Source organism: Drosophila montana, unplaced genomic scaffold (assembly GCF_035044405.1).
Source record: "Drosophila montana isolate Dmon_TW-CO22-7 unplaced genomic scaffold, ASM3504440v1 contig_3326_1, whole genome shotgun sequence".
Lineage (NCBI taxonomy): Eukaryota > Metazoa > Arthropoda > Insecta > Diptera > Drosophilidae > Drosophila > Drosophila montana.
This window is the reverse complement of record NW_026998210.1, coordinates 34,382-178,560: the sequence shown is the minus strand read 5'-3', so window position 1 is coordinate 178,560 and position 144,179 is coordinate 34,382. Positions and strand designations below refer to the sequence as shown.

Here is a 144,179-nt window from a genome sequence, read left to right as displayed (position 1 = left end):
GTAGACCGAAGAGCAGCGCAGCCCACAACCAGAGGCGGCAGCTGATGGGGCCAGGGCTGGGGCAACATGTGCGACAGCAAAAACAATCACGAACAGATTTATCGCATTCATATTCCAGCTTGATGCGATATGTGACCCAAAACGGCCAGCGGCCGGGGGGCGTGGCGCGCCAGCGGGGTTGGTCGAGTTACTTGGGCCGCAAAAAAAAAAAATAAACAAAATAAGAAGAAAATTTTTGGAAATTTTTCTTTTTTTTTTTCTCGTTAGAATCGTGTGCGTATGTGTGTCAAGACCGCAAAATGGGATTACATTACTCAAAGAAATTTATTTTGACAGAACTAATATTTTTACACAGATCAGGGCTGCCGCTGATGTGTGCTCCCGAGCCCTCGCCCGCCCCGTTTGGGTCGGAGATTGCGGTTTGGTTGCGCGCGGGGAAGTGGGGGAGGGGGAGGGGGAGGGGGAGGGGAGCAAATGCTGGTGTGCGCGACGTTGACTAACTGCGCTGCCTTAAGCCGGGGCCGGCGGTTAAATTGGGCGGCAGTCCCGGCGGCTCTTTGGCCAAATTTCGACTCGCAACTGAGCCGACGTAGAGCTGCATTGTAGCGGAAATAAATCCCGAAAGGGTATTGAAGTTTCTTTACTTTCTAAAAAGCTGTGTCTTAAAAGATCTCCAATCCGGTCTGGAAATAATATTTGGAGAGCTCTTTGATATGGCTCATGTGCTGCCATAGCAGGCAGCTTTTGAATGGCTGTTAGGAAAATAAAAAATAGAAATAGATCTTATGTTCGATCTTAAGTCTCGGATCGTGGCTAGAATCTTAGTGCAGGGTTGCAATCAGCTCGTTTAGACGCTGCCATAGCAAGCAGCTTTTGAATGGCTGCCTAAGAGTCGTTTGCGCTCGCCAGCTTGAAATGTTAAGAGTATATAGAGTATAAATAATAGAAATAGATAGATCTTGTGCTCGATCTTGAGTCTCGGATCGTGGTGCAGGGTTGCAATCAGCTCGTTTATACGCTGCCATAGCAAGCAGCTTTTGAATGGCTGCCTTAGAGTCGTTTGCGCTCGCCAGCTTGAAATGTTAAGAGTATAAATAATAGAAATAGATAGATCACATGTTCGATCTTGAGTCATGGTTGAGTCAGGTTCAGCCGAATACTTTAATACTCTTAAAAAGTTCCCTCTATAAATATATGAGCTACATTCAATAATCATCATTTTGTGTGGGATTATCTAAAAAGTGTTTCATAATATCTTGACTAAACTAAGCATTTACTAGTTTCGAACAGTTATTTATACAAGTGCATAATCCTGTAAAAATTGGAATAATATAGAGCTCTATGGGAAGAATCGCAAAATGAGTTTTTGTGTGGAAAACTTGTCTGTTTTTCCAGATACCTCGACCAATCGCAGATATTCTGAGCACAAATCTTCCAAAAACTGTCGTAATTGGGAGCACAATGCTATACAGCTCGGATTGAAACAATATGTCCTTTCTCTACAAGGACATACAAGTTGTACTTGATCTACTTGCTTGAGGAATGCTAGAAATCTAAGCTTTTTAGACTAGGTTTTTTTTTTACAAATGTATTATTTTAATATGTATCTTACTTAAACACTCTTCGTAGCAAGCAGCTTTTGCCTGCTAGTTGAAGCAAACGCAAGCTGTTGCGAATGTAACTCAACTATTTAAGCAAAGCATCGAGCTTTCATAGCTGGCAGTCTTGACCAAAGCTATCAGTTATGCTTACTGCGCGTTATCCTTTGCTCTGTGTGTGAGTGTGTGTGTGAGTGTGAGCCAGATCGAAATGGCAGCCAATTTCCGCGCCTTGACTTGATAAACGTGGCTGCTAAGGGCTCGGCCAGCTAGAGGGATTTGTGCCAGCACGTGGGGGATTGAGCTTTGCAATAGCAACACATAGATGTACATATATATATATATATATATATATATATATATCTATGCATATGTATGTGCTTGTATATATGTGCATGTATGCCCGTGCGTTGTCCATGGCGTCGCATAGTCAAGGCAACGATTTTGTCAGCCCAATTTGTATTATTTGCACTGCGACTGCGTGTGGGCGTGTGTACGTGTGTCTGAGTGTGTGTGTGTGTACGTGTGTGTGTGTGTGTGTGTCCTTATGCCCAGCACAACTTTTCTTTGATGCAATATGTACAAACGACCCAGCAACTGAGAGCAAAGCGAAAGGATGTCGCCGCACTCCGGCTCGACCCTCACGTACGAACTTTTGCCATAACAACAACTGTGGCCATTACCTAGCCGGAGCATGTGAGACACACACACACACACACACACACACGCACGCCAGTCCTGCCTGTTGGTCCTTGCGCTACCTTTGCGCGTCCAACGCAGCAGCAGCAGCAGCAGCAGCCACAACTTGAGTCCAAGACCTAACCCAAGCACAGCAGCAGCAGCAGCAGCACCCACCACCCATCCGCAACGTCGCCATTTGCCATCAAAAGGCTTTCAATGGCAGACGCAGACTTTTCCACTTGCCCGTCACGACAGTCCAAACGTCCAACGTGGACCCTGTGCGCCGTTCGCCGTGTCCTTGCCTGGACGCGCCGTGCCCGTTCGTGTGGTCCGCGTCCGTTGCCAGGACGGACCGCAATGGCGTTTTGCTCGCATTTGCCTTTGCCCACAACTCGCACCATGGTCACCCAGCACCACCTCGCACCACCCAGCACCACCTCGCACCACCCAGCACCACCCCCGTGCAGCCAGCCAGGCAGTCAGGCAGCAGCAGGCGGGCCCTGTGGGCGTTTGGCTTGTGCATGGGGTTGATTTTTCGCCATTATTGTAACAATTTTGATCAATGGCCCTATTTGGTGCTTTGTCCACCAAAAGCGAAAAAAACGAGCCCAATATTATCAGAGCCCAAAATGCCGAACCCCAAAATACCAAATACCGTGCCCAATATGCCAATCCCAACACGGCCTCTGGTCGCTCTCATATTCATTCGCATGTTTCTGGCGTTTCCTTTTTTATTTTGGCTATCGTTCTTTGTCCTTTATTTGATTTTTTTTCTTTTTCTTTTGCCTCATATAGCCTATACCCTGGCCTGGGCTGGCCACAGGAGTATGCCAGACCTGCTGGGATCAAATCTTTCACTTATTTATGCGAAGTTCGGGATATGTATATATATATACATATATATATAAATATATAAAAGTACATGTACATATCTACACGGGGACTCAATCCCTTCTCACTAGTCTTCAAGTTTTTACTTTTAGTTTAATGATGTTTTCTTTTATTTTTGGAAATCATACAGCAAATAATACAATAATAATACATTCATATCATATTATACATAATACTATATTTATTACTTTATTTAATATTTAAGATTTACAAATTGAATGCTCTGTTCGGCTTTCGATTTTCGCGCTGCTTTGTTCTATTTGTAAGCTAATTGGAAAATAAATCTGATTGGAATCGGATTCAAATTCCGAATCCAATTTGAAAATAACTCTACTTATTAAAGAGAATAGTTATAAAGTCTTTAGGGCTATTGCCGAACTTAACATAGGGTATCTTTTGGTCGTGCATACTCTGTTGCCAATATCTTATTTGTTTTTGTTTTTTTCTCTCTATATATTTTTTCATGTTTATTTTATTATTTATTTTTGCCGCGTTTGCTGCTTTTGCCCGACGCGTGACTGTTATTATTTGTGCTTTGGCCTTATGACCACACACACACACACACACACACACGCACACACGCACACACACAAGCAGAGGGCACCCGCACATATGTGCGACCACAGGCCATGACAACATTTCGGGCTAATCGAAGTTAACCCTTGGCTGGCTTTGCCAATTTTTTATGCATGGCTCCCATTTGCCATTCAATTCGATTCGATTCGATTCGATTCCTTTCTCGATTTCTGCTCTTGCTCTTGTCCATTAAATTTACGACACAAAACGCAGTCGGGCAAACAAACAAACAAACAAACAAACAAACAAATAGACACATAGACAAACAAACAAACAAACAAACAAACAAACAGCAGGGCAAACATTTTTATAAAGTCGCCGACGAGGATGACGCCAATGAGGCAGGCGCCCCAAAGATTGGGTGAGCTGCCTTCGTCCAACTGGCTGCTGAATGGCTAATGCTGCCCGGGTTGACAGTGGACAGCAAGGGGAGGGGGAAGGGGGAGGTGGGAAGTGGGAGGCGGGATGTGGGATGTTTTAGTTGTGGGAGGAGGGGCAGGCGCAGTGGTTAACCTCGACTGGGTACTGGGCCACATGTTTGCGGACATTTTATGCAAAGTTCTCGGAATGGGAGATTGCGAATTGGAATTGGAACCGAGCTTCAGTTGAGAGCAGGAGGTTGGGTCCGGTCCGGTACTGCTGCATGTGTGTGTGTGTGTGTGTTTGTGTGTGTGTGTGTCATATGCATACATTAACCTATTTGCATTGCTGTCTCTTTGCAGTTTTTTTGAACTGGAACTGGACTCTAACAGAGGATAAACTTTGGATAAAAGTAGAAAGAGAGCTGTTTTTAAAGGGTATACTGATAGCTCAGCAATTGGAGATAGCGAAATAAATAGAAACCCGAACAAGTAAGTGTACTCTTAAAATCAAAGTTACTTGATCTGTATATAAGTAGTACTATTTAAGAAGCTGTATGTCAAATTATGTGACTCTAGCTCTGAAAACCTTAGAGATTTGCTCAAAAACAGTATTCCGATAGCGAGTTTTATCGATTGCTACGTCGTAAGTTATCGATGATCGACCTACGTTGAACATTTCAAGTCTCTGCTCTTATTGGTTCTGGAATAGACGCGTTTATATGTTACATACGGACAGACGGATAGGCGGACAGACGGACGGATAGGCGGACAGCCGGACAGACACATGGACACATGGACATGGCCAAATCAACTCGACTGAGAAGCTTCCCTCTGGCTGTTACATATATTTGCATAAGATATATATACTCTTCCTATATACTCTTCCTATCCGTATACCCGTGCACGAACCCATCCACAAGGCGAGGCATTAACTGATTCCCCAAAAACGTTGCTGGGCTTGCAGCCATAATTAATACACTTAATTCATTAACTGAATGCATTAATTCTGTTAATTAATCAATAATCAATTCGATTAAACACTCAGTCGCTTAGCTTGCTCTCTTCTGAGCGTAATTTTCCTATTACTCTTTGTTGGCTGTCCTCAAACGTTTCGCTGGCAGCAAGCAGCCGTTGCCAAGGCTTACTTTGATGTCGAATCTACCTTTTCGAAGTTCACTTTCACATCATAGTTCAGAAAAACTAATTGATATTATTAACCAGCTTAAAATTTTCTGTTTTCCTTTGTGTTTATTGGCAAGGCAAATGTTTAGCTAAAATCGCAGGTCACCTGATATGATTGTACACCTGGCTTTAGGCTTTGTTGAGGTGTGGTTGCCCAATTCGCAACTTATGCAACCAGCATATCCAGCAGCAGTCCAAGCAAGCTGCCAAGTGGGCGCAGGATCAGTTGCACGAGCCGAGGCAGATGTTCCGAACTCTGCTCCTTACCAGCATAATGCACACTGCGCACACAGGGCCAAACGTGTGTGAATATACATATGTATATAATATTACCAAACTGGCGAACAAGGTGCAAATTAACTGAATTCAAATGCCGGGCTGTGGTCGACACAGAGAAAGAGAGAGAGAGAGAGGGAGAGTGCGAGGGGGCCAGCGGGTGTGAGGCGCTGCAGTGAGAGAGAGAGAGAGAGAGAGAGGGCAGGCGCTGTATGGAGGTTTGCATATTGGTTAGGGAAAACACGCAGATGTCCTTAAAAGCGACACACACACAGGCACACACACAGGCACACACGCACGCATATACTGGGTTATAGGCCCCGGTGAGTCCTGTTTTGTCCTGTCTGCGTTTTATTTTCGAATTATATGAAAAATTTGTAAGCGCTCGCGATCTCATATGACGAAACGGGACATGCAAACTACAAAGGACCAACAACAACAACAACAACAACAACAACAACAACAACAAAGGCTGTGCGTGTGTGTGTGTGTGCCGCCAGATTGCCGCAAGGTAGGCAAAAAAAAAAAGTGCACACAAAATCAACGCCGCGTCGTTGTATCTCTCTCCTGGCGTGTGTCCTGTGCGTATTGCTGCTACCTCTTGCTGCTTTGTATATGCCCTAGCTAAGCGGGCATACGAATTCTGGCAAGCCCTATGTAACACCTAGCAGAAGCCAAATACGCCGGTTCAGATCAGATTTATAGCAGACGAAGCCCGTCTCGGCGTCTGTCCGTCTGTCTATATCGATGTCAGTTAGTCTCTCCGTATGAAGCTATCTGGAGGAAAGTTTGGAAAGCTGCGTCTTTTTGTTGCTGGCAGACCAGATCGGAACACTATAGCATATAGCTGATCTGAGAAGAAACACTCGAAAGTTGAGTTCTTGTGAGAAAAACTAAAACGAACTCTGATCTCAAATGTTTCACCTGCGTTTTTCCTATATATATAAGCATAATCCTCTTGACATCGGCTGAAATAATCGGTTGAAATTTAAGTTTTTGTGCGCTTAACTTATGTGTCCTTTAAGCTGTCTTTCATATCAGCTAAATTTGATCAACAAGGGACTACTATATCTATAGTATATAGAACATTTTTCTCTATCCAATGCATGGAAAAGTTTTCACCAGTCTCTCCGCCTGCCCATGTATCTATATATTAGGGTATTTAAGCTTCGGCGTGTCGTTCTTTATTTATTTATTTATTTTTTTTTTTTTTGCATATCACATGCCAGCACGGGACATTGGCAAAAGGGGTAGCTGCGGCGGCGGCAGCGAGGGGTTGAATCATCATTTGAATAATTCGACATTTGCGGGCTGCCCGACCGACCGACCGACCGACAGACCGACCGACAGACCGACCGGTTACCTGGGCTACCTTTGCCACGGCCACCTTTTCCACCTTTTCCAGCTCTTATTTATTTTTTCGCAGCTTTCCACGCGCCGCAGCCGCGCATCGAATGACGAAAATTTCGTAATAAATAAATAATCCTTTTCCGTATGGAAAAACTATGCCACACACACACACACACATGTAGCTGAGCGCGCGTGTGTGTGTGTAAAATTTGCTCTCAATTTGAAATTATGCTGCGCGGAAAAAATGAGGCCATGCAAATGCAAAGCCCGCATGTGTGTGTGTGTGTCTGTGTGTGTGACAGTGGAAGGGGAGTGGTAGGGGTAGGGGGATGCACAGGGGATAAGCTGAAGCGGATTTCGCAACATCAAAGCAACACCTGGCCAACATTGAACATCCAAAACCGAAAACGAAAACGAAATCGCAATCGATTGGATTCATATACTCGAGACAACTTTAAACGATGCCAAATTTGAATATCCGAAGTGGAACGCGAATCGATGCCGGAGCTGATTCGAGAACAACTTGACGGTGCTGTGGATTAAGCCGACCTCCGCAGCTTCTCAGCTGCCGCGTTCTTCTAAACGAAAGAGGTTCCATTAGGTTTCGAGTTGCTTGGCTCGCGGGTCTCAGTAGAACCGCTAAGTGATTCAAACCCGTGTTGATTGTTTTTGGCAAGGTCTTCTTGTTGTACAACCAAGGCGGCGAGATCTCCGAGCCCATGAAGTACTTATATCTATTCTAGATCAGCATCCACAGACGAGTTGATATAACTATGTGCGTCTGTCCATCCTTCCGTTCGTCCGTCAGTCTGTCCGTTCGTCCGTCAGTCTGTCCGTTCAAACTATTCTGTTTTCCAAGACATTTTCATCAAACTCAGCATTTACGTGCTTCACGATTCTCACATATCTTCTCACATATCTGCAAAAGATATAAATATATATATTGCCGCAGATATCCTTGCGTACTCGTTTTGTCGTAATTGGCTGGATCGGACCACTATGTCATATATACAGGATATATAACGAAAATTGATTTCTTCTGTGAACAACTTTTGGGGTATAAAAACCCCTGAGTATAATGTATTTGTGCAAATGTATGTAACAGGCAGAAGGCAGCATCTCCGACCCCATAAAGTATATATATTCTTGATCAGCATCAGCAGCCGAGTCGATTTAGCCATGTCCGTCTGTCTGTCCGTCCTTCCGTCCGTCCGTCTGTCCGTAAGTATGAACGCAAGGATCCCAGAACCTATAAGAGCTAGAGACTTGAAATTAGTTGTAGGTCCTCCTAGTCCCCGCGCAGATTGAGTTTGTTTCCGATATTCGATAACTTGCCCCGTTTCCAAGTTATCGATAAGAATCAATATCGAAATCCTGGTTTTTATTTTCAACTTCTTGCGATTCTGTTGAAAGTCTTATTAAACAAATATTTTTAATATTTCAGATTTATTTTTGTATCAATCATAAATGTTTTCTCCCAAGCTGCAAAGGGTCGCAGAATTTGAATGAAATGAATTAATTTCTTGTCACATTTGTCGTTTTGTGCCCAATTTTCGCTGAGTGTATTTGGGCATTTAGAATGACATTGCCATCATTCAATTGAATTTCAAAACAATTTTCAATAGCTGCTGTCGCTGTGTTTTTGGTTTTTCCACAGCTGCAACCCTCGAGTCTAGATGGTAAATAAATTTGCCTGTTGGACAGATTTGCGCAGATTTTGTTTCTCTCCTTTTTTTAACTGCAGCAGCCGCAGATCCTAACCCCTAAGTCCCTTAACCCTTTTTTTTGTTGTGCAATTGCAGTTTTTCGCTTTACTGTGTTTTTTTTTTTTTTTTTTTGGCGAATGCACAAATCCATAAATCCAGAGGGGAAAAACAAAATGGAAAATGCCTGCGTACAGTTCTGCTCGGGTCTTGGCCTTATCCGATGCGATTTCTCGACTCAATCCATTAACCACTTGACTAATTGCCCCCCCCCCCAACCAGCCGGAATCCCTGCCCAGGCCAGGTCCACGAACTTGCACCTCTCGGGTTGACAGTTCAACAATGAGAGATCATGTGTGGACAATCGGGAAAGAGTTGCATTTGGCGCCTTATCGCATTACACGATACCCGGGGTTGGGCAATCTAATTGTCCGAGCAGCATCCTTTTGTGCCCTAAATCGACGGCTTCGCACCTCTGTTAAAAAAAAAAAACACAGAGGGAACTGGGTACAAAATCCAAATAAAAGACCGCAAAAGTTTTGCCAGCATCCGCAACAACAACTGGAACAACTGGAACAACTGGAACAACAACAAACAGCCTCATTTTCACACGCACTTTGAACCTTAGCTGGCATTCGTTCAGCTTCAGTTTTCGGGGTCCAGGTCCAGCATCCCCTAACCAGAAGATGAAAAAAAAACACAACGTACCCCTGCCCTAAGCATGATCTAATGCCGCACAGTTTTGGGTTCCTCTCCTCCCCACTCCTCGCCTCTTTTTTGGTGTAAAAAACTCGGTTTTTGACAGTAAAGTGCAAACATGATGCCATATAATACCATATAATATCATCTAATATAATGCACATAATTGCTTTGAGCCGGCAGCATCACTCAATTGGCTCATTGCCGGCGCAAAGTCAAGGACCCTTGAAATGATCTGAACGGGCCAGCCAGGGGTGGGGGAGGACAACAACAACAACAACAGCAACAACAACAACAACAACAACAACAAAATCCCTTTTTCCTTGCTTGTTTTCATTTATTATTTCTCCCATTTTCCACGTTTTTTTTTTGTTTTGTCCTTTTTTTTTTTTTTGGGTGTTTTGTTGCTTATAAATTGCCGCTAAATGGCTTGTAGAGCGGCAGGGAATGGGGTGGAGTGGAGGGGGCACAGCCTGTCATTGGTTTGTTTAGGGTTTGATGTGTCAATATTTGACAGATCAAATTGATATTTATACTTTAATGCCATAATGTGCGTGTGTGTGTGTGCTGACTAATTGGCTGATTAATGAACAGAGCCCAGCTAGCCATAGTTGGCGGTCATTTGATCTGTGCGAGGGTCACTCAGGGGTCAGCACTGGAAAGGATATTGATCGCAGCTTGAGTTCAGGCAGTATATCAAAGACATTTGATGTTATTGTACAACATATTATTATGCGGATTCCAGACTTAACTAAAGACTAGCTGGCAGACTTAATCGTCATTAGCTGGCTACAAGAATGCTTTAATATATGTTCCTCAGCAGCCTGAACCTATTCAAAATGAGTAAGGGCTCTTCTTAAATGTGTGTAACAGGCTGTCGTTAACATCTCCGACCCTATAAAGTATATGACATAGATTCTTGATCAGCATCAACAGTCGTATCGTTCGATAATCCTTTCTGTCTGTCCCCGATCTCGGGAACTTTAGGAGCCAGAAACTGAATTTGATCCCTTCTAGTGTTTAAGCAGCTCGAGTTGGCTTCACATAATCGATAACTTGCCCTATTACCAGGCAAACGATTAAAATCGATTTCGATATTCTACTTACACAAGCTAGAGACACCATCTGTCTAATGTAGACTTTCGTGACCACATTTCACTTTTGCATAAATCTTTCTTTCATCTTTTTTCTTTCATATATATGTGTGGCAAGTCTTATCAAGTTCGCACGACTATATTATATAGGTCAACCGAAAGAATCGGTCGAAAAATGAGTTTATGTATGGCAACATATTCTGTTTTCCCAGATATTTCTATTGAAGTCAGGATTTGCGAGCTTCACTATTCTCACATATCCGCATATCCGTAGGGCAAATGTCTATAATCTTCTTTAAATTTTATATTTTTTATAATTTGTTATAATTTATTATAAATACGTTCAGCGTCTTATAATATAATATAATGTACCTTACTTTGCATACCTATTTATGACCCGCAAATGGTTCGCGCAAAGCCGGGTAATGCCCGGCTAGTATACTCTATAATATTGTACGTAAGTCGTGTTAATGTACAGATAACCCAAGCACTTTTGTCTATAGCTTTCGATTTCAGGGATTTATATTTGCCTAATAGCCTAATCCTGGGACATCGCCTTTGCCTAGGTAAGTCCCGGTGCACAGCTGGAAGGAGTGCATGCTGCTTGGTCCACGGGGGAGGAGGGGGGGGGGGTAGAGAGGAGGGTACGGCACCCTGAGACATTGTGCCACGTGCCCCTCGCTGAGGGATGACGCCTCTGTCGCGGTTCCGTGCCGTCACCCAGCTCTTGTTCTTTTGGCTGCGGCTCAAGGAGGCGCCCGGCAACTGTTTCCTTTTTCGATTTTCAAATTTCGATTTTCGGGCCGGCATTGTGCGACCCGACGGTACCTAATCATTATAAATTATGTGGCAATGGCCCAGCCTCAGGCTCAGGCTCAGCCTCAGGTCCCGTCCACACAGACAGCACTCAGCCTGGGGCGCAGTCTGTGAAGGGGTTAAACTTTCTCACGATCTATAAAAATGGAAAAATGGAAATCCATAAAAACAAAAAAATAAATAAATTGAAAAGGGAAAACGCTAAAGTCTTGAGCAATAATTCATTTATGCAACCTTTTCTTCCAGCCATCCTTTCAACCTTTTTACTTGGCCTGTAACGGGTTTTTATTATACTTCTGTTTTCTCCATCGATCGATGGATCGACAGTTCGACAGTTCGACAGAGGGAAAAGTGTTTTCTTGGGCGCGTCAGTTGGATAGCTGATTAAGTTGAATTGTTGTGTCATGACAGGAGACAGGCGAATCCTTAAGGGTGAAGAAGCTGCTTGAGAGTTTCAAAATATTTGCAGCAAGGGTTACCAAGTGGGACGATCTGCTGCTGCTGCTGCTGCTGCTTCTTCTTCTCCGTGTGCATCCTGTGAGAAAGTGGAGGACTGAAAGCCGCTGCCCGAACAGCTGTGCAAATGTTTGCTCCAGTTGCTTGTTGCGGCTCTAACAAAAGTTCGAATCTGGCTAGAAGAGAGCATGTTCAACTGAAATATCACGCAACTAAGGATAACACACGCACACACGCACACACACACACACACACACACACACGCCTACACGCACACAACGATAACAACAAAATGTTGTCGCTTGCAACTTTCTGCAAGTTTTTGCAAATTCAGTTCGTTTAACGCATTTATTTACAATATAATTCTCATTATTATTGACATGTGTGTGAGTGTGTGTGTGTGGGTGTGTGTGTGTATGTAGGTGTGTGTGTCAGCAGCATCTTAAAAGTGTATAATTTCATTTGTGCTCGACCCTCGCATTTGCTTGCCAAAAATTTAGCCGCCAATGTGGCTAAATTTGCAAAAATAAGTAAGCTAGCTCCAGTCGGGAGTATCCGACTTGCAGCTACCCTTAGCTCAGGCTCAAGCTGCCGCTACAATACTCTACATTCGTTCTTCACATACATTCACAAAAAGGCATTCTTCCTTTGCCCAATATTTTTTGTGTGGAAAATCCATTCTTGGTAAACTTCGGTTTTTATGTCGTCCGATCTAGTTGGGATTTTCCGGGCTTATAAATTCTATGCAAAATACCTATTTATAGCAAAGCGCAGGGTTTACCTTAAGAAAAAAAGGGTTTTCTTGTTCCAATTTCGGTGGGAACGGGGAAGTTATTGAAAAGCTACGATTTTCTCAATCTGTTCATTTCTCAAAATCGATATATATCGATATTATGAAATGTGTGGAGTTATCGAAAAAATGATTAATACGTTTTGCGTGTAGCATAATGTTTCTAATCCTACCAATTTATCATTTTTTCGATAGCTCCTCTCATTTTAGAATATCGATATATGTCGTTATATGCAGATATTTCAAATTTCAAGTCTGTTGTTGGCTCGGAGATGTTTCCTTCTGCCTGTCACAGACATTCGCACAAGACTCTTTTACAACGAGTACAGGGTATAAAAAGCAAGGCAGAAAAAAAACAGAACTGCAGTAAATAATAAAAATGAAAACAGCAGCAGAAGTCGAGCTAGCGTTATCCAACGAAACAGCATCAGACCAGAGTCCATGTAAAGTGGATAACATTTCAGGGTAAAAGCAAAAGGCAGCAGCAACAAGAGCAGCATCAACATCGCCGGCAACCAGCGGCAGGAGCTGGTGATGAAGTTGCTACGGAAATTCGTTATTGTGTTACCACAGGCGATGTGTCTGTGTCCCAATGTTATGTTGCCAGCGCCAGCGCCAGTGACGGTGCGGCAACAGCCCCACCCACAACTCACTCTCTCGCTCTCCCTCTCTCTCTCTCTCTCTCTCTCTCTGGCCACATTCGCAGTCGGCGACTGTCCAACAACAGCAGCAACAGCAAACGGCCACGTCGCACAGTGCCTCAAATTCATATGCATATTTGTTTCGTCCCATCGATAAGTTATCGATAACATGCTCGATAAGTCGATGGGTCTTCAAATGCTCGATTTTGCATAAAAGCGTATGGGAAGATAGACTGATTGTTTGCATGACTGACTGACTGACTGACTGATTGACTGACTGACTGACTGAGTGACTGACTGACTGACTGACTGATTGACTGATCGATTGACTGACTGATGGCTTGACTGACTGATGGCTTGACTGATTGACTGATTGACTGACTGACTGACTGACTGACTGTCTGACTGACTGACTGACTGATTGACTGATCGATTGACTGACTGATGGCTTGACTGATTGACTGATTGACTGACTGACTGACTGCCTGACTGACTGACTGACTGACTGACTGACTGACTGACTGACTGACTGACTGACTGACTGACTGACTGACTGACTGACTGACTGACTGACTGACTGACTGACTGACTGATTGACTGATGGACTGATTGATTAGTGATTGTCGCCCAACAAGGAAAGGTGCAAGTATCTGCTAGCTATCACCTGCAAGTGTAGAAAATAGATGGCAAACGGATGCAAAACTATTTGAGACGGATTTCATACTGTTCGGCAAATTCTCTACATCGGGTGGAAAATGAGTTGCGAATTGGAAATTTGTTCCGAACAGCTTTATATTCACTTAATGAGCTCTACATTCAAAATGTAAACATACTTAAATGAAGAGAACAACTTTTTTTTTCATTCGTATAAAATGTCGATGAAACACTAAGCCCGGACAAAGCCGGGCTATATCCGCTAATATAATACATAAATACATATATCCCGGGAAAGATCGCCAATGCCAGCATTATACATATTATATATATGTATTGCTAATTTATTGATTTTAATTGTTGTATATTTTTTTGAATATTTGCATTGTTTTATTTGCAACAAAAACTCATATATTTGCACCACGGTGCAGCCACGACACGACGTTGATGCCAGGGAGAAGAACTGCGGCGCACGGCGCCGGCCACCTTTTGGCTCAAATAAGAAGTAGCGACCTTTTGCATGCACGACGATATTTTAATATGCAAAATTTCAAATAGTCCTCGCACACACACACACACACACACACACACACACATATGCGACTCGTTGATTCCTTTGGTCATGTGTACGGACGACGGAGGACATTGGATGATGTTGCACGGGGTTGAGTTGGGCCGTGCCGAATGGACGCCCGCTAGGCAGTTGGCATGCCCGGGCCGCGTGTGGGCGTATTTGGTCGCCAGAGTATCCAATTCAAAAATTTTGCAAACCAACCAAGCGGAATTGGCAGGGACGGTGGCGGAGGCGGAGGCGGAGGCAGCGGCGGAGCTTAAGAACCCGTCCAGAAACTGAGGCGGGGCTCCCATTCGACTTTTTTCATTTCCTTTTCCGTTGGCAGGCGGCGGCGGCAACGGCGGCGGCGACCACCGAAGCGCATCAACAAGCAACAAGGCAAGCAGCACGACCAGGCACACACACAACACACACACTCGCACACACTCGCACACATATGAGCATCCAAGTCGCAGAAGGGCGTACGCAAAACGACCCCGGGGGCCAGACCGGTCGTTCGACTAACCGTCCGTTCGCCAGTAACTGCAGGTGGTACGACATCCGTTAAAAAACTGCTCCTGGGTTCAAATCGGGGTTTTGCTGCACTCAAAGAAAAAAAAAGAAGAAGAAATTGCTCCATTTCGCACTGAAATATCAGAAATTCTTCTCTGTTCTTATGACATACGAGATTGAATATGCTTTTCTTAAGGGAAGCCTTTTTCTTTTATACCCATTGAAAATGGGTTAAGAGGGTTCAATGGGGTTTTTTTTTCCTGAAAAAGCCACATTTTAATATACTATTAGATCGACATATTATTGATTTCAAACTATTCTAATATATCTAAAATAATATATATTTTAAACTTTTCTAAAATAATCTACAATAATTTCTGATAAATTGAAAAAAAAACTCTAAATTCTAGAAATATTGCCTTACATTAGCTTCATTATTATTATTTAATTTAATCTGGGCCCTTCTTTTTCTAAGTGTACGATTGGGTGGGCATTTTGTGGCTGGATTGATATTGAAATTATGTGTGCAGCCGTGTTTTTTTGGGTTTTGCCATTTGCATTAGGGCCGGTTTAGTTTGCGCCACGAATCCCGGGGCTCTTGAGACATTCTCTTGACCAGGGTCTGTCCACTGTCAGTCCCCGCCCCCATTCTCCCCTTCTCGCCCCTTTGCAGCCATCCATTTAGCCATCCATCCATATGTCAGGCCAGTCAATCACAACTCTTGCTGGGCTGCCTTGCCACATTTCCTGATTTACGCAGGTAGCATTCGAGTTGACTCCATTTGTGGCGTTGTTTGTATTGTTGTGGGCACACCCACACACACACCCACACACACACCCACACACATCTGATGTGGGGTTGTTGTGAATGGATGCGAGTGCATTAGATGCTGGCCCAAACGAAATCCCCTTTCGATAATATTGTGTTTGGCATAGGCAAAGTTATTGCGTGCTTGGTCAACAGAAATGATTGGATAGACCGAATTTAGCATGAGATGGAAATCGATTCGATTAACGCATATATATATATGGGTATATATATCTTGGGTATGAGTGTGTGTGGCTCTTCGTAGCTGACACCCGAAATTAGCTAAGTTGTTGAGCACATCTTTAAATTGTTGGATGCTCAACGATCCAATTTGGTTAACTAAGTATGTGTATAAGAGAAGGATTACTACTAAATACATGAATACCCTTGTGGAAGAGGTTGATAACAAATGGGTAGATAGCCACCGATTGTTCCTATGGCAGCCATGCCATATAGTTGACAGATCTTCTATATACGACTTTGCAGTTGCCTGTGGATTTGAAAGACTAAGAGAATTGTTCCCATGGAAGTAGACACGCGGACACGGCTTTATAGTCACATGTAAAGCACAGATAGAGATAAGGTATATACATATATATAAAGTATTATGGTATCTGTGCTTATATAAGTATATATACCTTATGGGATCTACAAGGGTGTAGAAAGTATTTCAAAGGTTTTCCAGTCGAAGATTTATGAAAATGTGATCCAGCTACAGATAACTAATTAGCTCCAACAAAATCTACCAATATATATATATATATATATATATCAGCTTACACAAAGGACCGCTAACCCTTCCTATATACCAATCCAATCTAGCAGTTTCTAACTCTCAATCTATTCTTGGAACGATGGAATACAATTTTTTTTAAATATTATGAAATGCATTATAAAACTATTGATCGATAATCTTTAATCTCTATATATAATACTGTTTGTCCTGACTGACTGAAAGACTGATTGATGGACTGACTGACTGACTGATTGGAAATCAACGCACAGCTGAAATTTTCATTGTATGTGTTACCTTATGTGATGTAGGTGCACGTTAAGACGAGGTTTCGGGAAATTTCTCCCGCAAGTGTGGAAAAATCGTGAAAAATGTTTGTATGAAACGTTTTTGTTTTCCGTCCCATTGTTTTAAGACTCATTTATGTTGAATGTGCCACGGGCAAGGCCGGGGCATACCCGCTATTATCTTATATAGACATAGGTCGAAATTTCCCACTCCGATAACTCGGTCAAAACTCAACCGATTTTCACGAGGTTTGGCTATTTGCTCATCGCTTGGGCTCTAAATCTGGCAACATTATTTCGGGTCAAAATTCATGTGAAAAATAACCCATATACACATAGGTCATAATTTCCCACCCCATAACTTGGTCAAAACTCAACCGATTTTCATAAGGTTTGGCTTTTCTAAATGGCTTGGCCCTTAGAACGTTTTGGCATCTAAATCTGGATACATTATTCCTGGTCAAAATTCATGTGAAAATCCTATATACTAGGTCGAAATTTCCCACCCCCATATTGAAGATTAATAATTTTATAATATATTTCATGGCATGTTTTAATATATTATTCCATCGATCCAAGAATGGATTAAGATATAGAACCTGCTTAATTGAATTGGAAATTGCAACGAGTTAGAGGACATTTGTGAAAGATTATAGAATAAAATAAGCAGAGCTAAGGTTGTTTTTTATGGTAGACTGTGTTAAGGTAGGTTAATAGCTATGAGCTGAGGCATAGTGAATAGATGGGATGAGAGTTTTTTCCAAATAGCCAATCATATAAAGAATATAGTATGAAACAATTCTAATTTAGTGGATCAATTTATTATTGTATGGATCCAATTTGGGTAGATAGACAACATTAAATTCCGTTTTCGAGTTTGTCTCAGACTTTAAAACTTGTAAAAGAACATAAAAACTGAACAGCTTAACGCTTGGCTGGCCATTCGAGTGTGTTCAGTTGTTTGATAAACCATTTGATATGCATTTAATTGGAGCTCACAACTGGCAAATCGATGCGTATTGTTCTTGCTAGCCCTAAGCCCTCCCAACTCCCCCTGCCTTGAAGTCAAAACAGGTGAACCAGGTAAAGCGAACGTAATGGACTTCAGTGTGGAGCTCCAGTTGTTTCTCTAAGAAAAACAACAAAGGAAATCGCCAACTTGCATTTATCGCTACATATCACAGTGGAAGGGGGACTGTGAGTTGGGGAATGGGAAGGGGAAGGGACACAGAAACAAAGGCCTCAGCAAGGGGGAGCGGGGTGGTTCATATTCCTGACATGGCCAGACTTTCCTGCCAAGCACTTGTCTCTGGGCTCAGCTTGACGCTGGCCGACCAATTCTCTGAGCAGAGCAGACTGAGAGAGGGGTACTCTCAAAGGGGAGCGGGGGAGTAAGAAGAGGGGGGCGGGGGTTGGGAGTTGGTTCTATAGACAAGGCACAAAACAATATGCGATGATATGATGCGTGTGCCTCGCGTGTGTGTTATGTGTGTGCGCGTGTGTGTGTGTGTGTTTCAGGTTGTTTTTGGAGCGCGACGGACGCGTTGCGTTGTTGTTTTGACAACATGCGACCAGGACTCCAAGCCCAGCGCCCCACCCCCCCTTGCCAGCCAAGCGCACACAAAAGAAAATTCAAGCGTCGCATATGTGTGTGGCAATAGGTGGGGCCGGGTGGTGTGAGGGCAAGAATATTTAACAGGAAGAAACCAATAAAACCTAATGATATGAAAAAATGCAATTTTCTGAAACTCAACCAACACACACAAACACACACACACACACGTACAAGAAACACAACAAATACAACGATGCGTAGAGTCTGGGGCCACGTTTACACGGAGTAGAATGGCAGCAACAGCAGCTGAAATCGCAGCAACAATATCATGGTTAACAGCAACAGCAGCAGGAGAAGCAGTAGCAGCAACAGCAGCAGCACGCACAAGAGAAGCAATAGCAGCAACTATTGCAGCATTAGCAGGTGGAGCAACAGCGACAACAGCGACAACAGCAGCAACTGCAACAGCAAAAGAAACAGCAGCAATGGCAGCAAGGATCATCCACAAATGAAGTGTCCACAACAACAAGTTGAGCAACATCAGCAACAGTAGCAAGAAAAACATGTAGACTAGCAACTGCGACAGCAATATGGCAAACAACATAAGCGGAGAGCAGCGACAACATAAAACAAAATCAAAGAGCAGCAACAACACAAGCAACAGCTGAATTATCAGCAGCAACAGCAGCAAAATCAACGACAGCAACATGAACTCTAAAAGAAACAGAAGCAGGAGCAATAGCTGAGAAAGCTAATGCAGCAGCAGCAGCAACAAGAACAGATACTAGATGTAGACTCTGCAGAAACTAAACATATACGAGCAATCACTTGAATTGCAGCAGCAGCAATGCCAACTGCATCAGCTGTAACAATAACAGCAGCAACACAAATGACATCAGCAAAAGAGCAGTAAAAAGAAAAACTGGCAGCAACATGGAAAGCAATGGCAATAGCAGCAGCAACAAAAACAGCAGCAACAGCAGCAGAAACAGCAACAGCAGCAGCAATAGCAGCAGCTGCAGCAGCAACATGCCAGATGCAACAGCAACGACAGCAAGAAATAAGGAGAGAGAGAGAGAGACAGAGAGAGAGGGAGAGCAATGTTAGAAATTTTGGCAATTGTAGGCGTAAATGCAACAGCAACAACAATAGCAACAAATTGCTATTTACGCTGTTAACAGCAGCAGCAACATTAACAGCAATAGCAGCAGCAGCAACAGCAACCATTCCAGCAACATGCCAAATGCAACAACAGCAAGAAATAAGAAGCGAGAGAGAGAGAGGGAGAGCAAAGTCTGAAATGTCAGCAATTGTAGGCGTAAATGCAGCAGCAACAGCAACACTGGCATCTAAAATCGCACTCTAAGCAGTTAACAGCAGCTGCAACAGTAACATTAACAGCGGCAACATTTGGAGCAGTCGAGTGTTGCTGTTAGCAGCAGCTAGCATAGCATAGAGAAAATTCGGAAAATTTTCCAAATGTCGCAGCGAATGCAACGAGATAAAAAAGAAGGGGAGCTTTCCAACAACCCATCTGAGCGGATGCTGCGAATAGTCGTAGAATTTGCAAATGCTGCTGCTTCATCGTGTAAACATTGCGTTGCGTTTGATTTTCCGCTTCAAAAAATCAGAAACATCAGAGCCGTCTTGGCCAAAGATGATGATGATGATGTTGATGATGATGATGATGAAGATAAAGATGATGAAGATGGCCGTGTCTTTGGCGCTTCTTGTGTTTTGCCTCGGTGACATGTTGTTCTCTGTTGTCGCTGCCGCTGCTGCTGCTGCTGCTGCCTCTTCTGCTGCCTCTGCTGCTTCTGCTTCTTGTTGTCCGCGTAAGTTGTCATATGTGAAGTTTTGCGCGTTGCTGAATTTTTATATTACGTGCACAGCAACAACAGCAACAACAACAGCAGCAACAGCAACAACAAAAAGCAAAGCAAATAGGAAGAAAAAATAAAAATACACGAACTTGGCTTCAAAAAGAAAACGACAAGGACGGCAACAGCAGCTGAAGTGAGTGAGAAGCAGATATAAAAAAGAACGTGGGAAACGTAACGAAATGAAATGAAAGACAACAACAACAACAGCAGCAACAACAACAACAGCAACAACAATACAAACATGGCACCCAACACTTGTTTCATGTCCGTCCCCAGCCGCTTCTCGTTTGTACTGCGCCTGGCAACGTCCACTGCACGTCCCTTGGCCAGGCAGAGGCTTGCTGATAATGGGGTGTGGGCAGGGGGGAGGAGGGGGGGGGGTACTGAGTTGGGGTATTGCCTTTGAGTTTGAGGATGACACGCCAGGCAGCCATTGCCGTTGCATATGACAATGTATTACCGCTAAACGGAGGGCGAACCGTGCCCAACCGAACTCAAACAACGTCACCCCCTCCCCCGCCCACCGTCCTCCTCTTTCTGGTCTGCGTAGTCAGTTCACAGGACACAGGCGCAACGCATGTAAGCAATTTTGCAAAGTACTTAGTCAGCATCTTTTTAACCCTTACCCCACCGCACACAGCAACAGCAACAGCACACAGCAAGAGCAAGAGACCAGCCCCCGCCGCCCCTGCGCTGCCTTTGAAGGTGGCCGCGGGGTGACCGTTCGTCAGCAGCGCCCACGCATGGCGCTGCGCAGATACCGAGGGTAATGTTATGTCCTGTCACTGGCTACAGTCAAACGATAAGCCAGACGGCAAACGGCGAACGGCGAACGGCGAACAGCAGAGGCAGCCCAACTAACCCCCAACCCCATCGAAAAAAAAAACAAATTACCCCCCTGTAGCCACTGCCCCTGCTTAGTGACTGTTTCTACACTACAAGTCGCAGGCCGCGCAATTTTTTAACATTTTTTAACACTGCGTTTCGGTTGACTTCGGCAACGGAGTTTTCTTTCCTTCCGATTCTCTCTCTTTTTTTTTTTTCCTTAACACATATTAAGCCGCAAAAATATTGCCGGGTACGTCGCAGCAGGCAAAATGAAAATAAAAACAAAAACAGGAATTATGCTCGCGGTGACGAATATTGAATACCCTGCAATTTTTGCAGACGGTTCGAAGCCCGAAATTCCAAGATCCAAAATTACGGGCATATTTTCCGTAGAAGGTGCAATTATAATATGGAAAGTTTTGTAACATGTCAAACCAAGATTTGAACCGGAATATGCAAACCTGATGCATGAATCAAAGCGAAAGGCAGGGAGTTGGGTTCTTAAAATACCTACATATATGATATAGGAGTTGGATTTGGATGACAACAATATAGATGTGTGTGTATATATATAAATCGGGTATATACGCCCGTTCAAAATTTCTTAACAGAATTCTATAAAAAATGTCAGGAGTGGTCGACTAGGAAAGAGACGAACAGGCAGTCATATGTATATGCCCAGCTTATTGTCCTGATCAAGAGTATATATGTATAGGCTTATACTATCATGCCCTTTATGCCCATTGTCAATGGGCACAGGGTATTCAAATGTATACATATGTAGAAATAGAATTTGCAAAACCATGCCGCCAGGTTAGGGCTGGGGCTAGTGTTGGCTGCGGGGGTCGGGGTAGGGCGGGGGTGTGGCATGCGAAAAGAGGAAGAAAAAAAATGGCAGTGGCCTTCTAATTCACTCGATAGCCATTCATTGGAAATTCTTGATTGATGCTCTGCCCTTGTCTGCAGCGCGTTGATAAGCTGGCAAAGACTGTGCGGACCGCCCGCCCATACCGCCCGCCGCCCGCCGCCATTTGGCTACCCTCAAAGCCAGCTCAGTCCGCAGCACATTTTTACAACTGCTGCGTTGTCAGTTAGTTTTTCAATTTTTCATTTTACATATTTCACGGATTAGATGAGGCCAACAGCAACAACAACAAATGGCCATTTCCCAGCTACAAGTTGCAGGTTGCGGGCGCAGGGGCAGAAGTGAATTGTGGTTATCGGAACTGCAATAAATATGTACATATATTCATATGAACCCGACTTTGACACACACTCATTTTTTCACGCCAGCTCGCCGCCTGTCCTCTTTGTATGGAGCTCTGCTGTTTCCGGAATCCTGCGTACTCGGTATTCACTTAGAATTTGCAGAGATTTCCAAGAAGCTTGTGATTAACTAGCAGATATATCACATTCAGTTCTCAGATATTACAAAAGTTAACCTCACTTTTGATATCCTCTTTTAGCACTTGACTATCCTCAAAAAGAGCCCCCCCCCCTCCCCCCCTATAGCAAATGTGTTGTTGATTAACTTCGGTGTTTAAAGTCCGATCTTTATGCGAATTGCAGTACGAATTTTATGACGAGTGAAAGAGTGAAGTGATATACTTATATTCGGAATAGAATTCGGACTAAGCAAGAACATAGATAAGTTATTCTGGCTCTAATTAGCTCCGATACTTATCAATTTCGTGTAGGTACCTGATCGGGGCGGGAAACAGAGCTACGTTCTCAAAGTCTTCGATGGCTAGTTCGATGCTGACCAACAATATATGTAACATATACATATGTCTTCGGAGATCCATAAGACTCCTTCTTAGCCCATTTAAAGGGCTTTAAAGTCTACTTGGAGCAGATTGTTTATTTGCAAAAGTTGGTTGCCAGCTCGTTTCGGGTATAAAAAGAAGAAAACTGTTCAGAGTCTGTTGTTGATGAAACGTTTCTTTGTTTTTAATCCAAGCAGTTTTTTAACGCGAAAATACTTGCACAGCACGTTCTTATTTGAGCTCGAAATTGTAACCGGGTATTCTGAGAACTTCACAATCGAGCGTACAGCTAGAGGATACAAATTGTTTTCCTTCCTACACCCAGACAGATTCTAGCTAAATTAACATTGTCAACTTTCCAATTTGATTCGGCCTTGCGATCGTGCTACCCATCATCATTAGAGATGTAATAGAAACGTCTGGGCATTTGAAACATGGTCATAACTTTAATCATATAGGAACATTATAATGAATATATATGTATATGTATATTTATCTCATCAGAGCATGCTTCATTGTTTGCGCTTGCATCGATCATCCAATTCCTTGAAATACTTGACCGCAATGTCCCGAGCGCAATGTTTCTTCGGTTCGGTTGTCGCGACAGGTCGTAGATTTCCATTTTTGATTCCATTTCTGTTATTACCTTTATTGATATTGTTATTATTGTTATTCGTATTATTCGTATTAATAATATTCGTTGGTGTCGTCTTGCGTTCGTTGGCCTGCTCCGTTTGGTAGGGATAATCGGTGGTGAATTGTTCCTTCTTGGCCTTTTTGGGGCGCATTCCCCTGGAGGCGATCGAATTGATTGATCGAGCATCGAACTTAATCGGTCTGATGGGCCTGCTGCCGAACTCGGATACCGTATGAATCGATTCATCGGATGTCTTTGGCGTTCCAAGGCCACGCAGGCTCTTGCGTATCTCCCTGTGGCGATCGAGTATCTCGCATACCTTGTCCTCGATCAATTGGTCCAGCTTGTCCAGCTTGAGGTTCCTCAGCTTCTGCTCCAGCAGCACAGTCACCGTATTATTGATCGTCTCGTACATGTCCTTCACCTCCATAAGGCTCGACTCTTGCGTTTTTTGATCCGGGCGCAGCATCTCCAAAGCATCCTCGGTGATGAGCGCAAATCGCAACTTTGGAAATCTTTTATCACTGTTTGCCATGGCTGAAAACTGGTTCAAGTATATTTTCAAATAGGTGCAAAAATGAAAAAAAAAAAAAAAAAACAGAATCAGAAGACTATGAAAATACAATTTGGAAAACAAGTAAAAAGTGAACTTCAAATTTAAAAGAATTTTTCTGTTTTTGCCCTGAAAGATTTGTGTTCTTATTCGATTTACAAAAACTATTGTTCTGAGAGTCCAGAACTAACTGATGTTACGGACCGGCTGACCCAGTCGACTGGTTTCTCATGGCCTACTCCAAGCGATTGTCAAAAAGAGCTGAAGCACTGTCCCGAACTCTTATTCTTCCCCCCTCCCCCATACCCGTCTCTCCACTCTCCACTCTCCACTCTCTCTCTCTCTGGGTCGCCCGCTCTGATTGCCTTTGACTCGAGCACTTCCTTTGGATCTATTGTTTTGGTGACATGTGACAGGCCGTACTTCCCAATATTGGCACGCAGCGCATTGTACTCAGACTTTTGAGTCGGGGCTGGATAAAAACAATGCTCAAAGCGTGGGGTGAGGCCAGCTGGAGAGGGAGGAATGGTGGTAAAGCGGCAGTTCCGGAGGTTCGCTTCAAAATCATGTCCGATGACAACTAACAAAAGCTTTTCGAACAAGTCACGTTTTCTGCGCTCAATTAATAAAAACAAGCAGCATTCGCTAATCCAACACACACCGAAGTGTGTATACACTTTGCAAAAGAATTATTTTTTTTCTCATATGTATTATATATATTTACAGAAATTCTGTCTCTATGTGTATTTCTCTTTTCTGCTCGTTCTCATATCAAAGAATTATTTAAAGAATTATAATTATTATAATGAGTACACTTTAAAAAATACATACAATTTCTTGCATCAAATCTATAACCGTAATAATCTTTGAAATGGTTTTCGGTTTAATGTAATACACAAATATTATAAAAATGTATCTCAATTTTTGTGTTTAAATCTCATAAATAATAACAGGTTTATAAATCTACCTTATTTAACTTAATTGCACATAAAACAGCACATCAAAAATGATAAAATCGAATCTTTCAAAACGAAGAGTAAAATGTTTTCCAAACTATATTTAAAGAAACAAAACGATATTTGGGAATGAAAACTCGCAGTAATTGGAAATGTTTTCCTCGAGAGCTTCCGATCTTACGATCTTACTTCTTTTTATAAAAAAAAATGTAAAAACGAATCGAAAGAAATAAATCAATTTAAATATCGTTCATTACTTCTCCTCCATTATCATTAATATAAAGACTATTCTTAATTTATTTTTTAATAGTATAGAACTCAGAAAAAAAAACTCTAAACACATGCCAAGTAATTAAAATTCAAGCGTGGAAAGCTAACATATTACTTTGAGAATTCTTAAGGAACATTATAAATATGACATTTATTCACATATATCATAGTCTTTTGTCTGTAAGATGAACTGAAGGAAATTATAAAATCTAGAAAAAATCGGCGTAAAAATAGCTGCAGCCTTGGAAGTTTGTTATCTAAATTAACAAACGTGTGTCTTAGTTGGTTTTTATATTATTTTGTATATACTTAGTTGACCCTTTAGCGATCTTTGACCTGGTTTGGCTTTTCTTTCGTAACGCCCAACTTACCCAGCATGTTCCAAAATAGTAATTAACTAATGTAATCTAATTACGTGGCCAAGTGCTTAGCCGAATGAACGGGCCAAAGTTGTCGACATAGTTGTCGTGTTCTTGGCACTGTCTTGAATGAATAGCCCGGCCGAGTCTTGGGCTCTGACATGTTCACCTTTGCTTTTGGCACTGGTTCTGTGGCTGGCTGTGCCCCTTGAGTGGAACTTGCATTTTCATTTCCATTCCCTATGCGCGGTGACATTTCGGGGTTATTGTTAGCGATCTCCGGGTCGGCCCTGGTCGCGTCTTTTGACGACTTGTCACAGGCACTTCAGGAAGCCAGACAGCGATCGCAACGCAAGACGGCGGCGAGGCCTTCCGAAGCGAAACCTCAGCGACCCATGCCCAACCCCAAAAGAGCCCAAATGCGAAAAAAAAACAAAAAAAAAATGAAAAATGATAATTTCCATTGACGCAATTATTAACGTTGTGTGCGTGTGCGTGCGTGTGTGTTGTGGCTGTTACCTGGCAGGGGATTCGGGCTTGGTATTGGGATCGGCATATGCATTGCGTTTACGGGATTAACTCGATTTACGAAAGGGTTACGCATGCAACCCGCGAACGTCCCAATAACAAAATATGCCAAAGTGTTTAATGTGCAGTACCCGATCCCGTTCCCATTTCCATTTCCATTTCCAGTTCGCATTTCCAAAATTTGAGGGAACGCCAGGTAGTCGCCAGCTCTCTGTCCTGGCTGGGCATGTGAATAATGCGCAATGAGCGTGCACAAAAGCCGAGCTCCTTTGCCTGCCTAATTCGCGACGTCGAGAGGGCACCGAGAACCGAGAACCGAGCGACGAGCACCGGCGAAGGGGGTAGCCGAAGTGCTTACAAATTACGCTAAAAGTGAATTAACCCCGGCGCACAGCGACATTTCCCATCTCCCAACTCCCAGCCCGACCGTAGGCAAATGTGTGCTGTCACGATCGCGGAGCAAAGACCAAATTTCTCGAGCACATATGCCGCAGAGATCGAACGACTGTCGGCCCAACGGGTCTGTGTGTGTGTGTGTGCCTGTGTGTGTGTGTGTGTGTGTGCTCTCTCTCTAATCAGGACTCGTCAATTATCACTCGCATACGTTGCCCTATCGATTGGACCCATCTCTGGTGTGCGCTTTTCGCAGCTACTCCTCGAGAGCGCTTTACGGCCGAACAGCTCCGATAATCTTGATCGGACGATCCGATCAAGTCAAGTGGCCGCCACAAAGTACCATCAATTAGCCAATTTGGCATTGTTTGCTGCAGGCTTTTTCCCGACTGTGCCTTTTTGCTGTCGATCAGTTGCCCAGATATGGCCTTGACAAAGGTTTTGATTTTAAGCAAATGGCGCCCAACGTGGGTCGGCCATGGAAAGTGAGCAAATGTGTTTGATTGCAAATAGTCGAAACTTTTTGTTATCTATAATGTTAATGTCTTGACATGTGAGAAGTGATAAAGTTAAGACTTTATCATTTTTTTTAGCCATATCGCTGCCCTTTCATAATATTAATCAATATCGCTTTTGACACATGAATTCTTCAGCATAACTCGAGAATTATAATAGACAGATACACCAAACTTGGTATGCAGGTGCTTTTGAAGTATATACAGATTAAAATCATTTCAGTTTTTGAATATCTTTCCTAGATTGCCCCCAAAATTTGCAAGAAGCTTGCGCCATATTTACGCTTTGAAAATCATATCATATAGATTGGACTCTGAACAACCAAGTTAATAAAAAATGTATTTCCCAGTCAAAGTGTGGGGCAAATAAAAGAAGAAGCACAGGCGCTGCTTGTGTTTGTAAGTATATGTGTGCTTATGTGTATATATGTATGGAAGGTAGCTTGAAGGTTTGTGAGTACAGCTTGTTGCAGGGTATCTTCTAGTTGGACACTCCCGACTAGAGCCACCTTACTATCTGATGAAAACCAGATCCGACAGACTTCTGCTTTTTTTATACCCTGAACCCATTGAAAATGGGTAAAGAGGGTATAATGTATTTGTGCAAATGTATGTAACACGCAGAAGGAAGCATCTCCGACCCCATAAAGTATATATATTCTTGATCAGCATCAATAGCCGAGTCGATTTAGTCCGTAAGTATGAACGCAAGGATCTCAGAACCTATAAGAGCTAGAGACTAGAATTTTAGCTGTAGGTTCTCCTAGTCCCCGCGCAGATCGAATTTGTTTCCGATATTCGATAACTTGCCCCGTTTCCAAGTAATCGATAAAAATCGATATCGAAATCCTGTTTTTTGGGCAATTTCGGTAAATAATATGAGCTAGAGTCACCAAACTTGACATGTAGCTTCTAGAATAGTATATATATATATCAAGTATTTTTCATTTTATACCTATCGCCTGTTGGAAGAAGAGGGTTCAGGGTATCCCCTAGTCGGGAGCTCCCGACTAGAACCTTTTACTTATTTCCACCTATAATTGCTCTATAAAATTGTTATCTAAATAAAACTAGATAATACCAGATAACTGAACAATGCCAACTGTGGCTCAGTGTCTCAAATTGAAGATATTCTTTTACTCCCAGGCTTGTCAAGGTGATTCAACAGCTGTAAAACCTTTTTTTTTTATTATTTATCTTATAAAGGGGGCGCACATACATGCTGATTATGGGCAATTTATACAGTGTTCAATTGGCAGAGTTGCGGAAAGTTTTCAGGGGGAGCTGCTTGGGAAAGGCAGGCGGAAAAACTCGCTGTCAAAGGCCGTTCGAGAAATTCAATTGTATTTCTTTGGTCTGGGTATTTGTTTAATAATATGGCGAATGTGTTTTGTCTGTCTGTTTGTGTGTTTGATATCGGAGCGCAACATTTATAAATGTAATTGTATAAATGGGCTGCTTATGCCCACAGATCCCCCACATCCCCCCCCTGCCCGCTCAAGAAAAGGGACTGTAAAGTGTGCGGTGTGGGTTGGCACAGAGGCCAAGGCTTGGGCTTGGGCTTGGGCTCTTGCCCATAGGGTTGAAGCAATGGCCGTTGGTTTGTGTTGGCTGCCCGGTCCGCGCTGTCCGTTAGCCATTAGGGGTGGACTGCGGATTCGGATTCGGATACGATTCGAATCGCAATAAAAATATGGCCAGACCCGGGCGGTGCAAGCGAGACAACTGCGACGCGACGCGACAACAGGCAAACAACAAATGTGTACAATTTGAAAGCACTTCAAACGCTCGGCCCACAGTCAGGCAGGCGACTCCCACCACCACCGCCACCACCACCACCAGGCAGGAGCACCACTACACTACCACCATCACTGCCACCACCAACATCATCTGTGGCAACTCTTCGCCGCGTCGCGTCGAGTCCGGCAGCCACTTCAGGACCTTTAGCCCAGTGCCGTCCATCACCAACGCTAACGAGCTGGCTGGCAGCTCAGACTCGATGGGCACAATCGGGTCGAGGACAGCGGCCGGGTGTGAGGGTGGTTAGCTGCCCATTTGCCAACAGCTCAGCTATTGTCCCGGCCACTGTCCGATTTCCCGCTCCAAACAAAAGGGTCAATGCGTACGGCAGAGCTTTTTGGTCTGTGCGGAATCTGTCCTGGTTCTGGTCCTGATCTGGTCTGGTCTGGTCTGGTCTGGTCTCTGGCTGTACACGTTCCATCCCTCGGACAGATTGACTTTTATGTTGATAGCTCTCTCTTGCTCTCTCTCTCTCTCTCTCACTCTCTCTCTGATGCTTGGTCTGTGTCCGTGTTTGTTTGTGCATGTCCACTACGCAATTCCCGTTACCCACCCCTCCAGGTGGCCATTTTGAATTTGGCCAGTGCCCAAGTTACACCTTCCGTGGCTACACAATTGATTTTAATAACTGCGTTCAGCCATTTGACCAGGCTCAGCTGCCGCTTGCTTTGAATAATGCTGAAAACATCGTCAGATACTTTGCATTCAAATCTTTCTCTATTTTCTTTTTTTTTTTTCGCAAGTTTCCAACCTAACTGTGGATCCATTGTAGTCGCAAACTTTATGCGAGACTTGTGCGCTTGCAAAGTATTATACATCATATTTAAATGATTTTCCATATAAGCTCATTTCGCAATTGCATCTTGAAAAATCGTTCAGTTGACATTTTATTGAGAGTCTGCAGCATATTTACCACAACAAGACTTTTACAAACGCCATGGCAAGGTAAAAAATAGTTTTCAATTTAATTGTGTGTGTGCGAAACCCACTTTACTCTGGTCTGGTCTGGTCTGGTCTGGAGTAATCCGCTTAAGGAATACCCGCTGCAAGCTCCATTAACACGTATTATGAATCGATTTCCTGTTGATTCAACTGTGGCTTCCACTCAAGTCACAACTCTACTTGAGCTAGTGGAGCATGTTCCTTAAAGGAATGCCTAACTAGATCCTATAAAGAAATGATGTGTCATTTCGTATCTTAAGGAGTTTCAAAACTCGAGAAGTATCGAAATATATATTTGAGAAATAACAGATAAATTCTGTTTTACCTGAAGTACAAACAATCCGGGAGACCCTTTCAAATATTCATATTTATTTTCACGAAGTGCGCAAGAGTCTGCTCCTCGTTTGCAAGAGTATTTAATCGTCGGCTGTTTGTAGTTGGATTAGTTGCGCCAACTCATGGATGGCCATCTATCAATTGCGTATTTGTCGCAAAGGCGCAAAGGTCAACTCCATCTGACAAGTCCACACATCTTGCTTAATGTCAGTGCCTGGCACTAAATCCGAAAATTAGCTACTCATGCCCGCAGATCCGGCTTTACCTGCATCCGTTCTGCTGGCCACATACATGTGTAGCTCTAATAAGCCGCCTTAAGCCGGTGTCCAAGTGCCTCTCCGTCCACCGTTCACCTTCTGCCGTGTCCCGTGTTGCCCGTATTCCCATCTGCCGTGCCACGCCCAAAACCATTACACGCCCCAATTGCTGGGACACATGCTGCTCCATATGTGCATGCGACTGAATCTATGCTCTCTCCAGCCTATGCTCGATGCGGACAATCCTCCTGTCCTCCTGCGCCTGCCCGCCACTCGCCACTCGCCCCCGCCATTGTCGTCGTCCCTGTGGCTCAGCCAACCCCTTTGGCGTATTAAGACAAAAGGTTAAATTTAAATTTGAAACGCAAATGGAGATGGGACATCACGTCCACATTCACGTACTGCTCCGTGAGTCGTTCTCTTGGATGCGTGTGTGCGCCTTACGCCTTGGTCATACATTGCAATGTGGCTGGCCGAATAATCCCCTCCCCCCCCCCCCCCCCTCCCCAGACCGTCCAACACCCCCTCTGATCCAATGCCCGCTCTTAAAGTGCGCCTCCAAGCATATTGTTGGCTCGGAATTGGATTGTTAGGCGTAAGGTGTAGCAGATGGTGTGGATTTCCTATATGTGTGTGCGCGGGTGTGTGTCTTGGTTGTTGAGGAGCGTCCGTGTAAGGCAAGGGTTTAGCCCGTAACCCGAGCGATGCGGACTCAATTCTAGTCCAGGGTGGTTGCTCTGTGTGTGTGTGTGTGTGGAAGGAATAAAAGAAACTGCTGCAAAGGCCAGAGACGTGGCCAGGAGGAGCTATACGTATGCTAATGGACATTCGAGATTTTGGTTTTGGTATTTTAAGCAGCTCAGAGCCGCTCCGTTCGCTTCAGTTTAGCGGGCGGGCTACCAGGGGCAGGTGGCAGGAGGGAGGGGAGGAGAGCCTGGAAAGCTGATAAGTACGTTTGATGCCGCCTCTCGAATGCTACGTGTGGCTGACTGACTGGGCCATGGCCATAGCTTCGATAGCTTGGGTAAGCTGAAGCAGCGACGAAAGGTGGAGAGTGGGGGGAGGGGAGGGGAAGGGGGCAAAAGGCCATGATACTCATTTTGTGATTGTGTGATGATGGATGGGACATGTGCCGTGGGGACTTTTGCAGCAGCTTAGATGCTTCAAATGCCGATAGCTGTCGAAAGGCCGAGCCGCAACTTGAAGGAGCGGGACGAGCGGGACCTTAGGCCAGTTGCAATGCTTGTCCTTGTGCTATTGAGCGTATGCGAAGCCCAAGACCTGGTCGTTCGCTCAACTGTGTCGGGCAAAAGGATTCGAACGATTTAGCATTCGAAATAAGTTTGCCCGTTGTCCTGTGCCCTCGTATCCTGTGTGTGTGTGTGTGTGTGTGTGGGTCCGTTGTCTGCTTTGTTTGCTCGCGCACTATTCATACCTGATACCCACGTCCATTAAATTCATAAAATATGCATGTGTATAAACATAATTCCGGGGCATGCGAGTAAATACTTTTGTCAAGATTTGACCATGATTGAGTGTTTGCACAGCCTTTCCTCCTACACCCCCTCCACCCGCCTCCCCCACTCGAAACGCTCAATCGTGCTGTCTAACTGGCCATAATTTATACGGTCGATTGGTTTACACACTTTCCGGATTAGTTACGGGGCAGCGACCACTCGACCCATTTCCAATAGGTCAATGTTCAGGTGTCAAACTTAATCAAAAGTTCCTTTGTCAAGCTAAAATTGGCACTAGACACACATATACTCGTATGTACTCGTATATATATATACTATATTTACATTTGGGCTTCAGCTGTTGGAATATGTAAATACTTGCCCAATATATTCGACTGGGTTATACAAAAATTGGAGACTCCTTGGGAAATAGTTTGGGCCTGTTGTACGCATTTGAATCTTTGCATTTAAATTTGAAATTGAAATCCTGGTTTATATTATTCACGTTCGTGAAAATCTCGAGGACTCCAGGTGCGAGCTCTATGAAAAAACATATTCATAGATATTGCTCTTCTATGCGATTCTCACGAACTTAAGTAAGATTTAGTAGGTAAACAGCGTTTGATAGCTACTAAACGTTATCTCTGCTTTTCTGTTCTTTCAGTGCCAATATAAAATTTCATCTGCCGCCTAAAGATAGATGATGATAAAGGAATCGTGCGGGTGAATGGCCAGGTAAGTATGTAATTACAAGAATAAATTAATCTTTACATATAAAACGTGTTCCTATTTGTTTATCTTAAAGCTTTATATATGTGGATGTTTATAAAACGGATACAATTCTAAGGAAGCTTTTTATTTGTTATTTCACTTAACTACAGCACTTTTATGTCTGGTTTTGCAAATGACATGTTTTTCTTATGATTCCTTAACTTGACATCTGACCTTGAGGTCGTCTTTGCAGGTCACTGAAGCTACTTACTTAAATGCATTTAACGCTCATCCTTCCTGTCAGACTTGATGTTTAATATTTGACAAGCCGGTGTTGCCACTTGGTTTCGAATATGGCAACAAAAATTAAGATGATACCAGGATAAACAGCAGCAAAATAAACCTGAGAGATTTATTACAGGGTATTAAGCGGCAGGGCTCTGAGTTGTTTGCATTACGATAAGCTGTTCGTTGTGCATTTGTAATAAGTCTTAGCTGGTATATTGAAAAAACTGTACGTAGCGAAACGTATCCGAAGAATACTTTCTATATGTCTCATATGCTCAAAAGGGGACTGTCGTGAATATTTTATTACAGGGTATTCGAGCAAATTTCTAAACTGTTTGCATTGCCACAAGCTGATCTGAGTGCACTTGCAATGGGCTTAAGTTAAGCATCGATGTGCTAAACAGATACGCACACACACACACACACACACACACACACACACGCACGGAACGAGTACTCATAAATGGGCTGACATCACCCACTCGGGTGTACGAATGGATGTACTGCGAGGGGCGCACTCATTAAAAATAAACGTTAACATTTTGCAGACAATTTCAACCTAATTGGCCCACATCGAGCTGTTGCCAGGGCAGCCAATTTTCTGTGGTGGGACGATGTAAAAGGGGGCGTGGGGCGGGCGGGAGGGCGGTTGTATGGAAAGAGTGGGGCGGGGGGGGGTTGTATCAAATATGAAAATAAGAAGAAGCAAATAATTAATAACAAATAGCTAAAGCGAAAGCTGTGAGAGTTAGAGAGTTGGACAGACAGAGAGCGAGAGAGAGAGGGAGAGCGCGAGATAAAGAGAGAAAGTGTGTGAGAGAGAGAGAGAGAGAGAGCGATTGTACAAGAGTGAGAGAGAGATAAAAAAGAATAAAATAGCTGTGTCATTTCTTATTTTTGAGTGCTATTATTAAGCATTTGAAATATCATACCATGATGCGGGACATGGGTCCATTCGCAATGTGTGTGAATGCTTATGAATATGAATATGAATATGAGTGTGTGTGTGCTGTGTGTGCGTGTGTGCGTGTGTGTGCGTGTGTGTTTGTGTTGGCGCGCTATCCATTAGCTTATATTAAAATCATTTTTTGCAGACTGAATGGCTGCTGTGAAGCCCAGGACCATGCCACACAAAACCACGCCCCAGACCCACTGTCGACAGACACAGACACAGCCAACAATCACGCACACTCACCCACACACACACACACTAACACACAGACTCTCACTGGACGGAGGCACGAGATGAATGGGCCGGGCACAAATGTACCGAGTTGGTCGCATTGTTTAATGAAAGTTCTTTCCAAAAACTTTTGCAAGCCGCTTACGGGAATGTGGACTCAGCTCTCGAATGAGTCTATGAGTGTGTGTGTGTGTGTGGGTGTGTGTATGTGGGTGTCCTGGGACGTTGGCCGCACGTATGCAAATGTGGCTTTGGCTCTAGCATGTGCAGATGGGCGCGTCTCCAAGCGCTTGGGCGGGTGGGTGGGGGGCGGGCGGGGCAGACAGCAGGGCGATGCGACGTGTGGTGTCAGACGGCAGTTGACAGCATGTTTATTTGTTTTCCTCTGCTTACAAGCAGAGCGCAGCCCGGCTACACCACAAGACCTACTCTCCCCCCGCTCCCCTCCCCATCCACCACCCCCACGCCACACCCCACACCCATCCGTCACCCACTCAATCCCATATGCCCTCACATAGCCACTGTCAATCTGAGCGTCCAACTTGGGGGCCACATTTTGTATTTCTTGCGTCTCGTTCCGGGGCCAGTTGATTATGAGCCTGTGCTGTCCAGGCTGTGAATGTGAATAGGTGAATGCATTCACACTTATTCGCATTGATAAACGAAAATGAATATATGCGAATATTTTAGTGCCCAGTAGTCATTTGCGTGTGAATAAATACACTCATTTAATAAATACTCATAAATACTATGAATGAATATTCGCATAAGTGCAAGTGAATACAACCAATACGCCTATTTAGTCTAATGTTAATATAAACATATAAAGTTACATTCGTTCAGTTAGTTTTTTACAGCCTAAGCTGTGAGTATATTGAATACACTCAGAAATGTTTTGACAGCTTTAAACATAGCTTAGTTGATTCAATTTCATTCACATTTGCTGCATAACATATAGCAGCATGTGAGTCAAACGAATGCACATATTGATAGATAAATACATTGTATGAATAATGAATGAATAAATGCACATACATTAAATCGTATAGCTTGAAGTAAATACCTAGAATAATGGTCATTCAAGTTTGAATATTATGAATATATTATGAATAAATAGGACGTATATTCTATATCAGCTCGTTTCTAAAACATAGTGCCTAAATACATGCTTGTGAGTACAATGAATACACTCACTTCTGGTAAAATGACAGTATTCACTTGAGCTCGTGTGAGCTAGTTTATGATTTTTAGTGAATAATTAAGTTAAATGTATGTGAGTATTGCGAATACATTCACATTAAGGGGCTTGGGCTTGAGCGAATGAATATGAACAATATGAATTCATTCACAGTGTATTCACTTGCTGAGTGTAGATTCCACATTCGACACATGCACACGAGAATACACTCACATGTCCACATTTCAGTCCGCCCGTCCACTCGCTTGTCCGCCATATGTCCGATTGTGGACATGCGCGATATTGCACTCACAGATACTCACACACACACACACACATACACTCACCACACTTTGGTTGTGTGTGTTCTGCTTTTATCCTTTGGCTGGATACGTCCGTCCATTTGCCCATCGCCCATCTATTCTCATGTGGATGTGGATATTGTACATATGTGAATGTGAACTCTATGTGTGTGAGTGTGTGTGTGTGTGTGTGTGTGTGAGTGTGTGTGTGTATTCTTTGTTGTTGTTGTTGTTGTCGCTATAGAGGACTTTTGGTCCATTTAACATGTCTCATAATAATTGTGATTGGGGTTTATTTCGCATTCATTTGAATATGAATTAGCATCGTTTCGCATTTGAATGTCCAAAATGGGCCACAAGCCAGCCCTGTGGGTGGGTGGGTGTTTGGGTGGCTGGGTGGTAAGACAGGGTGGTGCTGGGTGCTGCTGGATAGTTGGGGAGGTGGGACGACGACAAAAGGACGACATTGCTGAATGGATGAATAGACCAGAATTTTGCCAATTTAGCAAAAAGGGAAACGTTGCGATTGTATCTGCCAGTGGACCACACACACACACACACACACACACACACAGACACATATTTCCTTAAGGACCTAAAGCAGCTGCCCACGTGAGTCAAGCGTTAGCCAAGGACCATCCGTCCGTCCGTCCAACTGGGTGGTTGACTCTCATAAAGACGTAAAAAACTATGCAACATTTTTAACTGTCAGTTTTGTGCAGTCACCAGAAGTTGCTCGCCTGCTGTGTGTTTGCGAGTGTGTGTGTGTGTTTGTGTGTGTGTGTTTGTCTTTGTGTGTGTTTGTGTGTCTGTCTACAGGATGCGCAGCACACCCGGAACCATACTCGCTCCTCGCTCGTCTGACGCTCGTTTGGGGAATTCGCTCTTATTAATTAGTGCAAAACGGCCCTTGGGGGACACACAGGACCTCAGCCGGGCTTTCTGTGGGCTTTTGATTAAAGAGTTAAAATGATTGCCGAGTGGTCAACTGTACACGGCAACTGCGTAGTATACACGGCCAACCACCCATCTGTGGAGAGCTGGGAGCTGCTTCCCGAGCAATGGCTGATTCGCTTTCAAGTCAATTGATTTTCGCTCTAACTTGGCTATTTTCATTATGTGCTTAGATAATGTCGGTAAATGCCAGAAATTTGGTACACAAAATTATAGAATGGCAACGATGTTTTCTCGTTTTGTTTAACATTTATAGTTTATTAAAAAAATTGTCTAATATTTATACCCTGAACCCATTGAAATTGGCTTAAAAGGGTATAATGTATTTGTGCAAAGGTAAGTAACAGGCAGAGGGAAGCATCTCCGACCCCATAAAGTATATCATATATATTCTCGATCAGCATCAATAGCCGAGCTGATCTAGGCATGTCCGCCTGTCTGTCCGTCCGTCTGTCGCAATGGTCTCAGAACCTATAATCGATAGCTTGCCCCGTTTCCAAGCAATCGATAGTAATCGATATCGAAGTCCTGTCTATGGAGAAGATCTCTTGGATCTTAAGAGCTAGAGTCACCAAATTTGAAATGCAGCTCCTTCAATAGTATATATAGGTGAAGTATCTTTTCAAAAGAGGGTTCAGGGTATACCCCAATGGGGAACTGCCCACTAGAGCCCCTTACTTGTTTTTATCTGAATATCTATTTACTTAACATAAATTCGTATCTTAAACTTAAAACTTAATAAAATAATAAAAAATAATAATGAATAATCACATATTTTTTTAAATAAATAAACATGACCTTGAAGCTAACGAATAGTTTCAATTGGAGTTCTGTCTGCGATTTTATATATTGACTCTCTCTCTCTCTCTCTCTCTCTCTATATATATATATATATAATATATAATATATATAATATATAATTAATAAGTACTATCTTTTATTTTTATTGTCTTTGGTATTACAATATGGAAGAGGGAACTGACAATTCGGAGCCTGTAAAAGTTTGTTTTCATTCAATTCTCTCGCTGTCAAAATATGATCTGTTGTTGTTGTATCTTCCATTATTATTATTCATATTCTTAGCAAACAATGATATTTTTATTGACTCGCGTTTGCTTTTGTTTGGCTTGACAGTTAGTTGACCCTTGCACTAGTTTCATACCCCAATCGGGTTTTCCATTCCATTCTCAGGTCTAATTGCTGCTGTTTTTGTTTTTCTTTGCTGTGGTAAACGCCTAACAAAAGTATTTTGATTTAAAAAATTGCCCATCGCCCACTGTCAGGATGCGCCAGGATGCGACACGAAGCGCATAAATTGTGTCAAAAATGCAGTTGTGTGCGTGTGAGGACAACGGGATATCAATCCGCAGAAACATGCCCTTTCACACCGCGTTATCAGCGCCCCTCAGCTTCCCGCCAAAGGTCCTGCTATCCGTCCCCGTCCCGGTCCTCCTCCCCGTCTCCGTTCTCGTTCTCGTCCTCGTCATTGCCAGCACACTAGATAATAAATAAAATTAGAGCAGCGCCTCTGCTGTCCATTACGCGCATCCTATCAGATACGCCTGGTGTGCAAATGTATCTGTATCTGTAGCTGGTTGCCGTATCTATGGCTGTGTATGGGTTGTGTAATATTGATTAAATTGGTGAAACTCTTTTTGCTTTGCTTTGCTTCTTCTTCATTCATTTTTAAAATTACTGTAAAATTTCGCACACTCACCCAGTGGTAGCTGGCTCATCCTGCTGCCGCTGTTGTCCGTGTCCGTGTCCGTGTCCGTTTCACCCTTTTGCCATTATCCGTTCGATTGCCGCTGCTGCTGCTGCTGCTGCTGCTAATAATATTGACACAAAGGATACTCTTTGGTCCTGCACTTCATACAAAAGGTATGAAAAAGAGGATGAAATACAGCAACAACAGCAACAACAACAGCAGCAGCAGCAGCAGCAGCAGCAATGGCTTTGATCGGTGAAGTCAATTGTAACACATCGAATTGTTCGCATTGATAGATTTTGATTTATTTGCAGTTATTTATAGGCCTTCAACTGGCACCAGCCAGTTGTGTGCGTGTGTGTGCGTGTGTGTGTGTGTGTGTGTGTGTGCAGTCGATGACTCGACGCCTCATTGAGTGACGGCCGATGCGGCAATGGGACTAACTTTACCTACTTCACAGCGACATTAGATTATCCGTTCTTATCCTCGATTTTTGGTTTTTACCCTTTTAGTTGCCTGCCACAGCAAAAGATTCGCACACCGACACCAAAACAAACACACACACATGCACACACATGCATATACATGCACATATGTATGCAGACAGGCATGCAAAAGGACGCAAGAACTCGCCACGTGATGCACATGGCCTACATGACACTGCATCTGCTTAAAAGTATCTGCATGCCACACACAGCTTCTGGCATGGAAGGAACGTAAACATCAACGAGCCTGTTCCGGATTTCGAATTCGATTAGGAAATCGCTATGGAATCGCGTTTCGATCCGATCTTATGAAAATCGTATGAAAATGAAAACTCGGCTTTCGCTTAGGTTTGCAGGCCTGAAGCTGGCCAGTTAAATTAGACGAAATATATTCGCAGTCAATTTCACTTAGCCGATCACAAAAGTAGCTGACCAGTACAGTGATCACTCAGTTTATGGTCCGTGCAGTCGGTAAAGCATATAACGATTTGTGTTGCATTTAGGTTGTTTTCTGTTTAATGCTTGAAGAGCTGCAGTTGCATTCCTGCACTAATTGCACGAATGCGGCAAAGTATCTGTGAGATACATTTGTCAGTGTTGCCACAGTGCCGCAGCACTGCTGCGTCATCTTTTTTGCAGCCACAGTCGGATTGTCCAACTGTCCGACTGTCTGGCTGTGGCCGCCAACCACAGCCCATGGCCATGGGGTGGCTCAGATAACTCCACAAGCTCCAGCCATATGTGTGTGCGTGTGTATGCGTGCGTGCGCGTGTGTGTGTGCGCTTATTGCATATCCTTAAGGTAATCACATTCACAATATAATAAAACCATGCGGTGACGTTCCTTTTGCGCTTCAACTGCCGCTGGCCAAGCGACTGTTTGAGCCAACGTTGCGGCCACAGCGACTGCTGAATGCGCTGCACACCACATGTGTGTGTGTGTGTGTGTGTGTTTGGCTGAGCATAGCGCACTTGGTCGTGTGGTTAGAGCCGGGCCATAAACAGCATAAGGAAACGGTCGCCTTCATCCTTCGCCCCCTCTCCCTCTCCCTCTCTCGCTTTCTCTATCTGTATGTGTGTGTGCTGCTTTTTTTTTTTTTGTAGCGTCTTCTTTTCGTTTATTTTGAAAAGTTTGTTGGTATCCGGCTACAAGTCCCTTGGGCAGCATTTGCCACCCCATTCACAGGCAGCTGTGAGAAGACAACGCTACAAGCGAACCACCCACACACACACACACACACACATCCACACACACAAACACACACACGCACACACAAACACAAACACACACACGCACACACACCTTTGAAATTCTTCAAGTTAATGTTGTTGTTGCCGTTTTCTTTTCATTTTTTTTTTCTCGGTAACTGTTGTTTTTTCCTTTTCCAAAATGGACATATGGCCATTGGCATGACCGAACCCACACACACACACACACACACACACACCGCACATTTATCAGTGCATATGTGTTCGTGTGTGTGGTTATCTCCATGTGGGTTTTAAAACCTTAAACAATTTCGGCAACGGCTTGCGAATAGACTGTAAATTGGGAAATTAATGGCCCTGTTATGGCTCGTGTATTGTTTTTTAAAGGGTTTTCCTTTCTTTTTTTTTTTTTGTCCAATCCCCCCCTCCCGCTACCCCCGCCCTACACATGTTTTCTTTTTTATATATTTTTCTAGCCCTGACTGAAAGAATGAAGGCGTTGGCCGCCCGCCGGGTGGTTGTCTGCGGCGTCTGTGCATCACGAATGGACCTGAACTCTGCATTCTTGTGGCTTTCCAATTCGATTTGGATTTATTATGAATTTTCGTTACGGGGCATCAAGAGTTCTCCACGGCAAAGGCAGTGTATATATCTATATTTATGTAAACGAGTTTGTTTTAGCTGACCGAGTGATTCAGGTGATCAACGCGCAGCCCAAATCGTAAGGGCTGAGAAGCTAAAATTTGTACTGAAATCTCTTTGAGGATCAAGTGGAAGAATCGACAGTCGAGTCGAACAAAATGGTTGACAACAAAGTCCATAGAAGCCATACAAGTGTGCCATGCTTAGGTGACTAAGCGTCGTACCCATAAGCGTGAGGTTGCCGGTTCAAACTCAGCACAGCACATTGTTTTTTGTAGTTATACATTTAGTTTGTTATTGTTTTCACAAAGAAAAACTATAATATTTGATGAAATAACTGTCATAGGTCCAATTCTGTGTGTTTATGACCTCTTAAGACATTTCGCCATAGAATCCTATAGTACTTGAAACGGACTTTATTAGTATTTTGTCTACCTGCCCACTAATGTAGGTCTTTCCCAGCTCTTTCTCTCCTCGAGTGGGCAGCGTACTCCAAATCTACTCTATGTAGCAGTTCGAAAAGATAATCTTTGAGTCGAGTAATTATAATGACTATTTTTGATAATAATAAAACACCAAGTGCGTCTGTTTAGTCAATTTTTATTATAATTAATATGTAGGGCATTTTGTTAATCTATTCTTTTCACTTGTAAGCTACGCAGCAATTCAAGAGACTCTCTTTAATCCAGTCGGGTACTCTTACTTTTTTTTAATATGTAAGTTTTCCAGAGCTTGAGTTTCAGCTCGTTTAGTTCTACGAATAGTCTGAACTATGTAATTTGTCGCATGCTTAAAAGTCGAACAAAATGAATGCGAACTAATTGAATGCTGGGAAAAAGGTTAAGTGAGCGGAAGAAACTTCGAGAAAACTGAGAAAACAACAAGATGTGTATTTGTGTAATATCAAGACAGAACAGAGACCGAATTGGTTACTGAAGTGGACCCAAAAACAAACAGAAATAATAAGAGAGAAGCAGCCAAGGGAAAGAGGTGGCAGGGAGAGGCAAGTGGCGGAGGGAGAAGCATATGCAAAAAATTTAAAATAATAACAGCCCAAAGGAAAACAACATTTGCAGATATTTTGTCGTTGTTTACGGCGGAATGGTTTCAAGGGGGGTGCGGAGGCATGTGGCGGGTTGGCCAAACGGACCGGTCAGGATATGTGCACACACACACACACACACACACACACAGTTGGGGAACTATAGATCGAATGGAATGATACACATTCGAGTTGGCGAAACGCGCGCCACGCTGCTCGGACTTTTGGGGGGTGGCTGTCTGATTGTGTGTGTGTGTGTGTGTGTGTGTGTGTGTGTGTGTGTTAGTGTATTGTGTGTGTTGTGTGGGTGGGCAACTGTATGGTATGGAAGGGCACAGGACAGCGCAGGACCTTTTGTATTTACATGTCTTAAAATTTTAAAAAGGACCACAGCAGCGACTAGAAAGGACCTTGGCAGCTGTTTTGCATATGTGTGTGTGAGTGTGTGTGTGTGTGCTTTTGGGTGTAGTTTTGACAACGAGCATTGGGCCACAAAGTTTGCTCTTTGTATATTCACATATGCAGATGTTGGTGTGTGTGTGTGTGTGTGTGTGTGTGTGTGTGTGTGTGTGTGTGTGTGTGTGTGTATTTTGTGGTCCTTTTGGGTGGCAGAAGGTCCAGAAGCTTGTTCGGTTGCCCGGTTCCGTTTCATTAGTTGGACTGTCGCTTCGCTTACCTTGCTGTTGAGGGGCTTGAAGGGGGGAGGGCAGGCGATATACATATACACATGCACATATACCAACGTGTGTGTGTGTGTGTGTGTGTGTTTTGTGGCTCCGCCGAATGCCGAATTGGATTTATACGTGTATAATAAAAGTACTTGACGGGAGGGCCAAAACACTAAATGACTATAAAAAGCACTTTGAAGAGGGTCAAATGGAGATAAATTTGTGTGTGTTTGTGTGTGTGTGTGTGTGTGCTCCCCTCGTGTGCGCGTGTGTGTGTGGTCACAAGGACTTGCGGGACGCTGTGTTAAGGATATTTGCTTGTGTCTAATGTGTTTTTATTTTCCAGCTCGTTTTCGTCTTACGTTTTACGATTCCGACGGTCACTTTTGTGGACGTGGCTTGGCGCAACGTAGCCGCGCGTCAAATGTCCTTCGTCCTGCGTAAAAGGGCTATTTGCATGCATGCATGTGTGTGCGTGTGTCTTGGGGGTTTCGCCTTTGGGAAGGGGTTGGGCTTGGGCTTGTGTATTTTATGGCCACACACACGCACACACACACACACACACACACCCGCACAGCATTTCTTTTTGCGCCTTTTGACATCGGTCGTTCGGTCGGTTGGACCAACCGACAACTCGCCCCGTCATTTGAATTGTACCCATCCATACGTTAGTTAAACCCTAAAAAAAAAGCCCCCGCCCCTCCACCAACTGCTAAACTTTCCCAATTTCCCATACCAATTTCAAATAGGATATAGAATGTAGTTGGGGAAAAAAGAGTTGTGGTTTTTATGAGACTAACAAATGCTCTGCTTTGACTTTAAGTTATACAGAGCATAGTTGGTCTTAAGTTAAGAGAGTTCCTTCTAAGAAAACAATCGTATATATTATATTATATACTATGCGAACTCTATGCCTAATATTCACTTTTTATTTATAAATAGTATACTGCATCTTGATATTCCAAAAACATTGGATTTGTGTTCTTTCTGAATGTTGAGCTGCATTTTATGATAGAGCTTCGTTCTGTCATACAGGGCCAATCAATAGAAGTAATATATAAAAATAATATATAGTAGTATCCCCTTCTTTAAATGACGTTCTCTTTATTTTAAAAATTACCATTCCTATATTCCTTCTATATCCTTTCTATAACTTATCTTCAACATTTATATGAGAGCTGCTCTTTGCCTTAACTTTTTTCTTTTTCCTCCCCAACTCTATATGGACTTTGAATATTGAAGCATTTCTATATTATTATTTGGCCGATCTGTGTAACTCTTTCGGAAGTTCTCTGCGCAATTTTATAAATCAAAAAAACCTTTCAGGAGGTTGCCTTTGGTCGCTTTGGCTTGTAGCACACATTCCTGCAGTTGGGAATGTGGAAACATGTGCCCTCACTTTGCGGTAATCTGATACTTTTCGGGGTTGAGATGCGACTGGACGTTTGCATCCATTTCTAATTGCAAACTGTCAATTACATTGAGCAGGAGAGAGTTATGGCCCAAGGTTGGCCCCGACGGAATACCCACTGCGCTCGGCTAGGCATATGCAGGATATGCCATATATGCGGACGTCAATTGGCCCATCTGGCAAATGGACAGCGGCCCGAATTTGCGATTTTTATGGCTTATAAAAAACCAATAACAACAAACACAACAGCAACATCGAGGTGGAGGAGGAGGAGGAGGAGGAGGAGGAGGAGCAGGAGGAGGAGGAGGAGGAGGAGGAGGAGTTGGAGTTGGAGTTGGAGGCGGGTTGACTAGTTCCTGCGTCCGGCGCTGTAATTCGATACTCGATACTCGTTGCCGTTGCCGTTGCCACTTTGTGGCGCCTCCCCCTGCCCCTGTGCGTTAACCCTTTGCAAGGTCGCGTTCAAGTTTTGACGCATAAAACATGATTAATTTTTGTCGGCATTTTTATGCACTTTCAGCGTAGTTGTGCGACGCACTTTGAAGCACACACAAAAAAACAAATCAATCATTTTGCAGATTTTCCTCGAGGGGGTTTTCCATGAAAAGCTAAAACATGCCGCCTAATTGGGGTGCCTGCCATTTGGCCTGACCGCACTTCTCGTCCAAGTCGCAGGACATTTGACCATTGGGCAAGGTCCATCTACGAGTGCATTGCCACACGGCAAACGGGTTTTTTCGAGGAGCTCGTCTTCGGGGTTGCTGCCAGCCAAAGATCTTGGACAGCCGGACAACTGGACAACAACTGGTCTTTGTCCAGCCTCGGCCCTTTGGCATTCGCCTCGATCACCTCTTGATGTTCATCTTGAGACACGCGTCACAGCTCGGCACCAAAGTTCAAATTGATTAGACAATTGAATCATTACGAATACATTTTCGGTTTTCGAAGGTCAAGACATTTGACTAATTTTAGTATGGCAATGTTTTTCATATTTAAAGTTGACAAATTCAGGTTGTGTGCGCAATATGTGAGAGATTTTCTTTTCTTTTTTTTTTGATGCAATTAATTACGTAATATGCGTTCTTCAATATTTGTTGAAGTCATCTGAAAGATATTATACAAAATGAATTTTTAAAGCAGTCCCAAAATTGCTTTTATTCCGTCTAAATTTTAATTCGAGTTTCTTGTTAATTGAATTAAATATTTATTTATTTATGTTATATATTCCTATACCCTGAACACATTGAAAGGATATTATCTGAAAGATAATATTTAAAATTAATTGTTGAAATAGTCCCAAAATTGATTTTATTCTGTTAGTTAAATATTTATTTATATATGTTATATATTTTTATACCCTGAACCCATGGAAAAGGGTCAAAAGAGACTTGAAATGTTTCGAGCATAGTTCCTCGTAGTTCCCCCGCAGTACTAGTTATTTCCGATAATCGATAGCTCGCCCCGTTTCCAATCGATTTCGTTTTCTGAGCGAATCTTTAAGGTTTTAAGACCTAGAGTCACCAGCCCTGACATATAGCTTCTAGAGTAGTATATATAGTATATGTTTATAGAAGAGGGTTCAGGATATCCTCAAGTCGGGAATTTTAGACCAAAGCCTCTTACTGCTCTATTATTATTGTTATTATTATTATTTGCGAGGTATTGAAAGAAGTAAACTAGAAAAGTAAACTAGCCCCTAATCTTCCTAATCGCTTTCACAAGTAATATAAGATAAGTTAGGCTTTTAATTTGGGGAACTCAAGATATTTAATCTAGTTCATATTATTCTCACATTATGTTAATAACAATAAATGTATCACGGTGCGCCTTGTGACATTCGAGAACACTTGCCACGTCCTTTGGTTAACCGGTCTTATTTATTATTAATTTAGTTATATTCCTATCTCCTATCCTATTGTTAAGCTTATTTTCCCAATATGATAATATATCTACATAACATAATTCCTTATATACATACACCACGTTTATACACACGTCTTTTTTTTCAAATAAACTGTTCAAAATGTTAGACCTGAACACTTAACAGTGAGTTAACATTTTGCTCAAAAGTACTCATGTTAAGTCGTGAATATTTGAGAATTCTTGCAAATAGGCTACTCCGAATTTGTCGATTGGAATAAAACGTATTCAAAGTTATTGAAATTATATTGGGTTATTTATTACTTGCAAACAGTTTTTATTTAAATTAAATTTCAAAGTTTTATTTAGATTATTAAAAGGAAGAATCATATATGCAATGTTCTTCTGTTCTTGTGATAATTTGCAGTCGCGATCAAATTAAAATAACTGCTAGTTAGCCAACGGAATCTCAGCAACTGACGACTTTTCTGCAGCGACTCCTGTTCCCTAGGATATGCGCTACAGTGGCGTCCGAAATATTGATCCAGCCGGCACTGCAAAAGGTCAAGCTGTAGGCACCTCCCCGATCTGATTGGAATCATATTTTACCCAATCGCGAGTTTTTCTTTATTGTTATTGTTAGGGGTAGTTACTGATCTCGACTATGAAGCAACCCCTAATAACCAAAAATGTTGTGGCTATGTTTTCCACGGGTCTGAAAGGGACGCAAAGTGGTGAGGATAGCGAAAGGGAAAAAGTGAGACAGAGAAATCAGTTTTAAAACAGTTAACAACTACCTGAGTAGGGTATTTGCATAGCTCAGGTTTCAAATTTTACCTGAGCCAAAGCCAAAGAGTGAGGCATTAATTAAATTGTCGCGATCGTTTGGCTTTCAATAGGAGCTCTTAGATCGTATTACTGACATATCTGATTATTATTTACCTAGGATGTTATAAATATATATATATATTTTAATATAATGTCTGACCAACTTAATATGTTTTATTTTATATAAAAGTTTTGTTTTATATGAAATATTTGTTTACTTATTTTGCTTCTCTATTATTTTTAGATGGGCAGAAGGAAATTGTTCGCGAATTTCCATGTCACTTAACACAATTATCTTAACATTTAATGATCGCCATTAATGTTATGAGTTATAAGATATATGAAGATATCTCCGAGCCCGTAAAGTACATATATTCTAGATCAGCATTAACAGCCGATTTGATATAACCATGTCCGTCTGTCCATCCGTCCGTCCATCCGTCCGTCCGTCCGTCTGTCCGCCTGTTTGTCTGTGTCTATACGAACTAGTCTCTCGGATTGAAAGCTATCATCTCTATAGGTCTGTCTCTCTTTTATTATCGTGAAATCTTTCCCAAACTCGACATTTATAAGTTTCAGTATTTAGTTACTTATTTATTAATGGTCTTTCTAATTATTCAATTCATCACATTATGAATATTAAATGCTAAAAGCCTAGTTAGAAATTCTAACTTAGAATACACAGTTTTGGGAAAGTAATGGGAAATCACCGACCCGGTGGGAGGAAATGTATAGCCTGTCCGGCAAGCTAAGCCCCTGCTCATAGATGGGAATAGTCAGTGAGTACCCGTAGGTATCCTGAAAGCAAGGACTTCATTAGGTGTAGAGAGAGTGTTTGGTGGAGAAAACGGATTACAAACTATTCTAGTTTTTACATAACACGCGAAAAGAATTGAGCATAGCGTAATCTGTTGTGCACGTTAGTAGAAATAAAGGGCGATAATTCCAAGTAGGTCGAAGAAGTAGAAGAAGTAGGTTGAAGACGCCCTAACAGAAAAGAAGAATCTATGTCATCAACAATCAATTTATGTAGGAAGACAATACCCTGGATTGTTCTACGGTTGGTTGACGAGGGAAGATCAAGAAGAAGAAGCCTTGTAGAGTATGTTGGCAACCGATGATTGGGGTCCCTATCAACATCGAACAACTATATAATATAGCTGTTAAAGGAAAGATCGGTGTAATGGTAGGATCTAATAAGGCAAAATATTCGGCTTTCATAGATATTTTCACATATCTTTCTAAACGGAAATGTCATCAAAGGTATTAAGTTTACTAGTTAATAAGACAAAGTGGAAGAGTATTCGTACCCAGGGCCAGGTTAGGGAATATTTGTGTTAAATAATGTGACTTAATTCTTTTAATTTCGTTTAAAAGAGATTTCACCAATGTTTTGATTCTTCTTAAAACTAACTTAATATAATTAAGTTGAAGGTGAGGGTGAGTAAGGGTCTTCCATATAAGGTTTTTGCGATTGCGAGTGGCAATCGGCCCCCTCCCCAAAAAGAGAACTCTCTTCATTTATGTAACAACACATCTATTTTCAAGATATCGTATTCACACAGAAGAAGAATCCCACACGTTTTTCATTTGGGATAAACAATTTCATAGTCTACTTCTTGGGGACGTAATTCCCGCGGCCCTTAGTAATTCCCAAATGTGTTGCCGGAATGTTGATCATAAGCAAATTATTTGCCTGACGAATGCGGAATGTGTGTAGTTTTTGCTGGAGCTGAAAGGTGGATGGCAGGGGCGGCAGGGGATGGTAGGGTATGGATTTTGAGTTTGGGCTTGGTTTAGGGTGCGGCTCTGCTCTTGGGTGGGTTTGTCAAGACGCCTTGTCTAGACCTAAAAACAATGAATGTCGAATATCTGTTTGTGATTTGTTTGAAATACTTTTCAAAGGTATATCCACACGCACACACACACATGCTGAACGACGCGCATTTAAATATCTTTCGAGTGGTCTCAAATTAATTTACACCCAATACACACGCACACACACACGTGAGCTTGGCAACGGGGCGGCGGCATCGAGTGACAACGACGACGACGACGACGACTACATGAGAAACGACCAGAAGTGGAAGGGGAACAATTAGAAGCCAAAAAACCGAAGCCAAGTCGCCAACGAGCACAAAAGGCCCCCAGCGTCGGCTCGGAGTTGTATATAGCTAGCGTGTGTGTGTGTCCGTGTGTGTAAACATGTGTGTAGCATAAGGCTGTGTGTGTGTGTGCTTTTTTACGACATGGCTGCAGCTTCACATGGCTGATTCGCAATGCTCTCAATTCCCAGCTGAAGTCAGCCCAAGCCCCAAACCCGCTCCCGCTCCCGCTCCCGCTCCCGTTCTGGTTCTTGTTCTCACGTTCTTGTTGAGAACAAAAGGTTAAATTCGCTTTCAAATGGTCAGAATTATTTAATGAGATGGGTTCTTGGGTGGCGGGCCGATGGCGATGGCGGACAGGCAGGCGCACTGCGTCCGACATGGCGGGTGTGGGCGAGCACCAACACAAAGCCAACACAGTGTGTGTGCGAGTGTGCAAGTGTGTTTGTGTGTGTGTGTGTGTGTGAAAAAGGGTTATTGCTGCCGGCAAGCAAACACCACCGGCTACCCATGGCGGACTCCGGACCGTGTGGACATCGGACATCGGACAGCCGACTGTCGACTGTCGACGGCCTTTGGCTGCCAACCGACCATCCAGCCGTAAATCCACCCGCTGCCGCCATTACGATGCGCATCCATTGCCGTTGCCGTTGCCGTCTAACTGTATTTTCTCTCTCTCTCTATCTGCGTGTGTGTGAGTATCTGCTGTGGTATTGGTGTGCATATTCAATGGTTGCCCACTGTTATTTGCATTAGTTTCAAGTTGTCCAGCCTTGAAAGTTTCTCACTCACAATTAGCAGAAACACGGAAAAGTGGAAAAGTGACCGAAATGTAATTCAACTCCATGGAAATTGCGCAGATTTAAGCAGACGAAAAGCGTACAAATACCGAAATATTTGACAATTCAATTTGAATATAGCACAAAATAATATTTACAGCAAACTAAATTTATCCACTTGGGCACTGAGACTGGACACATTTCAGACATACTAGAAATGAACATTTCCGATTGTTTTTCTGTAACACAATATTGGAACCTAATATATGATAGTCCAATGTGAAAAGGCCAGTTGTACCTTTGCTGTACCTTTGAATAGTTTTCCAAACAGAAAGAAGAGAATTTATAGGAAACACCTTAAATTTGCAGATCGTTCAAATTCTTTCTATTGGAATTATTTATTCTTCTTCTTATCATATTTGTTATTAATATCAATATTATTATTATTATTATTGTTATGATTATAGGACCCACATACCGTTATATTATTATTATTAGTATTATGATTATTAATTGTTCATTGAAGGTCCTACTGTGAACTCTGCTGTGACCTATTGAGCCTTCTCTACTTCAGTTCAGGCTGTCGCCCTTTTCCCAGACCTATCGCTTGCAAGAATGCAAAGCTTGTTCCTTAGTTAAGAACAGACAAAACTGACGATTAGCACCTGCAAAAGCTCATAATTCTGGAGGTTTACACATGCAGATTCCGCTTTTAGAGTGAAAAAAACTCCGGAGCACATTCTAGCGAAGCAAGTTATAGAGTCTAGCAACGAGCAGGCTGAGTTTCTCTCTGTACTCGAAGGACTGGAGTTTCGTTGTCCAGTGTGGAGCACAATTGAATTTACCAATCGATTGCAATAGCTCTATGACTTAGAAGTCTGTTGTTTGTAGCATAAAAAACTGCTAACAGGCAGGGTTGTTGAAGTCAACCAACGGGATTCTTACAAATCTAATCGAGTCTGACCCGTAGTAGCTACATGTTTTAGTGCTTCAATCTGGCCGACTTGGAGATATAAACTTGCTGCAGCATAAATATGGCTCAAGGTGAACAAATGGGTAGATACATAGGTCTTGGCTATATCGACATTAAGGTGGGGTACATTCCTCTCAGGTGCACAGTTTTCGAGCCCTCCGTTCGAATTTAGAAGCATAATTTTCAGATTTGGGAGATGAAAATTTATAATGTTTTTTCAGTATCTCGAATTCTTGTTTAACTAGTCGCCTTGTAAAAATTGAATTGATTCAAGATGAAAGTAAAATGCGTAAAATTCGCTTTTTTAATCGTGAACAGACATTTCTTACATTTAGGGTGTTGAAAATGGCAAAAAAAAAAAACAGTTGAAGCTTGCAAGGAAATAACTTATTTGAAAAGCCAGCAAAATCTTGACCATGAATAAAGTGACATTTCGCATGAAATGTTTGAACATTTTATGAGATAAATAGGCAGCAATATCGAGAAGAAGATGTATTAAATAAAGTGTGGAATTTAGATGCAGCAACAATGGAACAACGATGGAAATAAACTCTGCTTGAATTTGGCAAAGCTATGGAAGTTAAGCTAGTTAAGCTGGACCCTTCGCCGTATGCCAAGGACTCTGATATCAATTGAAACGTAAATACGTAACGTGAAGGATGTCATTAAAATAGCTAGTGTGATAAAAGTGTCCTTTGAAGTTGTGCATGGACTGTGTGGGTAACTTGTACATGCTATAGGGTATATAAATATTCAAATCTAATTCTAAAAGTACATAAGTTTCAATTATGTGTGTGCATCTCTGTGTGTGTGTGTTTGTGTGTGTGCCTGTGTGTGTCCTTTGAGGGTTGATTGCTAAACTTTATAATGAGAGCAAGGAACACACGCGTGCCTCAAAATATTTACACACAATGGGCCGAGGCCTAGGCCTAGGCCCGGGGGGAAACGGACAGGCACTGCCCGTTGGTCGGCCGGTCAGCAACGGCTTTGGCCTTTGGTAATTTGTTGAGCTTCAAATGCGGAACGTGTGTGTTTATGTGTGTATGTGTGTGCCTGTCGCTTTTCAACCCTTGGCAAAGTTGTATGTGGAAATGGTAACGGGAGACGCAGCCATTGCATCTGGTCTGGCAACTGAAATTGGGAACTGGATGTTGGGAGTCGAAATTTGGCAGAACGGCAGCCGGGACGAGTTCGGGACGAGTTCGGAGCGAGCAGAGAGCTCAGCTGGCAAGAACAACAGAAGTACACAGGCACAGGAACAGGCACAGGCACAGGCACAGGCACATTGAGCCAGTTGGACGGGCACGCACGTAGAGAGATTAAAGGTTAGCACTCGCGACCTTGTCGGGGCCCCGGTTGAGGCACTGACTCGACGGCGCTCGACAGCGCTCGACAGCGTGGCAGCTTGGCAAAGCAGCTTGTGGCATGTACGTGCTCGTTGTTGCCCGCCCTGCAGCCCTTCCGCCCGGCCGTCCTGCCGCTCGCTGCCAATGTAAGCCGCCGGCCAAGCAGCCCATTAAAGCGAATCGTAAATCAAATGAGTTGCATAAATGCCTACAAAATGTTTCAATGTTTTCGAAATGTGCGGCCTACGCCAAATATCCGCAAGTAGGCAATAAACATTTGTACACCCATTTTTGCAGCCAAAGGATCTGCGGGCCGCGAACCGAGTCAGGTGGGATTGGAGGGTTGTGGGTCGGTTGGCCAAAAGTTTGTGTTGATATTTCGATTTGCTGATTACGAAAGCGTTTAGCCGTCAGCAGCTTGTTTTGACGGTATTATTTAGCAACTAAGTGTTATACAGTGTTTTGCAACACTGAACTTGCTGAAAAACTAGTTGCATAAATTGACGGAAGGCTCAGGAGAATAGAATATTAAAGCATCAGAAATTTATATTTAGATTTGCTAATTGAGAGAGCAATTGACAGTTTACAGCTTGTTTCAGATGTTTAATTGAGCAACAAGATGCTGCATAGCGTTTTACAACACTTCACTTGCTGAAGAATCAGTCAATCAGTACACGAAATCTTAAAGCCCCGCAAATTGATGTTTGTATTTGCTGATTATGACAAACATTTAGCCATCAGCAGCTTGTTTAGGTTGTATCATTTAGCAAATATATGTGGCAAAGCGTTTTGCAACACTTAACCTGCTGAAAAGCCAGTCGGACATCTTGGCGAAAGGTTCAGTGAATATTGAATCACCGAAAATAATATATATTAATATATAGAATATGAAAAAGCAGTAGATAGTTCAGTGCTTGTGTTAAAAGTAACATTGAGCATTGAGTTTTACAACACTCAAATAATCCTGCGAACTGTATATTTTTGTTAAACGCCTTCAAGACGACTAGCTAAAAGAAGGCAATTGCGAGACACTGAAAGAAGGAGGCTCTCAGCTGTCGGCAGGCACATTTAGTGATTAAAAAAAAGCGGGATATTGACCCTTTCAGTGTATGACACCATTTTACAGCACTGACGAATAGTTGCAGTACATTACTGTAGGCCTATGTTAACTACAAGTAACTAAAAAAGATAATGTTTAAGTTTACGGTGTCTTTAGTCAATAGTCGCCGGGCTTATATGATGAATTGCATTTAACTTAAATGCAGTGTTGTACAACACTAAATAAGTAGTAATAGAAACAGGTCTTAAGTCAGGGATAGGTAGTCCGAAAGCTTTCGTAAGTTGCTGTTGTTATTTATACCAGTTTTGATCAAGATCTTTGTTAGCTATCCAATAATGTTTCCCAGTATTTTACAACACTGCAATTTACATGCAATGTGACCATTTTTCCAAAATTGCATTTCGGTTTTTTTCGAAATATCAAAACTTTCATTTGAATATTCACTCCTTGCTTTTCTTTCGCGCTCCTTCCCCTTGCCTCTCACTCTGTTTGTATGCTTTTGGTCGCGTGCAGGCTTTTTTGGGTGTGAAGGGGAAGGGGATGGGGAAAGGGGAAGGGGAAGGAGTAGGGGAGAGGGCGGTGGTCGGTGGTCGGTATTGGGCTGCTGCGCTAACCTAGTCAAATAAAACACTTTCTAAAATTTGACTTTGGGCAGAAACCGCATTCATTACTCTTAGCCGAAGGATGTGTAACCCTTGCAGGAATTTGCCGTTTTTAATCTCATTTCAAAAGTCTTTTCCAGGCGCCGCACACACACACACACACACACACACACACACACACACACTTTATAGAAGTGCTTGTGTGTGTGTGTGCATATGGTGTAAATATGAGTATTGGTCCAACTTGGCTAGTGTCAGATGGAAAAATAAGTTCTGGTCGAGGGCTTTTTGGGGTTCGCCGAACCATCCGAACGGGCACTCTCGACGGATGGGGCGGGGCGGGGCGGGGCGGTGCGAACGAGCTGGAGGATTGAAAATGATGGTCCGACAGATTTAGAAAATTGCCAGCCGCCAGTCCTGGACGACGCATGGGACAGACAGCCGCCAGGCAGTCGTTGCAAGTGACTTCGGGCTAAGGGCATCGATGTAGATGTAGGGGAGGTGGGCGGGGATGGGTGGCAGAACACGATGGCGTCGCCTGCGGCCTGTCTGGCCAAGAGGGCGGGGAGCGGGGGGCAGCGTGCAGTAGGACTCGAGGCGACCACAGACCTGAGCCTTGAGCTGGGTAAATATTTGTGGTTTCCGAAAGGATACTTTTAGCTATGCGTAAATTCAAAAAGGCAAATTGGCAACTTCTGAGCACAGTCCCCAGCCCCGCCCACAATCGCACCGCCACCGCCCCCGCCCCCGCCCACGCCCCTCCCATTGGCCCAGCCGTATGCGGCCAGGACTCATTTGCTGGCCGCTGCGACCTCGCTTCTTACTTGAGGGTTTTGCCAGGCCGGGGGAGCAGCTGTTGCGTGTGTGTGTGTGTGTGCGAAGATACATATCTGCTGGCGTTGCGTCAGCCGCATCAACAAATACAAACACACGCACACACACACACATGAGGCTGCTGCGCCTGCGGCCCTGTTGAAGTTGGGGGTCTGCCAGCTGGGGCTTTGGGTTTGGGTTTGGGCTTGGGCTCGGGCTTGGAGTTGGGGCGTTGGTGATTTCATTAGGACGGTGACCAAATAGATTTATTAATCCTAAGGCTAATAAATAGTGTGCGACATTAAAGCACACACACACACTTACACACATATGTATATATATATATGTATATGCACACGAGCAGAGCGAACCGCAGCGCAGCTTCCCGCATGGAACCGGTTGACACGGCGACCCCGCCCGCTCGGCCCAGCTCTGTCAGGGGTTGCTGCTGCTGTTTATTTTCGGGCATAAAAGGGCAAATTTCGCAGCCCGTTTTGCCCAGCATCAGTGAGATCACACCCCAGTCGGCCCCTACCCCCCCTTTCACTATCCCTGACCCTGCGGCGGTCCATTGGTCAGTTTTTGGCCGGCAAATGAGGCTGTGGAAGCGACAATTAACCTTTGCCGGATCTGCTGATCTCTCTAACTCGTGTTTTGGGATGCTTTGCAGCAGCTTTATTAAATATAAAAAACATGTTTCCTTTTTTATATGAATATGATTATTTTCGAGGGGTTTCTTTTTAACTTGTTGACCCGCTGACCTCTTGTGGCAATCGGCAGCAAATTGTCGCAGCTAATCAGTAATTGGCGCTTGTCGGGGAATTTAATTAAAGCCAAGCGTTGAGCTGGAATTTGACAATTCGTCTCAGTTGGGCCGTAAGTAGTTATACCAACATCTTAGCCAATCTCAAGTGAACGTGCAACAATGCCACATGCCACACGCCACATGCCGCATGTCGCACTCTTCAACTCTTTGACGAGCCGTTAAAATGTCAACATGTGCGCATCTCACCTGGCAGCATCTCACCTGGCAACTAACTGAGCCCGCAAACTCAACTGGCAGCTGGAGAACGGCTCACGTCTGGGCTGGGTTGGATTCGGACCCGGCTGCTGTCCGAGCAATGAGCACGCGTCTCATAAATTTGCGCAAAGCGCATTTAAATGGGCGGCACTGCGATTTGACATTTTTAATTAAATCAGACCAGGTCGGGCAGCTGCTATTCGAGCAGAGCTCTCAGCACTGTCTTTTTGCTCTATGTACTACTTATTTTATATACCAAATGTATTATTTTGGGTAATCGTGTACATCTGCATATATCTACGTCTATAAAGCAGGTTTTACTAACTGACTGATTGACTGAATGATTTGCTGAGTGACAGACTGAATGACTGACTTACTGAGTGACTTATTGACTGACTAATTGACTGATTAGCTGACTAACTGGCTAATCGTCCATCTAATTGACTGACTAACTAACTAACTTACTGGCTGATTGATTGACTTGCTGAGTGACAGACTCAATGACTGACTAACTGACTGATCGACTGGCTGAGTGACAGACTTAATGACTGACTAACTGATTGACTAACTGACTGATCGACTGGCTGACTAGCTGACTGATTGATTGACTTGCTGAGTGTCAGACTGACTGACTGATTGACTAATTCACTGATCAACTGACTGATTAACTGATTGACTGACTGAATGACAAAGTGATAGCTTTCTGGCTTACTAATTAACTAATCGATTGACTTGCTGAGTGACAGACTCAATGACTGACTGATTGATTGACTTGCTGAGTGACAGACTCAATGACTGACTGATTGATTGATTTGCTGAGTGCCAGACTGACTGACTGACTAACTAAATGATTGATTGATCAACTGACTGACTGATGGACAGAATAAATGAATTGCTGCCAGGTTGACTGACCGACTGACTGAATGACAAAGTGTTAGCTGTCTGACTGACTGATCGACTGATTGACTTGCTGAGTGCCAGACTGACTGACTGACTAACTAAATGATTGATTGATCAACTGACTGACTGATGGACAGAATAAATGAATTGCTGCCAGGTTGACTGACTGAATGACAAAGTGTTAGCTGTCTGACTGACTGATCGACTGATTGACCGATCGACTGACTTGCTGAGTGACAAACTGACTGAGTCTGATTTCAGTACTATATACCTCTTTGAACTCGTATGAATAAGGACTATCGATTGGCATTCAATTTAAGCAAATAACAAGGTTACATCACAACTTTTGACAAAAATGGGGTCGACTTCGAAGACTTTTTGGTATATCTAGGCTAAAGTCAAATCAAAAGCGATTTGTTAGTGAATGCATTTAACCACAATCGAATTAATTTATTAAAATCTTGGTAAGGATTTGGACTTTAGCAAGGGGCACATGATGTACAAGGCATGGCCGCAAGCCCCAAAAATATTTGAAGTGGTTCGGTTCACGGTTCAAGTCAATATCTGGCCTCACAGCTCGACTCGTGCACTTGAATTTTTTCGTGACTCGTCAACAAATCATGTTTTGAGAGAAAATGGTTCAGTTTAAGTTAAGGCTCGGTTGCGGATAAACAAAAAATTGGAGTTCCGGGCCAGAACCGGTTCGCTTTAAGGCCGGCATATTGGGAGGGAAGTATTTAAATAGTTATAATGCCAAGCTGCAAAAGGCAATCCGACTGCAAATACAACGAAGCCAAAACCAAAGCCATATCCAGATGAAGATTTCATTGTTGTTGCACTTTTAGTGGCAGCCGCCGCCGCTCGAGCAGCTCAATGTGCAGGTCATTAAAGATGCCAGCGACAGTTCAGGATGCGTTCAATGGTCGCAGCTGCAGCTGCCCCACAGCCCCACATCCCCACATCCCCACAGTCCCACAGCCAATGCAACCCCAATGCGTTGCCCGGTCGCAATTGTGCAACAAAACGTGGCGAGCGGTGCAGGCAACAAAGCAAAAGACCGTCTCACATTTAGCAGCAGGCAGCGGGTGCCCGAGCGGATTCCTTGAGGCAAGGTGGACAAATGGATTTTCCAAATAAACGAAAAGTAGGCGGCGGGTGGCCTGGGTTGGTTGCCTGGGGGTGTGGCCAAAGCCAAAGCCAAGTCACAATTGCATTCGCATTCGCATTTGTTTGAAAGAGTCGAAAGAACAACAAAAACACAGCTAACACGCACACGCACACACACACACACACACACTCTATGTGGCAGCTAGAAGAAGAATGCACAAAAACCCAGTGAAAAGTTGGAGAAGTCATTGAATGTCAGCCATGCAGCAAGCGCGGACGGGCGGGAGGTCGGTCGGTCGGTCGGTCGGTCGGTCGGTCGGTCGGTCGGTCGGTCGGTCGGTCGGTTTGGTGGGCATGGCTGCCTGGGAGCAGCAGCCCCGCACCCCATGGCTGCAGTCAACGTCGTCGTTGTGGTAGCCTGTATATCCGTGCATCCTTGCAACGCCGTCGCACACACATTCGCCGGCTTAATGATTCTTTTATTCATTATTTTCCCTGCTCTGTTTTTTTTCTCTTCTTTTTTTATCAGACGAACTTTCCACATATCGTGCTTTGGACAGCGGCGCGCATTTAGCCAGAAACATAGCGAAGGAGTTGGAGTTGGATTTGGAGTTGGCTGCAAGGGGTCGGTGGTCGGGGTAAGGTGGTGGCAGGTAGCCATGGCTAACGTGCAACTTGCCGTTGCACACGGCACAAACGCTGCGAGGCCGCACCGCCCGCCGGCTGCGGCGTCTGTGAGTGGGGCGCTGTGGTGCTGTGGTGCGCGGGCGGGCGGGGGCGGGGGCTGCTCCTTGGGGGCTCTTATTAACGAGCCAGCGAGCGCGCGAGCGAGCGTACCATGTCCTGCCCCGTGTGTCCTGCTCCACCCACCCAGCCCCTACCTAGCCAGGCAATAGACCACTCTCTCTCTCTCCTCTGTGTGCGTGTGTGTGTCAGTCCCTCTTCTCCGCCATTGCAAGCAGAATACAATGTAAGGACAGTGCACTCCACACGCTATTTTCAAACATGCACACACAACTACACACACACACAATCGCACACTCGCACATGGTCGCTGGGCAGACGAACAACAACACGAATTTTGTGCGCGCCAAAAAGGATGCATTGAAAGGACGCGCGTCGACCGCTCTCTGTATCTGCCTCACAGTCTCCCCCTTCCCCTTCCCCTCCTTCTCTCTCTCTCTCTCTCTCTCTTTCACTTGACACTCCGCTCTACAGCCAAAGCGCTACAAAGGTTCATGGACAGCATGAGAGTCCTTAGCCGGGCACAAAAGAAAGGCTTAAGTTTCCATTTGGTCTCTAGAGCACGATATTCACCCACACACACACACACACACACACACACACACACACACACACACACACACACACACACACTCCCACACACACAAAATAGAGCCGGAGCTGGAGCTGGCGCCGGGTCGCTTTGCTCCGCTCCAGCTTGACTTGGTTTAGCTGGGTTTGGTTCAGTTTCCTTGGGTTGCTTTGCGGTGTCAATGCGCAAATGCATCCCTTCAGCTTCGATACCCTGCAACCAAATGGATATAGGGTATAAATAGAGCTATTATTCACAGTTGTAATCGGTTGAGCTAGACGTATTATTATAGAACTAATTACATAATCTTCCTTATATTTAGGATTTTATAATGCATAGTAGCTTCACATTTCTTTTAAGAAGCCCGTTTTCAGATTTAGATTTTTGCCAGCTTTTCCGTTTAAATTTCGTATTCCCAATACTGTCCGATTCATTATTCTTTCAAAATCCACTTTGCAAGGTATTTCATAGCTGTGCAACTATTTACATCGTATTTTAAGGAATAACTTAAGTATATATTATTGTTATATCCTTGCGGAACCAAAATCCTATTCAGATTGCCCAAAACATATTTGTTATTCTTTCTAATGGGTATCTTATAGTCGCGCACTTTGATTTTACGTCCCGTGCATATGTCTATAATATATATAATATATATAGTCCAGTCTTCATTTTTCATACCAGCCTGTTAATTAAACATTTTACAGGGTGTTTAATAGTCCTGCAGCTTGGCTGCTCTTTAACTGGTTATCAATATTTTATCCGATTCTGTTGATTCCAGTGTATGCCTATTAAAGCTCTTTCAGACTCTCTAGTTACAGGGTATTTTTTGCGTCTCCTCTGCTTAAAAAGCCGAATGATGCCTTTATTTTAGGCTAGTCTCTCTAAGCTTACATCCGTAGCAAGGACTATTAAGTCTAGTTAACTAATAGAACCGGCATCTATTTAATTTTCATTTATTACAGGGTATTCTTCAGTTCTAAGCAGTTTTTGACCTCTACGTACGTTTTAAGAGTTTTTTATTCCCATCTACTCCCATTATGTCAATATTATTCGCATTTTATAGGGTATTTGGCTGTCGCTTAGGCTCTATTTCGCGCCATTCTTTTTGCCCACACGAATGTTTTGTGTGGCCTTCTGGATGCTGGGGCAGACGGTGCGGAGCCTCAGACATTTGTTCTTTGACTTTCTGTGCTTTCCGGGCTGCCATGCCCCCCCCCCCCTCTCTCTGCGCCCCCTTCCCCCTTGGCCACACGAAAACCAACCATTCGAATTCTCATGTGAGTGTGCGTGTGTGTGGGTGTAAAACTTTGCGCTTCCATGGCAATGGCCAGGACCAAATGCGTTTCAAAAGTTTGAATTCGGTTTTGGCCATTTTCTATTTGCCTTTGCACAAACTCTTTTTCCTTGGCCAGTCCGGGCGCACGTCTTTGCCAGTGGCCAGCGCCTGAATCCCTTGGAGCCACCATGCCCCCAGGTCCACACACACACACACACACACGCACAACACAACCCTCTGGCTGTGCTGGGAATTCGCGCTGTGCGTTCTGTAATCAACGCATGTACCTCGGATGGGACGCTCGCCGCCATGTTTGGCCATAACTGGCTGTCCGGGCGGATGGGCGGGTGGGCGGGTGGTCGGTTGGGTGGTCTTACTGTCCTGTCCTGTCCTGCCCTGTTGTCCTTGTCACATTTGGTCCGCCATGCTGGCGATGCTTTCAATTAAAACATCACCCGGCGCACTCGGCGCTACGGCCACCCGCCACTTTTCGAAATTATTCAAGTGGTCAGATGGTGTTGTTCATTATTTCCATAGTTGTTGTAGTCCTCGTCTTCGTTGTTGTTGTTGCTGTTGCTGTTGCTGTAATTGCTTACACGCTTGCGATAGGGTTGAAACACACACACACACATCTCGCATTTGTTTCTGCATCGAAAAGTTGAGGCAGTTCACACGCACATATCTGAGTGTGCCTGTGTGTGTGCGTGTGTGCACATTTACATGAGTCTTAGTCCTGGCCTGGCAATGGCTGTTACATCCGCTCACATTAACAGCATTGGCTCGGTCTCGGTCTCGGTCTCGTCCTCGGCCTCGACCTCCGTCTCCGTCTCCGTCTCGGTCTCCGTCTCGGTCTCTGACTCCGGTTTCTCGTTCTGGCTGCGAGTGCTTCAATTCGAACATAATAAATTAATTTATCATCAGAAAAGAATCTCTGTAAGCAGGCAGTAAAAGTTTCACCCTTATGGCCACACACACACACACACAGACACACACTCGTGTAGGCTACCCATGATATACGAGTATCAGGCACACACACTTGAATTGCTCGCTCCGTCGTAACCCCAAATCTGTCCAGGCCCAGTTGCAGGTTGCCATGGCAGTCGTAGTCCTCCACATTAGCTACATCTAGGACTTGGGGCAGGTGAAGGGCACCGTAGGCGGCCAATTGCCAGTGCAATCTGTCTGCCTTGCCTGGATGCCTTGCTAATGGATTACCCTGAAGAGCTGCTATTAATTGCGCCCTGACCATTTGATTGGCTCCGAATAATCTGTTCTCCCCAATAAGAACTCAGTTCGGATGCGTTTTCTATTTATATGTTTACCGCCTCTCAATGAGAACTCTAATCGAAGTGCTTAATAAATAAAGCGTTATCGATATGTAAGGTTGCTTTGAAGTCGATAAATTATTCGAGCTGCTTTGGGGGCCTATAAAAGGCTCGGAGCCCCATTGGCCAGCTCATTCGACTTTGGCCTAGGCCAAGAGCCGCATCGAATTCTTCTTTTATGAGTCTTTTCTTTTTATTCTGTTTCCTTTTCGTTTTCTTTTTGTTTTTTGTTCTTTGTATTTTTGGGTTTCTACTTTTTGTTAAACTTTTAGTTTGCTATTTTATTAAGCCAAAAATTTGTCAATTTTTATTCCTTTTTGTTTTTTTTTTTGAGAAGCCAGAATAACAATAACCTTTTTGTACTCAGGCATTCTACATCGGACAGTTCTTCTTCTTCTGTATGCACCCAAAATTTGTGCACTTTCCATTTGACACTCCTTTCGTTTCTTGCACTCAGGTAAACGATATCGGTTAGGAATAAAGCTATATTATATGTTCATATCTTAACAATTGGATCTCTAATGAGTGTTAAGCTATCAACTATTTGTTCATCTACATTTTACTCGGGCATTCTACGTCATTATACTTCTTCTCTATTCAAATTTCTTTTTAGTCGGACAATCTACATTTGAGACTCTTATTTTCTCTTACACTCGGGTTATCTATAGTACATCAGCGAGAAATAATTATATTATTAATGAGAATATCATATTGATAGTATTTTTAAAAGTTTAAGAATGGAGATATTTACCAACTTTTTCAAGTATAAGCAAATCTTCTTCTTTTTTTATGTATGCATTTAATGTTTGATTTTGAATAGAGTATATCTGTCGAAAAAGCCCCAGACAGTCGGAAACTGCCTCAGATAATTGCTGTGGGTCCAATACTTTATTCAACTCCAATTCTCGGCATCAAGTGATAAGATGTATCTAAGTATATCTGTTTATCTGATAATCGGAGAAAACTCGGCGTATTAAGTTAAGCGTATTTATAGACATATTATGCACAATCTGCACAATACCTGGTTATCGGCGTACATCAAAGCCAGGTCTTATTTTAAATTTTAAGAAATCTTTTTATTATTCACAAGTATAAAACTGTATTTCCAAATTTTTAAGATTATACAAGGTATCCGTTTACTATACATCTTACTATATAATTTTGATCTGGACATAACTTTCTGTCTGTCTGTCCGTTCGGCCGTTTTTAGAAACGGTCGATTTGGAGACCATGAATGCTGAAGGCTTGAAAATTTGCCCGACAGGGTTAAGTTTATTTCAAAAGACTGAAAGCCTACATTTTTCTTTTCGATAAATCGACAATCCATATTGACTTTCTATATATTTTGCATTATCTCGGATCTTGTAGGAGGTAGAAACGTTATTTGGTATGAAGTTTCTCGTAAAGTATACCCTGTTTGAGACCATTTTACTTTTGCACAAAGATTCAAGATTTAACAATAAGCACAAGATATTCAAGATTGAATTGTCCATAATGTTAGGCTGGGGGAAGAGGAAGCACAGCCGTTTGTATTGTTAGCTAAGTGCATAGGGTATATCCCAGTAGGTACACCCGACTAAGCGCCTTAACTCTGAACGTCAAAGACTCAAAGTGCTAAAGTCTTGAATATATATTCTCATATATAAGACGCGAATCAAGTTAATTCACATTTTTCCCTTCATTCGAAACAAATGGTTGGTCACATTTTCAACTCGATCTTTATGGGCAGATTTCGGAAAATATAAGAAAAGATAGGAAATTCCAGTCAGTTATCCTTCAATGACTTTTCCATGCTGCACAGCCGAGCAGCCAGTGGCTAGGCTCTTAAGGAAGTCGTGGAAAGGGTAAAGGATATATCAAACGTCCATATCTAATATAAGGAATGCAGCAACAACAACAAACATTTACACAGCAACTCCAAAACAGACGGATGGAAGCGAACATGCTCGACGCTTCGTTGTGCGAACAAGTTCGAGCCGGCCACAAGCTACTCGCTGCCTTGGGCAGGGGCGGGTGGTTGGCTACGCTAGCCTGGGCAGCGACGTTAGCAGCGCTGCGAGCGTTGGCGCCAGCTTTGGCTTTGCGTTTGCTTTCGGCTGGCTCACACATGCGCCGGCCACATGTGTGCGAGCGTCTCGCAGTCGTTAGATTCCAATTCAAATTGAAGTTTCCGCCCCGCCAATTGGGCGGCCAGCTATGTTGGATTGGTCACTGTTGGTCGAGCTAAAGCGATGTGCGACTCTAGAGGAAATGTGGGGGCATGGGTCCGGCTGCGGGCGTTTGTATGGCCAGCGGCCAATGGGGGCCCACTGGGCAGCGGCAGCACATGTGTGGACACACGCTATTTCTCGCTCGCTCGCTCGCTCGTTCGTTCGTTTACTCGTTCGCTCTCACCAGGCACACATATGTGGGCAGGCGACATGTGTGAAGTGTCTATGCATGTGTGCGAGATTTGCATATCGTGCGTTTGCTGCGGCTCGCACGCCTGGCGACATCTGTCGGCGAACAGCGCGCGCCGCAAAGTATGCAACAGCTACTGTTTATGGCAATTCGCGATCGTTTATTAATTTTCGGTTGCCTACTTATGTGCGCTGCCATAAATTTTATAGCACGCGATCGTTGGCTAAATTCAAAAATGCTAGGTTTTATTTTTTTTTTACAATTTTTGTAATTTGTATGTATTTTTGTATTTGTATTTCGTAACACAGACAACTATTTTTAATTATTAATTTACGCTTTGTATTTATTATTGTTTATGTTCAAAAAATTACACACACTTGAAAAATATTTTGTTTTTTTTTTCTTTTGTTTTTTTGCTTGAAATTTTACTTATAAATTTTTTTTAGTTGCACATTTTACGCATTTGTCGTTTCTTTGAGTTTTAAAGTGTATTTTTTGTGCTTCGCTTTTTTTTTTTTTTATTATTTTTAGTATAAATTTCTCGAGTTTTCATTTTTGTTTAAATAGCTACAATTAAATTTTCTAATGTTTTATGATAGTTTTTTAGTTTGCTGGGCTTTTTATTTTTTGTGAAGTTCGTTTTCAATTTCTTGTTGCTCCGTTTGTGTTGCTGTTAAAATAAAAAAAAATAATGGAAATAATAGGAAAATAAATCAAAAGAGGTTTAATCAGTTGAGTTGAAATAAAACATAAATGTTGTATGATTTTCATAGTATTTGCTTTTTTATTCAGTTTTTCTTGATTTTATATATATTAACTATATATAGGTATATAGATGTATATATACTATCTATATATATATATATATATGTATGTCTTGTCTGAAACACAATGCATTTTGCTCAGTTTTAAGAGTTTCATTTCAAAAACCTTTTCTCACTAAACTCTCTCGCTCTCGCTCTCGCTCTCGCTAGCTCTCTCCTCTCTCGCTCTGTCTCTCTCCAATAAATTATGCACGATAAACTTCATAGTTGGCTTTACGTAAAAAATTGTTTGTATTATTGCAGCAGACACTGTTGTTGGGCGAGGGGTGTTTATTTAAGGGGGTGTGTGTCTGTGTGTGTGTGTGTGTGTGTGTGTGTGTGTGTGTTGTGTGTGCTGCAATAGTAGAAGCAATTTTTACCTTTTTTTTTTTTGGTTTTTTGGTAAATTATAACAGAACAAAACAAAAAACAAAGAAAAGAAAAAATAAACAAAGTTAACTAATCTTTTTTCTTTTTTCTGCTTTTTCGATTTCGATTTGGATTTTGCTCGCCAAAAAAATTTGTACTAAAAACAATTATTAAATATTAATCAAACTGGGGTTTTTTTTTTTAGTTTTTCAAAAGTTTTTTCTTTTTTATCAATCAAATAACGAAAATCAACAGCAAAAACATTTAGGCAAAAAAAATTGGTTCATTTCTCGTATTGGGTACCCTCCCTCTCTCCCCTCTCTCCCCACTCTCTCTCTCTCCCCACTCTCTCCCTCTCTCTCTCTCTCGCTCAATACGCATCGTTCTTTTGTCTTTTTCATAGGCAAAGAAAATAAATAGAAATACGTTAGTTCCTCAGTCTTCTACATCTAGTTATTTGTTTGTTGTTGTTGTTTTGTCGTTTTTATAATTGTTAATTGCTTTGCGCTTGAAGTTTTACGTACAAATTTCATGACTTTTCACGCCTCTTTTCATGTGTTGCCTGCCTTTTCTAATGCTCAACTGTTGCCAAATTTGCTGCTCTTCAATTTTTGTTTATCCTTTTACAATTTGCATTTTCTTGGATTCTTAATCTAATTGTTTAAAAAAAAAAATTTGTGTTTACATTTATAGATTTATTTATGTATGTAAGTAAAAAATTTGATTACTTTCGGTTTTGTTTTTTTTTTTCGTTTTTGTTTTTTTCCTTTTAATTACATTTAATAATAGAATTATTCTCTATGCAAAAAATGTCTCGAAATGATATAAAAAAAAGATATATATTGTATATATATATTATATATATGCATATATGTATATATATATAAGGATATATGTATATATATAATATATGGTAATATATTAATTATAGTTGATAAGTTTTCTTTTATACAAGTTTTGCGCTTTAGTGCCTAAATGTCTAGATTTACTAAAATGTACATCGATGTTTAACAAATACGCGATCTTAAAAAACACACAAAAAAGACGAGATATATATGTATCTGTACTATATATATATATATATATATATGTATATATATATACATATACATATACATATATGTATATATGTTAAACTTTAGCGCAGAATTTGCTTTTTATATATATAATTATGTTATTTTTTTTAAATTTACTTTTAGTTGCTTTTGTAGTATTTTTTTCTTTTTTTTTAGGTTTTCTTTTATAGTATTTGTTGTTGTTGTTGTTGTTGTTAGTTTTGCCTTTTTACAAAGTATTATCAACTCTTATCCGCTAGAAATACACTGGAAATTGTGTCGCTGGCGCAGTTGCAGCTGCGGCTCCTGCCCAGAATTGTTTACATTTCTAATATATATATATACATATATATATATATGTGTATATATACTTAATGTTTTTTTGCTTTTGTGCTTCGTTTAAATTACTTTAAAAATATTGAAAAAAAAAACAATATGCATAGTTGTGAAAAATCATTTTAAATACAATACGTATGATATATGTATGTTATATATATATATATCTTAATTACAAAAAAAAAAAAAAAAAAATTGGAAAAAAAAATTGTTTAAAATTATATTACATAACGGTTATTGCTTTGGTATTAAATGCCTCTGGTCGTGTTTAAGTCGCCTTCGAGTAGCAGCCGATTTCGGGGGCGGGGGCGTGGCCGTGGCTGGGAGAGGCAACAACTGCTGCAGAAGTTCGCGGCGCAATCTTTTAGAAAGTTGCTGTGAGGGTAGTAGACGGGCAGGGGGCGGGTGTCGGGCTTGGCTGTATCATAACCGTTGCGATAACTGATATATACACAGGGTAGAGAATGAAGGGGGGTGGCTGAGCGGGTGCAACATCTTTAGAAGATGCGCGACATGAGCCGGCTGCGGCTGCTGGCGGCCAACTGCGAATGCGAATGCGAATGATGATGCGGATGTCCAGGCGGCGGCAGCAGTGCATGCGGATGCGGCTGCAGCACATGTGGAACAGGGGGGGGCGGCAGACCGTGTGTCGCTGCCGGCGGCGGCGGCGGCGGGGGGTGGGCGCTGCTGCTCCAGCTGCTAAAAAGTCATGCCTCCTCCTTGAGCGAAATGGAGTGCGCGGGCAGGCTGGAGGATGCATTCGAATCGTTGTCGCCGCTCACGCTGCCCGCCAGCGACAGATTGTGGCCGCCGGCGACGCCGAACTGCGGTGGAAAGCCCACAGCCACGCCCATGGGGCAAGGAGGCGACAATTGTGATTGCGTGGGCAACTGTTGCTGCTGCTGATGCTGCTGTTGTTGCTGCTGCTGGTGTTGGGCCTGGGCCTGGGCCGCCGCTTGGAGCTGCTGGGCCGCGGCGGCGGCCTGGGCAGCGGCTACGGCATTGGCTGCGTTGGCGGCAGCGGCTGCCGCTTTGCCCTGGTTGACCACGCACTTGCGCATGTGCTTCTCGAGGGTGGATGGGACGCTGAAGGGCATGTCGCAGAAGCGACAGCGATAGACATCCTTGCCGGTGCGGCCGTGCGTCTTCATGTGGCGGGTGAGCTTGGAGCTCTGGGCGCAGGCGTAGGAGCACAGCTCGCACTTGTACGGCTTCTCGCCGGTGTGGCTGCGCCGATGCACGGTCAGGTTGGAGCAGTTCTTGAACACCTTGCCGCAGAACTCGCAGGTGTCGTTGCGCTGCCGCGACTCCTTCTTCAGCAGCGGCCCCTGCAGCAGCGAGTTGGCGCCGCCCAAGCCCAGCGGCTTCAGCTTCAGGTTCTCGAAGAGCGCCTCGTTGCGATGGAGCGCGGACATGCCCCACCAGTCGCCGCCGTCCATTTTCATGCGCTTGGACAGCTCGAAGGGATTGGGAAACGGATTGAAGAGCGGCACCTGGCCGGCCGCATCCTGCGGCTGCGGCTGGAACATGTTGCAGTTCTTGGCGAACTCGTCGCGCAGACGCAGCGCCGCCACCGGCAGCCCGTTCAGCTTGTCCGTGCCGGCGGTGCCACCGGGTCCACCAGGTCCACCGGCTCCGGCTCCCGGACCAGCAGAGCCGCGATTGTTGTTGTCGACAGCGGCGGCAGCTGCAGCGGCAGCGGCCACTGCGGCGGCCTCCTTGCGTCCGGATTCCTGCAGCGCCTGCTTGTAGGCCTCCGAGTATTGGGCTATGTTGGAGAGCCCGAATTTGTCCATCAGCTCGCCCACCAGCGAGGTGGCGCCGGAGCTAGTCGTCTTGGGGCTTTGGCTCTTGCCATCGATGCGATTGTTAACACTGAGATCCTCGGCCTCGTAGTCGACATCCTCGCAATCCTCCAGCTCATCCTCATCATCTTCGTCGCCCTCACCCTCACCCTCACCGTCACCGTCGGCATCCGCATCGACGTCGTCGTCGTTGAGCTCGTCGTCGGACTCGTCCGGATTGGGATCGTCGTCGTTGTCCGCCTCGTTCGTTTCCAGCGAATCGGCATTGCTGCCGCCATCGTGGCCATCCTGATTGTTGTCGCCGCCATTGCTGCTGCTGCCGCCGTCGTGGCCCTCGGCGGGGCTGCGATGGACGCGCATGTGCTTCATCAGCTTCTGGATGTGGGAGCACTCAAAGTCGCAGGCGGTGCACTTGTACGGCTTCTCGCCGGTGTGCGTCCGCTGGTGGATGATCAGATTGTTCTCGAACCGGAACTTCTTGTCGCAGTAGCCGCACGCGAAGCAGCTGCTCGCCAGCTCCAGGGCCTCCGCCTCGTTGCGCTCCGAGTCCGCGGCCGCGGCTGGGCCATGCGGCTTGCTCGGCGGCGTGCTGGCCGACCGTGGCGTGCTCGGCAGCTGCTGGCCGTGCTGGCTGTGCTGCTGCTGGCCGCCGTTCTCGGTGCTCCGCTCGGGCGGCGTCAGGGAATGGGGACGCGGCGTCGCCGCCAGCTGCACGCTGGCCGCGGAGCTGGGCGAGGGGCTCGCAAAGCGCGGCGATTGCTTCTGTCGTGGACTCGGCGAGCTCGAGTTAACAATGTTGCCAGCTCCAGGGCTTGTTGTGCCCGCAAGCTGACGCAATCGCTGCGAGTAAAAATCCATCTGCTGCGGTTCCAGATTCAATGCGGCGCCCGCTGGACTCACTGCAGCAGCCTGTTGCTGCTGCTGCTGTTGCTGCTGTTGCTGCTGCTGCTGCTGTTGCTGCTGTTGCTGCTGCTGCTGTGAGCTGAGCGAGGGCGGCGGCAATGCGGCGGGCGGCACAGAGCCGCGCTGGCTGCTGTTGCTCGAGGGCGGCCGCTGCTCGATGCCGCTAGGAACGTTGACAGCAACGCCAGGGATCGGTTGCTGCTGCTGCTGCTGTTGCTGCTGCTGCTGGGTGTTGGCATTGAACTGAGCCTGGGCGGCGGCAGCGGCGGCGGCCAGATTGAAGCCATGATGCCGGAACTGCTCGCTCACCAGCTGCTCCATGCGATAGTGATCGGCGGGCGTGGGTCTGCCGAAAAGCGGCGCCACGCTAGGAACTACATTGCCCTGGGCCAGCGCCGGCGGCAGCGGCATGCGTAGCAGCTGGAACGGATTCGCGTGCATTGCCTCCGGCGGTGCCAGCAGCGGATGATGACGCATGCCCGCTGCCATGGCCGTGGCCATGTTCTGCTGCTGCTGCTGTTGCTGCTGCTGTTGCTGCTGCTGTTGTTGTTGTTGTTGTTGTTGCTGTTGTGCGCGTTGCTGCAACAGTTGCTGCGTCGGCGAATTGCCGCTGCTCGCATTGCTGCTGCTGCTCGTGTTGGCTGAACCAACTCCTCCTGCTGCTGCAGATGCTGCTGCTGCTGCTGCGGCGGCTGCGCTGCTGTTGCTGCTGCTGCGCTTTGGCGCCGGCGACTGCGACTGCGACTGGGAGGCGACGGCCTGCGCCATCAGCGCGTGCAACGGCAGCGGGACACCAACAGCTGCTGCTGCTGCTGCGGCCGCTGCTGCCGCGGCTGCCGATGGACTGAGGCTGCGATTGGGGCTGACGCTGGCGTTCGCTGCCGCTGCCGATGCGGCAGCATTGAGGGCGGCGGGCGTGGCCACAGTCAAGGTGGCGCCACCGCCGCCCGACTCCACGTAGATCTTGACGCCGTGCGAGTGCTGCACGTGCTGGATGAGCCGCCAGGCGGATGTGTAGCGGGTCTTGCAGGTCGAACAGGTGTAATTGCTGGGCTCTGCAACGAGAGAAAAGAGCGGAGAAGAGTTTCGTGTTTAGCCATGTTGTCAGTCAAATATGTGAATTGGCAGGAAATGCGGCTGCCAGCAATTTGGCTTATTAATTATTAATAAATAGCAGGCCAGAGCGCCAGATCGGGAGAGCGGGGGACGGGGACGGGGGGCTATGGAGAGAGAGAGAGAGATATGCTGCAGATATTTGCTGCTGCAAAGTTGCGGCGGCGAATTTATTTATTTATTGATTTTGTGTGCAGCACACACACACACACACACACACACATACGTGATGTTGCTGGCGTGCTTTGCATACAAATGGGCGTGCACGGCAGCAACATCAGCCGCAACAGCTGCAGGTGCCTCAAACAGACAGCTGCCCCTTACAGCAGGATATTGCCAAAATGATACACAAACTCACCCACACACACACACACACACAAAAGCACACACGTCGTCCTGTTTCGTAATAGTTTTCGTTTTTTATTTTCTACTGTTTTTTTTTGGATATTTTCCGTGCGGTTTGTCGCGACGTTTGTTAATTTGCCACGGAAACCGAAAACCGAAAACCGAAAATGAAAATCAAAAAGCACCCAAACCACCCACATGTCCTGCGGCGGAAATTACAAGCGGGCGCACATGTGGCCATAACTATCGACGGCTGCGGCAGGAGGATTCGCTTGGGGCGCTGATTGGCCGGGCCGGGGCGGGGCGGGGCAACAGATGCGATTTTTAAAATGAAAAATGTGAAAATGTGAAAATTTGCTACGGCAAGAATATAAAAAAAAAAGAAGAGACTACAATAATAAAAAAAGATGTGTTGACGGCAAAGAGCAGAGTGAGAAAACGACTTGAGAATACACTATGTGACGGGGGGGAGGGGCTGCGGGACGAGGAGGAACTTATTTGAAGAATAAGTCCAAGTGCAGAAACTGAACATAAAATGCATAATTGAGCTAAGCGCGCTAATTGAGCACAAAAGTAGGCTACGAAAGTGAAATATTGAAGAACTGCTGAAAGCAGGCTGAAAAAAGCCGGGCAAATATTTGGTGAATCTTTAAGAGCAAGTTTCAATTTTGATGCATCTATTCCTGATATTTAATAATCAATTAATTAGCTTGACTGTATCGTATCGAATGCCGCTGCAGAGCAAGTCGCAAGTCGGTTGAGCCCAAGCGGAGGCGACTGGCAAGCAGCCTGCCAGAGTTAGGGTATTGGCACGTAGATAGCATAGACAAGGGCAGACGTGGTCCAGGGCTAATCGAAGCGCAAAGAAAAGCTGCTGCACAGGTCAACACATGTCACCACAGGCGCTGGCCATGCGGGCAACAAGGTGTTAATGCGCCACTATTAGAAGCCAACTACCCCCAGCGTCAACAACAACAACAACAACAACGACAACGACAACGACAGCAACAACAACAACGATAACAGAGGAAAAACTGTGGAAAAACTGGCAGCTCGAGCAACGCACTTTGCATTTAAATGACGCTTTAAAAAAAGGCAACATCCACAAAACAAAAAAAAAAAAACAGAATTGAAAATGAAAATGGAAAAGAAAAGTAAAATGAAAATGCGTTTCGAGTCGCAGTCGGAGTTGGAGTCGGAGTTGACAAAAAGGATGTTGAGGCAAACGCATGTCGCGCACGAGCCCATGAGTTTGAGCAGGACTTACACACACACTCGCACACAGGTAACTACACTTTTGCTTTCTCTTTTGTTTACTTTATCGTCTATTTTTCCAGTTATATTTTTTTATATATTTTTTTGAAATTTTATGACGTTCCGCGCGGCTGCAGCCTCGCTGCTGCTTCTTCTTCTTCGCGACTTCCTGCCGAAAGGTGAGAGCGTGCTGAACATGATTTGGCCACGACCCCGGCGCAAGGACAATGCCGATCAATGCCCGGGGGGCAGGGGGTAGGGGATCTGGCCGCGTTGAAATCCTTGCGCCATGCGGGCCGCAGGAAATGCAAATGAATCTGACAGATACATAATTTGTGTACATCAAAAGGGTTCAGCGGGTCTCGCTCCTTGGTAAGTGGTAAGGGGCAAGGGGTTAGGGGCTAGGGGCTAGGGGTTAGGGGTTGCAAAGGGCTTAACACGTCGGGCTGCTGCCTCTGCCGACAGCAGTTGCTGTTGCTCGGGATCATGGATCATTATCATTACGAGCACATCGCGCTTCTCATAAAAAAACGAGGCAAAAGTTGTCGAAAAACGTGCGGCATTTGCCAACTGCTCGAGGAGGTTGTTTCCATTTAATTCGGGTTTTGTTTTTTTTTTTTTTTTGTGCACAGACGCGCGTTGCGCACGCGCCAAGCGCGCATCCTTTATGTCCTGGCAGCACGAGAGGAGTATCTTCTGCCTGTCTGGCTGTCTTTGGCCTGCGCCTGGCACGCTCTGACTTTGGCAGCCTCTTTCAGCTGCTCGCATGCTGGCATTGTCCTGCGGGAGTCACGACACCAGCTCCAGCTACAGCTCCTGCTCCAGCTCCGTCTCGATCTCGAGTGACTGCATTCAGAGCCGCTCAGACGGAAGCGAGCGCAAAACAAAACAAAACAAAACAAAGCAAAGCAAAGCAAAACTGAGACGAGTTCGCCAGGAAATGGCAAATTGACCGCCTGCTGCAAAGTGGAGCCAGGAAGTGCGCCAGGACAACGACGCGTATGAGCAATGCCAGCCAACAAAAGGGAGGGGGGGGGGGGGCGTGGGGTCAGCGGGTGGGCAGCAACAACACGAACACACACACACACAAGAAAGAAAAAAAAGGGTTGCACAGTAATGGGATAATTGTTGCAGCTTTTTGCCGCATGTTGCCAACTCAGCGGCAGCGGCAGCCGTTGTCGAGTGTCCTGCGGGCTCCTGCGGCGATTTGCATGGCTCGACCTTTGCTTAAGCCTTTGCCAGTGTATCCTTTTTTTTCCATTCTTTCTTTCTTTCTTTTTATCCCGTGTAGCTGCTGCTGCTGCTGCCACAAAGCGAGGCGCGCGCGTAATCCTTTTTGTGGGTGGACGTGAAATTGCATGCGCCGAGCGCATTAGCCATTGATTTGGATATTGAAACGCTCGTCCAGGTGCCTGTGCGAGGGCAGCACGGGCACGGTGACGGTGACGAGGGGCGGGGGGAGGGGGGAGGGGGCGTGACACTCTTATTTGAGCATTTTGAAAAAGGGGGCCAGAACGTTAATGCCTGGCTTAGTGCCAGCATGAGTCAATAATTGAATGCGAGTGCGGTGAATACTGAATGAATGAATGCATGAATGAATGAATATGTGGCTGTGTGTATTGATAAAATGGGTTCAAGCGCTGTTGTCCTTTTGGCTGACCTCAGACCTCAAGCCCGCACTCTTCTCCCACCGCCCCCGCCTCCGCCCACGCCCCCAAATCAACCCACTCACTCAGCTGACTCGTGATGGTTTTTCATTGTTGCTGCGGTCGCGACACGCTGCGCATTTGAAAGTGCGCCAGCAAATTGATAATTAACATGAGGCACACACACACACGCACACACACACACGCACGCTGACAGGCAACAGCGCAAAAAGCGTGTATCAAAAAAAAAAAAAAAAATAGAAATAAAGTCGTGACATCGCGCGCATCGCAACAAATATTTTCATTTTCCCCAATTTGTTGACAGTTTTCCACAGTCAGGTGTGTGTGTGTGTGTGTGTGTGTGTGCGAGTGTGCGAGTGGGGTAGCCATGGCAGCAGTCGCTACATATTTATAATTACCAAATGGACAACAATTGGATGCGAGGACAACAGCAGCAACAGCAGCAACAACATTCAAATGCGAGCGAGAAAAAAGTGCGCAAAAGAGTAGCAAAAAAAATGTTAAACAATGCGTAATTAACGTGACAGATACAGATACAAATGTATCTGCAGCTGTGTAGCTGTATCTGTGCATCCGCTGCCGTATCCGTATCCGTATCCGTATATGTATCTGTATCTGTTTCTGTATCTGTATCTGTATCTGCGGCTGCCGCCGTTGAAGTGCTGACAGTTTTGCATTGTCAGGAGTCAAACAACTTTGTTGTCGGTGACTTTTGTTGTTGCTGTCGCTCTTGTTGCTCGTGTCGAAAGCGCAAAGTTCAAGGGTTAAATTGCGACAATGTGTGTGCTTGTCACTGTGTGTGTGAAAGCATTCAAATGCGACTGACACGCATCATGCGTCAAGCTTTGATTGACTGACTGACTGACTGACTGAGTGACTGAGTGAGTGCAGCAGGTGAATATGCTAGGGCAGCTGAAAGCTGTGCTCTGTGCATTTGAGTGCATTCATGAGTATACTCACGAGTGTATTGTAACAATGCTAGCAAGCGCCTGCAAGAAAATAATAACTGATTCCTTTCATAACTGCTTTGACGAGTGTTAATAAGGGATTTAATTCTGTTAAAATTCTTAAGTGTATTCACCAGCATTCATGAGTGTATTCATGGGTATTCATCAGTGTATTCATGTAAATATAGGAGGGTTTTTATAAGTGAAACCAGCTAGCAAACGCTAGCAATAAGGTATACTATATTTGGTACTCATGAGTGCATTAAAAAGTATTCATAAGTGTATTCACAAGCATTCATGAGTGTATTCACAAGCATTCATGAGTGTATTCATAAGCTATTATTACAAGTTTGATTCAATTTCGTTTCTATTCATGAGTGTACTCATGGGTGCACTCACGAGTAGCAAAATGCATGTGCTGCAATCGCTTTGTTTATGCAAATGATTGTCACTTAACACGCTCACCTGCGTCCACTCATTCAAACACTCACTCAATCAAAGTTTGGCCAACTCGAACGCCGCCTGTCAATTGCCGCCGTCAATAGCTGCCACGCGCTACTCACCTCACCTCACCTTTGACCTTTTGCCGTGGCACGTGGCTGCTGCTGTGCTGGTCAACTCATCAGCAAACTGACCGCCTCAATGGTCAACTTACCCCGAAACCCCTTCTGCCTCTTATGCCTAACCTTTTGCCCTTGCCCTCGCCCTTGCCCTTGTGCCATTTGCCTTTTCTTCTCAAGCTTTTTCCTTTTACGTTCTCTTTTGTGCTCGTGTCAAGTCCAGTTCGCATTCACATTCGCATTCGCATTCATATTCATATTCGAGTGTCCTGTGCGCTTTGTCCACTCAAGTGGTTTGTACCTCCGCCCCCTCTGCCGCTGCCACCCTGGCCCTGGTGCGCACATTCCTTTGCTTCCGCCTTTTAAATTACCCTCGAGGGCAGCTCGACTTCAGCTTCAGCTTCAGCTTCAGCTTCTGCTACAGCCTTTGTTTTGTTCTGTGTCCTGTTGGGTTTGCCCTTTACCCTCTCCCCACCCTTTCACCCCGCTGCCCACCCTGCCCGCTTGCTCCTTGCTATTGTTTTTAGTGCTGTCTTTTCGCTTTCGCTTTGGCATTGGCTTTGGCTTTTCATCAGCTTCATCGTCCGCATTTGCATTGAAAAATGTCAAAGTCAAAGGACAACGCCGCGTGACAATCGAAGCTTCTGCTGTACCTCGCTCGCCCCCTCCCCTTGCTCCCCATCCCCTTGCTCCCCTTGCTGCTGCCGCTGTTGTCCGAGTGTCCTTTTTGGTCCTGCTGCACTTCAGTTTTATCAGCCGTTTGCGCTTTGATGTCGCCCACGTTCTCATATTTTGCTGCATATCCTGCCACATTTGCCCTGCTTCTGCTTCTTCGTCTGCGTTCTTGTTTTTTTATTCGAAACAAAGCGTTGGTCAGAAAGGGCGGCGGGTTGAGGAGGGGGCGGGCGGGTGTGTTAATGCAGCTGCAGCTTATCGCGCGCTCAGCTGCCCCGCGGCCCGATCAGCGGCGACTTATGGACAGCCGCGAGTGCATATCCTTTGACACACACACCCACACACACACCCACACACACACGCACATCAAACACATTTTTTGCGCACATTTTTGCCGCCTCGTTTGATCTTTGGACTCTATTTTTTTTTCTCTATGTTTTGAGCGCTGGTCACTTAAGCGGGCGCACTTTGGAGGGGGAGTGTGGGGGGTGGGGGGAGGCTATTTGGATTCTGGCTTTTTTGATTTTCATTACACAAATATGCGCACGACATAAATACCTAAATGAAGGAGAGGGACAGGTGGGGGAAAGGGCGGCTGCTGCTCACCTGTATGCACTGTGTTGGCCTCGGCATCGACGAGCTCCATTTTGGGCCGCTTGGCGAGCGGCTGTTGGCACTCGTCCGCCGTGGACAGCAGCTGGGCATCCAGCTGGGATTGCTCCTCCTGGTGGTGGTGCTGGTGCTGCTGCTGCTGCAGCTCCTCGTCGGGCTGCTGCTGGTCGTCATCGTCTTGGGGCAGCTCGTCATCGGCATAGGGCTCCTGCTTGACCTTTGGCTTGTCATCGTCGAGCGTGCAGTCCGCCGCAAGATGTGGCGCGGGCGGCTGCTCCGACTGGGTCTTTGCGCGGCTGGGACTGTGCGCCTCCAGGGGCGTGCCGCTGGCTGTGGTCAACGCATCGCTGTCCGCCTTGGGCGTTGTATTGTCGTTCTCTGTGGAAGGCAGACTCCCAGTTAGCCAGAGCCGGAAAAAAGAGAGGCGGGAAGGGGGCAAGGCAGAGTGTACTCACCATCAACGAGGCGCTTGGGCGTGCTGCTGGCGCCATCGGCCAGCAGATCCGCTGGACTTGGCGGCGGTGTGTGTATGCGTGAGCCGCTCGCTGCGCTGCTGGCCACCGCGGCCGCCGCAGCAGCAGCTGTTGCCGCTGCCGTTGCCGCCGCCGCTGCCGCTGCAGCCGCAGCAGCCGTGGCGCTGGGCGGAGCGGACGCAACTGGCGCCGATTTGCGGCCTGTGATGGGCGCCGATATGGAGGGACGGCGATTGACCAGGCTCAGTGGGCGGCCCTCGTCGGCATCGCGATCCATGCTGGGCGCCTGTGTGGTGCACTGGCCATAGTTCTCCTTGTTGCACTGCAGCACCTTGTGCTGTATGAACCGGACAATGTCCGACAGCGCGAAGGTCTTTTGGCACGCGCCGCACGTCAGTATGTCCTGCGCGGCGACCGCATCGTTCTCTGTCGAGTCGGAATCTGCAAAGCCGAATTTCAGTCGTTAGAATTGTGTCTCTCAAACTTTGAGTCAGAACATTTAGTAAGGGCAGCTGCCCGCTGCCAGCTGCCCCAAACCCCTACCCCAACCCCCATTCGGCCCGCCCGCTGAGTGATGGCACTTTTGCACTTGCAGTTCATAAATTTGGTCGGCAGTTGCCGCTTTTATGGCCATCGAATGCTGGCCATCAATTCTGGCTTAATGCGCCGCCAAGTTAACCACATGAACTCCATTTGGGTGGTGCACAGTGGTTCGCTCTGTGTCTAATTTACTTCAGCCTCTCGCTGTTGTTGTTGTTGTTGTTGTTGTCACTTTTATGGCAGCAATTGGCGGCCGACAGTCATGAATAATTTGGTGGCATGCCATCAAAGTACAGCAGGGACTGCCTAAAGGCGACTGCACCACTGGCAAGCTATCGATACATTTATCGATTACAGTAAGGCCTACCGATGACATCAAGCGCTGATTCAACGCGACACAACTAAAACCAGTTTATGCCAAAATATATCGATAAATTTATCGATTAGCAAATCACAGATTTTGTTGTATTTCGCCCAGCACAAATATCAATTGGCATTTGGCGTGGCATTCATTATACGAGCTTAACTAAATAGCCAAACACACACCCACACACACCCACACACACACACACGCGCGCGCGCTCAGGGATGTATCAGAATTGATTAGCAAGAACAATTTACGCTGGGTTTTTACGCTGAAAGAATTGTTGGCAGCACCCATGACCAAACGGCAGCTATGACAACCCTGCCCGCAATCTCCTCCAGCTCTGCCGCTGCACGCTGGCATTCACTTATTTACATATGGACATAGCTCTCGGCGCTGATAAGAGGGCGTGCTATGCAGGAGCAGGGGTCCGGCTTTGGCTTCGGGTCTGGGTTCTGGGTGGGGTGTATTACGCGAATCGATTCGCCTGCACTTTAATTTATGTATTTGCGCGCGCCCAAATAACCAAATAACCAAAGCAACAACAGCACCACCAAAAACCACACACACCATTGACTGTAATCTAAGTCCACACCCTCCAACTACACCCCGCCACCCCGCCACCCCGCCAAACTATTTGCATGTGTGTGCGGAGTGAAATGTGTACATAAATTCCAGTAGCTAGCGAAAAATTGGCGAGGCGCCTGCAATTAATTCGAGTCGCAATGAACTGCCGCAAAAATTGCGGCCAATTGTTTGGTGGCACAGTGTATAAAGTGAAAGAAGAAGAAGGAGAAGAAGAAGAAGCAGCAGCAGCAGCCGCCGCCGTGGCAGTCCCCGGGGCTATGCAACTTTTGGCAATTTATCGATGAATTTTGATTTGACCAAGAAACCAAATCGCCCGCCCCCAAACAAATGAATACCAAACATAACCTCAACCAACAACAATAAGAAGAAGAAGAAGAAGAAGTTAAAGAAGAGGAAGCAGCAGCAGCAGCAGCAAATTAGCCGCCAGGCACATGCACGCACCAAGGGATAGCTCTTTTATATGCTGCAGGAGAGCAAAAAAAAAAAAAAAAAAATACTTGATTGAAATGTTGTCAAATTGGCAAAGTTTTCTCTTTTTGGCCCGCCCCATTTTGGTCAATCAAAAATGACCTAATTTTGATTGATCAATCAACTGAGGCCTAATCAAAAGTTGGGTGTGTATTGTTTTTTTTTTTTGGCATTTCATTATTGAAGTTTTTTTTCGGAGTAAATCAATTTATGTGGATTTATTTTTTTCCAGTTTATTTGTGAAATTTTCTGCGTTAATTTTGTGCATTTATTTTTTAAATTATTTGATACAAATGTTGTGTATATATTTTACATATTTTCTAATGATAAACTGTTTTTCAATTGTCTATTAAATTTGGGAGTTTTTTTTTGTTATAGACGTTTTCTGCGTGAGCTCTGCGAATGATTCGGCCTTTGGGCTTCAGATGTAGAACCTTAATATATATTACTTTCTCACCTTAACTATATTTTATATTATTTAATTATATCTATGGAAACTGTTTGTTTTAATATTTCTAATTATATTTAGTTGGGGTTGTACTTGTCTTTAGCATATATTTTATCTTTTTATTTTTCTTCTCTTTTCCAGTTCCAGGCAGTTCCTTGGCCTTTAAGCTAATTGCTCATCTTTTATTACTCACAGTAAGTAACTAGCCCCCCCCCCTCCCTCCCGCCACGCTGCTCAATGACACATCCTCCCCTAGTACACGCCCCCCCGCCCCTGCCCTTTTCTGCTCTGACTTTGTCAATTAGCTGTCGTAACAGCCATAAAAAAAGTCAGCTAGCAAAAAATTTATTGACGCGCTGTCGGTTGCCACTTGTCAAGTTTGTTGTCGTTGTTGTTGTCGTTGTTGTTGCTGTTGTTGTTGTTGTTTTGGGCAGTTTTAACAATTTGCGGTTGCCCGCACACCCACACACACACACACACGCACAACAACTAATGCGCCCCGAAGCGTTGCTCAACTTTTCTTATGTATTTTTTTTTGGGCCACGTCCTTTGTCCGTTTTTTGCGTGCGACCAACCGCCCGTCCGTCCGCCCGTCCGCCCGCCCGTCCGCCCGCTCGTTTACTGTTTTTTTTTTATATATATTTTTTTATCAATTGATTGTCCTGCGACGGGGTGACAACAAGCTCCTCACACACATGCTTTTATTTATCTCATATCATTATTACACACACATATATATCACTTTTTTTTTGGGTAATTTTTTTGATTGTTTGGGCGTTTTGGTTTCTGTTTCAATAACAATATAAAAAAAAATATGTTTTCGCTCATATTTTTTTCTTCTCGCTTCCCCCTCGTTGCCCTATTGACTTTTTTACTCATATATTTGTTGTTGCTGTTGTTGTTGTTGGGTATTTTATTTATTGATTGGGCGATCATTGGCGTGAAATCGACGCAGGACGCAATTAGCCGCCTGTCTGACTCCATGAATTAAACATGTGTTGTTGCAAGTTGTTGCTGGTAGCAGCGGCGGCTGCTGCTGCTGCTGCTGCGCGATTGGCCAGTGGACAGCTAGCGGGCAGGTAAAACTGACTTTTTACCTGCGTTTTATTTTGTAGGCGTTGCCCCGCAACGGAATGTGGTCGAATAAGAGTGCAAGAGAGTGAGAGTGCGAGTGTGTGCGAGTGTGCAAGTGTGTGTGTGTGTGTGTGTGTGTGACTAGGGCTAACGGGGTCGGGGGCGTAGCCAGCTATTTAACTAAGCGATTAGATTAGATGTGTGTGCGTGTGCGTGTGCGTGTGTGTGCTGAGAGATTAACCCGCGCGTCTGGCAAAAACTTAGTAAATATAAATAATATACAACAACTTATTGACAGCTCCAAAAAGTCTGCTGCAATATGACGCAAAGGCTAAAGAGTGCGAGCGAGAGCGACTCAAAGAAAGAGAGGGTTGCAGCAGCAGCAGCAGCAGCAGCAGCAGCAGCAGGCAGCGACAGGGCTGGGTACGGGGGCAGCAGCTGCTGCTGGCCAAAAGGTGTATTTCGAAAGGGTGTTAAAAGTGCCCGAAACTGTCAAATGTCAGACAGACGCTGACAGTCGCCTGACAAGTGTCAACAGAAGGTAGCTCTGTGTGTGTGTGTGTGTGTGCGTGAGAGAGAGAGAGTTCACGTGTATTTGGCGCATATTTCATAAAGTCAGCTCATAAATTGAATTATCTGCACAAAAGGGCAAAAAGGACACGGCCAAAAGGGTTCGATACACAAAAGCGCAGCCAACAATTTAAGCAGCCAGAACCAATGCGCTAACAATTCGCCCAGAGAGAAAGAGAGAGAGGGAGAGCGAGAGAGAGAGGGACAGAGGGCGGGCGAAGGGAGGGAGACCTCTGGCCCCCGGCCTCTGCCCCTTTGAGGACCTCAGTTGAGGTCAGCTGCGCTGAAATTGGTCGCCAAAATCTGTGGAAAGGCGTTCCGAAAACCGTTTGAATTTGGCCAAAAATGTTTGTGATGTCATCGCATATGTGTAATTAATTCAGCTAACCCCGCCCCCAGCCCCCAGCCAACGTACACACACGCACACACGCACACACGCACACACAGGGACAATAAATAAATTGAAGTGCGTCGATTTGTAAACCGCGCAGCTTAAGATTTATTTACGAGCTGCCTTTGCCTCCCTGGCAAAAACTATCCTGCGGCTATTAATATGCGCCTGTGTCTGTGTGTGTGTGTGTGTGTGTGTGTGTGCACTGGCAAAGTAGGACAATTAAGAATTAACATATTAATAGGACTTTTGCGCAAATTATCAAGACGCACAAATATGAAACTCAAGCAGGACTCAGATACAGATACACACTTATAGATAGACAGATACATCTGCTGCCTGCATGCGTCTGTGTGTGTGTGTGTGTGCGTGTGCGTGTGTGTCTGCGCAGCTCGTATTTTTGTTATTTATAACATTTTCATGTTATTGACTGCACGCTGCGGCAACTGGCCAGCAACCACCTCCCATTTCTGCCAGCACATTCAGGATTCTAGCCCCCTCGCCACATCCAGTTGCTGCGGCTGCGGCTGCGGCTGCCGCTGCTGTCGGGGAGGCGTGGCACAGGCAGAAAACAATACGTTGATTGTGCTAATTTATGCCCCCACACACACAGACACACACATGTGAAGCAAAGGACGCGCTTTATGGCCAAAAAGGTTATGGGCCAGCCGAGCCTGGCTGCGCATGTAGTTGGGTGGTTCGCTGGTTAGTTGGGGCCAGGCTGGCCATAAAAACCAGGCGAGCGCCACACGGACGACTGTTTTTAGGTGCCCACACACACACACACACACACACGCAGAGACAAATGAAAAATGGCGGCTGAAAAATAGCGAAAAACTGTTACGTGGAAAAAACTGTGCAGCAAATGTGCCAGCTGCAGCTTTGATGTGCGCCCAGTGGAAGGTCAGCTAAAATGCAGCACACACCAATACACACACACACACACACACACACATGCAGTTGAACTTAAAGAAACTTAAGCTGGCAACGCCTGCTGAATGCAGCTCAGAGTCGAACTAGGTGGCAGCACTGTCTTTAAGTTTTCTTTGTTTATAATGAAAAAACCTTGACTAAAGTCTAGAAAAACTAAGACTCAAATTATCGAGTATATAAATGTTGCCTAAAAAGCAACTCCTTGAGATTCCATTTAACAGTTTCTTGGTTTCTATGAGATTTTTGTAACTAAATAAAGTATATACCATAAGAAATCAAAAACATCTTTAGGTTCAGGCGAATATCATGGTTTTATTTTGCTTATTAATGTGAGCAGCAGGCTGAAGGAACGGAGTTTCAAGAGAAGAAACTTTTTAAAGGAACTGTTGTTCACCTTTAAGATTATTTCTGGAATGTTTAAAGTTAAAAGCCGTAAATCTGAACAAGCTTCAACTGATCTAATGGCTTAAGAAACTGCAGGAGTTCGAGGAAATACTTTTTAAATATAATTGAGATACTTTTTCAATATAATCTGAAATTAACTAAAATGAATAATATACTATTGAAATTACTCAGCATATGGCATCTATACTCAGATACTTTTGACAAATTTGGCGGCTTTGTTTATTTTTTGTCAGCAATTGAAATAGAAGAAGAAGAAATTCAAGAAGACGAAGAAGAAGCACAGCCAGGCATTATTATGACACCAAGTGCTCCACTTCGTTGTCTATAGACAAATAAATTATGTACTAAAAAACAAGTTGTTGTTGTCGAAAAGAAATGCTGTGTAAATATTTAAAAATGCTGAGCCATATTTTGTTTGTTGTCTTATTGTTGCTTTTTATTGTTATTGTTGCCATTGTTGTTGCCATTGTTATTGTTGTTGTTGTTGTTGCTGTTGTTGTTGTTGTTTTTTGGCCAACGGGGCTGCCTTTTGAGCTTATTTAAAAAGTTAACTAAAAAACAAAAACAAAAACAAAAAGAAAAAGCTGACAACGGCGGGAAAAAAAAGGTTAAACAAATTCGAAATTTTTCGTTGCTGTTGCGATAACACACACACACACACACACACCCACACACGCATACGCCCCCACAATGGTGAGTGTGTCTGTGTGTGTGTGTATTGGTAGTGGACACACACACACACACACACACGCACACACACGCACACAGCTTGACAGTGACAAAGCGACGTCAGGCAGCTGAAAAGTCAGACCGCAGCGGCTGTGTGGGGTGAGGGGTGGGGTGGGGCGAGGGGTGGGGTGGTGTGGTGTGGGGAGCGGCAAGCGGTCGCCGTAATTTGTTTAAACAAATTACGTGGATAACCAGCAGGCAGCAGAGGCAGCAGCAGGCCGCGAGCAGAGCAGCTAAAGGTGTTTCTTTTATTTCTTTTTTTTGGAGCAGCTGAAACTACAACAAACACACACACACACGGACGCACACACACGGTCGCACACACACATGGCAGCTCCTCGGCCCACTCCGCGCCGCTTCCTCTGGCCATTTGTGTGTGGGTGTCTTATCAGCAGGCTGGCGGCCAGCGACGCGTCGTCGTCGTCGTCGTCGCAAAGTGTTTTAGCATACAAATTTGGTTTTATTTGCCTGCCTTGTTTTTACCTGGCACTGAGCACCCGCCCTCACCCTCCCTCCCTTGCTATCCCCCTGCCATCCACAACGCCCATGGAGCGCTGCTGCTGCTGCTGCTGGTGGCCAGGTGCCCCTGGCATAGTCCAAGGGGGGTAGGGAGCTGGCAGCGGCAGCGGCAGCGGTTAGCCAAAAGCCAAACGCGGACTGCTGATAACACCCGCATGTGCCGTCCGCCTTCAAACAACACCCCGCGCCACCAGCCCTAACCCCAACAGCAGTGCAGCAGTGAGTGTGCCAATGTGTGTGTGCATGTGTGTGTGTGTGTGTGTATCTGGACAAACAAACAGTCCGCCAGGTTGAGGTTGAGTGAATGAGCCATATGCAAATATAGGCGGCCTGGTAGCGAGCATTAAATGTGGTCACACACACACACACTATATATGTATTAATATTATGTGCTCTATATGCCTAGCAAAAACAACAACAAATTGAACAATGTGTGCCTGTGTGTGTGCGTGTGTGTGTGTGTCTTTCGAGGCAAAACAGAAAAATGCCGCCGTGTCAAGCCAAAAGCTGGACACACACAACGTATGAGGACTGTGGTCTATATAGATATATATATATATACATATATTATATATAGTATGGTAAGGTAGGAAGTGGTAGAGGGGGGGGGGGGGGTTGGAATCGGGGCCAACGGTTGACAACGCCAACTGTGCTGATAAGTAGAAAGGAAATGAGCCCAAGGCAGCGGGAGGCCAGAGAAATTTATTTCAGTTACATTTGGAATGCAAGCAGAAGGCCAATTATCGATAAATATATATCGATAAAAAGGTTTAAGCAAAAGAGAAACATAGATTAAAGAAATCACAACAACATGGATTTAAGGGAAAAGGCTAACAACGGCTAACAATCGATAGACAATCGATAAGCGATTACATCTAAATTCGTCGGCAGTAAATGATTTGTGTGCTTTAGATGTGCACATTAAATAATTGAACGGGACTTGGAGCTCAAAGGACTATCGATAACAGCGGCAAATGCTTATCGAGCTAAAGCTCTTAAGCGAGGCCTTACAAATTGCTTAGGTTTATCGGTGACCGACAATTGCTGCCAATTCTGACAAGCAGCTGAAAGCCTGCCGGCGATAGCTTTTCGATAACTTAATCGATAACAGCCCTAAATGTGCTTGGCCTGCTGCAGGGCTTTTGTGGTGGGCGCGCTATATGGCGGTGGGCGTGGCAGCGCGATCCGTTGAATGCTTACTGCCAACTGTCGGCGGCCAAGTCCAAAAGGCAGGCCCGCTGTTTGCCTAGTGGCACGAAGCGTAGCTATTGTAGGTGATAAGACAAAGTTGTTGCTGTTGTTGCTGTTGCTGTTTGCGACAATGTTGTAATGTGAAGTTTTACTTTTCATTTTTCAGGTCGCTAAAATATTTGTATTTGTATTTGTGTTTGCATTTTGTGGTGAGAGGCGCGCGGCGCGCAGAGTTTGCTTTATATTCACCCGAAAAGTCAACGACAACAACAACAACAGCAAGTAGAAGAAGAAGCAGAAGACGGCGACGGCAACAACGGACATGGCATATGTAAATAGGCGCGATCTATATATGTAGGTGCCCCATAGATATAGAGAGTATAGGCTAGGTAGATAGGTTGGGTCTCTGCCATATAAGACCTGGGTACACATAAATGTATCTCAGATTGTGTGGGTGCGGGCGTGCTTGGTGCTTGCTCTTCTTCTACTTCGTCTTCTTCTTCTTCTTCTTGCTGTTCTGGGTAACAGGCGCTTATCAAAATAACAAAAAAAAAAAAAATATGAAAAGAGGGCAGCTTGGCACACACACACACACACACACACAATTTCCCTTTATTGTTGCTGTGCTGTGTCTCTCCTCCAATGTGGAGGAGACGGCAAATGATTAAAGCGACAACAGGCAGAAGAAGCCGAACAACCGGAAAGGTGAAGAATTCTCAGAAATGCTGCAAACTATCTTTCAAGATCGTCTATCTCCCGCCCCAACATTGCGACATTAATAAGCGACACCCCCTCCCCCCACCCACCACCACGCCCGCTCACTGTCAATAGGCTTGTTTTTTTGGCTGTTTTTTTTTTTTTTTGGTGGGTTTCGACTCCAAAAGTTTTGTACACTTACGGCTCAGCGAACGGAATCCATGATCCTCACTGATCGACAGCATTTTGTTGTACATTTTTTTGTAGGTGTTTCTTTATGTTTTTCCTTCTCTTTAATTCACTTGGGCATTTAAAAAATAATTGAGTTTTTGAGCTGTTTTTGTTTGCTTTTCTTTTAGCACATCACAAAGTTGTTTTTTGTTGCAAAACAAAATAAAAAAAAACGTTTACAAAACTAGAATTATTTATTTATAGTTCCTAGCAAGGCACCACGTAGCACACACGATCGTAGGTAATCCAATTGTCCTGCGCGGTGTGCGGGGTCCTCGAGAGAAATAACAGTAAAAAAAAAAAATAATGTGTTCTTTTATTTTTTGAAGAAACTCTCGCACTTTTTGCTTGGGCTCGCGTGTAACGGTTAAGTTTTTCGAATTGGGTTTTTTTTTTTGACGTAAATTTGTTCGTTCGTTCGTTTAGCCACACAGGATCTTGAGCGCGTCCTGGTCTGTACGGGCAGAGCGCGTGTGTTGTTGACCCCACAGAGACTTCACGTGGACTGACAATCGAAAGTCTTCCTGTGACGGTCGTCGCCGGTCGCCGGTCGTCTACGGTCCTGCCCCTGCCTCTCTTTCTCTCTCTCGCTGTCTCTCCAACTCGCTCTCAGTGTGCGTGTCTGGGCTGAGGCTGTGCAGTCGCCGCTGACGCCGACTGCGCTGCTCGAGTGCGCGTGTGTGTGCGTGTGTGTGCGGCCGGCGGTTGCCCTCGGTCCGTGTGCGGGACAGCAGCGCAGCACACACGAGAAAAAAAACAACAACAACTGATGAAAAAAAACGTGTGTGCTCACACACACACACACACACACACATGCGGGGTAGTTGCTGCTTGCCTCTCGCTCGCACTACTCACACGCATGTGTGTGTGTGTGTGTGTGTGTGCGAGTGGACGTCGACTAAGAAAAAGGGGGATGAAAACATCTTTGGACTCTGCGGCTCTGCTCCCTTAGCCAGCGCTGCCGCTGCCAACGTTCGCTGCCGACGCTCGCTGTCAACGTCACTCGCTGGCATTGTTTGGCGCTCCTTCCGCGCCCCCCCCCCTTGCCAGACCAACAAATTGAGTTGTTACAACAACAAGCAGAAGCTGAAAGCAGCTAATGATAACCAGGCAGGGGCAGGAGCAGGAGCTGGAGATCTGCAGGCAACAGGCTGAGAGCTGCTTCCCAGATCTGCCCCATATAATTCCAGAATGTAAGCTATACGAATGCCTGTTAACTGCAGAGTCCCGTTACTCAAAAACTATTATATGCTCGTGCTGTGGGGCGTAAAACCAACCCAAACGATTTCCCCAACTCGCAAGCCAATATAAAAGCGAACCTCTCGGAATATTTCGAAACCGATTTTGAACCGAACCGGTTCGAGGTCGAATTTTAATTTAGTTTTCTAAACCAAACGAGCTGCAAAAAAAACAGCCGAGCCATAAACCGAACCGAATTTCGAAAATGGTTTTTGCTTAAACTAAACTAATTTTGAGCCAGAGGCAGGCTTTGGAATATATTCCACGTTCGGATGGAGTTCAGGTTCATCTGACCAAAGTTTAAGCAAGAACCGAACCAAAACCTGGGAAAATCCACAGAATCCAATGGCAGGAAGCCTCCAATTGTTCAGAACACTTTTGAGTGCGTATTTTAGGAATAATATGATGTCGAAATAGAGCTTGGTTAAACCAAATAGCTCACAAATAGATTCTTCCTAATATTATGCAAATATAACACATTGATAAGGAATTTCAAAGTAATCGCAGAGATAATATTTAAAAATAGGTCTATAACCCTTGAAGAAACTTTTATTTGTACAAATTTCTGCATTATTTTAGGGTTTCCCAACTTGTAGCCCCTTTAAAGCAACGCTATATATAATAAGAAACCATCCTAGATCCTTATGAAGCCAAGCCATGTGATCTATTATAATCCTTAGGTTATATAGCTGTAACTCAAGACCCAGCATGCTGTCTTCTTCTTCTTCTTCTTGTTGTTGTTGTTGTTGTCCGGAGTAATACACTCCTTTGACATAATCGTAGCCCCATTCCAGTGCGCGTTCGACTTGGCTGGAAACATCTTTGTTATAGCTGGAATCCTTGCATTGCGCATCCAACGAAGTTTGTTGCCCTCTGCGCAGTGCGAGGCATGTGCGCAGCTCAACAAGAGAGAGCGAGAGAGCGAGAGAGCGAGAGAGAGAGAGAGAGCGACAGAGAGTGAGAGAGAGTGAGAGAGATTTTGCGCTTGGTCCAGGTCCATGTGGAAGCTGCGCAATAAGCGTGGCGGCCTGCCCCGAAATATACGTAGCCCCGTTAGCCCCGACTCCTTAGCACAGAATGGGATCTAGGTCTAATAATAGATGATGCCCGGGCAAGGCTTGAGAGTGCGAGCGGGACACAGCACAGCTGTGGCGCGGACAGCGGATGCCGTAATACTTTTCCATTGAATTCCGTTAACAGTTGTTGCTGCTGCTGTGCGAGTGTCCGTGTCCGTGTGTGTCCGTGTGTGTGTGTGTGTGTTGTTTTTTTTTTTTACTATAGTTTAATCCTTTTCGGGGGGTAAGATATTTTTTTTTGCGCGCGCATTTCTTGCAATCGCCTTGGCCCAGGAGACGGCTGCGCAGGCGCCGAGCGCTTGGCTAGGGGTAGGCCACGGTCACGTCTTGCGTGTAAAAGGATGCTGCTAATGTCCTCGCAATATAGCACAAAAAACACACACACACAGGCACACTCACAAAAAACGTGTCCCTGCTTTGTGCGCTTAATCAAACGCCATTCAACGGAATGCGAAATGGAAATGGGAAATGGCAAGGGGCAGGGGGCAAGGGAAATGGGCCTAGGGTAAGGTTTAAGCTACATGCTATGTGCCATGGGCAATGCTCTCGGCCTGGGCCTGGGCATGGGCAGGGGCAGGGGCACGCTGCCTGCAGTCTTGCAATTTTTTATGCAATTTGCCGATCGACGCCTGCGTCGTTTTTTGATTTTGCCTTTAATTTTTCTTTAGCCGTTTTCCTTGAAGATTTTTTTGCGCGCAGATTTGCAACCCTGCGATAATTTCGTGTGTGTGTGTGTGTGTGTGTGCCCCGAGGGTGCCGCTTGTGGATCGTCGTTTACTATTTTGTTGTTGTTTTTTTTCTCTTCTTGCTGCCTTGCCAATTGCTTTGTGCCGCCGTGTGTCCTGCCCAGGTAGGCCCAGGCCGTGTGCCCCAACCCTCCGATGTCCTGCTTACCCAGCGTCTTGTGTGTGCGTGTGTGTGTGTGTGTGTAACGGCATTTTTTTTCTATGCAAATTTTTTTTATATTAATTTTTTATGCCCTGCGTGCGCGCGTGTGTGTGTGTGTGTGTGTGTGTGTGTTTTTTTATGCTCCGTGAGCTGCTTCTTATTGTTTTTTTGTTGTTGTTGGTTTTTTTGTGACTGTCAGTCGCTGGGTTCCTTGGGTGGTGGCCAAGATTTTCCCAAGATATGAAATATGCAGGGGAATGAGGCAGAGCAAAGGGTGGGGGGAGGGGCAGGGTGGGTAGCCGTTGTCACATGTGAGGCAGACAAGGTTTTGCATTTGATTTAGGCAGGACGAGCGACCCAGCAGCCAGAATCAGGACCCTCGCCGGCTGTGCGCGACTTGTCCCTGCGCATTGATTACCGTCGCTTTTTTAATTCAATTCAACAATGATAAAAACAAGAAGTAAAAGAAGCTGCTGCCTGGGTGCAAAGCGCGATAAAGAACAGACGAAAAAAACTCATAGACATACGCACATCCTGACAGGAGCAGAGTCGGGCACAATGCGTCCCGGGCCAGCAGCCAAGACGAGGGCAATTGTCGTCTCCGGTTCTTTGTGGCCCTACGTTTTCCCTATGCACAACCCACTTTTTCTTTTCGCGCTGATATTCAATTTTTATTTCGAACAGTTTTCGTTTAAATGAGCAAATCCCGTGTTTAACGTACCAAAAAAATGCATTCGTTTTTAACGGAAAATTTATGACGACTCGAAACGGGTTATCCAAAAGGATGTGTGTGCCCTAACAGCTCCTAACTCTTCCTTTCTTTCCTCTATTTTTTTCATCGAATTTTTTTTTTCTTGGCTTTTTGCATAATTTCTGAGTTGGTTTACCGTTGCGTGTTGTAGATACAAATCCAGAATGCTGCGCATTTTGGCGTTGGCCCAGAAAAAGATCCCAAGAACAGCCACGAATTAGCAACAGGAAAAACTGGGTGAAAAAATGCACAAAAAAAATATCAAAAACAAACAATGGGCGCATTTTGGAAATTTGAGATATGCATGAAATAAAAAAAATAAACAGGTCCATAAAAAATAAATATTTGAAAATATAACGGTTCTTGCGCAGGAACTCGAAAGATCAGCGAAAAAAAGAGAAAGTAGAAATCTGTTGAAAAAGTAGGAGAAATCGAACCGTTAACCATATACCATATACCATATACCATATACCATATACCATATACCATATACCATATACCATATACCATATACCATATACCATATACCATATACCATATACCATATACCATATACCATATAGAATTCAAAGATTCTCATGATATGAATCCATGAATCCATATGAATCCAACAAATATGAGAAAGAGTTGCAAATGTTGAATTTCTCTAGTTGCTTTCAATATTAATTTGAAGTTATTTTGAATACCGAACACTGTACATTGTTTTCTGTTGGGTTAGCTCTTAGATCTTCTACAAACTGCCTGCAGCTTGACCTGTCCAGGACTCAGGAGCTAAAGAGCTCGAGTTGCTGTCGTCATAATCAGGCGTATCAATCAGTTTTCCCAAATGCACACATGCACACCTACATAAATCTATATAATCTTGAAGTGCTTGTCGCTTTGCTAATTCCCAGCGACAACAACAACAACAATAAATGAGAGGGAGAAAATAAATAAACGTGTCATAGTCGTAACTGAGTCTCATGCATAATAACCAGCGGCGAGGGAGTCTCCCATCTCGATCCTCGATTCTCGTGTCCGAGTCCGAGTCCGAGGCGCATTCAGAGCTCGTCAAATGTGTTTTTGACAATTATTGTTGTAGGTGCTGTGTTCGCTTTATATGCGGCACCAAAAAGCAGATCATCATGAGCCGGCGAACGAAGATGATGATGACGATGATGACGATGATGAAATGTTGTCATTGGACGTGGACACAGGTCGGACACACCGGACAACTGTAGCGCACGTATGGGACCGAAGAAACAAAGCGGCCAGATAGAGAGCTGAAGACGCAGACGAGCTAACAATCAGATACAAAACACGCACCAATACAGCTACAGCTAAAGATACAGATACAAAGAGAGATACAGATACAGATAGAAAGATGCGAGCACACAGATAGTTCGGATGGAGACAAAGTGCCCAAATAGCTGCACGTTGAGCAGCGTCCAGTGTTTTGGACATGCCAAACGATCGCACACCCGCACACCCGCACACACTCACACACACACACACACACACAGAGATTGGGTTTGCTTGCGTTGGTCTCTTGGGAGCGTCGTCGCTGCTGATGGGATCAAGACGCGACGCATTGACACGCAGATTGTGCAACTGGCCAAGCGAACGGCAACAAAGCCGCAAGCTGCACATGTCCAACAGGCTGCGGCCCTTGCCCCTCGCCCCTCTCCGCCTGCACGGCCACTCTCCAAGAGACACACAAAACTTTCTTCAACGCTGCCGCCTTTTGTTGGCGCGCCGCAAGAACGAAAATGAAAATGGGAAAATAAGCTGGCCAGAGGGGGTCATGGCATAAGGGGGGGGGGGGGGGGGCACACAGCAATTACTCAAGCGACACATCTTCATCTGCATCTGCGGCCTGTGGACGTGCCCCTGCGCTGCCGCCTAACCCGTTCGCTTAACCCGTTCGGGAATCGGCTTAAAACTTATTTTTTATCTTTGTGCCTCTTGTTTTTTTTTGTTTTTTTGGTTTTTTTTGGGGCGCAGCCTCAATGCGGCGCGTGGTACGTGGGCTGCATTTTCGATTAGTTATCGTACGAGCGCGTTGCGCGGAACGCCTGGAATGGAACACGCACAACAACAAACAACGTGTAATGCTGATCGAATCAACTAAATATTTGCCATAAATCTGTATAGTCGCCGCCTTTACCTGCCCTAATGGGCATCGAATGGGCGTGCTGTCCCTGTGCCGGCAAGGACTTACACGCAATAAAAGCAACAACTGGCACAAAGCAACAATAAGCAACAAGGACACACACACACGCACGCAGGACACGCAGGCCAGGATCAAAACCGTGCCCCGTTGTGGGCGCAACTTGTCGCTGACCAGCGGCCAGGACAACGGCGCTGACATTAAGGACATGCCGGCAAACAATAGCAACGCCCACAACAGTAGCAGCAGGGACTACTGCGAGGGTGAGTGCAACTAGTCACAACACACACACACACACACACACACCGACCAACACACACACACACCAACACACACATAGACTCTGTTTTGATGCTGTGCGCGCAATCATAAATTGGGTTCGGGTAAACGACCACAAAAACTGATGCCAATCGAGTGCGGATCGCACAAGTGTTGTCAACAAGTGCCCGCAGCTGTTGCCAACTCGAAGGTGGGCGTGGCAGTAGGTCTACGGCGCGGGCGACACACAACTAAACGGGTCTGGGCCAAGCCCTAAAGAGGAAGTTTTCATTAATCGATGCGATACAAATGAAAGATAAATAATAAATGCGTTTATAAACGATAATTGAAATCGATTAGAAATCAACAAGGACAGAAATATATGCAACTATCGATTGGTTCGGGATAAGAATTGGAGGTTTGTTATCGATAAGTTATAAGTTATTCGTTCAGGCAGGCAATTCGATACATTTATCGACTAACAAAACTAAATTGATAAACATGAAAAGAAAATTGAAATCGATAAATCGAATCTTAATTGATGCATTGCTATCGATAATTTATGAATCACTCTGATTGCATTTCCCGACCTGTACGTTATCGATACATTTATCGATAAGCAATATAAACGACATAAAATGATAAGCAGATCTTAGCATACTGCATACGAAAACCTATCGATAAATGTTTATTACCTTACCCCATTGCGACATGAGAATTGAACCAGATTGACAAAAGCCCGAAATTGATCATTAATCAAATTGATTTGGCAACTGTCGATTTATCGGAACGCATCTGCGCAACGAATTGCGAGTGAATGCATTTGTGAATGCATTCGTGAATACATTCCGAGTGCATTATATTATGTCATGGACTGTTGCGATGCGGGCTGCCAAAAGGGTTACATTTCCTTCCATGAATTTAGCTAATTTTATTTTACAATTTAATTAGGTTTTGGATTTCCACATGTCCCGCATCTATGCGGCAACAACAGCGAGCACTCTCTCTCTCTCTCTCTCTCTCTCTCTCTCTCTGTTTCTCTCTTGTTTTTTAGGCACGGGCTGCGCATGCGCCTTGAATTGGAAAACATACGCTTATCAGCTCCCACGAGCGGCCCTCGCGGAGGCAGTCGGCTAATTGGGTCAGAACACAACCAAATTTGGAGTCCAAGGTGGCAACACCAAGCGATATGATTGACTGATTGACTGACTGACTGACTGACTGACTGAATGACTGTCGTGCTGTTTGCTGATGCGTCAGCCACGCTTCCGGGCAACGTTTTATGTTATATATATTTGGAACTGGGCTAGTTCGGTTTTTGTTTGGGTGCCGTTTGGAGGGCGTGTCGCCTGCTCATATTTCACGCTCGACTGGATCGAATTTTGCTTATAAATATTTCAAATTGTCATCGGCATTGGGGGCCCATTAATTGCCAGCCCAAGAGCAAATGCTGCTCGTGTTGCCCACGTCCGCTCGTGCAATTGCGGCGCCCAGCTTCAACTGCAGCTTCAACTGCAGCTCGACTCCAGCTCCAACTGCTGCCGAGGAGGACAATAAAAGTTCGTGAGAACTTGATGCTTATCGCTGGCCAGCAGAACGTGGCAGCAGTTGCCCCTCAGCGAGTGGGCAGTGGGCCGCGTCGTGTCCAACGAGGAGCCAGGCCCAAGCCTGCCCCGTTGACATTTGGCAATTGATTCTCCTGATTAACATTCGAATGCCACGCAAAAGCCAGACCAGATTGTAAGCTGGTCATTCTCAGGATTTACTGCTGATTTAATTGATTCTGCGAATGATCTTTATAAATCTCTATATGGAGGAAGACATTTCATTTTATGCATATACGTATTATATATTATATACTAATCCGATATGAAATTCATTTTTTGTAGATTAGTTAGCAGAATATTGAAGCTCCTCATAGCTGAGTTTGATCAAGACATCTATACAGATTATATTTATGGAACTATATGATCTAGCAGTCCGATGCAGCTAAGACATTGTTAACACTCACAAGTGGCAAGTTGATTTCCGACCGATCTTTACTCTATGATATAGTAGTCCGATCCGGCAATAGCAAAGTGAACCTATTCCAAGTTTTATGAGGATATATCGACTGTTTTGCTAATGCTGATAACAATATATCTATATATATACTCTATATGGTAGTAGACGTCTTCTTCTATGAGTAACACATTTCATGATAAAATGATAATACCCTACAAAATAGAACACCGTCAGCTACTGTCTGTGTTTTGACTCCAAGTCCACTCTAAGATCAATTCTAGAAAATATTTCACACGGGTTTCGCACATTTTACTAATATTTCATTAGTTTAGACACACACTAATGCACATGAGTGTGTGCTAACTTCAGCTGCTCCTATCAGACACACACACACACACACACACACACACACACACATGCACACATGCACACACACCTCTTTCGGATGCGCCTTTGTTAGACACCTAGAGGACAATCCTTAATCCTTTTTCTCACGCACCAAAAAACATTCGCTGGCAATATAAAAAAAAAATCAATTGAAAGAAAAATAAGAAGCAGAGCTGGGGCAGGAACAGGCTCAGGGGCAGCATCAGCAAAAAGTAAGAGCCCGAAAAATGTTCTCAAGCATCGAAACTCACGGATGACACGTTGCAAATATGCGAAAAGCAGCAGCAGCAGCAGCAGCAGCAGCAGCAAATGCGCATTGTCATTGTCCTGGCAATCGGCGATTTCGCTACAAACTGCCCCCGGCAGCGGCAGCGGCAGCGGCAGCACCAGGTAGGCAATTACAACAACAACAACAAGATCAACAACAATCGCCAACTGCATCTGCATCCTCATTCGGGGCCGCAGCGGCAACAATGGCAAATCACGATCAATTCAATTACCGCCCGGGCGAGATATAGTGCAGCGATTTTCATATGCAGGACATTCAGGATGAGGGGCAGAGCCTGGAGCCAGCAGCCAGCAGCCAGCAGCTGCACCTGCACAATTTTCCCATGACAACTACAATTTTCCTACCATACATATTTTTTGCGAACTGTTTTTCGCGTTGGACGCAGCAGCAACGGCTAATCGGAGAGGAGAGGAGAGAAGAGGAGAGGAGAGATGTGGAGTAGTGAGGCGGCACCTGTGGCTGCGGGCTGTCCTCGACTCAAGTAGCGCGCACAAGGACAATGTCCTTGCACGAGGCTCGATCGATTTGCCCAGCAGCGCTTTTGTCTCAGCTCGAACTGAAACATGAGGCGGCCAACAAGTGGCAGGAGACGGAGATGAAGACGCAGCAGCATCCTCCCGGACCCAGAGCCGGACCCCTCGCGTATCCTGTGCAGCCTTCACAGATGCGCTTCTTGTAATGGGATAAGCAGCGCTACGGCTAGGAGTGGGGGGCACTCAGTTTCGCACACTCACACACACACACACACAGCCAGACACACACACAAGTGCGCGATAATGAAATTTTAGACTTGTTCCTGCAATGCGACAGCAAAGAGCAACAAATTTTCGGGCATTTTGCTGGAAAATTGTGGGAAAATCTTTGTTAATCTCTGGCTGATCAATTGTTCGTTCGTTTTGCAGGTGTCTATTATATGCAGCTCACATGTCTAAGTGTGTGTGGCTTAGATTTATACAATCGACTGATCGCGGCCAATTGTGATCGACAGGGCTCAGCAAATATGAACAGATTGGATATAGAAATGGGATTTCGGCTTAAATATGTATCGGATATATTCCAGTTTAAGTGTAGATCAGCGATCTTTAACTTATATAGTCTTACGATCAATTGGTTAGAGATCTTCCTATAAGAGACAGAGAGAGAGAGAGACAAGTGATCATAAGATCACAAAGTAAAGGCCTGAAGTTCAAAACTAAAGAAGATCATCTTTATAGAAGCAGAAAAGCAGCGATCATTAATATTTTAGATGTGAGAGCTTGGCTCTCACGAACTCAAATATAAAGAAGTATGCCTCTTCTTCAAATATACTCTTTCAACGATCCTTAAGCTAAAGAATCTAACGATTAAAGACTAAGATCGACATAATTAAAGGAAGGGACCTGAAAGAATTATAAATGAATCGCTGAAGTAAAGTCCAGTTAAATTACCAATCTGATCACTGATCAGTTCCTTAAGCATTATTAACTGCAAAGATCACAAGCTTCTCAGCTTGAAGATCGCTTATTATAACTGATCACTGACCAAGTCTTTAAGTCTGTTAAAAGTCTTTTTTGCCATTTGATAAGATCACGAAGAATTTTCGCAACTTTGAGAATTATCTTCTCTGATCACTGATCAAGTATTATTCTATCTTTTACATTTTTAGTTAAGATAAAAGCTTGTTCTGGTCAATGATCGTTATTTGGAGGCCCTTCAATCAACTGATCACTGATCACTGATCACTGATCACAGATCATGCTTCAAAGACTTTCTAGCCAAATCTTAGGCTTTTTCCTACCTTCGTTGGAAACTTTTTACCCGTTTTGTACTGTTTTCTAGTTAATTGCATGTGGTGGGAGTTTAGTTTTAATGCCTGATCCCAAAACGCACCTTGCGGTGCCGTTAACCGTTAGACTCACCTGCAAAACAAAAGAGAGAGAGAGAGAGAGAGAGAAAAAGAGAGTGAGATGGAGAGTATAAATTATTAATTAGCGGCGGTAAAAAACAAGAGCGGCAAATGCAAATAAATTGGCTAGAGACAAGAGCAAATGGTGAGAACAACCTGACGAATCCGTTGTCGCTGTCGCTGCTGCTGCTGCTGCTGGCCACGTGTTGCACGCGAGAAGGTGCAACGGGAATCGTTCGCCAGGTGCCAGCTGCCAGCTGCCAGTGACCAGTAATGACCTCCAGAGGCCCCCAACCAAAAGGGCCAATGCGACCGCTGCTGCTGCTGCTGCTGCTGCCGTTGCAAGTTGCAGTTGCAAGTTGCAGTCATGTGAATGCGCTCGGGAATTTGCACTGTTTACGAGTGCAAAAACAAAAGAAGTGAAGTTCGCATAACTGGAATTAAAGCAGCGCCAAACCACACACCAACACCAGCAACACCAGCAACTGGCAGACACATTCAAAACGGCGCTCGTGGGTAGCGCGAGTGCTAAATGGGCCACAGAGTGGAGGCATGGCCAGCTCACATGCAATCGAAACCGCTGGGCAGTGGGAGCAGCAGCAGCAGCAGCAGCAGCAGCAGCAGCGCCTGAGGATGGGCTGGAGTGGACATTGACGTCGTCGGTTTGTCGCCGTCACTCCTCGTCGAGTCACTCACCCCAGCGCCAGGGCAGAGCTGGCCGGGCACGGAGCTGAGCACAGCAGACCAGGCCAGACCAAAGACAATGGTGGGAATATTCTCATATTAAGAAATCGCGCGATCTGCAGCGCCAGATGTGTGACTATGTGTGTGTGTGTGTGTTGGTGTGTGCTCATACACATACTTGTATTTGGTGCAACGGCAGGTCAACCCACCGCCCACTGCCCGCCAGCCAAGCTGCTGCTGCTGCTGCAGAAGTGGCAACAGCAGCAGCAACAGCAGCAGCAACAACATTCGTGGCAAATTCGCAACGTGTCGTGGTCGTGCCTCCGTTGTCATGTCCGAGAGTGTAACAAAGACCTCGCTGAATAACCTGGTGCCCCCTCCCCCCCACCGAACGCCCCTTCTGGCTGCTGCCGCAAACGCCCCCGCCAAGTAGCGCGAATAAACATTAAACACAACAACAACAACAACAACATGAACAAATGTAGCGGCAACTGCAACGGCAACGGCAACTGCAACAACAATAATTGCATTACACATAAAAATAAATTGTAATGAACTTAAGGAAGAGACAACAAAGCAGCAGCAGCAGCAGCAGCAGCAGCAGCAACTGCAGCAGTGGCCAATGTGAAAATCGATGCGGAAGCGGCAACACGAAAGGGCAACAACAACAGCAACAACAGAAACAACAGCAACAACAGCAACAACAGAAACAACAGCAACAATTCGTCGCTTTCTTCTCGCCATTTCACTGCTCCACTCGGCTAAAACAATCTGAGAATTTTAGCTTTTGCCCAATTGTTTTTGCTCTTCTTCTGCATTTGATTCTCTTTCAATATTAACATAATTTGTCCGAATTCGTTGCATGTGCAACTGCAACAAGCTTTCGACTAAAATAAATATTTATATCATTTCAATAGAAAATATTTCTGAACTCAAATATTATTCATTTGATTGGAGTACCAAAAGTTCCTGAATTTTCCCAATTGAATTTGTTACAAGATAATCTCCTATTATTATTTATTTATTACTATGATTATATCTTGAAAATTTATACTTCATGTTTATCTGTTTTATGCATAAGAATTTTAGAAAAGAATAGCAGAATTTTGGCTATGGCGATTTTCGAAAATTAATGTTTCGATATTTCGTTGTTTGGGATTCGAAACCTGAATGCAAATCAGAGATTATCTAAATAATTTGATTACTTCGACTCGAAATCAGTTGACAAGTTTGAACTTCTTGCTGGAATTGCAAATAAAAAGGCTTTATCTTAGCTTAATAGCCTTCTAGATTTACAACTGCAGTCGAACTGAACAATCGCATAAGACCTTATATGCCTATGCCCAATATAATATCGTATAATGTTGGTGGAAAGTTGCGAAGCCGAAAGTCAAGTAGCTAAAATTAGTTCAAGTTGCGGTTGGTTAAAGTCCTCAAAGCTGCTGCCTAATTGTCCAGCAATGCGACAGGCATGTGTGTGTGTGTGTGTGTGTGTGTGTGTGTGTGTGTGTGTCAGTCAGCGAGTCAATTAATTAGCCATGATTCTCACGACCTCAAATTAAGAGAAAAGCCATAACAAATAGAAAATAAAACGGCAGCAACTACGAAACGGAGGCAATTGTTGCTGCTGCTGTTGGTGCTGTTGCTGCTGCTGCTGGCTAGCACAAGCTGCAAATCCCGAAAAGACTTAAACAAAAAAAAACTATACACAATGGCCCTAACCTGCCCTGGCCTGATCTGTGCCAGCTTTGGCTGCAGAGCTTGGACAATTTTGGCCTTTAGCCGCTTGGCCCAAAACTGAAGCTAAAGACTGGCGGCGCTTGGCCCGAAACGATAAAGATTGCAGTGGGAGAGAGAGAGAGAGAGAGAAGGTGGGCGGGGGTGGTGTTGGTATGGAGAGGGTTACAGGCAATAGGAATGTCAAGCGGCTTTGTAGGCGGCGTTGGCGTCGACGTCGACGTCGGAGCCCGTGCAGCAGCAGCAGCAGCAGCAGCAGCCACTCGCTGGGAGATCTGATTTAAAACGAAATTAGGAATAATGGCAATGGCCTGCACATGACACACACACACACACACACATAATAGAGCATTCACAGTTACACAGAGCAAGAGTCGGGCGGGACGACTGGCGGGGGCGCTGCTTAGCCAAGTCCAAGCGTTGACAGGCGGCAAATGCGAACAAGACAGTTTTGTACCCACAATAGACCAAGAAAGAAAAAAAAAATGAGTATAGCCAGCGTGCTGCAGTCGGGAGTGCGCGACTGCGGGATACCCTGTGCCCAGCTTCCTGGCTGTGCTTCTTCTTCACCCTTTAATTCGGTGCTTAGAGTCCGATCTTGATGAATTTTGTAGTGATTGAATATGTTATGCAAAACTGTGTGCATACAAAGGCCTTGGGAAATATATTTTAAGGGGGATACATCTACCCTGTTAGATGTATCTAGCTCTTGTAGCTCTCGAATTGTGCCTCATAAATTGCGTCGCAAAATCGATATTTATCGATATTATAAGCTCGTGTTGCGTCTAGTTTAAGAAACAAGATATTTAATATTGCCGTTCTCTTAACTTTTACAGTCTCTCTCCTATATACATATATATACGCTTTATAAGCTTGCCTGTTGCATGCATTGGCATAAAAACATCATACCCCTTTCGGGCATTTGCAATGGGTTCAGGGTATTATAAAAAAGAAGCAGCAGCAGCAAAAGAAATTATCTCACGGATAATCCGAACAACACGTTCAACTCAGTCCGCGACTTGAGTGAGCCAACCGCCCGCCCGCTCTCCTAGCCGAGTGCCCGCCCCCCCTCCCCTCTCCCCCTCCCCTTCAGTGGCTGCCCAACCTTCACCCAAATGTTGGCAGCTCACCCTTTTGGATGCCATTGCCGTTGGCTGCGCCGCCGCGCTGCTGCGGGGGCGCGCCTGAAAAACAATGGCTAGCTGCAAATGCACCTGACACGGCACCAAGCTGCAGCTCCACTGGCAACTGGCAACTGGCAACGGGAAAGTGTTGGCAAGTTGCAAGTTGCAAGTTGCAAGTCCAAGTCGCAGTTCGCGGGCTTTGACTGGCGCTGTGGTTGGTCGCCGTCCCCGGTCTCCAGCTCTGGATTGTGGGCATTGTGTGCTCTGCAGTTGCTTGGCTACCCCAACCACACCCCCTACCCAGTCGCCCCTCGTCCGCTCCCCCTTTGTAGTTAAGCACAAAAGTTATTTTGTATTTGTTTGGCGAGAGAAAGGGTAACAGATTCCCACAGTCTTGGACGGCAGGCAGGCAGGCAGGCAGGACGGACATACGGACTGATGGAGGGACGGGGCAGCGGTAGGGCAGGCACGTTGACAACTGCAGCAGAGCCCATTGTGCACCGTGTTGTAGTACAGCTAACTGAGCGAAGTCAGATATGAATAAAATGAATGAGTACTCGCACTCGCACTCACACTCGCACTCGCACTCAGTCGAAGCAGTTAAACTGTGTGAACATGGAACATGACGTTCAGCCTTAGCTGATTGATGAATGTCAGGCACAACCACAGCCCAAAATTTACGTAGTCCATGTGTGAGTGTGTGTGTGTGTGTGTGTGTGTGACCGTTGTCTAACGGCAACTGAGCGAAGCAGGTGTCATGGGAACCCAGCAAATGGGTCGCGGTCACACACTCAGCGCGGCTGCCACCGAAGGTCGCCAATGAAGATCAGCAGCGAGTGGGAGTCGAAAAATTGAATAGACTTTGGCTAGGATTACATACATATATGATGAAAAGTGTTCACATGCAGTTCGATAGAAAGGGGGAATTGGGGCTATGTAATAGCTGTAGAGGGGGGGGGAGATCATGGGCAGACAGAGACGAGTAGCTAACCAGCCTCTAGTTAGAATTAAAATCCGAACCGGAAGAGCTTTGCAAGCACATTACCCGGCTTGGCGCGGCACAAGTTGTACTCTTCAAATCTAGATAATATAAATACTATTTTGTATGGCTGGATTTTGCCAAAAAGTTTGGTAAAACTTCCCTTACGAACAGGAGGAAATTCACTGAGATTGCAGTTGAAATGCGAATAACTATAAGCATGAATGTGGAATTCGTAGAATGTGGTAAATTCTTGACAATGTGTCAGAAGGAAGCATACAAATTTAACTCCTATTCTCTTTTTCTCTATTCCTTTAATTGCAGCCAGGACTTGGCTGACAGGTATTCCCCGGTCTAACCACAGGTCAGAGGACTGAATCGACTGCATTTCTCTCTGGGGAGAAAATGTAATTTTGCAGCAACTTTTCAAGCTGGTTGCCCTCGGTTGAAGTGGCAAATGATTGAGATTTGAGAGACACGAGTTACACAAGCCGAAAACTAAAGTTAGTCAAAGCTGGTGCCGAAAAGCGCTGCCGCCCAGTGTTGTAAAATCGACTTGGACAGGGTTGTCTCAGCATTTATCGAATTCGGCACACGTTAAGATCAGAGCAGTGCCACACTTCACAGTGAGTGCAACATGAATGCATGAGCATGATCTCTGCCCCAAAAGCTGCCAATGTATGTGAGTGTGAGTGTGTGTTAGCGCGTGTGTGTGTGTGTGTTGTTATTTTTAGTGTTTGCACAGCTCCTGCAGCAAAATGGGGCCGGCCACTTGAAGCCTTCAATGTTGGGCACATTAATTCAATTTCATCATTTGAACGGCAGCCCGTTGAAAATGCGCAAACAAAAAAAAAAGAGTAAATAAAATGACAAGTGATGTGCGACCTGTTGGCAGCACCAGCAGGGGGGGGGGGGGGGGCGACAACACAGAGGGCGACAACAACGGCAACAACAACGACAACAACAACAAGCGAGCTGGAGGGCAGCCTAACTGTACAATGGCAGCGAGTAACCCAAATAGAGCCAACAAAGCTAAGCGCTAAGACTAAAGTTGAAAGTTGAGAGCCAAACGCTGAGCGCTGACTCAGGCAAAAGTATCTGCCAGATACTTGAACACAACATCAACAAAAAAAAACACAAAAAAAGAAATAGCAAAAAAGATGCGCTGCAACGGGCAGCCGCGCAGTCGCTGCTCTGCGTGATCGACCGACTGTCGAAGTTGCGCCAGCGACGATGGCCAAAGACGGACCGACCTCAGCTGCCAGGTGCCGCACAGTCAGACGGACGGACGGACGGACGGACGGGGGGACGGAGGGACAGAGGGACGGCGAGTCAGACATCCATCCATATGTATGAACTGTTTGTATTACGTTTGAAAGTCATGTTGCAGATACTAAGACCTAAAAGTATCTGCATATCTGCGGGCACCTGCACACCTCACTGCCACCCCTCCCCAGCCACCCCTTGGGAACCGCCGGCCGCCCCCGCACACGCCGCCAGCAACACCATCGCCAGTCGCCACTTGCATATCAATGCGGCCAAAATAAAATGTGACGGCTGGGCGCACGATTAAAACTGCGATACATGCGATACAAGTGCAGATGCAACTGCATCCAACAGATACTTTTGGTGCGTCGCCGTTGCAGTCGCTGTGATGCAATTGAAGGCCTCCAAACACAAGCCTACATTATAGAATCAACAACAACAAACTATTCAAATAATGCAACAGCACTGGGCTGCTCGGCCATGAGATACCCTGTACATTCAACATGACTCGTGAATGTGTCGAATGTTGATGTTTCCACGGAATCATTCAAATCATTTATACCATCGAACAACATTCGACCAATGAAATCATCGTCATCATTCGGTAATGTTGTCATTGGTCAAGCAGTGGAATTAACACAAGTGTTGCCATCATTAAAAGAATGTATCGAATGTTGATTTTGCCACAATTTCATCAACATTGTTCGATCATCATTTAGAAATGTTAATATCATTCAGAGCATTTGCCGACTAATCGTTTCATTCGGTTCATTCTGGCAATGGAATTTGAAAGCTGCTGTCATTCTGCCAGTGGAAACAATATTCACTCAAAAAATGTATCAAATGTAGTTGACTTTGGCAATTCGAATGTGAGATATGACAAAAATGCTGACCAGTGGCAGCATCTATCATACAGAATGTTCAATGTAAGGCGTATATATCTGTATATTTAACGAATGTGAGTTTTTAATTAAGACTTTGGCTCCAGCTTATGTCATACGAATGACGCGAATGAATGAGTATTAACTGTGGCCAAGGGGTATACAGCTCAGCTTTAGCGGACATGCTGCTTATGATGGGCTTTATAGGGTATATAAAAAACCGTAAAGCAGCAACAGCAACAATAAGACACACAACATTGAAAGTGCAACAACGAGCGTCGTGTTAGTTTTGGCCCTCGGCCTGCTGTCTGCGGTCGGCAATTGAATTCATTCAATGCGGCCCCAAGCCCTCCTGCCCCTGCAGGCGAGACAGTCAGAGGGACAGCGACTTGATTTGCTTTTTGGCTTAGTCGACCGCAACAACAGCATCAGCATCAGCAGCAACAACAACTTTGACGACTCGACTCTGGGCCCGCGGTCGCGGTTACTTTGCAATTTGTATTAAGGACTTGAACTGAATGGACAAACGCGGCTGCGGTCGGTACGCGTTTAACTAAAGCCTCCCGATTCCCAATTCAATTTTCGACTGCACATTGACAACATTTGCATTTACACGCACTTGCCGCAGGTCGGACATGCCGCAAGCCCGCAGATGCCATCGTCTGGCGACAGACCACGGAAACCCGGACACGCGGGCTTTATGTCCCTGTCCCTGTCCCTGTCCCTGTCCCTGTCCGGATATCAATCGAATACCAGTGTTTAGGGCCAGCACAGTGGGTAGCAAATGAAAACTAAGAGTCGATTAGGCAATCGATAAAGTTGGTCAAGTCCATAAAAATCAACTCAATTCTTTTTTAATACATTTGGAAAATGTTATCTAATTAATCCATTAGCTTATTATAATTTACAAAAAGCAAAGCGAAAACAAGCTAAAAAGATTCTGATATAAATGTATCGATTACGCTATCTATATATGTTATTAAGAGAGTAATTGTGTCAAATTAATCGATAAAGTTATCGAAATAAGGAAGAAAGGAGAAGTCGAAAGAATAAAATATTTACTCATTGTTTGCAAGCCGCAACAAAGGCAATCAATGTTGAAGAAAACAAATCGATTATGTTATCAAGGAAACAATCGAATTTGTTATCGACTTAAGATGAACTCAAATGATTCATAATTCAATGCAGCACAATGTGTTTTTTACGAGATTAAACCATATTCGATACCACGACTCTGCCAATTTTGATAAATGAATCGATCAATTTATCGATAACAATCAAGGATTACACAGGAAAGCGTGACACTCAGGTAATCGAAATATATCTAACAGTTAGTTAAGTGCGAATATCCCTATTTAGAGGGTCTTTAAAATAGCAGAAGAAACACCCGTTTGGCCCATGGTGGCTGCTTAAGCTGCCACACGGAAGGAAGTTGCACAAGAAGGCGACGCGTCGGCCAGAGGAGGCAGTTAGCTTGCCACGCATTGACACCTTCCAATAATTTCAAGCACGATATGCCCACACCTCTGCCCCACCCACCACCCCGCCTCTCACACACACACATACACACAGTCGGTAGCCTTTGGGCTGAGGGGCGGTGGCATGGCATGCAGTTGCGATTTGTTTGACTCGGTCTTTGTTGTTGTCGTCGTTGGACAATTTGCGTACGTCGTCGTTGGGATTTGAATTGTTTAGACATGCACGCAACATTACCGCGCACTCGTGTAAGTCAGCCGGCGCTGATGATGAGAATGATGACAAACAAAACGCAACGTGCACAGCCAGCAGCCAGAGATTGGCCAGATGCGGAGATGCGGACTGGCCCGGAATAGTCCAGTCGTTTAGTCAGTCGGCGGCATGAGTTGTGTTTAGCTAGTGCAGCGGCTTAGCGGGCGCTTAACAAAGAGTTGGCATTGGCAGCAAGTTGATTGCCATTTAACATTCAACCGACCAGTCGACCGACTAACCAGCCAACCAGCCAACCAGCCAACAATTCTGGCATCCATCCAGGCAGCCAGCCAGCCAGCCAGCCATCCATCCATCCATCCGTCAGGCGGCAGTCAAGGTTACTAATTAGGCAAATGTTGCGTCTCGTCTCCTCCGTTGTGGCCCACATGATGCTAATTAAGCGACGTTGCATCAAATGCTTGTTGCAACGTCCTGTCCGACAGTCAGAAAATTTCTGCGTTCCAATACCAGTCCCAATACCGTTCCCAAGCAGCTCAGTTGTGCAGCAATTGACAAGGCAGCTCGGACATTGACAATGCGCCCTCAGAGGTTTGACATGCTAGGCCAAAGCCGCAACTATTGAGATGTCATCGCAGTCCATGCGAGAGAGGGATCATGGGCCATTCGAGTGGAGGACGGGTGGGCCACGGGGCAACGGGACAACGGGGCCACGGGGCCAGTGAGTATCAAACATACCGGCCAGGCTAACGAGCTCAGGTCTAAGGATTTGACCGAGAGGGCCGGCCTTTGAATATGCTGCTGGCATAATTAAAAGGCCAACATCCAACAACAAGTTGCGATTACACGCGTCGGCCATGTTATGGGCCATGTACTTAACTTGTTGCAGCGCTAGCTACAGCCGCGCCAGCCATCTGATTGAAATGCCAGCAACTGGCGGCCATGTGACCGACCCCAAGTCAGCGTCGGGTCTCTTCCTCTGCCACTTGCACAGCCTCGATCGCCGCTGCAGCTACGTCTAGACACAACGCGGGCACTGTATGGGAAATAAGAGCAATGTTCACGACGCTTGTAGAGCAGCAGAAGCTGCTGAAAATCGCTGGGAAATTCGTTGAGATCAGCGGCTAAACCATGTTGTGGTTTGCCTTTTGCAGTAATGAGGAAGTATTCATCGGGAATTACTTGTGGCGCGCACCATGCAGAACTTCAACTGATTTAACATATAAACTGCAATTGATATACGAATTATTACTGTCAAAAGCTCTACCTCTACCTAGAACTAGACCTCTCTACGTATCCCTAGAGAAGTCCCAGCATGGGGTAAGGGGTTATACCTCAACCATGGTATGCGCCCGAGCAGGGACTTTCTTCTACTGATTTGTAATCAATGCAAATATAGCTAAAAAAATAATCTCCCATTATCAAATACTAGAATGAACACTAAGAAAATCGTCTCAGGTCAAGTCAAGCTTTACCCATACTGAGTGCGCCCGAACAGGGACTTTCTTGGATGTCCATTGCAGCTGGTTGGGACTGTGGCAGAACGTTTCGTCTGGAGAACTCACCTGCAATGAAAAAAAGATAAATGTGTAAATTATTATTAAATTGTAGGTTGGTCTATTGCAAGTCCATAAATATGCATTAAAGGCCACTTTTCTGTCATATTTAGCACAACAAGTTCTGCCATTTGGGTTGGGTTCATTGAGATTTAAGGTGTGTGTGTGTGTGTGCGTGTGTGTGTGTGCGTGTGTGTGTGTGTGTGTCTTGCTGTTTTGTCTGTGGTTTCATTAAAATTCTCCCACGCATTGCAGGCTGGTCGCCAATGTCTGGTGACCTAAGCCTGGCCAGAAAGCGAGCTTAGGCGACGAGCGACAAACAAACAAAGGCAATTGAACGATCTGTGACCGGTTCTGTGGTGTTGCTTCGCTCTGTGGTTCTTCTGCCAGTTGCTGTCGCTGTTGTCGCTGTTGTTGTTGCTGTTCTTGTTGCAATAAAATGAAACGTAAATGAAATCTATTGTATTCTATATGAATAATGAGACAATTTTAATAATTTATAGACAGCTTTCGGTTAACCGCAATAAGCCAGAGCGATGTGCAGACAATGCATCAACACCAACAACAACATCAGCAGCAGCAGCAGCAGCAGCAGCAGCAACAGCAGCCGCAAAAAGTTCGATGATCCTATTGCCCATAGTGAGCTGAAAAGTCGGATATGGTTTCACGGGTCTGCAATGTGGCAATCTACCAATCTGCCAACTGCAATCGGCAATCGGCAGCAGGCAGCAGGCAGCAACTGGGCAACGCCATCGGCAACGCCAGCTTTGGCAGTCGATAACAAATCGCGATTGGCGTCGCTTCCGATTCCCCGACAAAGGTGAGAAAGCTGCTGGGTCCCAGCTCTTTGGCTCTTTCGACTCTTGCCAGCCAGTCAGCCATTCATTCCCTCACTCATTCATTCATTCATTCATTCATTCATTCATTGACCGCAAGGCCCGCTGTTCCGCAGGCCTTTGGGGCAATCGTTTGTAATTGTATCTGTCGCAGCAATAACTCAAAGTTGTCGCCACGTCCATGGCCCGTGGCTGAGTTTCAGTTACACTTTGGGCCACACGATCCGATGCTGTTTTTTCTCTCCCCTTCCCCCCCCCCCCTCTCCACCCTCTTCACCACCTTTATAGCCGTTTGTTTGCCATCGTTTTATGGCTTGGCTATTAGCTGCAGGAAGAACCAATCTTCCAGACGCACCCAATAGGACAATTCTCAACTGGGAATTAAATGGCTTCGCCGCAGCACAGGTGACGGATGCTGGCATCCAGACCTGTACCGGAATCATTACTATTTATAGATGCCAATGTGGTTGACAGTGCTTTGGGGCATAGTATCTGGATGGTGGCCATGTCTCAGTTTTGGCAGCTCGCATTTAGCATAGGGAGAGTGCGAGTGAATGTTAGATGACGAGCTAAGATATTTGGCATCAAGTGTCTAAGTGTGGCCCAGTCCAGCAGGACGCTGGTTCGAATCCACGGCTAGTAGTCTTTCGATGTCTCAGTCAAAGATCATATTAAACAAATTTGAATAAATGTAGACTTAGACTCTTCAGTTGATAAATTGAATGTTGGGGCGCCCGAGCAGGGACAATTTAGTAGTTAACAGCTCTTTTCTAGCTAAAAACAGCCTGCAACTGGCTCGAGCTTCGGTTTGATTCGTTTTCTGTGACAATTCCAGTTGAATTTTGTGAACGAACGGGGCGGAGTCATGTGCCGGACCAGGCGTATTGAGGAAATATCACGCATACGTTGACTGACCACAGCACACGCCCATTTGTCCGATGGTCCGTGCCAGCATCCGAAACTCACATACAGTCCAACCCCAAATATTATTCACACTCACACACTCACACACACACACACAGAGAGCTCAACGAAGCAACGCCGCCAAAATCAATAGCGCCCCAATGTCGGCTCTGACTCGAAGTATGTGTGTCTGTGTGTGAGTGTGTGAGTGTGTGTGTTGGGGGCTTGGGGCCGTGTCAGTTGAGCTCATATGCCATCTCGCTCTGGCCGGGCGCTGGGAGTCCGACCGGATGCGGCACTTAAACGCTGACGACGATGACGTTGCCGGCGCCGAGTCGCAGTCGCAGTCGCAGTCGCCGTCGCTGTCGGATCTGGAGTTGGAGTCGCAATCGGAGTCTGGGGCACAGGCAGAGCCAAATGTGGCCGATGACGTTGATAGTGCACGTACGAGCCACACAGACACACACACACACACAGAGAGAGGGAGACATGTGTGTGTGTGTGTGTGTGTCTGTTGGTGCTGCATTTTTCGCCTCGGGTTCACAATAAAAACTTGAAGTCCTGTCGATTCTATTTGCATTGCCTGCCGCTGCCGCTGCCGCTGCCCGAGCGCCCCGTTAGCTGAGTCCGCTCCTTGTTGTTGCCACAGCGTCCTGGCAACTGTTTCGCAACATGAACTTTATGCGGCTGCGGCTGAGTGATTCGTGCTGCTGCCGCTGCTGCTGGCAACGCAGCCAATGCCAATGGCAGACATCGCACAGTCCCAGAGATCGTTGCACGCCTCAGCTTTAAATTATGCTCGCCCCAAAATGGACCTTGGACGTTGCCAGCTGCTGCGAGCTGCTGCTGCACAGTGCTGTCTAAAAAGCACGCGCCGTTTTTGCCACTTATTGGGCAGTGTCCCTGCCGATTCCCAGCTAGAAGCAGCCCCGGCCAAATCCGACCCGACAGCGCATATATATATACATATGTACATGCTCCTGCTACCAGGCCATGTGAATGTATATATATATATATATATATATATGTATTTGTGTCTCATGTTGTCGACTCTGACTGCAATTTGGAGAACTTAACCGCAGCAGCAGCAGCAGCAGCAGCTTCCACCGCAGGGCAGGACGCAAATTGCGAACAAATGAAAGTAGCGAAAATGTTGGAGCTGAGCTTCCTCTGCAAGTGTCGTACATGTGTATTCCTTGGCCGGGATCTCTGTCTATCCCACTGTCTGTCTGACAGCCCCCTTCCACTCCCCTCACTCTCTGTCCCTCTGTCTGACTGTCGCGTTTTTGTTTTCGCGTCTGCTTCCTTCTTCTTTTTTTGGCAGTTTAACTGCAGGTCAAGAGAATTGCAATGCATCTGTAGCCGAAAATGCTGACGCATACTCCACATCCACATCCGCGTCCACATCCACCAGCAATGGGTATCCAGGTTCGGGCTGTTGGTCATTGTGCCCATGTGTGGGTGGCTGCCTGGCTGTTGCCGCCTTTAACCGCAGGGCGGACCCGGACGCGGACGCGAACGCGGCAAAAACCAGCAAATAAAATGCGCAACTTGAAATAATTGAAAAGCGGGCAAAGTTTATGGGCGCAAATAATTTTCGGGCATTGCACTTGGCTGACAGGGCAGCGGCAGGAGCCCAAGCAGTTGCCCAGATGGCTGGCTAGCTGCTGTTATCCCCTCCCCCTCAAGTGGGCGGCTTTAGCCGGGTTGGCTGCGCCAAATGTGTCAGCAATGAAAGCGAATGCCTCGAGTCGATATTTTAGAACCTTTTCCAAAGCTCGAGCAGAATAAAGATATAAGGAATGCACGCAGAGGTTGGCAAGAGTTTTAAAAACTAGAAGATATCAAATGCTGGCCACTTAAAAGGCGCCCGAGCAGGGACATTTTTTGTAAATATTTAGCACAAATATTTGCCAGATTTTAAGTTAACTTTAATGAGTCAAAAACCAAAGTCTATGAAGGCTCTTTAGAGAAACATTTAGAAAAAAATAATTGAATGAGGCGAATGTTAAATTTTACAAGGCGCCCGAGCAGGGACTTTTTTTGGAAATATTTTATAAAATCAGCCATAAAGTTCAATTCAATAATATCTAAGATGAATAATGTAGAAACTTATTTATTAAAAAAAAATATTTTAGAAACTAAATAATTGGAAAGCTAAAAGTAAATCTTTAATAAAATGGAACGATATATAGTATTTTACACTCGTTAGAATCAACAAATGAAAATCTAAATGTTTACCAAAACCGGCCAAAAAGCAAAGGGATTTTTGGAATTTTATACCATTTTAGAGTCGTAAGGATCAATATTATCGATTGGCATTAATAAAATGAAAATCTAAATTTTGCCCCAAATCGGCAAAAAATCAAGGGGTTACATCACGTTTTTTCTCAAAATTGGGGTCGATTTTCGAATTTTATACCATTTTGGAGTCGTAGGATCAATACTATCGATTCGTATAAAAAAAATTAAAATCTTTATTTTGACCCAAATAAATGAGTCGGAAACTAAAATCTAAATAGGCACATTTTTAAAAATAAAATGATTCGAAAGTTGAAAGCTTAAAAGGCGCCCAAACAGGCACTTTTAATAAGAAAATAAAATACATGATTCGCATGTTAAAATTTTACAAGGCGCCCGAGCAGGGACAAAGGATGTCAATTAACTAGATTTGAGCTTAAGAGGCGCAGAGAACGTTGTCAAACTTACAGTAAATTCTCAAAAAGTTGGCGAGCTTAATTAAGATAATGGTTAAACAGTTGATTATGTTAATAATTGGAAATATTTCAGGCGCCCGAGCAGAGACATTTTGCAATATAAATGCTAGCAGAGTTTTGTTTGATTTCTTTTAATTTTAAAAGTATTTTATTAACCCAACATTTGTTGTGGCTTATTAGCAAATGGCAAGAGGTTGTGACAGTGCGAGTCAGGCCAGGCACAACACACACACACACACACAAACACACACACACACACACAAACACACACACACACAGCTTGCATATGTAAATATGCGGTTTGGCACTCTTCAATTTACAACAAATCGTTCAACAGCAACCCAACCAGCAACAGCAACAGAAACATAAATCACACGCACACACACACACACACACACACACACACACACTCGCACACATTTGTGCTTGCATATTTCTTACACACAATTGTCTCTTTTCTTTGGGCCTCGCACAATGCACACAGCTCCCAGCGAGTCGCCCCTTGGCTGGCTCCTGGCCCCGTCGCTAGTGTTGCTCCTCCTCCTTCAGCCGCCCCAGCTGCCACAGCTGCCCCAGCCGCCAGCTCGCTGCCTCGTCGTTGGCTTTTGTGAATTGGTGTCCAAGCGTTTTATGTTTCAATTATGCGCAACTTGTGCCCAACAATGGCGACGCTTTAGCTGCTCGCTCGCCTGCGCTAAATGATGATGCAAAGTGACTTGGCCCGTGCTCCTGCCAAGGATCCTGCCACACATCTACCTCTGCCCCCTACTGCTGAGAGCCCGCTGCTGCGTGTGTCAGTGTCTGTGCCAGTTGATGCATAAATTCCTTTAACATATGGCACAGCCAGTACCCACACACATACGCACAGGAGTGTGTGGGCCGTTCTTTGCGTGCAACTGCGTTTATTTGCTTGCCACACGCTGTGGCAAGGTGTGCTCAAGTAGCCAACGGTAATTTTGTTGCTATGCCGAGGCCTTTGCACTCTTGCCTCAACGTAAGATCCTTGGCGCACGGCCAGCACAGCCCAAAGGAGAGCGAGTCCCGTTTTCTTTTTTCGGCGGGGTTATGGCAGGACTTTTGGCCCAAACTTGGCAGGCCCGAACTCTGGCGAAGCCATTCAACACGCGTTCGCCTGCACAATGCGAAGCCCAGCGAGCTGTGAATACATTGCGAGTGTATTCAAATGGGATATTCATCTTAAAGCCACAACAATTGCGAATGTGAATTTGCCAGCAATGTGTGCTGGGCATCATTGCTGAGCTCTATGATATTTTAACCATAATATGCCATGTTTAAGAAGTTACTTGTAAATTTAGATGCAGCTAGCTTGCAAGCACCTTATATATAGAAACATTTTCTGCTCTTCTTTATTATCTCTTTCTAGCTAGCTTTCACTCTCTGTTTCTCTCTTTATATTTTATGTTAACTTTTTCACACCAAAGCTTTTTATTTTGTATTCTTCTTTGTGGTCAGTTCGTGAACGTTTCAACATTGAAACGTAGCATGTAAGCTCCTTATATATAGAAACATTTTCTGCTATTCTTTTTTATCTCTTTCTAGCTAACTTTCCCTAACTTTCCCACTTTATATATTTTGTTTTCTTTTTCTCATCAAAGTTTTTTTTTTGTATTCTTCTTTGTGCTCAGTTCGTAAACGTTTCAACATTGCTTGATCATCAATGCTTTCCCTTCTTCTTTTTTGTGCTTCTTTGTGTGTTTAAGGGCTTTACAGTTTTCTAAAACGTTTTTTCGTAAAGTATTAAGTAAATTAATGAAGTAAATACTTTTTAAAGCATTTCAAATTTACAAAGTCATAAGGTCTGCACAGCCCCAACTTAGCTTAATTCAAGCTTAAACCAACTTCCCGATACTACTTTAAAAATAATTGATTTTTTTTCAGATCTTAAAGCGATGCTCTCCTTGGCTTTGCACAAGACTTGCTGGACTACCCCTGGAAATAAACTGGAATGGCTTTACTAGCTGGACCCGAAACTTGAACCCCTTCACGTTGGCAGCCAATAAATGTCGCATCTCAAGCTGTGCCCGCACAGCGGCAACTTGCAACTGCCCAAACGTTGCAAGCTACAAAGAAAAAAGAAAAAAGAAAATCTTTTGACTCTTTCTCCAAGCGACTCGCTCGCACAAAATGGCGGACAACTGATGTGGTATATAAATCGAAGCAGCTCTATATACATATATATATATATGTATATATAAAGAAGTGTGCGTGTGTGTGTGTGTCTGTTGGCAAATGCAAATCTTGCTGTTGCTGTGGGCATGCTGCGCAGGCGCAGTCGCAGTCTCAGTCTCAGTCTCAGTTGCCAGGCCCAGTTTTGCTGCTGCTGTTGTCGTTAATGATGATCATCATGATGATGATGATGATGATGATGATGCCTTGGCCGAGCCCAGAGACGTCGCAGACCAACGCACGCAGCCGTTGGCTGGCTGTTGTTTCTGTTTTGGACGCAGCTTTGGGCTTGGCCCGGCCCGGCCCGGCCTGGGCCTATGTACAGTCGCAGGCAGATATCAAGGTCTGGCCAATCAAAAAGCCAACTAAGCGCACACACACATTCACACACACACACACGCACACACTATCGAGGCTGGGCAGATTGAATCGTTCGTATGGAGGCCGCTCGATCGACAACGTTGTCGACAGGTGTGAAGCCCCAGCGCTGGCGGGCAATAACAAACCGTAACACGGCTGCAGATAAGCTCGCTCTACCGTTTACCCGTTTGCCCGCTTACCCGCTCACCCGCTTACCCGCTCGGGCACTCTCTCGCTCAGCTGAAAACCTGCTGCTGAGCATTTCGAGTGTTCGACTCGACTGCGCTGATATTCATTCAATGCGCTTGGCCACAGCTCGGCCCGTTCTGTGCGGGCTCTCGGGGCCACTCTCTCTCTCGCTCTCGCTCGCGCTCGCGCTCTCGTGCGCTCTCTCGCCATGACGCTGTCTCGCTCGCACGCACAGAGCAGCCAACCAGTCAGCCAGCCAGCTGGGGCCGGGCCAGGGCCAGGCCAGAGCTAAGAGGCAGCCAACGGCAAGCGAAACGACGCGGCGACGAGGCGACGGACGGCCAAAGCCAAAGCCCCAACCCAAAGTAAATAAGTTATCAGTTGAATTGTAACTGGAAACTACGAAAAATAACAGCAACAAAAATGAGACGAACAAAAAAAAATGAATGAATATAGAAAAGGGGAGGCGTCAACAACGACAACAACAATGCGAATAACAATAAGAAGAAGACGACGACAACAAAAGCAAAAACAGCAACAACAGCAACAACAACAACAACAGCAAAGCGGGCGACGTCGTTGACAAAGATCAGAGCGCGTCTTGGAGACTGGGGAGCCAGCGTATGAGTGTGTTGGTGTGTGTGTGTTGGTGTGTGTGTGTGCGACACATGTGAAACAAGCGCAACGAATGGCGAGCAAGCGATTTATAAGTCGCGCGTGCCCATTCAAATCTGAATGCGTTTCAATTTTTTGCTTCAGCCATCAAAGGGAGGGGGGCTACATGAGAGAGAGAGAGAGTTGGCGAGCGGGAAGGGGAACGATGTGTGCGTGTGTTTGCATTTGGGGGCAAGCAGGCAATTTGAGAAAGAGTTTTGCAATGTGGAAAGACCACGTACAAAGTACAGCGAAGCCAGCTACATGTTGAACAGATTAAGATAAAGCTAATATGAAGTCAAAGCATGGCAGCTAGCTACAGTGAAAACTGGCGCATGTGGAAAAGGATCGGAAATAAAGTTTTGAAAATAAACAGCATACTTCATAATTTTAGGCTAATTGGCAAAATTGTATATATTTCTGTTATAAGAAATGTGTTAATACTAATTGCAGCGAAACTAACCTAAAGTACACTTTATTTAATAAAATAAATATTAAACTGAATGAAAATTGTAATTTAATAAATATTCTAGCTAAATAAATATTTGTTTTTCACATTAATTTACAAGTAGTAATATAATATAATATACTATTTAATATTAATAATAAATAGATATATAATTAAATATGAACAATAACTATAAAATAAATAAACTTGATATTATATAAAATTATATTTATATTATATTTATTCCTAAAATGATAAAATGAATAAACTAAATATTTATGTTAATATTCAAACAATTGTTTATTGATTAATTATAATAATAAATAAAAAATAAACATAATAAAAAAGAATACAATCGCAAATCATTTATATTCAATACACAGGCAGAACTCATTTGTAGCTAAATGCATTTGAATACACTCACCAGCAAATACTCATGCATGCATAAATACATTCACTTGCACATTTGAGTATTTCAAGCCGTATTCATTGTTCAATGAGTGCACTCAGCCGCACGACTCTGTTTGAAGCGAGTGCTTCGTGAGTGAATCATTTTGAAAAGTATTCGCACTCACAGCTGGCTGAGAGTATTCAGTGCGTATTCATGCCATTGCGGATCAATCATTGTGGAATGCTGCACCACCAATTGCAACAATTGCACCACCGTGGACCAGCTAGCAACTGGGCATCCTTTGAGGCTCCAGCCAACGGACGGACGGATGGACGGACGGATGGACAGAGAGCTCCAGTTAAGGTGTGCAGTGACAAAGGCATCTTAATGATAATAATTACCATGCTGATAATTATGATGATGATGATGATGGTGGAAGATGAGAATGAGGATGAGGATGAGGATGAGGGGGGGCATGGCGGTGCCATCTTTCGATATTAATCGCCAGGCAAGCGGAAATGGGGAGTGCCGCAGACACAAACTTTTTAGGTGGGCCTCAGGCTGAGGGGCGGACGGAGGGAGGGGCGACGGCTGCGGGAGGGCAGCGGCTCCAACAATTGTGGGCCCACTTGTTGTTGTTGTTGTCATTGTTGTTGTTGTTCTCATTGTTGTTGTTGTTGTTTGCCTGCAGCACGAGAGTGCCATGATTGATTTATTTATTTGAGCTGCGGACGCACGCGTCGCCTTGTTGTCAGTTCTTCTTGTTGTTGTTGTTGTTGTTGTTGTTGTTTGCCTGCAGCACGAGAGTGCCATGATTGATTTATTTATTTGAGCTGCGGACGCACGCGTCGCCTTGTTGTCAGTTCTTCTTGTTGTTGTTGTTGTTGTTGTTGTTGGGGCATTGGCAACGTCATGCGACGTCTTCGTTTCATTTAAAATCAGTAATCATTGAATTAAATTATGCCAGCTAAGCAACCAACCCAAAAAATAAAAAAACCCCAAGCCATCATCATCATCATCATCATCATCCAACAAGCAGCCATCCAGCAATCCATCCATCCATCCATCCATCCGGGGCTGGGCTGTGGCCGCACCCACACCTACGAGCAAATCTTCAGAGATTGCAGCACGCGTCGTCTTTTAGCTGGTCACATGCCAAGACGTAGGGGCACTTATTAAGCCGCAGCTTGAATACCCTTGCCACACTTCAAAATAATTCGATTGGAATTATTTTAGAATCATTTTTTTCTTAATAAGAGAATCTTTTTATTTGTTCATCTTTTAAAATGTTCATCTTTTTTTTTATGATTTTACAAAATTTAAATATCAATTTTTATTTTTTTCACTATTACCCGATTACCCGCAAGTCCAAAAATAAACATAAATAACTGCGATTAGAACCAGCGACCTCTCCTTATCTACCATTTGCTCAATTCAAGATCTTCTTTCATCATCATATTTTTTTTTTCAAATTCGAATTCTTTTTGAAACAGTTCGGACAGAAATTGGAATTGGAAAAGAAACAGGATTATATATGCTTAGAGTTACAAACAGCTTAGAAATATTATAATACCCTATAGATGCATTAAAGAGAATCAAAAATGCTTATTGGCTGCGAAGTTTTTATTGAATTCATCTACAGCGGTGACACCCACATGGACATGCCAAGAGAGAGATAGAGAATTAGAGAGATAGAGAATTAGAGAGAGAGAGAGAGAGAGGGAGAGAGAGAGAGTGGGGAATTCTCCTGCCCAGCTTGACAGCTGCAGCGCAAATCTCGAGTCGCTGACCATAAGCCACAGTTAAAGTTCCAGTACCAGATCTAGTTCCAGCTCTGGTTCCAGTTCCAGCTCAAGTTCGATCTGTGCTCCGCTCTGGAGATGGGTGCGCCGCGCGTGGGCTGCGCTTTCAATCTGCGCTATTTATAAACAGCGCAATGAATGAACGAGTGAGTGAATGAATGAGTGAATGAATGAACGAATAGACTGTCCGGACGGACAGCAAATAATAATTGCGCTGCTCAATTAAAAAAGCCAGCCGAAGGTAGATGCAAAGCCCAAGCCATGGCGAGAACCAAACCCAAAAGACGACCGCGACCACTGGAAGATGTTGCCACAGCTCAAGAGGCGCACGAGTCGCAGTGGATGCGGGGGGGTGGCCTGAGCGGGAGGGGGGAGGGGGGGGGGGGGTTAGCCTTAATGTTGCTGCACACATTTTGACATTGCGTGGGCGGCCAAGCCTTTTGGGCCCGTTTAATGAATGACTCTTGGCCCTGGCACTGGCACTGGCCCTGGCCCTGACGCTGGCTCTGACTCTGACTCCGACTCTGGCCCTGGAACTAATCAGCTTGAGGCGCGCTGCGGCGGGCCGTTTGCAGGGGGCGGGGTCGGTGCGGCAGGCCGGCTGCTTGCTAGGTTCTAATTTATGCGGAAAAAAAGGGAATCTCGTTTTAGGCGTATTTTTCGGCATTTCATTTCAACTTTTTTTTTTTTGGCGCATTTCCTGGCCGGAAGCGGCGGCAGCAGCAGCAGCAGCCGTCGCGCTAGGCTCAAGTTGCAACTTGTGGCACGTGCCCGAGGCGCCTGCCAATGCTGTGCCACAGGCACAGAGCGAAAAGCGGGCTCAAATGCTGCAAGGCGCGTGCGCCAAGGCAAGGCCGCCTTTTTTTCCTTTTCCTTTTTCCTTTTCTATTTTTTTTTGGTGGCATCTTCGCACAAATCAGTCAAGAGTTTTGCGAGCCGCGCGAAATACATTTTGCGGTTTGTTTTGCTCGCTGGCTACGCAAATTTCGCGACAGCTGCTGCCGGGGCCAAAGGGCAGCCATGCCCCCAGCCAGCCCACGCAACAGGCGGGCAGCGCTAAGGTGCCAAGTTCTCCTACACACGCTTTAAATGCAGCCAGTGGGCGGCACTGGGGGGTAGGCTGCCGGCTGCCAGCTGCCGACTGCCGGCTGCTGGTTGGGGGTTGTCTGTGCTGAAAGTGAAAAGTTTGCCAAAGTGCGAAGTGCGCGACGCCGACAGCGACGTCGACGGCGACGTCGGCGCTGCCATAAAAAAAATACGCGCGTCAAAACAAACGCAGCAAAAGATTCATTAAGTTTGCCGCTTGCCTTCATTTTCATATTCGCTTTCTGGCTTTTCTTTTCGTTTCCCAATGCTTTTCGCTTTCGCTGGAGCAGCTGCCGCAGTCGCCGCCGCAGTCGCAGCAGCAGTCGCCGCCGCAGCTGGTCAGCCACAACCAACAACGGGCCGGTGTTGGTCGGCCGTTGCGTATACGCCGCGTCTGCCCAAAGCCTCGCGCGGCCATTAAATGGTCAAGTTCAGGGCGAAAATTAGTCGGGGCTATGTTTCTTATTTGAAGATGTCTCAAAGTAGCCCGTGTCTTGCCCAAACAACTGCCAAGGACATACATTTAAGTTAAGAGCTTGTTCTGACTGACTGATTGGTCGGATTTTGGTAGATGAATTTTGGATTTTGCTTTGGGCAAAAAGTGAGCATTTCGACGGGTTTTGTACAACCTTTGTAAGGGTTTGTAAGTTCAAGCCGTTGATAAGTGTTTTTCAAACGTTTTTTCATGAGCGTTGAACCAACAAGCGTGAGGTCGCTGGTTCAAATTTGCTTATTCGTTTATTTAACTGCCTAAAAGTAACCGATAATAATAGTGGGGCGTATGCGTGTTTTTCAAACGTTTTTTCATGAGCGTTGAACCAATAAGGGAAAAGTCGCTGGTTCAAATTTGATTATACGTTTATTTAACTGCCTAAAAGTAACCGATAATAATAGTAGGGCTTTTGCGTGTTTTTCAAACGTGTTTTCATGAGCGTTGAACTAACAAGCGAGAGGTCGCTGGTTCAAATTTGCTTATTCGTTTATTTAACTGCCTAAAAGTAACCGATAATAATAGTGGGGCGTATACGTGTTTTTCAAACGTGTTTTCATGAGCGTTGAACTAACAAGCGAGAGGTCGCTGGTTCAAATTTGCTTATTCGTTTATTTAACTGCCTAAAAGTAATCGATAATAATAGTAGAGCGTATGCGCGGATGCGTCCATCATTTATTTGACAACGGGCTAGTTCTTCTAGTTTTCTTTATAATATAATATTGTCTTTATATTTAAATAAAAAAAATGTAAATAAATTATTATTAAACAATCTGTTCTCAATCAAAATCTGCTTCAAATTGAATCCAATTTTCCTCAAGAAACTCTGCTTGTCATAGCTTGCATAGCATATTTTGAGCATATTTCACAAGGCTTACATAAAACTTGAAGCCTGCTAAAGCATTACAGACTTCATTTAAGTTCATATTTATGGATCTGACTGGATTTGTCATTTGTTGCAATCAGATCAGATCAGTTCTTGTGCCTCAAACCTTTTAATTATATAAATTAAAGTATTCTAGCTGATCGATGACCACATTCAAATGTTGTTTGTGATTTTGCAGCTTCGATTTGAAGAGTTTTTCGAATATATATTCGAACCTTGCAGAAGCTCAGCGAGAATGTTTTTCGTGCAGCTGCTGTGGCAACTTTATATGCGTCCTGTTTTGGGACACTCGCTTGCATTTGCAGCTTCCATATCCTATATATATATATATATATATATATATATTTTTTTTTTTTTGGGCATTTGCCCAACACACACACACACACACACACACACCTAAGACTGTCTCATGGTGTGTGCGAGGACTTTCGTAGGGGTTTTTTTTTATATTATTATTTTTATTTTTGTTTTTTATTTCAAACTGCGCTGCGCTTTGTTTGCTTCAGTTTTTTGTTGCCTCTGCATTTGGTTTGTTATTTAGTTTTTTTCGTACATTTTCAACGAAAACTTGAAAAGTGGACCGAGCGCGAGAGGGGGCGAGGAGAGTGTGGGACAGAGAGTGTGCGCGGTGTGTGAAAGAGTGGAAAACAAAAGGCAAAAGCGTATTTAAAACAAAAGAAAGTGCAAAACAATTCATGCGCCTGGCCGGAATCTGTGAATGTGAATGCGAATGCGAATGTGAATGTGAATGTGAATATGACTCGCTCTGTGTGTGAATGTGCACGAATGTGAATCCGCATCCGACTCGAGTCGAGAGTCGAGTGTCGGGAGTCGGAGTCGGAGTCGGGAGTGCCGAGTGCCACAGTCTAAGCAATTGTTGTTGTTGTTGTTGTTGCTGTTGTTGTTGCTGTTGCTGTTGCTGTTGCTGTTGTCTGGGCTTTTTGGTTGGCCGGCCGACTGGCTGCGACCGCCCGCTGGCCTCCGTGTCAAATAAAAAACGGACACGGATGCGACGGACTGCGGATGCATCTCGTGAGTAGGAGACCGCCTCACAACTGCAGCTCACTGACTCAAGGGGTAACCAAGGGGTGGGGGGGGATGGATTGGTCTAAAGTCGCCGCAGCGGAAGCAACTTGCTGTGCGCCGTTGTGGCTGATTATGCTGCCAGTGGCAGGAGCTGGTGGCACAGTTGCCGTTGGCTTTGACTTCCAGCCGCGTCGCATGACGAACATATCAGCACGCACACACACACACACACGCACACAAACACACACACGCACACACACGCTCACCCGCAGCGCCAGCCGCCGTTGCAATTTATTTGGGGCTGCCTTCACAGATGTCCTGCAGGCTCCGGGCTCCAATTTAAATGCCACCAGAACAGTTCCAGTTCCAGTTCCCATTCCAGTTCCCATTCCAGTTTCAGTTCTAGCTGTGGTCCGCCCTCCCCCCTACCCCCCTAGCGCCCAGCCCCCAGCCCGTAGTCTGTGCCAGTTTAAGCCGCAGCTGGACAAAAGTTTGACATCCACATGACGACACAAGCGTATTGGGGTTGGGATTGCGATTGGGCTTTGGGGGTTGGGGTACTCGGGGTGCTGCTGTTATTTGTTATAACAATTGCTGTGCCAGGGCAGTGCGGTTAGGGAGGGGTCGGGGGGAGTGACGGGCTGGGCAAGTGCCTGGCAGAGACGTTGCCATGACGCGCTTGGAACAGGAGCTGGATAACAATCGGAATCGCAAGCGGACGCGGACGCGGCCGCGGTCGGTCGCTCATTTAATGGACACTGTTTGGTCGATAATCAAATTAAAGCAGCAAAAAAAAAAAGAGACAGGAGCAGTTGATGGGCCGCAGCAGGTGGCAGGACGAGGCGGCAGGACGAGGCGGACGCAACTATCGATTCAACTAATTCGAGGCCAGCTGCTCGGACCGCGTGTGCCGCTCGATTAGCGTTTTGACCGTTGCGAGTGTGTGAGTGTGTGAGTGTGTGAATGTGAGTGCATCGAGTGTGAGTGTTTCGTGTGCGACTCGTAGTCAAGCGAAACGGACGAAAGGGTTGCCAAAAAGGCGCTGGAGCTGGATCTGGGTCTGCGCTGGGCGAGCAGCTGATGCCAGCAGGCGGGCAGTCCAATGTGTTCAACTTATTGGGTATTCACAGTGTATTAACCTGCTGTCGAGAGGGATTCGTGTCGGGAGCCTAACTTGGCAGGAAGCTACCTCCATGCCCGATACCATTTCCTTGAAACCCTTTCCAAGACTTCCACCAGATTTGTGGTCTAATCTAAGCTAAGCTCGGCGAACATTGTTTTGATAAACGTTTCATTAGCCAAGTTTGAATTCAAACACAAAATAAACACCTTAAGGAATAGATTATAATAATAATAATAATATGTGATAATACAAATAAATGAATTAAGAAATTCGAGCTAATATTGAATATATTCCAATTAAAAATTAAAAATGGGTTCAAGTGCATTAAATCGAAATTAATGAATGAATGATGAACATTTCGAAATATTAGATCAAAACTAAACTTCCCTTAAAATGCTCGTTTTTCTTTTTATTTGAATTCGAATATTATTAAGTTTTTTAATCGAACCGAGTTCGAATGCACTCACTTGAGTACTTGTGCCCCAATGCCAGCCCCTTTGCTCAGCCCCGCCCTAATGCCTGGTCAGTTGGTCTGTGAACCAACCCAAGCGCACAAACTGATTGCATTTGGCAATGGGACCTGTTCTCGGAAATAACTCATTAGCGGCTGATAAGGGCGACGCGATGCGGCATGACGAAATCTTGTAAATTCGGAGATCGGAGAAGATTTAAAAGGAAAACACACTAATGAAGAAAATCAATTGTCAAAAAATATGCGACCGAGAGAGAGAGAGAGGGAGAGGGAGTGTGAGGGAGGGAGGGAGGGAGAAAAGAAAACTTAATGAAATTGTAACAATTAATTATGATATGAGGGCAGCCGAAAACAACAGCCACACCTGATGAGAATTCTGTTGTACACCCAGCGAGCTGGTGAGGGGGTGGTGGGGTTGTTTGCTGGTGTCGGGTCGGGTCGGGACGGGACGGGCAGGGGGCGGGGCGGGCAGCGACAGCGTCGAACAACAGCAATTTTTGGGCACAACAGCTAATGATAAGAGACAGAGGCTCGCTTTGCGGGAGTTTAATTGGAGTTTTGATACCCTGTAAACAGTTCAAAGCGGCTAAAATGGTTATATTGCTGCTGGGCAAAAGTTTATATTAGTCTATTTTATATTATATCAAATATCTATATGTATGCATATATTCTACCTTCGATCTGAGAGACTATCTATGGGAGAATGTGATAGGATCGTGCGTTCTTCGTGCATGTCAATTGATCGATAGCTCACATCGATAAGTATCGATATTTAGTGAACGTTTCTTAAGCTTATCTCGAAGCTTATAAAAGCAAGAGTTCTTACATTAAGCCTGTTGAATATCTTTGAGATCTTTTTGGAGACCATCCCGAGTTTTCCCCGAAATTGGAAACACATTTTTGTTAGTACAGTCTCGCGCCTTGGTATGCACACATCTTTGCATGTCAAATTTGAGACCTTAAAGACCTTCATAGAGATTGGACTGCAAATAAACAAGTTATTCAGGCTATGCCTGCCTATGTGTTTGTGCAGGGTAGCTCCTAGTCGCGCATAGCTCACTCTTCTTTTTCCTTAACATTTCCTCTTTGGATGTTTCGGAACAGAGCCCCAAAAAACCTGGCGCGGGTCCACGGCAAAAGCGATCGGCAGCTCGTCAGTTCGTCAATTAGGCGTCAGAGCTACAATTTGCTTCTTATCACCTGTGGCCACCACCCGACCTCCCGCCGCCCCTCTGCAAGCCAGTTTCTTTTGATTTGTAACTCAAATAAACCGAAAAATATCGCAACAACAACAAAGAGGAGGTGGGGCAGGTGGAGCAGGAGGCGGAGGAGAACAACGACAACAATAACAAGGCAAACAACTTTGCGAGCAATTAAAACTGTTTGACGATTGCTACAAGAGGGGAACGGGTGGCATGGGGGGGGGGGGGGGGGAGCGTCGGTCTCAGGTGAAGCCGACTGCAGCAGCTCTGATAAATGGGCAGCACGGCGGAACGTGGCAAGTGCGTCATTGGGCAGTTCAGGGCTGGACGGCAATGTTATCTAGATAACAGCCAGATAACGCAAAGCTGGGCGACAAAAAAAAAAAAACAAAACAAAAAGAATCTCTGCCAAAAACTAAAAGCCAGTCATATTTTATGAGCAGCCCGATACGGAAATGCCCAACTGCACGCGTGTGTGTGTGTGCAAATCTGTGCGAGTGTGTGTGTGTGCGTGTGCGTGTGTGTGTGTGTGTGTGCTGGAGTTTATGGTTATACGGCTTTGATTTCACTTTGAACTAGCCGTGACCAGGCGCAGACACAGATACAGATACAGATATACTCGCCAAAAAAAAAAAGAAAAGAAAAATGTATTTGTCATGTTAATTGCGGCTGTTGTTGTTGTTGTTGTTGTTGTTGTTGTTGTTGTTGTTGTTGTTGTTGTTGTTGTTGTTGTTGTTGTTGTTGACCCGCCGTCATATGGAACAAATAATAATAATAACAATAATAATAAGAAGCAATAAAACAACTAAATGACGGCCAACGTTAACTTTACAACCGCCAACGCAAAAACAACAACAACAACAACAACAGAAAAGCAGCGAAAAATATACGCGGGGAAAAAAAATCTGAAAAATCATTGCAAACACACCCAAACGGACGGGCTCTGATTTCCGAGCATTTGCGATATCGTCGCGATAACCGGAGCGACTCGAACCCAACAGCAACAACGAGTAGATACAAAATACACCAAAAAGAAACGAACTCAGAGAAAATAAAAGCAGTCAAGAACAACCGCAAAATGATAAACCTCATATAGAACTGGGGAATGCGCATCATATGGAAACACATTTGTGGCATTTGAATTTGGCATTGGACAATATAATTTATAGCTTTCCGTTCTAGGCAGATCTCTCGCCGGAATTACATTCGTTTTTAGCCCAGAGACACACATACCAAAATTTCGGAATCTCCCTTACATAGATCAAATCATATAATATGAATATATAATACCATGATATAGGTCTACAAAATACACCAAAAAGAAACGAACTCAAAAAAGTCAAGAACAACAGCAAAATTATAAAATTCACATATGGAACTGGGGAATGTGCATCATATGGAAACACATTTGTGGCATAGTTTTCGTATTGAACCATATATATTTTACAGCTTTCCGTTCTATGCAGATCTCATGCCGAAATTACATTAATAGCAAGTTTTCGAAGCTTCTCTTCAATAGATCCAATGATATAATACGAAGATTTAGATATGGTACTATGTACAGTACGATTATATAGTACGATGATATGGGTCTATCACCTGGGATTAGTTAGAAACGACAAGAAAGAAACGAACCCTAAATGAACTACAGCAAATGTGCATATGCTATGTTTATGGCCCAATCTCTGGCATATATTCGTTCCTTCCTGTATATATTGCACAATTTCTCAACTCAACTAGGCCCAATTTTAACCATTTTAATCCAAAATTTAAATCAAACGCTCACAAAATGTAAAGCCCTGAACTTACGCCCCCTTTTGGGTCTCTTCAAAGCCAAGTTAACATTTGGCTTTAAGATTTCTTTGCCACAAATTGCCCTTAGCTCTTTTACAAGCCTCAACAGGCATTTAATAAAATATAAACTTAAGCAGATATCAGACTGAATCTTCTTTTTCTATAATTTATGTATAAATAAGACTATGATTTCAAGCAAATTTGCACTTTTCCAAAGAAACATAACCTAAAATGCACTAGCAATTCACTTGTACGGGTGAATTAGAAAAAAAACTCAAGCTTTAGTTTTCACTCCAATTGAAGAAGTGACAACATTTTTCAAGCAGATATCAGACTGAGCCATCTTTTTCTATCATTTATGTTTAAATAAGACTATGATTTCAAGCAAGTTTTCACTTTTCCGTAGAAACATAACCTAAAAAATGCACTTGCAATTCACTTGTACGGGTGAATTAGAAAAAAAAAGCTCAAGCTTCAGTTGACATTCCAATTGAAGAAGTGACAAAATTTTATATAATAATTTCAAATTAAGCAAATATCAGACTGAGCCATCTTTTTCTATAATTTATGTATAAATAAGACTATGATTTCAAGCAAATTTGCACTTTTCCAAAGAAACATAACCTAAAAAATGCACTAGCAATTCACTTGTACGGGTGAATTAGAAAAAAAAAAAACGCAAGCTTTTGTTGACATTCCAATTGAAGAAATATCAAAATTGTACATGAAATACGCTTAACCTTAAAACATGAAGGCTTAAACCAATTCTGAATAGTACTTGCAAGTTTTTGCTTTGCTGCGTGAACAGCGTACCAGGCCCAACCCACAGGTGTCACACCAGCGTGTATTTCACATCATTTTTCTTACTCACCTTGTGCAATTCGAACTGCGGGCATTTTAATTCTCATTTTTGTTACAATTTCCGAAGGAGTTTCAAAACTTTTCGAGTGCTCGCCCACGGGCAGCACGGGCGGCGGGGCGGGCAACTCCGGCAGCTGCTCCTGACTCCTGACTCCTGATGCCTGATTCCCGATTTCTGCTGCTGCTTTGCTTTGAGCTGTTGCCCAACACTGGTTCAATGTTTGCCTTTCAATTTGTTGTTAATTTAATTTTGATTCGTTTCTAGTTTTATTGCACTTTGTTGTTTTTTTCAGCAGTTTTTTTTTTTTTGGTTGTGTAAAAAAATGCACAAAATTTTCACAAAAATATTCTTTGAATTTATTTTTATTGGAATTTGTTGTTGTTTTTGCTGTTGTTTTTGTTTTTCACAGGGGTCCAACACGGCGGCCAATTGGCAGCTTGAGTCTTATGAAATTTCTTGTCGTTGTTGCTGTCATTTTGGCCAACTCTCGCTTCAGATTTAAGACATTATTTCAATTATTCAATTTCTGCATATTTCATTTATATACATATATACATATATATATTATTTATTTATCATACAAATAAACCAAACATAAAAAAAAAAAACAAACAAACAAACAAATTTGCACTCGAAAAAAACACTTGCTGCCTGATTTTGACTCTTCTTCTTCTTCTTATTCTTCCAACTGCTGCTGTTTCCTCTTTTGACTTTCTTATAGGAACCGTATGCACTGTAGTTGTTGTTGTTGTTGTTGTTGTTGTAATTCTTATTTGCATTTGTTTTTGTTGTTTTTGCTGTTACTTTTGCTGTTGTTGTTGTTGTTGTTGCTGGCAGTTTGGCAGCTGACAAAATTGTTTTTGCGCGTTCCTTTTGGCCACATTATTTGTCGGTTTTTTGTTGTGCTAAACAACTTTATCAACGCATTGTCGCTGTTTCTTGCTTCGCATTATTGTTAGCGGCACATTCCAATTGGCAGCGAATGGACATCCAATTGGAATCGGATATTTGTTTTTGTTTTCTATGTAAAACACAAAACACTTGAAAAAAATTGAACTTTTAGCGCGTGTGTGTGTGTGCGTGTGTGCGTGTGTGTTTTAACCGGTCATTTGCAACGGGCGGGGTGGGGGATATAGGCGTTGATTGTCGAAAGATGTGCAACCAAATGCAAAAAAAAACGTAAGTTGTAACACGTATTTAAGCACGCGTCATTATTTGTCGTTGTCCTCTGGCTAACTGTTATTATTGCAGTTGCGTTTAGCGTTTGGCGTTTGGCGTTTGCTGCTGCTGCTGCTGCGTGCACCGCGACGGCGGTGGCAGCCTCGTCAGAAATATGTGGTGCTAACGGTAACGGCGGAAGTACGCGACTACTGCGAGGCGTCGAGCGGCGAGCGCGTCTTCGCTGGCTCTGCTGCGGCTGCGGCGGCGGCTGCGGCTGCGGCTACGGCTGTCGCTCTGTTGTCGTAGTTGTCGTGTTGTCCAACCAACAAAGCGCCGTGACGAGACCAACACACACTCCAACACCGACACCAGCACCAACACCAACGCGAAGCCAGTGAGTGAATAATGGGCAACGGGCGTCAGTGCGAGAGAACTTCTGCTTCGTCGTTGTGGTCGTCGTTGTCGACGTTGTCGTCGTGTCGGCAAAACGAAACGAACGAAAGCTTGACGAGTGGACGAACAGTGCGTGAGAGAGCGCACGTATGCTGGTGTGTGTGTGAGTATGAGTGTGAGTGAGCGAGCGAGCATACGTGTGAGAGGCAGCGCGACCAACAGTGTGACAGCGACTGCAACTGAGACTGCGGCAGAGGCCAAGCTTATGCGAGAGCCGCCTAGAAAAGCCAAAGCCAGTGACAGAGACAGAGCAGCGACGAGAGCATGTCCGAACGCGACGATGTCCTGCGAGCGACTGTGGACGCACACGTTCAGATAATTCAATTTTATTTTAGGGTTTTGCACTTTAATGCCAATCTGAAAATTTGATTTTGGCTAAGCGACGCCGACGCCGAAGCCGAAGCCAACGCCAACGCCAAAGCTACAGCCCTTTTTGCTATGGTGTGTGCTGCTGCCGATGCCGCTGGCGGTGGTGGTGGTGGTGGTGGTGGTGGGTTGTTGTTATTGTTATTATGCTTGTTGTTGTTGGTGGTGGTGGGTTGGTGGGTTGGTGGGCTGTTGCTGCCGCTGCTGCTAAAGCTGGCGTCGCTGCTGCTGCGTTGGTTTATTTGGTTTGCTGCCACTCGTTGGTCCGTTGGCCGCATGTGTGTGCGTATGTGGGGGTGGACACACACACACACACACACGCACACACAACTGCGAGAGAGAGCTAGCCTGTGCGAGCGAGCGCGCAACAGTCAAAACAGAGCAAAGCGCAAGCGAGAGAGTGCCAAGCTCGCGCCAGTTGAAACAAATGAAAATAGCCAAGTTCGATGTGGCGACTGTTTCATACCAGACTGCACACGACGTCGACCCAGGCAGCGCAGCGGCCGTTCAAGCTTGCCGCTGATAACGGTTCACACATGTGTGAAGCGTGCGTATGCCGAATGGAAGGAGTAGGAGTTAAAGGATAGCGTGTAGAGTATAAGTAGAAGGAGAGGAAGTTGATGTCGCTGTCGCTGCCGCTGTCGCTGCCCATTGTCCGTTACACGCAGCCGGCGTTTGCCTATAAATGCGCGCGCAGCTTAAGGCGACGACTGCGCGACGTTTTTGCCGCGCAAAATCAAAGCGTGAACAACAACAAAAACAACAAGAACTACATTATGCATATGCGATTAATCGATTAACTGCAATTACCCAATTACAAAATCCCAATTGGAATTTCCGTAAGCACTAGCAACACATTTTGCTCAGTTTCGATTTCTCGTATTCTCGTATTCTCGTATTTTGCGCGCGCGCGTCCCATAGACCGGCAGAACTTTGCAGGAACTTGTGGCACGTCCTCACAACGCGGCTGCTCGTGTGCATCTAATAAACTAAACTTAGTTTATGCCCATCTTCCATTCAACAAGAGGCCACTGGCGCTGTCGCTGCTGCTGCTGCTGCTGCTGCTGCTGCCACTGCCACTACTTCAGTTGCTGCCACTGCCGAGTGGCTGGCAACCAACCAAACCACTCGCAACGTCGGCGTCGCTGCCAGCGCCAACTGGCGACCGGCAGTAGCCGCCTGGCCGCTTTGCAGGCCCCAACGCCAACCGTTGCCTGTTAGTCGGCGTTCGGGCAGCAGCCGGCGCTGGCGCTGTCGCTGCAGCTGGAGCCGCCGTCGCCGTCGCCGTAGTCGTCGTCGTCGTCGTCGTCGTCGTTGCCATTGTCGACCGCAGCGAGTGGCCCGAACATCGGGCTGCCATTTGGCGTAGTTAGTCAAGTCGAGTCCCTGGGTTGAAGTTCAGGTGGTTGTGGGTGTTATTGAGTGCAAAATGGGTTTGGGCCTTGAATGGTTCGAATAGCAAACATTCGCATCGCATGAATAATGGGCTGAAACGAATATTCATATAATTTGTACTCGTACATTTAGGTTTATTGTCTTTTCAATGCATTATGATTCGTTATTATTAGATGCACTCATCAAAGTATTTAAGTTAATCATATATATATTCAATTTAAAAGTGAGTGCAAGCTTTCAAGTACATACATATACACATGGCCACATGTGTGTTAGTTACATGAATGGATACGTAATCGCAATAAAAAAATATATGAATGTACTCATGAGTATATTCATATACATTCAAATGAATACGAGAATTTACTTAAATAGATGTGAATGTACTCACTTATAATGTATTCATGAGTGCATTTATGTATGTATATTCATGGTACCCTTAAAGATATATCAATATAATTCATTTTTGCATATGAATGCACTCATTCTTGAATATATTCATGAGTGTTTTCGTATTTGCAAATTTAGGTTTATTCGTATGTGTATTTTACATGTTGAAATTGTTGCACAAATAGGTACATTCATGAGTGTATTCACGAGTAGACTCGTGGTTGCAGAGACTATGAAATAGTACGAGCCTATGTATTTCTGTATGAGATGTGAGTACAACTAAAACTGTACTCATGAATGTATTCGTGAGTGTATTCATGAATATACTCGCAAATGAAATAAAATCTATATTTATACATTCACAGCACACACATATTCAATTGCGAATATATGGCATGCATTCCCATAGTCATAAAATTGTGTTTGAGTATGTGTGAGAGTGAGTGTGAGTGTGTGAGAGTGTGTGTGTGTGAGTGTGTTTGTGTGTGTGTGTGTCGAGGTGCGTACCAACTGCAATTGGAGTCTGCTGTCCTGGAGACGGCTCCTACTTAAGTTTAATGCTCGCCCACCGCGGTCAACACCGGCTAATGCACATTAATCATTGCAGCAGCGGCGTCGGCAGCGGCAGCGGCAGCGGCGTCTACGTCGGCAACGGCGTCGGTGGGTGGGCAATTGTTCGGGTTGGTGTTTGGCTCGTGCAGCATGTTGCAAACTGCACGTTGCGAGGCGGACCACGACTGGACGCGAGCTGTTCGAACCACACACACACGCACAGACACACACATAAAGCTGCTGTCAACGCTGACGTCGCTGCCAACTGCGCTGCCCAAGCATTGCACCCATTAATGTCAGCGCTTTGATATGAGAAGCACAGCACGTACTCAAACATGTGTGAGTGTGAGTGCGTACGTGTGAGCGCGCGTGTGTGTATGTGTGTGTGTGTGTGTTCGTGTGCGATGCTGGCCCAAAAGTGAATGCGAATTGTTTTTATTGCAAAGGTTTGCGTTATTGTTAATTGTGCTGCGCGCTTTGAGCAGCATGTGTGTGTGTGTGTGAGTGCGAGTGAGACAGTTGCCGAGAGCGAGCGAGCCAGATAGAGATCATTAGCGCCACACATGTGTGAGCACATGAGTGTATTGTGAGTGTCCACTGAGACGCAGCGCCAGCAACTCCCACCCCCCACCGACCACTCCAACAAGAATCTATGTGTGTGTGTGTGTGTGTTTGAATCACATATGTGACACTAGCACGAATGCTGCAGAGCCCGCCGCGCTGATAACCTCAAGCTTAACCCATTGCCCATTGTTTAGCACAGCCTCTCGCCACCCTTTATATACCCCGCACCACCCCTTCACACATCGCCCAACGCACGCATGCCTCATGTGCTGCCGAGTGCGGAGCTGTGTCCGCGGAGCCTTAGCCCCATGGCTATAGCATATGTATCGGCGCCTTTGCTTATGTGCACACACACGCACGCACACACACACACATGCACACTCACGCACTCACATATGCGTCGCACTCATACGAGCGTCGCACACGCGCGTTCGCCCCATCGATTGGCCATCGTCGCTCTCGCCATGTTCGCCTTTCGAGTAACTGTCCCAATCCAACACCCGGCCCCCTGTCCACCCCAACACCCCTTCCCATGCACACAACCTGTCGTTACTCGCGCTCTCGCGCACAGGTAGCCACTGAGAGCGAGAGCGAAAGAGAGAGAGAGAGAGAGAGAGCAAATGGTTGCTGATGCTGCGACGGCTTCTGCTGCTGCGTTCGCTGCTGGGCTCAAAGCTACCCCTGCTTGGACCCAAAGACAGAGAGAGAGAGAGAGAGAGAGAGAGAGAGCGAGAGAGACGCACGCTAGAGAGCAACTGAGAGCGTGGCGCTAGCTTCGCATGGGGTTATGTGTGCACGCGAGCTTTGGCATCCGCGTCGCGCTTATCAGTCGTCGCGGCAGCGTTGACAGCGCTGGCAGACGGTAAGCGCCAGCCGCATGCAGCGCCGGCAGCTCAACCGTTGGCCCTCGAGCAATGATCAACATTTGGGAATCGAATATTAACCGTATTTAGGGCTAATGTGCTGCTCCTCAGCCAAAACAAAAGCAAAAGCAAATGTAGGTTAAGTTCCTTAGTTATTCAAACAAATTCCTTGGAAATAGTTCTTGGCGTTTAATCTTATGGGAAAGTGGTCTCTCGCTATGTGAAACGTTTCGCCTCGAATTCTCATAGTTTGAAGTCAAAACGTAGTTGGGAAATTTGATGAATATTCTTTAAATATTGGGTATACATATTATATAATTATTGTGAGTGGATATTATATAAATAAATATCAGGGAACGAAACAAGTAGGGATTTTACGTGGATTATCCCAATATTTTTAAATTATATACATATATATTTAAATTCTTATTTTTAGCTGTTTAATATTTATTAAACAATTTTAACCGTAAAGTTAAGACGACATTTCAATTAAATTTCAGATTAAATTTAATTCAAAAAGTTTAAAGAAAAAGATTTTATAAACTTCAAAATAAAAAAATAAGTGTTATATCAAAGCTTTTTAATAAAAATTAAAATTTAATTTTTGGCGTTTAATCCTTAAATAACAGTTACAAAATATGAATAGTTTTCTGAGAAATTTTGTATTAGAATAATATAAAATAATTATTTAATAAGAATTTAGACACATATTTTTATGATTTTTATATAATATCATGCGGATATATTATTAAATTATTTATTATATTATTATATTATATTAAATCTGCAATTTATATATATTTTGTATTTTTATATATACAGATCAAGCAAAAAAAAAAAAATAAGTATATGTATACTAGCTCAATTTTCAATAGGATTTCATGGAAAATAGCCTCTTGAAATATTTCAATATTTCTGTTTAGGGTCCTAATTTATGCTCACACATTCTTTAACTTACGCATACAAAGTCAGCTTGTCATACAAATGTTTGACAATCTCAAAAAATTACCTTGAATATAATACAAATGGATTCATAGCTCTAGATCTAACCTAGGCCAATCTCCAAGACCATCTGCCTGATATTGAACGTATTTCAAAATCATAAAACTTATGAAAATGCTTTTGAATTCGCGAATTCAGTTGGAAACAAAGAAGCCATCTATTGGAATCCCTATTCAAGCACGTGTTACCCGGCTTTGCCCGTGTCAAGCGGTTTGCTTCAAATTTTACGAAATCTTAGGAATTTGAATCTCATATTGTATTTTACAAAGTTCTATCGAAATTAGTTAAATACTTCAATGTATTTTCACCAGTTTTCCGCACTTGTGGGTGGAATTTTCTGCTCATATTTATGACCATTTGGATTATGCAAATGATATATGGTTTGTATAATGCACATGGCATATGACTCGCTCTCTGTTTCGGGTTTTAGGGTTTGTCCAAAAGGTTGCGGCAGTTGACAGTTGTGGGTGTGCGGTGGTGCGGCGGTGCGGTGGTGCGGCATGCAGCAACAGTTGTCAGATTGTTTTGATACTCCGCACCCATTGGTTGGGTTAAAGGGTATATTGTTCTAGTGCATATGTGTGTAACAGATATAATATATATATACATATATAATCTTGATCAGTCTGTTCGCTTTATCTTGATTAGATTTATATGCTGCGGGTATAGCATATGCTGAACAAGTTTGTCGATATTTGCGTCCATTCCCAAAATATCGATATATATCGATTTTAAAACATGGTTTCTTAAGCACAACTCGATAACTATCTATGTTCCTATGCCTCCTCCTATTTCCCCCCCAGAAGCCTTGAGCTTCATATATACAGACTTTTGTATGTCATATTTAAGTTCTGAATATATCTCAAAGATCGAAGCCAAGAAGTTACTGTAGAACATATTTGTTGTGGGTGCAGGGTATCTCTAGGTCGGGCACTGCCGACTGAAGCACTCGTGTTTGTTGTTGTTTCTCAAGTTTTGGAATGCGGCAAGATCAAACGCAGCGAAAAAGGAGCACTCGTAATTACCCTTCGTAGCGGCATTTCAATAAGTAAATAATACGTGGTGGGCGGGGGGAGGGGGGACGGGGGGGTTTAGGTGAGGGCCAGGTATATATGTATATAAATGAATATATATACATATGTATATATAAAATGTATATACTTGTGTGTGTATCGCTTAATATATGCACAGCCTCCGCGTCGGCGAGATGTGAGAATTTTGAAAAGCGCGCGCGAGACTCAAAAACAAAAACAACAACAACAACAACTGCAACTGCAACAACTGCAACTGCAACAAAGCCTGCAACGAAAATTACAGAATTGCCGACAATTTACCACAGCCAAGAGCTGTATTTGGCAGTCGATCGGCGAGGGGTAGGGTTTGAGGGGAGGGGGGGGGGTCGATCTTAGCTGTGTGACATATGCCGTGGCAAAAAACAAGAAAAAAAGCTGCTTGAGTTTTGAGTGCACTCCTTGCAACTGCAACAGCAACAGCAACAGCAACTGCAACTGGGCTTTGCCGCAGCGGCCGCCGTCGTCGTCATCATTATGTAATCCTGCGGCGCATGTCCAGCATTAGAAGTGTCGACAAATTGGCCAACAATCTGCTGGCGAGCCACAAAGCTGGCCGTCTATCTGGCCAACGGGCAGCTGTTGCATTAGCATTAAGCCTGCCACAGTTGGCTGCAACAAAATGGCAACAGTGTTGCACAAATCCCTTTAAATGGTTTAGATATAATCACAGAATAAATTGAGAATCAAGAGAAGTCGGTGAAACCACTTTCACGAGCGGAACATGGGTGAAACATGCGTGGAACATGGGTGGAATATGGGTGAAACATGGGTGAAACATTGGTTTACAACGGTTTGAGCTGTGTATTTTGATGCAAATTGTAAAGGATATACAGAATATAGAATATACATATGTTTTATTAGCCTGATCCAAGCCGAGTCGCAGCTAACAAGCCTTATGACTAGCTGACTATGCGATTCGACTCCTCCTTGACATATATTATATAGCTGCTATATCGATGGGCAATAAACTTTCTCTTTACTTGATATCTTTACCAAGGCTGCAAACGCAACTAAAAGGGACGCCGGTTCGGTTCAGGGTTCAAGCCAATGCCTCGCTTTAATATTTCGGTTTGGGAAAGGGTTCAGGTTTCGGTTTCGTATCTATTTGGGTCACATTTTATACAATTTCTTATGAAACAGTGCAGTTTATATTCCCATATTTTCATTCCCGGACAAAAAGGTATCTTGGTTTTGAGCAAATGTATGTAACAGGCAGAGGAAAGCATCTCCGAGCCTTTCTTGATCAGCATTAATAGCCAAGTCGATCTATCCGAGAACATCTGCCTCTTCTGTCTGTCTGTCTGTCTGTCTGTCTGTCTGTCTGTCCGCCCGTCCGTCCGTTCTCCGTCCATCTGTCTGTCCCCCCGTATGTATGAAACCCTCGATCTCCGAACCTATAAGAGCTGGAGACTTAAAATCTTGACCGTAGGTTCTCCTAGTTAATATCATTATTTATAGTTTATTTTTCCATTTAATTTATCAACATTTAAAATCTCTTATCGTGGCACTAAATTGATCAAAAGGGTATTTGGTATTCGACTATATGCTGAATGTTTCACATTATGTTACATTCATTTGAATATACTTCTGGATTCTTTAGGCTTTCTAAATCTTATTTTATTCAAAATTTAGCCTTTTTTTCACATAACTCTAGCTATGAACTTGGCTTTTTTTGCTGTTGCCCATCAAAAGCTGGCAGCACTGCATCTATCTGGCCGTCCGACCGTCCGGCCGAACGGCCGTCTGTCCGTCTGGCGGACTCGCTGGTCATGATTGCTGTTTAAGTGGCAGCAGCTCAATCGCTGCCAATTTGCAATTGGCCAGGGGCTGCACAAGCTGGCCATTATCACGGCTACCGTTGGCTTCAGCAGCAGCAGCAGCCGGGGCAGCAGCAGCCGGGGCAGCATCTGTGGCAGCCGCGGCGTGGCAGGTTCGGTGCCAGGCGTTGCGACTCGTCGCCACGGCGTTGCCCAGCTATTAATTGTCGCGTGAACGCCATTGTTGGATCGATTGCGGGTCACAGTTTCGATAGCACCGCTCTGTCAACCCACCGGGCGACCCAACGGGCGGCCAACTGACAAACGGACCAACCGGGGCGGGCGGCCCCAATTGGAATGTGCTCAATGCCAACCGCTGGCCGCTGATCGATTAAACGGGCACCGCCACCGCCCTTGCCACCGACACCCACACTTCACCATTGTCGCATGCCAGCACAAAACGAATGTTCCATTCCATTTCATTTCATTGCATTCTATTGCACTCTGTATTTGTTGACAAACGGAGCCAGTTCCGCTTGCGATTTGTCCCTTGCTGTTTGTCCCGCATGTTCCATTCCACTTCATTCCATTCCATTCTGTTCCACTTTGTATTCGTTGACAAACTGAGCCAGTTCCGCTTGTGCTTAGCCCCTTGCTGCTAGCCCCGCATGTTCCATTCCACTTCTTTCCATTCCATTCCATTTCGTACCATTCTTTTCCACTTTGTTTTCGTTGTCAAATTGTTGATTGACACAATCTGTAGCCATGGAATTTGAACAAGTCCCCTTTGTGGTTAGTCCCTTGCTGCTACTGCCAATTGTTCCATTCCATGCTGTTCCACTTTGTATTTGTGGTTAGTTTTGTTTGTGGTTAGCCAGTTGCTGCTACTGCCGAATGTTCCATTCCACTTCTTTCCATCCCGTTCCATTTCGTTTCACTTTGTTTTCGTTGACAAATTGTTGATTGACGCAATCAGTTGGCCAGGGCCGCGTAGTCATGGAATCTGAACCTGCCCCGCTTGTGGTTAGCCCCTTGCTCCTGCTCCCGCTCCTGCTCCGGCTGGTGGTGGTGGTTGTGGTGGTGCTGCTCTTAGGGGCCGGCTGCTTCTTGTTGTTTCCGCGGGCTAAACAAAGTTTATCGATTTAACAAAATTCATTGAGCCCAAGTGCTCAAAGTGCCACATTTGGCTCCTGGGACGGCCTGCGCCGGCGACCTGGCCTGGGCCCGCGCGCGGTTTTGGCTTTGTTTAGATGACCCAACAAACTCAGCGCTTGGCCCGTTGGCCGGGCACTGCCAGGTGCGGAGGGGGGCTAGGGCGGGGTGTGTTTGGTTGGGCGCCCAAGTGATCGATTATACATTCGATGGCCATGAAGGCTAACAACTATAAACAGCTTTGTCCTCAATGCCCTTCGCGCGGCCCTGCCACCAATAGCCGCTGATACCATAGATACTCCTGGCAAATACTTACAATAAAAATAAATCTATATCTGATCTCAAAAGGAAAGTCAACGCTAATGAAGGAAATGCCAAGCTACAATCAAGGCTGATTCTGGTTAGCCCAGATTATAATATGGGAATTTACTTTCATTGAGAAACATGCTCTAGAATTTCAGATATCTTCCAAAAGAACTCAATCCAATTTAAGTACAACTTCATTAGGCAAATGCCATTTATCAGTTCGAGTTTTCGGCATTCACATAACTCCGGAGCACTCGAGATTTGTTCCCATATGCCACTTGGCACCTAATCGATTCCAGATCGAGCTGCACATGTGCCCGTCTCGGCGAAGGACCCACGGTAGCTGGCCGCAAGGTCCTTACCCCCTTGAGCGGCACATCTGAGCTGGGTTAACAGTTTTCAAAACATGCACCGCAAATGCTTAATTGAATTCTCAAATATGCCAAGTGCCCACACTTGATATCTCAAGTGGGCTCCCGGTTGCATACGATACGAGTGTGTCCTGTCGTGCTCTGACGGTAATTCTAAACCCTGCGACCCGTTGCCCGTAGGCGCCTTCTACGAGCTGTGTTTTTACATTTGCGGTCGGACAGCTCTTAACAGTGCCCTAGACTATTACTCATCCGACAATCCTGGGCACTCTTACAGGTATTGAAGTGCCTTTGACACAAAACTTAAAATGAAAACGAGAAAATCGGGATATCTGCGGCACGCCGAAGACTTAATACCCTTGCAGACCCAACCTTTTCATAATGCTCATAGTGCTTTGCCTGTATCTAAGAAGCACTGGGAAAATAGTTAATGCCGAGCATGGTTAGGATATCTTGAAAAACAAAAAGTTTTTTATACAACTTCATTTTCGTCCGATCGTTCCTATGGAAGCTATATGATATAGTTATCCGATGTAAATAAGATTTTGCATAAATTTAGGAATCATTATGAAGCCTACAAATAACGAGTTTGGTCAAGATATCTTGAAAAAGAAAAAAGTTTCCATACAACAACTTATCTTTCGACCGATCGTTCCTATGGCAGCTATAAGATATAGTTGTTCGATGTGGATAAGATTTCGTATATATGTAGGGAACATAGTGAAACTTATAAATGCCGAGTTTGATTAAGATATTTTAATAAACAAAAAAGTTTTCCATACAACAACCTACTTTTCGACCGATCGTATCTATGGCAGCTATAAGATATAGTTGCCCGATGCGGATAAGATTTCGTATATATGTAGGGAACATAGTGAAACTTATAAATGCCGAGTTTGATTAAGATATTTTAATAAACAAAAAAGTTTTCCATACAAGAACCTACTTTTCGACCGATCGTTTCTATGGAAGCTATATGATATAGTAGTCCGATGTAAATAAGATTTTGCATAAATTTAGGAAACATTATGAAACCTACAAATAACGAGTTTGGTCAAGATATCTTGAAAAAGGAAAAAGTTTCCATACAACAACTTATCTTTCGACCGATCGTTCCTATGGCAGCTATAAGATATAGTTGCCCGATGTGGATAAGATTTCGTATATATGTAGGGAACATAGTGAAACTTATAAATGCCGAGTTTGATTAAGATATTTTAATGAACAAAAAAGTTTTCCATACAAGAACCTACTTTTCGACCGATCGTATCTATGGCAGCTATAAGATATAGTTGTTCGATGTGGATAAGATTTCGCATATATGTAGGGAACATAGTGAAACTTATAAATGCCGAGTTTGATTAAGATATTTTAATAAACAAAAAAGTTTTCCATACAAGAACCTACTTTTCGACCGATCGTATCTATGGCAGCTATAAGATATAGTTGCCCGATGTGGATAAGATTTCGTATATATGTAGGGAACATAGTGAAACTTATGACTATCTACAACAGAAAGTCGGAGCTATGCAAGGTTTTAAGATGATAGCTTTAAAACTGAGAGAACAGTTCGCATAGAAACAGACAAACGGACAGACGGACATGTCTATATCAAACCGTCTGTTGATGCTGATCTAGAATATATATACTTGTGGGTCCGAAGATGTCTCCTTCTATGCGTTACACATTTCTTGACAATCTTATAATACCCTCTACTTATAATGCCTCATAACAATTTTAATTTAGATACGGCAAACTATGTTGATAATTGTTTCATCTCTTCATTGATTTGAAGTTCTTGTTGGGTTTTCAGAACGATTGTTAGTTTTCTTTTCAAATAATTAATAATCAAATTTAAACAAATTTTTTAATTTGATTGTCTTAAAGCAAAAAGTTGGGCTTATAAATTAGTTTTCTAAAGCAGCTTTGGATACCAATTAAAATTGATGTCAAAGAGTATATAAAAATTTCGAAAGTACAAAAATTGAACGAATTGAACCGATTTGAATCCGGAATTGAATCGAACTTTAGCAGACTTAAGAACAGCCGTAACCAAATCCCAATCGAACCATGTTTTCTTTTAAAGATGGTTCAAATTATATATACATACCTGGCCAAACAAATTAAGTAAATAAAAACTTAATAATTGTTTTGGAATAATAAAATATTAATAAAATATTATTGCAAAGGTTGTTCGTTTTTCAGTGCTGTGTGCATAAAAATTAACTCATTTGCTAAAAAAAAAATTGCTAAATTAATGCTTAAAAATATTAAAAAAAATATTTCATGTCTAACAAATTGAATTGTTCAATTGAAAAGTTTTGGATTCCCGGGCTTACAGATGTCAAAACAGATGTTATACGAAACAAAACTTAAGGCGAGGAATTGGTGCAAATCGAGAAAAGTTGCTCCGAACATTTTCGTTTTTTTAATAACATAAATATTAACAAAAGTTATTTTTTATAAATGATATTATTTTTGTATTTCATTCTGAGACTTCTGAGAAAAGAAGCAGAGCAAAAGATTTCAAGAATTAGAATTCCAATTTGAATGTAAATGCGGTTTCTCAAGTGCTTAATACACAAGCCTCATAGAGACACGTGTGTGTGTGTGTGTGTGTGTGTGTGTGTGTGTTTGTCTCTTGCTGTGAAACTGTCTCCCTTCTCCATTTACAACATGCGAGCATGTCCAAGTGACATTATTGAGAACTGAGAATCGAGTACAAAGAGCGCGACGCCAATGGGAAAAAAAAGTAGCAATTGCCATAAAAAAAAAATAACAAAAAAAAAAACAAAAAACGAGACCAGTGACAAAAACAAAAACACATGAAATTTTGGTAAATGGGAAGAATAAAATAAATATTTTTGAATTAATGGAAACTCAAGTGTGTCCACAAATGGAACATTGACAAGAACCAGAAGCAGCAGCAGCAGCAGCAGTAGGAGTAGCAGTAGCAGTAGCAATGGGGTCGACTGATCGATCGCTGGAGGCAGCGCGACCAACTCGAGAGCCAATTTTTGCCCATAGTCAAGTTTGTCAACTCGCGGGCCAACGACAATGTCAAAGTCGCCAGCAGCAGCAGCAGCAGCAGCAGCAACAACATTATCCAGTAGCAGCCCCACGGCCAGCGACTGGGACTGCGACTGCGACTGCGTCTGTGCCAGTCGTCCGTTCCGGCGGCTGGCATCGGCTCATGGACAAACATATGGCAGACACATGTGCGCCCGCCCAGCTTTGCGGCGGGCAACAGTCTCCGGACAGCAGCAGCAGCAGCAGCAACAGCAGCAGCAGCAGCGGGACACGCGGGCGTCTTGTTATTTTTAAAGCATCGCCTCGATGGGGACGGGGCCCAGCGACTTGGGCACTGTCAGTATCCCAGATCGCAGATCGCTTGACAGTGAGAACGGATTCCGATGCGGATGCGGACTCGAACAGACCAACAACAAAAATAAAAACCACATTTGACCAGGCGACGGCAACGGCAACGGCGACGGCGACAAATGCCAAGCGAGCTGCCGCTCCTGGCGCACAGTTGCGGGCCCCCAGTTCCCGTGGCGGGCCCCAAGAGCAGCGTTCCGTGGCGGGGGGTGAACTTGAAAATGTTTAACATTAAGTGTGAGATATTTATATATATGTACATATCTTTTCACTAGGTTTCTTATTTCTTTTGGTTTTCATTTTTATGGGCGGCATACACAAATACAGCATGAGGTACAGTTGAGATGCGGCTCCCGAGTTTATAGATTCATTTCACATGTAAAAAGAGACACCGATCGGGGGACGGAGATCATGTGTAATTGAGCGCTATATAAACGCCAAAATGGCATTAATATAAATAGATAATTGGTTGAGATACTTATAATGCGAGTTGATGCTCCCAGCCGAGCTTAGCCCAATTTCAATGTAGTATCCTCAAAAGAAATATACAATAGAATATCTCCAGCCTTTGATTGGATGATGTACTTCTTATAAAACGGAATAAAACAAATCAAACAAGTAAGAGGTTCTAGGCGATAGGTATAAAATGATAGATACTTGATATATATATATACTATTCTAGAAGCAACATGTCAAGTTTGGTGACTCTAGCTCATGTTATTTGCCGAAATTGCTCAAAAAACAGGATTTCGATATCGATTTTTATCGATAAATTGGAAACGGGGCAAGTTATCGAATATCGGAAACAAACTCGATCTGCGTGGGGACTAGGAGGACCTACAGCTAACATTTCAAGTCTCTAGCTCTTATAGGTTCTGAGATCCTTGCGTTCATACATACGGACGGACAGACAGACGGAGAGACGGACAGACGGACGGACGGACAGACGGACGGACATGGCTTAATCGACTCGGCTATTGATGCTGATCAAGAATATATATACTTTATGGGGTCGGAGATGCTTCCTTCTGCCTGTTACATACTTTTGCACAAATACATAATACCCTTTTTACCCACTTTCAATGGGTTCAGGGTATAAAAAGTTATTAATAAAATTAAACAAATTCCTATTTGAACAACGAAGAGCCAAGTTCGAATCGCAGGCTAATGAACTGGGTAAAGGGAACTCCTTGAAAGACGTGAAGCTGTAAAGCTCAGGTCTAAAAAGTCCAAAGCTTTTTACCATATTTTATATAACTGAAGAATACAAATTATAAAGATATTTATGATTTACTTAGCGAACTCTTATTTGAATAACGAAGATCAGGGTTCGAATCCTAGGCTTATCTAACTATATTCTACGTGATTGATTGACTGACTGACTGACTGATTGATTGATTGACTGACTGACAGACTGATTGATTGGGAAAATCATTTGTATATAACTTTTTCGTTTTTATCTGAACGGCCCAAGCTCATTTTCAAAAATCTTTGTTCAAATTCATCTGAGGGACGTTTCAAACATTCACTCGGAAAATCCATTTCTCCTTGATGGAAATTTGGGATCAAAGATTCCATTTGAGACGTGATTCACACTTTTCGCAGAAGCCATGCTTCCCCCGGGGAAAATGTGATTCAAATATTTGTTGGGCGAAGTTTTAAGTTTGGTCCGAGCTTAAGCTTATTTTTAAGGCCCTACCTTACCCTAAGAAAGAAGAAAGAAATACATATTACTTTTAACTTATTTTCAGATATATATCTAAGTAAAATATAACTTTGTGTTAGACGTGTAGATTTAAGTTGTATGCGCGCGGGAAATGGGTGAATTAGTTATATGACATAACTTCTATATAACTTAGATCTAAAATTCGAAGGACAAACCGTGCCACGAGCAAGACTGGGCAATCCTCGCTAGTATACATATAAATACATATATGTACATATGATATTGGTTCAAGAAGAAAAAACATTCGGAACTAAAGATTTGGTATATTCTATATTATATATTCAACAATTATTGACTCTTATAAAATTGGATTCATTGGATTCCCGTTTGACATATTTTACTCTCTCTTTTTTGGCCAAGGAACAGCCAACTGGGTATTGGAGAGTGGAGACTGGGATTCGGATTGGAATGGAGACTGAGTGTGTGTGTGTGTGTGTGTGTGTGTGTGTGCCAGCTACAGAGCGGAGTCACGATGGCGACAGTCACAAAGCCAATAATAACAGAACGGTTAGGGGTTAACTGGCGATGGGTAAAGGGGAGTAGGGAGCGGCCAAGGGTGAGAGGGGAGGGGGGCGAGGGGGCAAGGGGGAGCTGTTGTGCTGGCTAAATAGTCGTATATGCCGCATTTGTGGGTTTATCTTAATTGCAATATCTGTGGATATCGCTTGATTGCAATCTGAGGTGCATCATAGTGCACAAACTGAACTTATCTGGCCAGGCATGCGATTTACGACAACTCGCACTGTGTGTGTGTGTGTGTGTGTGTGTGTGTGTGCGTATCTGTGTGTGTGTGTGTGTGTGGCTCTCCCAGGCGCATTGCGATCGAAACACAATCGAGGCGGAGTCGCAGTCGGAGACGTTGAGACAATTTGAGCATTGTCATGTGTGTGCTCTATATGAAATGAGGGTATAACGAATTGGCTGTGAGATATAAATAAATACATGAAGATTGCAAATCGGGCTTAGACCGAACCGACTTGAGTATTTATTTAACTTGAATCAGACCTTAAGCCGGAGTTTTTTGGATGAAGAACAGCCGAACCTTAAACTGAAACATTTTTTTTAATATTTTGCATATACTTTGTGATAATCGAATTCTTGCTATTGAAAATTGTAAGAAGTGTTTTGAACCAAGGTATGAACTAAAGCCTGGCTGCACGAATCTAGAGAACCAGTTTCAAGCATCGAACCTTAACGTGAACCACTGGTTCGAATCGTGAACCGAATCAGCGTCAACGTTTATTCAGCTTACAGCCTTGACTTACGTATAGGCAATATATATTCCACGCGTTCCTTCAAAGTGCTTTAGTTCCGCAACATTCTCAATATTATCAATCAATATTATCGATATATTTTCTATCGAGTTTCGATAGAAAACCTATACTAGAAAACCTTTATATAATATCTTATACATATTAACATTTTTAATATAAATGTTATCTATACATTTTTTTTTAGTTTCGATAGAAACTTGATGCAGCTCTGAAGAATCTCTGCTGTTTTCATTTAATACAATTTACTTCTATAAATGTTATCGACATACTTTAATTGGGGTATCGATGGAGACTCTAAAGAATCTCTCTCTCTATGTATAGATATTGTAGATTCTCTCTTATATTCACTATTATAAATGTTATCGATATATTTTCTCCGGAGTATCGACCTGATGCAGCTCTAACGAATTACTGATATTCGATATACATTGATATTTGGTTAAATCTCTTAACATTGTTATCGATATATTATCTTTGGAGTATCGATAAGAACCTTAAGCATTTCTCTAGTACTTTGAAAGCTGTTTACAACAATTATTATTTGTTTCAAGCACTCCAGCGTTTTATCGATATCTAGTTTTATCGATTAATAGGGCATTGGAAAACCGACTTATGCATCCATCATTCTGGTTCATATTGTTAATATAATATCTTGGGAGTCTCTTTTGTTTTGTTTGCTCTTTAGCTTAAGCGGCTGCGGCCCACGCAGTCTGCCTATGAATCGAAAGACTCGCCTGGCTAAATCTGAGCATAATGAATGAATTGCTGCCTGCTTGACTGACTAACTGGCTGACTGACTGACTGACTGACTGACTGGCTGACTGGCTGACTGAGTGGCTGAGCGAGTCAATGTTTGGCTGGCTAAATGACAAATG

General features: G+C 44.5%; 2 protein-coding genes and 1 long non-coding RNA gene across 3 annotated transcripts; all 3 read right to left on the bottom strand.

Annotated features, from left to right (window-relative positions):
* Window positions 1-23,121: 23,121 nt before the first annotated feature.
* LOC135434505 (putative uncharacterized protein DDB_G0289963) lies at window positions 23,122-23,928 on the bottom strand. Its single transcript, XM_064691113.1, has one exon. It carries the CDS (start codon window positions 23,865-23,867, stop codon window positions 23,208-23,210), a length of 660 nt encoding a protein of 219 aa, XP_064547183.1. The 5' UTR covers window positions 23,868-23,928; the 3' UTR covers window positions 23,122-23,207.
* A 24,634-nt stretch (window positions 23,929-48,562) lies between these two features.
* On the bottom strand, window positions 48,563-49,192 carry LOC135434517 (uncharacterized). The gene is made up of 2 exons (XR_010437246.1): window positions 49,063-49,192; window positions 48,563-49,010 (listed from the first exon to the last, which is right to left on the bottom strand). It is a non-coding gene; the product is annotated as an uncharacterized LOC135434517 (long non-coding RNA).
* Window positions 49,193-66,034: 16,842 nt separating this feature from the next.
* Cph (Chronophage) lies at window positions 66,035-126,027 on the bottom strand. Its single transcript, XM_064691122.1, has 5 exons — window positions 125,531-126,027; window positions 76,090-76,548; window positions 75,629-76,012; window positions 69,290-69,516; window positions 66,035-69,193 (listed from the first exon to the last, which is right to left on the bottom strand). Exons 1-5 carry the CDS (start codon window positions 125,565-125,567, stop codon window positions 66,461-66,463), a joined length of 3,840 nt encoding a protein of 1,279 aa, XP_064547192.1. The 5' UTR covers window positions 125,568-126,027; the 3' UTR covers window positions 66,035-66,460.
* Between the last annotated feature and the right edge of the window lie 18,152 nt (window positions 126,028-144,179).

Bases quoted from the DNA above. Each gene is read 5' to 3' on its own strand.
- Cph (XM_064691122.1), bottom strand. From the start codon at position 125,567: ATGAGAATTAAAATGCCCGCAGTTCGAATTGCACAAG. The intron at 69,517-75,628 runs GTGAGCAGCAGC...CTCTCGTTGCAG, and splicing joins GGCCAACACAGTGCATACAG to AGCCCAGCAATTACACCTGT. The intron at 69,194-69,289 runs GCAGCAGCGGCC...TCGCAGTCGCAG, and splicing joins TCAGTCCATCGGCAGCCGCG to TCGCCGGCGCCAAAGCGCAG.
- LOC135434505 (XM_064691113.1), bottom strand. From the start codon at position 23,867: ATGGCAAACAGTGATAAAAGATTTCCAAAGTTGCGATTTGCGCTCATC.